At 35.1% G+C, this 135,248-nt stretch overlaps 1 protein-coding gene across 1 annotated transcript; it reads left to right on the forward strand.

Annotated features, from left to right (window-relative positions):
- Positions 1–39,349: 39,349 nt before the first annotated feature.
- LNPK (lunapark, ER junction formation factor) lies at positions 39,350–108,842 on the forward strand. Its single transcript, XM_033112900.1, is given in 14 exon segments — positions 39,350–39,488; positions 44,741–44,829; positions 46,363–46,404; positions 47,175–47,206; positions 47,208–47,360; positions 56,144–56,202; positions 63,363–63,403; positions 69,114–69,197; positions 69,280–69,331; positions 81,556–81,768; positions 97,354–97,459; positions 98,663–98,733; positions 99,628–99,798; positions 106,823–108,842. Coding segments are annotated over 13 exon segments (1,296 nt in total). The 5' UTR covers positions 39,350–39,488; positions 44,741–44,802; the 3' UTR covers positions 107,068–108,842.
- Positions 108,843–135,248: the final 26,406 nt, after the last annotated feature.

Consider the following 135,248-nt stretch of genomic DNA (forward strand, 5'->3'; position numbering starts at 1 on the left):
TTTGGAATTCTTTTTCTGGAATGGCCATCAGAGCTGTCATTGTATTACCTGTAATGTCTTGAATGTCATCAAAATGTCTTCCTTTCACTATTTCCTTTATCTTCGGGTAAAGAAAGAAGTCATTGGGGGCCAGATCAGGTGAGTAGGGAGGGTTATTTGTATAAACAATACAGTTTTTTGTTTCCTGGCTGAAAAATCCCTCATAGACTGCTGTGTGAGCTGGTGCATTGTCATGATGCAAGAGTTATGAATTGTTGGTGAAAAGTTCAGCTCGTCTAACTTTTTCATGCAGGCTTTTCAGCACTTCCAAATAGTAAACTTGGTTAACTGTTTGTCAAGTTGGTACAAATTCATAATGAATAATCCCTCTGATATAAAAAAAGGTTATTAACATCATTGCAACAAGTTTGCGAACTTAATTATCACAACTTCATATACATAGGAATAGAATTGCTGGATCCTATGGCAATTCTCTGTTTAGCTTTTTGAGGAGTCATCAAACTGTTCTCCATAGCAGTTGCACCATTCTACATTCCTACCAGCAATACACGAGCATTCCAATTTCAATACATCTTTACCAACGTTTTTTATTTTATATATTTTTTGAAAATAAGTGTCCGAATGGGTGTGAAGTGGTTTTACATGCATTTTGCTAATGACTAGTGATGTTGAGCATCTTTTCATGTGCTTTTGGCCATTTGTATCTCTTCTTTGGAGAAATGTTTATTCAAATACTTTGTCCATTTGTAAATTTGGTTATTTTGTTGTTGCAAAGTTGTAAATTTGACTTGTTACCTGACAGCTCAGGGCATTCAGGGAGAGGATTCCAAGAGACCCAGGTGGAAGCTGCACGATTTCTTATGACTTAGCTTCAGAAGTCCCAGGATCTCACTTCTGCTGTGTTTTATAGATCATGCAGGTCACTGAGGTCAGCCCAGATTCTACGGGAGGGGTAGCAAAAACAAAAAAAATTTTTTTTTCCAGAATACAATATTAAAATGAACTAAAACAATTCAGTTGTTTGAAAAACAGCAATAATAATAATAATGAATGCTGCTACAACTTTGGATTAATATAGCTTCTTTTCTTAAAGTGTTTTCACCCAAAAAAGCCTTCACCATGGCATTTTTACGCATTTCATAGATCTTAATTATACTACAGAGCTGGGCATAGTTACTTGATTTTTTCAAAACCGTTTAGTCAGTTTGCTTTATAATGGCAGGGTGAAGCAGGAGGCCTGGGTTTCAGTCTTGGCTCTGCCATTAACCGGCTGACTGGCCTGTCTTGGAGGATGGGCTAGACATTATCTAACTTCTCCTGTCACTCGGACACAGTATTGTTTTAAGAGGGAAGATGAATTGGTCAAGAACTAGGATGTAAAAATATCTAAGTATAGGTCCATTTGTTGCCTAGAAATATTCCCATGTGTCATTTATTCACTGAGACAGAGAAATAACTCAGCTTAATTGTAATCATTATAACAGGATTAAAAAATAACATCAGTAAGCACACACACCCGCACACATACACAGTTATGATGGGAGCTGAAGGAGGGCTGAAAAAATGTCTTAAAGTGTTGAGGCAGAAGGACAAGAAGATGACAGATAAAGCAGTTCACAGGGCAGCCATGTGCAAAGGAACCAGGAATATGGTTTTCTGGACCAAAGTATTAGTCTTAAGAGTGTTATATAGCAACAAGATCTCTGAACAGTGGATAAATCCGTAAAACAAAATATGTGGCAAAACAATAGTGGTGGGTGAGGAGAGAGGGAACTGAGCGTTTGTAGTGTGTTTCTTTCATATGCCAAGTACAGGACCAGTCGTTTTCATACTGAGCTCATTTAATTTTCATAAGCAACCACAAAAGTAAGCATTACTTTCCCCTCCCTCCTCTTCTATTCGGCAAATAAAGAAACTGATGCTCAGTGTTCTGCGTCTGGTCCCACAGCCAGAGGCCTGGGAGATACCAAAGCTCATGTTTTTCCTACATCAAGCTATTTTCAGTAGGCCAAGCAGCTGTATTCATAGGCAAAAATTCATGTGTTCCCCTTTTTTCTTGGAAGAGCTTGCTACTTTGGGGGATTAAGCTCATTTAGTTGCCTTGTGTACTCAGGTCTTTAATGGATTCAAGAAAAATTATGATTTTGTAGAAAATCATAATTATCTGGCTTTTTCTTGTTCTTCAGGTGGGGGTTGTGCTCTCTAGAAGCTTCTAGATACAAAGCAGAAGTAGAACTCTGGATTATATTTTAAAAACCCTTTGTATTATGAAAATTTGCAAACATTCAAGAAGCAGAGAGAAGAGCAAGTACTCACCACTCAATTTCTGCAAGAATTTATCACTGACATTCTTTCATATCTATACATACAGATTCACATAATTCTTTTTAGCAGCAGTATAGTATTCTGTAGTATCGAAATATTTTAGTTTATATAACCATTCCCATACTGATGTGTATTTGTCTCCAACCAGTAATAATATTACATCAAACATTTTTTGTACATATTTTTTTGTATTCTAGTGTGAGTTTTCACTTGGGATGGGTTCCTGAAAATGTGTTCAATGGGTCAAAGGTTATGCATATTTTACATTTTGATAGATGTCAAATTGTCATTCAAAACATCTCTACCAATTATATTCCTTCCAAATATTGCAGGAGTGGCACCAAAAATCTTAGCCTAACAAAACTCTGAGGCTACTTATTCTAATAATACAATTAAGTTTCCAGTTTGATTCATTGAAGACATTCTCAATGTAAAAATCTATTTGCCATTTCGAAAGAGCATTTCATAGATGGACATAAACATTGGTCATTAGTTCTTTTACTCCAGTATTTATAGCTGAAGCTATTTGTTATTTAAACGCAGTTCACCAAAATTTAATCGCACGAATAACACTTCTGGTTTCTATTAACTCCCTGTCCTTGTACATCAGGGACTTTAGTAATAGTTCTGATGATTTATGTCATAAGCAAAGAATGTGCTTAACTCTTGGCATTAAAGGTAAAGTGGCTAAATGGCATTCTATAGCTTCCAGTTTAAAACAAAAGAAAAACATCATCCACAGATTTCCTTAAACTCTCATACTTCTAATTATTTGAAATTCCAGCATTTCATATATAAGTTTTCTCATTTATTAAATATTTATATTTAGTTCCTACAATATGCCTGTGTATTCTGCTGTGTACTGAGAGGATTTAAAAAAATAGATGTGGTTCTTTTTTCTAAGAACTGTATGTATATATATATATATATATATATATATATATAGTTTGATGTAATAATATTACATCAAACATTTTCTGTACATATTTTTTTGTATTCTAGTGTGAGTTTTCACTTGGGATGGGTTCCTGAAAATGTGTTCAATGGGTCAAAGGTTATGCATATTTTACATTTTGATAGATAATGTCAAATTGTCATTCAAAACATCTCTACCAATTATATTCCTTCCAAACATTGCAGGAGTGGCACCAAAAATCTTAGCCTAACAAAAATCTCTGTCATATATATGGAGAGAGAGGGAGAGAGAGAAATCTGTCAATCTATTAATCCACCCATCCATTCATTCACTTATTTATTCAAGAACATTTGTCTCTAGTGTCTCTGTTGTAGTAATGCAGTGGGAACTCAAAGTTGAATAAAAGATGGTCCCTGTGCACAAGAAAGGACAATCTAGTGGGAGAAACAAACATGCTCATGTCCTACTAGGGGATTAGACAAGGCTTTCCAAGAGAGGTGGCATTATTGATGTTTGAAGGGTATGTAGGATTTCAATAGATGGTGTAAAAGAAAGTTCATTCCAGGCTAAGGAAATATAAAATATGCTGGGCAAAGGCATGCAGGTGCAAAATTACACTGAGAACAGGTTAGATGGAGAGCTTGAGTGATATAGTAGATGTGGAAACTGGAATTGGAAAAATGTTGGCTAGGATCAGTGTGGATAAGGGGTATCGTTATGGGTGAGAATGATTAGAGAAGACTTTGTGGAGAAGGAGGAAGGACTTTGAAGGATGGGTAGGATTTGATAGGCAGATTGCAGGTGGAAAACATACCAGAGAAGAGAGAACGGTGTAGCATAGCTTTGGAGTTGCCCAGGAGCCTAGCGTTCTTAGGGAGCAAAGGATTGGATCTATTTTGGAAACAAGAAGTATCTAACATTGTATCACACTCTTTCCTGCTTCAGAGTTTTCACATAGGCTATTTCCTCTGCCAGGAATCCTCTTTGCCTGTAACAGAATTCTTTCGGTAGCCAACAAAAAACCCAAGTCGGATGGACCAGGGGTTGGTTTAGCTTTCAGTTCATAATACCACGAGGTCTCTGTTTCACTGTAATTACCCTGATTCTTCCATCTCCTGTATGTTGGTTTTATTTTCAAGCTGGATTTTCTCCTGGCAGGGAGATGGCTGCTGCTAGCTCCCAGGCTACATGTCCTTGTTCACACCCAGGGAGAGAAAAACAGCTCTTTCCCTCCCTCCTTCAAACAGAAGCCCTGACTATCATTCTGATTAATCCAACTTGGGTCACACGTCCCCTAAGAATCAATTACTTCAACCTGAAGTCTGTCATGTACTGATTGGCTTAGGCCAGTCCATCTCTGAACCAATCACTATGGCAAGGAGATTTGATTGGACCAATCAGGGGTCCAGTCCTTGAGATGAGGACAGGCTTTGTACCAGCCCAAACCTGTGGCTAATACACTATGTGTGTAAGAGGTATGCGGGGTGAAAGAGTATGGAGGAAGGTAATCACAAAGTCTACTTTATTTCTTCACTGGATTTCCCAGCCAGCTCACATTCTTTCTTTAGTTCTGACCTTCATTATCAGGTTTGCAGAAAGGCTTTCCCTGATTTCCCAAAATAAATTAGAGTCTCCCTGTTCTAGCTCATGGTTCCCTATAATTTTTCTTCATAACATTTAATCACCTTTAAATTATATACTTTTTTGTGTGACTATTGGTTAACAGTCTTGTTCCCCCACTAGACTTTAAGCGATGTGAGAGCAGGGACTATGGATTTTTCTCAGCACAGGTCCCTGGCTGGCACATAATAAATAGGCACTCCACAGAAGAGTGTGAAATGAATGAATAGATGAATCTCAACTCCTACTTAATGAGGAGAAATCTTACTTTGATCAGCTTCAAAATTACTATCGTACGAGGGGAGGGGGAACATAAAAAAGAATATTAAGCTCAGAGCTGTGTCACAATGTGACCCAAAACTGGTAAGTACCATGTACAACAGATAAGATACTCCAGAAATTACATAGATTAAAAGACTCACTGTTATTGTAAATGACACTGTCAAGTGCCAGTTTTGCGTAAAAAGTTATGTCATTTGTAATAGTATTCATTTCCACTATCTTTTCTTATCAAGGTTATATCTCACAGCAGAATAAATTTTATATGCACTTACACAGGCCAGGACTATCTTGCTTTTCTTATAATAAATTATCTGCATCAGAAATGCACAATTATGGAATCATAAAGAGGTTTTTATGTGGGCTAAAGAAATGATTATAAGCCATAGAACTGCTGTCATTCAAAATACACATTTTGATTCATGGCTATTTCAAAATTTATTTTCATTTTAATTTTGGTACAGTTTTCAATTAGAGGTATTTAGGAAAAATCAGGTTTCAATACTTTGAAATATTCATGTCATGAAATATAAGTCTACTTTACCCCATCAAACCTCAGCTTTCTGGTTAAAGATGTTTGGAAAATCTACCTGTAGAACATTAATTAAATTTGGTCAAATTATTTGGACAGCCTTAAGGTAATTAGTTTCTATGCTTTCAATGGCAAAAAGTCTTAAGGTTGGATAGGTCCTGAATAAATAATGAAGTATTTTAGTGATCACAATAACTAGTTATAGATTTTATCACTTTTATAATAAACATATTTTTGCATTGTTGTGCAAAAACAACCCACGTATCATATGTTCAGATTCCTATTAGAATACATGAAGAAATGTATATTTAATGTGATTTCATCTTATAGTCTTTTATTCATTCTTAGGTTATTCTGGGCTTACGGAATTTGAAAATTTCAATTTAGTAGTAATATGAAATTAAAGGTTTAGTAATATTTGTTCAATAGGGGATCTAAAATCAGCATTGGTAGGATGAATGTGGGCTAAACTATTTAGTATAATGACTTGACTTTGTTTGGCAATCTCTGGGAGTAAGCACTCATTTGAGAAAATAAATCTTCAGTTGAAAGAGACTCTTTCTCCTCCTGCCTCTCACTCATTGCCTTATTGATTATTTCTGATATTATATATAGTATTGATTAAAATTTATTATAATCTCATTTTATGAAGAAATAAAGACAATATGTACAATCAAAGAAATAAAAACCCTAGGCTTTTATTTGACTACAAGACATATTTTTAGATTGTGCGTGACACAGGTAAAGCAGTGAAATAGATTTTTGTGCGTTTTAAGGATTTGTTGGCATTTTTTTCCGTGTGGGTCACATGTATATCTCAGTCTAATTTTGTTCTGCTCAAGAAAACGTTTTAGACAGATCTGAAAGACACCTTTCACAAAACCCAAACAAGAAATTAGCTTTCCTTTAAAATGTATCATTTTTTTTTTTTGAGAAACTTCCTAAATCTAAGTTGGGTTTTTAATACCGCGTTAAGAAAACCAGCTTAGCCTATTGAGATAAAAATCTACATTAGGACATCTGTGGCCCAGTTTTATCTCAACAGTAACTTTGGATAGCTGCACAACATTGTATGCCTAAGTTTCTCCATCCCTAAAATGCTTTGCAATAGGTTTTCAGTGCTTGTTGAGTAAATAAATGAAATAATAAAACCAGCACTTACTGAGTGCTTACCATGTGCTAGGCATGTTACATATGTATATTACCACGTACAGTGAAGCCCTATAAAGAACATGTGGTTATTAACTATTTTATAGAGGAGAAAGTTAAGCTTAATTAATTTCCCCAAAGTCACACAGCTAGCAATGTGTGAAATTCGAACCCAGACAGGATAACCTCAGTGCCTGTGCTCTTAAACATGCTATGTCTGAGTCTTCCTTTGGCTCCAGGAAAAGAAAGTCAGCTAAAGAAAACTAACACTCCAGACATCCTTTGCCTGTTATACCATGTGAAGAAGGAATTTGCCACCGTTGTCATCTCCCACCAGGTGGTGTCAGTAATTTTGGGTGCAGGTTAACTTTACCTTTTGTGGTCTTGAAGATTGCATTACTAAACTCTTTCTAAACCAAAGAGAGAGAGAGTAATTAACCTGAAAATATTAAGTCAAAGTATTGTCCTTGGATCCCTTTGGGGGTAGGTGAGGGGTATAGAGCTAAGTGTTACTGCCATGTCTTTCAGAAATTTAAATATAACACATCCAAAAAGAAATTTGACGCCCGGCAGAACCAATGACACATGGAGGCTTCAGAGCCAGATGGCAGCGGTTGGAGGTTTGGAGGAGGAGTGCCCACTATAGTTTATCGAAGATGCAGAGTATCCTAGTTAATGTTTAGAAAGTGTGCACATGGACACTGAGGTTGAGTTTATAAGACTCTGAAAACCTTCATTTCATCTTGAAAACAGTGCCATATAGTGACCCATGTGGAATTTGAGATGAGAGTCTATGTTCTTCCTTATAGCTTAGAAATACATTCCATATTTTGGAATCATATTGAAATCTGATTTATCTAGTGCACACATTCTAGGGCATAAACTGAATGTTTTATAAAGCTGATGTGAAATGAGAGTGACCCCATTGCCATTGTGGGTGTCCAGGGTGTGTTCAGGCAGAGCTAACTCTGTGAGTCTTGAACAAAATTGGAGGAGCCGCTGCAGGTGTGAAAGGTCAAGGGGAAGGCACAGCTCATTAGGGCAGGCCTGAGAGACAGACATCCTGGTGGGACAAGTTTATAGCTTCCCTAGTCTATTTAAAAACACTTTTTAAAAAATGCAGTTTGGCTGAGAGGAAGAGAATAGAGAAGCTCCCCCAATGAACAAGAAGAGGCTAGGCATAGAGTGGACGAGAGAAATGTAAGGAAAAGAGAAGAAATGTGATTCCTGAGTGTTTCCTTAACCAGAATCACATATCTAAAAGTCATTAATGCTTCACAAACTTTCAAAAGTACTTATCAAAACAAGATATTTTAAGTCCCTCCCTCTGGAAAAAACAAAACAAAACAAAACACAAAACTATTAAGACTGTAATATAAGCCAGTAGGCAGCAAAGTACTCTGTTAGAAGCCTACCATATGTCATCATATATCTAAAAGAGATTAATACTTCATAAACTTTAAAAAGTACTTATCAAAACAAGAAGATATTTTAAGTCCCTCCCTCCAGAAAAAAAAGAAAAAAACTATTAAGACTGTGATACAAAACCAGTAGACAGCAAAATACTCTGTTAATTTTGGAAGCCTACCATATGTCATTGCAACACAACAGAATGCTGTTTTAATGGCTCTCTTAACATACCCTGTGGTGACTGAGTATTGGATGACACAGTATCTTTCTGGTTTAATTGTGCATTTCCTTGCTTCCTTTGGTTTCTGTTTCTGTCTGTCAAAACAGAAATATTCTAATGTTGTTGCATATAAATATAAAAAATTGTTAATAATAGAACAATTTAGTATCTTTGAAACATTTTCAAAATACAAAGCAAAGCATACATGAAATACTTTAAAAATTTTCAATAAGAATGTCTAAAAACAGTTTCCTCTGTTATTTACCTTCCAAATTATATTCAGTGAGAGCGATTTTAATGCAGTTATTCAAACCATGTACAATACGTAATTATTAAAATGCATGTAAAAAACAGGGGTACCTATCTCTGAAGAAATTATTTAAATTATGTAAAACAACAGTAAATGGTATTAAATCGTTAACTTACAAAACTGAGTATCATAAATGTCCATTTATGATATCTGAGCACAATTTCTTGTATTTACTAAAAACTATTTTTCCTTGTATAAAATATCTAAATAGCTGTGCTTTAATCATTTGAAATACGTTTATATGCATTTAAGATATTGTGTTTATGCAATCAAACTTACTAAGAAAACATCTGAGTGTTTGATTACCTGTATTAGGAAAAATACAAAAAAAAGATAAAATTGCTTAGTGTACTTTAAGACAATATTAATATTAATGCATTCAAGAATGAGGACAGAGTTCTTACTCATAATGCCGCATAGGCAAATATCATCTTTCCTTTTCTCCACAGGTCTTCTTATTTCCACGTTAAACTTAAAGGGAACACCTCTTTTTTTAAAAAAAATTGAGGACAATGAAATGTTATAATTAATTTAATATTCTGAGTAACAAAAAAATTGTCACACATATGAAACTTTTAGTTCTTGATCGTACATTTCAAGGAAATAGAATATAACAAGACAACTTTAACATTAAGACAAAACACAATTGTACTGCTTTGTGCTTCAGAAGACACTTGGCATCTTGCATAAGTTATTGTTTATGGCTACAAAGAATTCTGGTTATTTGGCTTTGGCTAGATAGGACCTTATGTTATTTGCTTCAGTTGTACTTTTGACTCCATATAAATAGTATTGTAAGTGAAATGGTTTTTAGAACTTTTCTTAAAGATCTTTTTATAATACAATAGACTCTTCTTGTGCTGGTATTTTCTTCAAAACTAAAAATCACAAAAGACCTGCAATAACTTACATTCTATTTGTTCATTTACTTCTGATTTAATGTACTACATTATTAACTAATATATATGAAATATAATAATATGTACTACATATATTATGTCAGAAGTAAAAGTCTGTCTATCTAGCTATCTATCATCTATCTATCATCTATCTTTCTATCTATTTATCTATCTAATCTATCTGGTATTAGGTAAATCAATGTAAAATTACATTTATAATGTCTATGATTGAATAGTGCCTCCAATTTAAGAACCAAGTTTAATTGGGAGCTCAGTAAGGGGAGCGTATCCTTTGAACTTTTCAATTTTTGAAACTACATACATGTATTATTGTTTTCAAAAAATGAAAACAAAGTAATTGACATTTTATTAGGCTATAATGGAGCAAAAGCATTCTATTACTTTTACCACAGGTAAAATGGCTTATTTTAAAAAGTACCTTGCAGAGTCAGAATTATACTTTTATTCAATTCTCTCTCATTGTTTTTTTTTTCTTGTAATACTATTTGAATTTCAGTTACTATAGTATGACTATGTCTAAAAAATGATTTAAGTAATAAAAATCATCCATTTTATAAGAACATTATGACTAAGATTAGAGATCCTGAGGACATTAATGTTTTGGAAAAATGTGTATCATGTAAGAAAACCATTATTATGTTTTCAGGACAATGCACTTAAAGGCCAGTTTCACAGTGGTTCTTTTAAGGTAGTTGACATTTTCCATATTGGAATATGTAGAAAACAGGTGCCTGGCTGCAAGGGAGTTTTTTTCCAGCTGACCTAATAAAACCTCATGTGTACATATATACTTATGTATGGGAAGATATAGGACATGTATATTATTGTTGATTTTAACTAAGGATAGTTTAGAACAAAAGGTAGGACCTAATAATCTGGTGTTTCAGTGGAATTAAGGAGGCAAAATAATATTAAATACTTGATTTTGGTGCCAGAAGTTGAGATTTGGAAACTGGTGACATCTCATCAATTTTTGAATTGACTATTACACAGCCTAAGTAATGGAAGTCACATAATTCTTATTTGGTTATGTCTCCAAATTTGCTAGTGGTTTTTAATAAAAATATTTTATTGACTTCCCTATGAGACAACTTGGTCAGATAACTTTCCTTAAGCTCCTAGAGAGTCTTGCTTGCTTCCAAATGTTTAGCTGAGTATATGTCATGGCAATAGTTCATTTTTATTGAGTGCTTACCATGTGCAAAACATTTACATGAGTTATCCCATTAATCTTCACAAAATATTTGTAATGTAGGCATTATTATTATTTGTACTTTACCAATAATGAAACTGAGACTCAGAGAAGTTAACAAACTTGCCCAAGAGCCTGTTCATAAATGTCAGAAGTGGGTCTGATGCAAGTCTGTCTGACTCTAAAATCTGAGCTCTTTCTACTACGCCATCATCAGACCCCAGACCTGAAGTTCATAACCAATTAGACAATATTTTGGTAAAGGGTTAAAGTTTAAAACATCTCTCAATGTTTTGACAAATTGTCCTTAATTCATTGCAGTAAACGAATGGGCCACCTATTTCTTCTGAATTTTGTTCCTGTATATTACTAATTCAGTTTTATTATCTATTGTTCTTTCTTTTTCTTTTTTTTTTTTTTAGAGAGTAGATTCTAACTTGCACAGGGATGTTCCAGATCTTTAAAAGTGAGAGACATAACAAAGTATTTCACATTTCCAGTTTCTTGCTGTTCCACGTGGATGTCATTGTCCTTTACATCCACCACAGAAGATACCCAATCTTTTTTTTTTTTAATAGTCAAGGTTTTTTTTTTTATTTTTTTAATTTTTTTTTTTAAAGATTTTATTGGGGAAGAGGAACAGGACTTTTATTGGGGAACAATGTGTACTTCCGGGACTTTTTTCCAAGTCAAGCTGTTGTCCTTTCAATCTTAGTTGTGGAGGGTGCGTTTAGCTTCAAGTTGTTGTCCTTTTAGTCTTAGTTGTGGAGGGCGCAGCTCAGCTCCAGGTCCAGTTGCTGTTGCAGGGGGCGCAGCCCACCATCCCTTGTGGGAGTTGAACCGGCAACCTTGTGGTTGAGAGGACGCGCTCCCATCACCTGAGCCATCTGGGAGCTCAGCAGCAGCTCAGCTCAAGGTGCCGTATTCAATCTTAGTTGCAGGGGGCAGGAAGATACCCAATCTTATTCTATACCTTTCTGTGACAACAATTGAATGCCAGGAAATGCTTCTGTCTATAAGATAACCACGCATTTCAGAAGAATTACAATCTGAGTTTGCTTTCAAATAAATGATTAGCAATGCAGAGAAACTGCTTTGGAAGAAGGAAGTAAATAAAGACAATAAAACACCTGCAATGGGTTATGGCCATCTTAATTGACCCTATTTTATGTGCCCTGAGCATTTTCCCCTTATAATTTCTACTGCGTTATTTGTAGTTATTCATCTGGTGCTTTGTCAGTGTTCTGCAGCTTCATGCATTCCCCTTTGTCATCTCAAACGCTTTCTAGTTTCACCAGAACGGTAACCCCATCTTCTAGCTTTCTGGATTTGTTTCTAGATATCATCCTGAAGATCTCAGTATATGAGTAAATCAGCACTCAATAATACCTACTGAAAATACTGAAATAATCATTTCTGTGTGAAGGGAAGACGTTACACCATAAACTAAGAAATATGCTTCATTTATGAAATACCTTTTCCTAATTCTAAAATCACAGTTGTAGTTTTGAATTGTGTGCCTCCTCACGAGCAAACACCGAAGGATTAAGCTATCCACAAACTCAGTTTTTTCATGGAAAAATCATGAGGGAAAAAAAATATGTATTACGTTTTATAAAGGCAAACCTTAGGTGGTGAGTATCTCACGGTTCTCAGTTGCAGGTTTTGAAAATGGAAATGAGAAAAGCATAGAAACCTTGTTTTGGCACAGAGCATCACCTCGTTTGTGGGCATGTTACTCAGACTTTGTGTTCCTTCATTAGCAAACCAAGAACACCGGTTTTACTATTACTATGTAATTTGTCTTTCTGCATTAGATTCATGTGTAATTATTTGCCAAGGATTATAGATTCATATTATTTGGATCTAGACTATCTGACTAAAACATTTTTCCACCACAGGGAACTAGTAATTGCATAGAAAGAGTGAGTGACTTACTTGCCCAGAGCATTTTTCTACTTAAATCTGATCTTTCCATTCTTGAGACTATTTTGGGGGGGTATAGATAAACACCAGGTGCAGCTAGCAATAAAACTTTCCTCTGAAGACCCCAAAAAAGATGCATGGGTTCTATGGAACTCATTTGATTTATATTAGACATGATTTCTTATTTTGGAAAATGGTTGAAATAAGGTCTTCTGAAAAGGGCCCAGGATATTCTACTCCTCTAGCTGCCCCTCTCCCACCCCATCAAAGTACTTGCTGAATTTCCTGAAGCTGGGCAGCAGTTAGACCCATAAAAATGAAGTTTCATTAATGAGAACTAATTGAAAATTAATTCACCACGACTCCAGGGAAGAGCTAGCATTTAAAATGTGTGTTGTTAGTGAGCAAGTCTGTAATCATCAGAGCATGGCAAAATACTTCAAAATGACACATAGGTTAATGAGGTGGTGAAGCATCGGAAGAACAAAGTCTTGTAATATTAAAATAGCACCAAGCTTAAAACAGCTGCCTTGTCCCTCCCTTCTGACTTCCCTTTTTGCCTCATTCCACCTTCTGGTTTCACTGTCACCAGGCAGAGCAGACACCACATTATGCCTTCCTCCAACAAATCTTTCCTAGAGAGAAAGTCCACAATATTCTTCAAGTTTTGATTACTAAATATGAACTTGGCAAATGCCACTTTATCCTCCAAACTTTAAGGAATCCACTTTTTCTTTTTTAAAATGTTCATTATGGAAAATTTCAAACACATATACGAAAAAGAGAATGCTATAATGAAATCCCCTCCCCTGACGGCCACAGTTATCTATCGGGAACCTATTTTAAACCATATTATGTAAATTTGAAAGAGCAAATACTTAGCCTTATATTCTTTTCTTTCTCATAAAATAGATATTGGGTTATAATTGGCTTGCTTTTCTCTTTTCTTTCCCATTTATCTAAAAAATATTAAGGGTATTATATGTGTAAGATGGAACTAAGAGGGCTGGGATATTTATTGTTTTAAAATGCTACCTATATCTTTTCTGACAGGCCATCTAGGATCATCTTGAAGCATCTTTACATGCACATAGTTCCTAATTTTATGCTTATTTTTATGGATTTTTCTTTTTCTCTGTTATGTCTCAGCTATCATTAACATTTTCCTGTGTCTTTTGGTCTCTGAGTGGGCTTGTTCTCCATGAAAATATCCATTTCATTTTGTTCTTAAAACAATTCAATTAGGCTGGTGTTAAAAATATTGGTAAACTGGTGTGTAAAAGAATCTGATGATCACTGCCTTTTCTCTCTACAGTATTATTTTATTATTTTTGAAAATGAGAAATTAAAGGAAGAATTTTCAAGATAAATTATTTTTCTCCATTTGGTTATTACCAGAGTCAATTTGTATTTCCTTTGTCATTAGTCCTTTTAGCAAATCTCACCTCTCAACTTGTCCAAAACTTATTATTCAAGTATTCCAGCTTCAATCTCAACCCAAAGAAAAACAATAAATACATTCTCTCTGTTTGTTATATCTTTTAGAAAGATTTTTCAGAAGCTATTCAAAATGATTCTGGAACTTCTTTGGAAATCTTTAGTACATTCTTTCAAGGTTTAGAGTTTAGATATATCCTCATAGTATAGCAAGGCCCTCTTAAAATCCCTTCTTTCTTCACATACTCCTGTGTGCATGACTTTAATTCTCCACTTTTTAGAAATCATTTCAGAACAATTTTGCTTTAGTATGTGCTTTTAAAATTTTACTTTAAAAAGTGATTTTCTCCTGTATCACATTATTCTGATTTATTCAACTAAATTGTTTAGGCAAATATATATTTATGGTATTATTTTACTCTTATGTTTTGAATAAGAAATTTAAAAATGGAAAATAGAAATCCTGACAGAGTAAAGAGTTAAACAGCCTATGAAAACACCTAGCACTGCCCCAGGTGGAGTAAAAGATTGGTGTTGGGCTTTAACTGTGATTTCGTTTCTTACCGTGTTTCCCTGAAAATAAGACCTAACTGGAAAGTAAGTCCTTGCATGAGTTTTCAGGATGACATCTCCTGAATATAAGCCCTAATACGTCTTTTGGAGCAAAAATTAATATAAGACCCAGTCTTATTTCGGGGAAACACGGTATATATTTAATTGCTAAGAAAAGTTCTTGTGTAATTCAATTTTTAAAAGAAGATTTGATAATAATAGCCATGACCTTATTAGTACTAGAGCCAACTTCAAAGAGGAAATGGAAACATGAAAAGGACACATGAATTACCTCAATTTTGAATGTCTATTAAATTTATCTGATATGTTTGGTCAGATATGTTCATCTTTTGACTGAACTTCTTCTGTACTTACAGTTAATTGATCTGAAGGAATATTATGCAGACTATTATTTCAGGTTTCTTCCTTGCCCTGCTCCGGGATGTACAAGTATACTATGCTCTGTAAGAAACACAATGTGATGACTTAACAGGAACCAGGGAACAGAAAAGGAAATAGACTGTTTAAGTGAAGAGCTCCATAATGAGAGAGGAGCCCAAGACTGGATAAATTGTTTTCTTCTTAACAGAAATGTGAGCTTATACGCAGCATGTGTACCAAATGAAATACGTGTGCATGGCATTTCTTGAATTTCTGTATATCTCTTTATTTTCTAAAAGTCATACCCATTTTCTGTGCGTCAAGTTCCTTGGCAATTGCCAATGGGGAATTTTAGGACATGAGCAAAAGATCTGAATGGCATATCAAAGAAAATATGGCTATTTTCCTTTATTATTAACAATCAGTCAATTAAATAGCTCTAATTTTCCTTCAATAACTTACAATGGAACTTATAGTTGAGACTTGATCTTGTAAAGATTTTTTTTAACTGTAAAAAAAAGAAAAAACAACAACGAAAAAAAGAATCCTTGGCTTAATTTGACTGAGCATTTCAAAGCTGGTATTTGCAAACTCAGAAAAAAGAGCTTTTCATTAATCCATGATTTTGGAAACAGTTACTCTAACCCACAACCACATACAAATACAAAAATCCTAATGGGACTATTTTCTTACTAAGCCTGTAACAGTTTACATTCACCTAATGGCCTGGGGTTATGAGCAAACTACTCAATTAGAGAATTTAGGCTGGTTGCCCACATATTTTAGAGCAAATTATCCCTTCACAAATGCAGAACCCCCTATATAAAACGCCTAACCAGTATTTCCTGTAAAAAAAATACTATTCCCTAAATTCCCACCTTAAAGCTACTAAGAATTTCTCTTTTGCTAGGGCAAAGATTTTATGGAAATATTTGTTTTTATATCACATACCTTACTGTTGGTCTTCCTGTGGGCTTGTGTTTGACCTTAAAGCAGCTACAAAATTATAATCAAAACACTTCTAAATAAGATATTTCTTTTCTAAGTACTTTTGCTAAGTACTTAAGCTAAGAACCTTAAGTTGGAAGGAATAGAGTCCTGCCAATTCTTTGATAACAGATCTTCTGCTTGGGGGGTTAAATGAATTTCATGGTTATCCTTAACACTTACTATTTCTTCTTAGGCCTCTTTCATTTAAAAGGGGGTCGGTGCTTCCAATCTATAAACACCCATTAAAAGTTCTCCACCCTTTTATACTTGGCTGCTGGTCTTAATTGTCTGCAGATGGGTGGATCACTGCATTTTTATTTCAAAGGTAGAGATTTGCAAAATGTAAACGAGCCTGTTAAAGTTCTAAATCAAGACTCTCAGCATCCATTAAAGGGATCCATGTGTAAATGGGCATAGAACTCAATCTGAAAGTGTCTTTTTGTAACAAACGTTTTCACCCACTCTAAGTAAAAGTGTATATCATCTCCAATGCATTACACATGGATTCAACACAAACAGTGCATTGCTAGAGGGGTATTTGAAAATTTCAGGCAAACTTGGAACTAAGGAAAATAAGTGTTTGCAAAACATTATATTTTTCTTTTATAATAGTTGATAGATAAGAGATGCCATGTAATTCATCCTACATTATAAATTTCACTGGGTTGAAAAGAAACAAAAGCATTTTTATATTTTATACAATGAAATAAACACAATATAGACCTATAGCACTAACAAACATATTTTATTGCATTTAATATAAAATCTTAAAATGTGACTATGTGCAGTTCACCTACTAAATTATTATTTTCTATCCTGGCAAAATTCCTTTTTAACAAATGAATGTCAATTCACAGTATTGCTTGTGACTGAGAACTGAAACCCGAGCTAGTTGTTCTTGGCACTGTGGTGTTCTGGCTTATCTTGCCTAAGGGACTGACAGTTTATCTCAGATTCTACAGTTTCTTCCATCCTTCTTTCACTAGCATTTCCCCTTAGTCTTGCTTTTCATTAGCCCACCCTGATGGCTGACCGCTTCTAATCCATAAATTAAACAGAAGGAAAACACAAAAGTGTGCTTCTTTTATCTCTGGAAATCAAACCCATCACAAACTCAGTTTAGTGTGATTTCTCTGGGTCTAAAATAAAATATTCTAAGTAGGACAAAATATTGCTAGAATACCTGTGCCTAAAAACCAGCCTTAGATATACTCATCTTTCAAGGGAGGATGCAGTGGAATTGTTGTGGACTATTGTATTCACTTTGGCTTTGAGCCTTGTCATCTGTACCCAGTAGTCATCTGACAATTGCATTCGCTTCATCTTTTCTCTAAATGCAATGCACTGTTTATTTAACTTTAGGGGATTGGTGTTTTCCTAAACTCGAGTTTTAATATACAGATTATAGGACAATATTTAAAAAGATGGTCCAGTCTTTGAGATTTCATTTTCTTTTAAAAATTTTTCTGCATGACAAAAAAGTAAGCAAAAGTTGGGTATCTAAATAGAAACAAAAAAACAATTTAAGTTACTTTCCTACAGCTTGCAAAAATACATTTACAAGCTCTCAACAAAATTTTACTTTTAAAAGCTGTTTTAATATTTGTTATCTTTTTTTCTGAGTAAAATAAGCTGATGCTTTTACATGTGGATCTTATTATGTGAAAAGCTGTCTAAGCCTGCTATTGAACATAATCATATGAATTACGAACTGTGACTTTATTTCTTTTATAATCTTTGTAGTTCTTGCCATTACTTTTACATGTCTATGTCTGGCATTATGTAGCTTTGAAACTATGCCAAAAATATTTATTGTCGTATATCTGGCATTCTCATACTACGTGGCTGAGTTTTGTTTCCAAGCTGGGCAAAACTTATTAGCAGATACAGTTTTTGGCATTTGTTTGAAAAAAATCATATGTAATTTTAGTACCCCCCTGAAATACAACCTTTTGCACTCTTTGAAACATGTATGGAGTTGAAATTCCAATACTTGAGCTATCTCTTTTTCCCAATTTTGAGTATAAAGTACATAAAATGGAATGAAATAACAATAACCAAAGAAAACAGAAAAGGAAAGAATGAATTTAACTGCAAACCGAAACATTTTGAATATTCACATGGATGGTCGTGTAAAAATATTTCCCTAGTGTGCAAATCCCAGGAAACTGGAGTAGGATTCTGAAGATACAGTGCTAGTACTTATAGGAGTTAATAATAATGAAAAAAAGCAAGATATGTATGAATAATTCTTTTACTAATCTCTGCACAGCTTGACTAGTAAAATTCTTTAAAGAAGTGTTATGAAGATATGAAGATATTCAGTTCCTGTGCTTGTTTATTATCTCAGGTAAAGCACCATGATCTTCATGTATTTCATTCTCAATATATGTTTGTGTACAAAGATAAACTGTTAACATCATTTAGATGTTTTTAATGTATTATTAAGGTTAAAGGATATTTTCTAGAAGAAGGTAAAATCATGACTCAGATGAATATAAAATGAACACATACCAAATACTTTATTTAATGCATTAATTAAAGAGGAGGGAACCAGTTGAATGTTATAAGCAAATCAAAGGAGTACCCAAAGACCCACATACATGTGGGCACTATGGAAAGCTAAAATACCTTTACAGATAGATGCAAAACTGACCTATGCACTGAGCAATAATCAACTGCATTCTACTGGATATAATTTATTTGCATTTCTATGAAACAGAACCATTTGTATTATCCATATTCTATAATTTTACAGAGTGGTAAGTAATAATATTTGCACCATGTACTTTAGATGGTAAAGATTCTGTTATTTTAAATGTAATATAAACTATTCTGTACTTGTAAATTCATTAATTTTTCAGAATACCTATCATGCGTCAGGTACTGTATTGATGCTGGCGATGGATAAAATGATAATCAAAAATAGCCCTCATAGATCTATAGTTTACTCTGAGAGACAGACATTAATCAAATAAGCACACAAAAAATAAATGGACAATTGGAACCATGATCAGAGCTACAAGGGTCTCTGATAGAAGTCTGCAGGTCTCTGAGAGGGTAAAATGTGTAGAACGGTAATCTCAACATAAGTTAATTTTATTTAAGTAGCATCGCTATGTGTAGATTTTTGTATTTATTAAAGGTGATACTTTAAATTGGAAAGCTATTTTTAAAAAATTCTATCTTATTGAGTCAATTACTCTTCCAAAACCTAGTAGTTCTGCAGCACACAAAAAAGTCTTAATATTTACATACTTCAGTATTATTGTGAAATAATACTGCATAACATAAACTCCTGTGTTAATTTATTAATTGGGATCACAGAAGAGAATTATAGATGTTTACAACTAGTAAAGTCAAATTTCAATCAGCTAAGCTAATATTTTGCCAAATGCTCCTCCTGGAATCCTCTCTCCCACCCTCAATCCCACATTGTTTTTCTTTATAGTTCAGCAGCCAGTGCCCTTGTTCAAAACAATTACAAGCGATATATTTGGCCCACAGAAAGATGTCACTCTTCAGTGTTTTAGTTACTTTGGAGTCCATGACATCCTGCATTCTGAAATGCTCTCAGTCCCCATTGGGTTACCCAGTCTCAGTACCGCCGAGCACCTTTGTTGCCTATTCATTCCATTCACTTAACTGTATTCCTTTTATCTTCAAAGATCCAATTAGATTATTTTTATGAAATTTAATTTGATAATATAGAATAAGATACAGATGCATTCGCTTTTTGAACAGGTTGTGGATATCCACATTAAAAAAGCTAAATTTATATATATGAATGTAACCCTTGCAAAATAATAAAAGTATACAGTTTAGTTTTTTTTTTTTTTCATAATAGTGCTGATAGTTGCAAGCTAACTCATTCACAGTTGTCCAAATGTATGGACAGGTATGATCGTGTGTGAAGCCACTAAAAGTGATCCAGCATCTTTAACCCTTTCCCTGTGTCTTAGATTAGATTTCCTAGAGGCAGATCATCAGATGAGAATTCACGTGCAAGTGTTTTATTAAGAAAGTACTCCTGGGGGAAACCAGTAAGGGGTGTGGAAAGCAGGGCAGGACAGAATACAGACAAGCAAGGATGAATCTCAGGCCAGCTCCCACAGAGGGTAGCTTCATCCTTGGTCTGCGTGGGAACCCTGGAACGTAAGTTATGTCTCAGAATTGTCCTGACCGGAGAGTAGGGGAGCTGGCTTGCACTTTCCAGTATCTGCCAAGTGAGATCCAGTGTTCCCAGAGCATCCTCTGAAAAACAGCCTGTGTTTGCTGTTGGAAGCAGAAACATACAAAGAGGTAAAAAGGGATTTGAGCATATTCGGTAGAAATATTGATAGCAGTGTTTGCAACATACTGTTTGGTCCCCCCAAATCCATTCTCCTCTTCTTCCCAGGCACATGGACAGACTATGACAGCATCCTCCTTGCCATGTGTGAGTGTGTTCTCTTCAAAGAAGTGGAGTGTATGTGGTGTGTGCCACTTCTGGGCCTACGATAGCTTCATCTATGTTGTCTTTTTTCTCCTTGCTGGCTGGAACTTGGGGTGACCCAGTTCCACCCCAAGTTCTAGAAGGATAATGACAATAATAAAAGATATAATGATACAACATGATAGAAGGACTGGGAATGAATTCAAGGAGAACTTCTTGATGATCCAGAGCAGTCACATTGGAGTGCCAGGGTAAAAACAAAGCTCGTCTTCAAACCACTGCATTATTGTTGAGTCTCTATCACAACAGCCTAGGCTTTTTCTAATTAATTCAAGATGCGTTCTTTTTATCATCACATCCTTATGTTATAGATCCACTTTTAATTGTTTATTCTTGATTTCTTCTATGAGAATGTATATTATATGAGAGCAGGAGATTTGCCTATCTTTCTTGCTGGCACAGAATACCCAATGAGTATTTATTTAGTGAATAAATGAAAGTGTATCTATCTTGTCCTACAATAACTAAAAATTCAAAAAAAAACACACATTACAATGAAAGAACTTATTATACTAAGTTAGGAGTGATATAGAACAAATGGAAAGAGTTTAATGAAAAGTAATCCAAATGATTAATGAGATAAAATATTGATATATTAAGAGTAGATAGAGGATAAATGATATAATCTTGAAAAAACAAAGTTGAAGGACACCTTGGTTTTTGCGTCTTGGAAAGGTGATTATAAAGTAGTTGCTGACCAACTGTTTTCCATGTCTGCAGAAGAAAAACTAGCAGGAAAGAGCTTAAACTGACCTGACAGTAATAGTGATTAAACATTAGAAAAGGCTCCAGAGTAATATTGTAGAATCTCTGTCCCTAGTGAATTTTAAGGACAAACCATCTGTCTTAGACATTTCAGGCAGAGCCTTGCAGGAAGAGAGAGGTCTGGATTAAATGACTCCTTGAGCTGCCTCCCTTTCAATTCCAGGAGTCTGTGCCACTCTGCAGGGTAACAGGGAACCTGACGGCGACATCTTTCACTCCAGTGACCAGCCGGACTGATTAATTGGCATCTCTTATCTGTAAGAGAGAGTTATTTCTCTGGGTGAGGCTGATGGGGTAGGGTGGGAAGTTGGGATAGAAAGACTAATTTCCTAGATTAATGATATTAAAAAGTATACTTTGTACCTAGAACTCTAATATACTAAATAATTTCCATGTTATCAATACAAACTAACTGGAAAAGTACTGAGATTTTTGATTACATATCAAGTGTAAGTTTTTATTTAGTAAGATTAAGTTTGGAATGAAATTATAATGATTTAATGTCAACAGTGAAATGATACAGAGAGAAACATTACCATTGATATTTATTTATAATATTTATTTACATTGGTGTTGCAACTCTAGCAACAATGTAAAAATAGTATTTATGGATACTGCATTAAAATTTATACTATATTTATATTATTTATCAATAATCATGTTAGAAGTCCCTAAAGACAAGCTTTCCCTTTATAAAAGTGAAATTTAGAAGAAAGGTTTTCTATGTCTTAAAAATTTGCTTTTTCATTACTGAATAATATCACAGCTATAGTTTTGAGGAAAACTTTTTTTTATTGGTATATATACACCTTATTTTCCCCAAAATAAGACCTAACCGGAAAATAAGCTCTAGCATGATATTTCAGGATGACATCCCCTGAATATAAGTGCTAATGTGTCTTTTGGAGCAAAAATTAATATAACACCCGGTCTGACTTTTGGGGAAACACAGTATATACATATGTATGTATTTTGCATTTTGGTATGGAATTGTAACAAACAATTAAAATTGAGGATTTATATATTGTGGGGATTTTAAATTTTACTAATAGATAATTTTAGTGAAACTTTACATATGTGTTATAAATCTAAAGATGAACTTTTGAATTCTTCCAGAAAAGGTGGAAAAACCCTGCTATTGTATCCTAAGGTATTGTAGTGTTTTATCTATTAATCAATCTATCTTTATCTATCTATCTGTCTTAATGGCAGATGCATAAAGTTACAACTCAGTAGGAGGTTTTTCTTTCATTGGGAAAAAATCTAGTCAAATTAGAAGGAAAATATTGACCATTCTTTATGTAATGAATCTTGAAAGTAAAAGATGTTTAACCTCTCTCATAATTAGAAAAATACAAAACTACAATGAGATACTATTTTTTAAAACCTATTATATTGTCAAAAAAAAAATAAAAAAAGTGATCATACACTGTTGTCCAGGATGAGGAAAAAGGCACATTCTTGGTGGAACTGTAATTTAGTACAACCTCTATGGAGGGTAGTTTGGCAATATCTATCAAAATTACAGTTGCACGTGTCCTTTAACACAGCAATTCCACTTCCAGAAATTCTTTCTTACAGATGTATATTGACACACAAAGAACTGGCACATGCACAAGTGTACACATTGCTGTGTTGTTTGTAATTGTACAAGATCAGAAACAACCTGAATGTCCATCGCTAGAAGACTAGATGAAGAATGCTACATCCTTTCAATTGAATGTAATGCAGCCACTAAAAAAACTGAGAACTAATTCTTAAGATATATACAGGACAGTGTCTAGAATAACTACTCTTTGTGCAAAAATATAAAAATTAAAAAATAATTTAAAGGGAGGGAGAGAATGATCTGTATATTCACAAAATATATCTGAAAAGGTACTCAAGGACTGGCAGCAGTGGTTGCCTCCAGGGAGGAGAACTACGACTGTTGAAGACAGGGTGGGAGAGAGACTTCATTTTTACTGTATACCCTTTTGCAGTTTTTCAATTTTGTATCATATTTATGTATTACCCATTCAAAAAATTCACAAAGTAACCCCAAAAGAGAATTATTATGAATAGTATAACAACTCATTTATTCTTAGTTTGAGGATTATTATATTATTTACATTTAATATAAAATTATATTCAATTTCAAAGTGTAGAATTAAGGCAACTCCAAAATTTTTTAGACTCCGTCACACTTTCTTTGTGGGTTATAATTAATATTTAAAATATAACAGCACACCTCAAAGCAATTTAAAAATATCTCCCCATTTAAAGACCACAGAGTATCATTCTTTTTCTCCTTCATCCTTAAAGTATGAGGTTCTTGAAGCCAAGGACCCTGTACTCTTTCACCTAGAAGGATAAAATGAGAAAAAGCTACTTTTTAAAAAATTTCTATTTTTAGTTTTATTTCTTTTTAAAACTGCTCACATGTTGTGAGCCCCTCATTGCCCAAGGTGATCAGATACCATATTTTTCAGTGTCATCCTGGGATATTTTTCTTTCAGAGATTTTTGTGGTCGAAGAGCGGAACTTGGTTACACCACAGGAAAGAATTCAAAGGTGCACTGAATAAGCTGAGAAAATGGTGAATTTCTTGAAAGAGAGACGATAGGACAGTGCACTTCCCAGAGTGGTGGGAGTGGGCAGGCGGGGAGAAGAGCCACTGTCAAAAACGACTTCCTTAAAAAACTATTATTTTAATTATAAAACTAGTATGTGTGATGCATATTTCAAATTTAGTAGATTTTTTTCAAATTGACCTTAAGCAAATACCAATTTATACCTCCACCAATAGTATATGAGAGTACACTTTACAGAGCACATCTCAGGTAGAATATCTGAAGTGTTTTACTCTGTCTCAGAGAAATAGTCATAAATAAATTTGGCTAGATAATTGAGATGGAAAAGAAAAACAACTTACTGATATATAAGTAGAGTTCCTATAGAAAGCATAAGGTCTCTGAAATACTCTGAAGTGAGCCATTTTACAAAAGGTTGAGAGTAAGATTTAAATAGCTTCAGCGTATTAAAAAAATGGAGTAGATCATTCTAGAGTGAAGTCATCTCTAATAGAAATTATTAAAAGATTTCCAAACCAGTGAGCACTTTTCAATAGCACAAACAATATTTCTAAGATAAAAGAAAAATAATTTCCTCATAGTTGTCTGTTGTGAAGGCTCAAGCTTTAATGTTAGACCCCAAGAAATAATGGGAAATATTACTATTGCAGGTATTGAAAGATGGCATCTGTAAAAATAACTGAATATGAAGAGAATAATTCAAATTTGCTACGAATGATTATAAAGAGAAATAATATTCCAAATTCTTTCATCAAGTTTTCATCACCAGTATTAATGTAAGCCATATTAGAGCCAAAGGCAAAATAAATATCAGTAATACTGATCCTGTCTTTATTTAAAATTTTGGTATTTCGTTCATCATAGATTTTTAACAATGTTGAATTAAAATGCTATTTTTATTGGTTACTGAATTTTTTGATAGCCCTTTATATTTTGGACTTGAGGCAAATGCCTTCCTCACTTCCTCCTAGTTCCAGTTCTGTTTGTCACCCAAACAGTAAAATTATGTTAGAAGAAGAGAAATAAATAAAGCCTCTCTTAAGCACCATTTTCTCAATGTTCTCAATATTGTATGGAGAGATATTAAATAAGGAAAAACAGAATTGGTGAAATACTAAATTAAAAAAAATTCTTATAACTCAGCAAGGTATATAGTCTTATCCATATTTTATGATGAAGAACTTGAGACTCAAAGAAGTTAGTAATTTGCTTGTGACACACAAATGGCATTTGACCCAAATAAGATTGAAACCTATATCTGTCTTTTGCCCAAATTCTTCCCAATGCACTAGGTTCTTTCTCAGGGAATTATTGACATTTCAATCAAGCCCTGAAAGAAGAGTAGGGATATGCCAGGAGCAGAAGAAGGGATGACATTCTGGGCAGTGGGGAGAATCGTGGACAAAGCCTGGAAGTAATGTCCAGAGACAGATTTACCATGCAGCTAAGGAGGTTGATGTGTCATGGCTCCTTGGAAGAAATTGTTACAAAGCTACTTGATGGGATCTCTAATAATTTATTCATAGGAAAATATATTTTTGCAAAATTTGCCCAAGTAAGATATTTTAACTCCAATCAGTGCAGATTGCTGTGTCTTTCCCTTTTGGCTTTCCCTCCATCACACTTTCCCTTGTGTTAGGTTGCTTTGCAATTGCTCAGGCATTTTTGGGATCCACCTTAGGGGTACTTGAGTTGGAAATAGGTTATTTTGGATTTAGTGGGATATATTTACATGGTTTACAGCCACTCACTCCTGTGGTTATTGCCAGCCTCTCAGGGTAAGAATAACTTCTAGGCATATTCCAATTGCCTGTTGTGCCAACTCACTTGGCGTGGTAGTATGAAGGTGCAAGGCCAGAGGCTATCACAAAATGAGTGGTATCTGGGTAGTGGGAATCGGTTATTAGTGGAGCAGACATGAGGTTTGCAACGTATGGAGCTGGAAGCTAGTCTGTGGAAAATTCTATCACCAGATGAGTAAAATTTAAGTGGAGGATTGAGTTCTCATTAAAATCTAGTGAAATTAAAAGTTCTTTCCTATCAGGAATATACTTGCTAATGCTGCATATGTAATTATATAAGACTGACATGTTTTTTCTTTTTTGATGGGAATTGTGCAAAATAGAGTTTATCAGAATTCCTGTGTTTGTAGGGTACACACTTGTAGCAACAGTGAAATGAGTATTCTGTGCCTTTTTCTGCATCCTAATGTATTATAAGTTATCTTAGCCTAACTGATTTATCTCATCCTGACAAAGTCTGGTGGGTTAGGGGACTAGGCATGCAAAGTTACCACTAACACAGTGCAGACAAGTATTTCCAGTGACAAAACTCCTGCATGTATTCATCAATGAACCAATGTAGGTAATATGAGTAATTTGGTTACACAATTTTCCAGCTCATCACAATATAGCACCAAATTAAAAAATGCATTTGAATTGTTTCTTTGCATGTTTTATATTCAGGTTTAAAAACTTTTCAGGATTATTGATCATTCTAACATTCAAATATTGGAATCCTTTTGGAAGCCAAAAATTTGAACTGAAGATTCACAAAAGCTTCAAAACATCGAAAACTATTTCATTATATTGAAATGTACACTGAAAATGTTAAAATCCTGAAGAAAGCATTCATGAGAGCCAAGAAAAGACAGACGATTAAAGTAACAGAAAAGTTTAAGGTTATAAGAATCAGGACACTCCCAAAGAGGAAATGAAAAAGCAAAAGAAATGGAAAATAATAAAGCAAAATACAATTTGTATAGTCAACAGGGGTTGGCAGCAGCTTTGTGTTGATGATTTCATTGACTTTAATAAGGACTGTGGTCTTTCATTATGGCCTGTTACAAAAAGTAATAATGTCATCCAATACTCTAATTAAACCAATTTTTTCTTCAAACAATGATTTCAATAATATTTATATATAACCAAACACAACAGAATATAAAGTGGGCAAAAGAGATGTTTCTCAAAAAGATATTTTGAAAAAAATATTTTAGTTATACGCTTAGATTCTAGCTAGCTTATTCCAAGGAAAAAAAAAAGGTCATTAATATTGTTTGGTTTGTAAATTATTTTCAATAAGACAGACATTACTTACACTGGATGCATTTTCAGACTTAATGAATATATTGAGAAAGCTGTGACTATTTTATGGAGCACAAGACAACTTGCTTATCTTAGATTACAGGTAAGTCAAAAACAGCTAAGAAAGAACTGTTCATAGTATTTTGAAGTGCTGAAAAAAAGAGTAATTGAGGTTATTGCATTTTAACCTTCAGAGATCATGATAAGAATAATAATCATGATTCAAAAAACAAATTTAATTGGAATCCTATAAATAATTATTAAGTTTAACTCATTTTTTACATAAGAATTTTGGAAAATACTCAAAATGAAAAAAAGTAACAGTTTATAAAGAATGAATAGAAATAAGGGGAAAATACATACATAATGAAAGGGTTAACAAATAAATAAACCAGACAGCAAATACTGCTCCATTATTGTAGATTCTATGCCGGATGTGTCCGACCCTGATTAGATGGCCATTATTGTGCTCTACTGCTGTGACTGAAAACTCTATGTATAGTTTTAAACATTTTCACTGACTGAAAACCAGCCTGTGGGTTTATTCAACAACGTGAAATAACTTTTGGACAATAGTAACTTGTGGTTGAAAACATTCATGGAGTGTTGTCCAACAACATGGCTGCTATGAAAGGTGAGGAAAAGGGCTCCTAGCACTCTTTAAAGATATTAATAAGTGTGCAGGATGTACACCATGTGCAGCTCATTTCTTTAATCTGGTAAGAGAAAAAGCTGCCTCCACTGTTGTTAACCATGTTGGCATTTTATGACAGTTATTTTCCTTTCAGGTTCCTCTCATAAATGGAGTATTTTACATACACATATTAACTTGGATTAAAAAAAAAGTCTAAGTGTAATATAATGCGTTGTCCACTTTAAGCTACTCAAGTCTTACAATATGAGGCAAGGACATTTTATGGGCTCTAAAATATATTTTTCAAAGATTTGGAAGAAAAGCCCCAACACAAAAAAAGCAAAAAGCTCATTCAAAAAGATAATAAAAGTCAAATACAATATTTTCACTACAATTCAGAAAGATACATTGAAATGTTTCTATAAGACATTTAAGAAATTGCAGTCACCTTATTTGAATTATATGAAAGGGATCATCTTTTGTCATCTTCAAATCTATTTGTAAAGAACTGAGAAAAAATTCAGATAAAAATTAATGGAATATTAAATGAGTGGAAAAGGTAAGCAATTGAATTGATAGAAATTATTCTGACATCAAGAAGTATTTGTAACAAAAAGATTTAAAATCATCACCAAAATCAGGAAGTCACTAGAAGGAAGAGATACATTTTCAAATAGAAGTAATAAACAGGCTCTTGGATTGTTTGCTAATCCAGTTAATGAGAGGAGGGAATCATATAAACACATTGGAAAAAGACACAAAGTACTTGTTGATTTGACATAAAATGATTATTTTGAAAAAAGTAATATAAAACTCATAATATGCCATTATAACAAAGATATCACAGATGGGTTATAATTGTCATTGATTCAAAGAATATTTCAAATTAATTATTGCACAAGTAAACTTGAATAGCCCTGACATCTTACAGTACATATATTTGAAAAATACTAACAACCTGGTAGTACTTTTCCCACATTTGACAACCATTCTAAAAATATGCATATTAACACAAACTGAAATATTCCCCTAAACTGTCAATAATGTAAAAAAAAAATTAATCAACCAAAAGACTGAATTATCTTTCTCCTCTTTACAGAAAATATTACAAAATCATTGTCACAAGGAGAGGCAATCAAAAAGCATGCAGATTGAACTTCTGATGTGGCCAAGATAGAATAAGCCCACGAAAGCCTATTTCTCTGCTGATTACAACTGAAAACTAGACAAAATACAAAAAGCAACTACATGAGGACTTTGAAAAGTAAAGAAAAGCAAGCAGATTGGAGAAAGGAGTTAAAACCTGGAGAGGTGAGTTTCTTCTATTTGCTTATGGTCTTAAGCCAAGAGTGGGCCCCTGGGCAGAGCTGGGGCATCCATACTGCCGATAGCTAAAGCTCAGAGAAATCCTACATCTTTCTGTCCACAAGACCAGGGAGGGGGATGCTGTGGGCCAGAGTGTGGGAATAATACCTTTTTTATACACCTTTTCCCTTGTTTATGGCTTACAGAGGGCTGGCTTATGGTAAAGCTGAAGCCGTGGGTTTCTTGTCTGTGCAGAGGAGTCAAGAAAAGGGACCCGAGGGCTAGAGAAGGTAAGGAGAATTCCTGTTTTTTGTTTTTTTTTTTTAAATTTTGCTTTTCTTCCTCTCTGCCTTACCCCATGAGGTGGTCCCAATTGTGAGAACTGTGCAGCGGCACGGGCATCTAGGAATTCAGAGGAATCTCATCTTTCTGGCCAAAATGGTCAGAAGAAAGGACCCTGGTGGGCTGGTGGGTGTGGGAGAAATCCTGGAAGGGAGAGACTTGGAGAAGATGATCCTCAAATTCTGTGATAACACAGCATACTGTCAGGTTTACAATTGAGTTGCATAAGTATGGTTGAGCTGCTTTTACACACAACACCTCTGACACCAAATGTGTGGGTTTTCCCTCATACCAACCAATTTTCTAAACTCTGCACGTCACTGGGTATCTTTCAATTCAATTCAATTCAATTCAATTCAATTCTGACACCAACTACCTGGAGTTAGCATCAGACTTCACAGATCTGAGGGCTCAGTACCACAAGACTGCCGTCACTTCAGATGCCAGTCATAAGTATGGAGTCCCTAGGTTACTCACACTTCTGTCTGACTTAGTTACAAATCAGAGGTTTCCACAATCCTCCTCCCTCAGGTTCAATAATTTGTGCAAACAGCTCATAGAACAAAGGAAAACAGTTTGCTTATTATTTCTAGTGTATTATAAAGGCCAAAAGGGAGAGACGCTTAGGGCAAGGTATGGGGGAAAGGAGGTAGCACAGAGCTCACCACCTTGCCAGCATCTCAATGTGTTCACCAATCCTGAAGCTCCCTGAACCCTGTAGTTTAGGGGTTTTTATGGAAGTTTCATTGTGTAGGCATGCTTGATTAAATCATTGGCCATTGTTAATCACCAGCCCTTGTCACCTCCCTGGAAGTTGGGGATAGGGTTCAAAGTTGTAAGCTTCTCATCAAGGTTTGGTCTTTCTAGTGATTAACTCCTATCCTGAAACTATCTAGGAGCCCCTTAGGCAAGAGTCATCTCATTAGCATGCCAAAAACACTCTTATATAGGAGTTTCCAAGGGTTTTAGGAGTTCTGTGCCAGGAACTGGAGGACAAAGACCAAATATGTATGTTTTATTTTACCACAGTCGGAGACCCAAAGTTATAATACATAGCCCAGGCTTTGAGAATGAAATTACAAATCTCAAAACTCAGACTAACCTTTACATGGAACTTGAGACAAATACCACCAGCCTAGAGAATCAATCAACTAATCAAAACAAAACAAAACAACCCCTGAACTAACATTGGAACCATCACCTGTAGAAGGAGAGATGAAACTTGTGTTTTGAGCCTAAATAGATTGATTGCATACTTCCTACAGTGAGAGGGTATAGATCTCCAGACTGCCATGTCCACCTAAGACTTCTGACACCAACTACAAGTTCCGAGGGGTTTTCAAAACCACATGCAGGTTTGATAATTCACTGAAAGGATGCTCACAAAACTCAATGAGAGCCATTACACTCATGGTTACAGTTTATTACAGGTTTCAAGATCTGAAAATCGGTATCATTCATCGTATCAACTCAGTAAAAGGAAAACCATGTGATCATCTCAATAGATGAAAAAAAGCATCTGACAATTTTTTTTAAACAGGTAATTCCCTGAGTATGACATACCACAGTAATAAAGAGAAGTCTGTATAGCTGTTGTGTCCACAGAGGTAGCACCAGGAGATGGTCTGGGCTCTGCATACATTGCACAGAAAGTTGGTCCTTATCTTGTAGGGAAATATTGGGTCTAATTTCAGTATTGCTTTAGCATTGGGACTTTTCTACAATACATGTATACAGAAGATGCCAAAAAATTGTATACACATTTTAAGAAAGGAAAAAACTGTATTAAAATTGTAATAATATATACCGATGACAAAAGATGAATACTAGTCACATTTGACTTTTGCAATTACAAGAGATGCTCAACGAGGTTACCATCAGAGTAATTTTAATACAGTTTTTTTCTTTCTTAAAATGTGTATATATTTTTTTGGCATCCTCTGTATACAAAGAAAACTAGTGCTTTTGAGTATATCCTCTAAAGTGAAGTTCCTATTATACCACAGCTTAAAAATATCCTTAAATTTTTTATTGTTTACAATTCAGCTATGCATATATCTGTTTGGAATTTTATTTATATACACATATGTTATAGATGAAATAATATGGCTTGAACAAGAGGTCTGGTTTAATGTTGACTGTTTGGGAAAACTAGCTCTTGAGTTTTACGAGAAATGAGTTGTATAGTTAGGATTTCCAGTTGTCTAATTTCAGAGGTTTGTCAAGCAAATCAATCCTACATTCTTTCTCATATATTGGTTTGTATGTCACAGCACCAAGTCTTTTTCTATATTTTATATTCTTCTTTCATTTCTTAGAACTTTCATTTCTCTCATCTCTTTTTCATTCTTCCTCCAAGCTTTCACAATCACTTTTTTTCAAGTCCTTGGCATTTTCCAATTCTCTCTTTTTATAGGACATCTTTTTAAGTACTCAGTCTTTCATTGCTGATCACTTTGTGAATCATCATGACTTAATATTTTTCCTGTTCGTTATGGTCTACACATGTTTTACTAAACTCCTCAGGGCAGAAAATTTTGTCTTCCGTATTTTATGCTTTGTAAAATGCCATGGACTCTTACGACTTCTAGTAACACTAAATCTCAGTGTGACTTAGCTAAAACTACATCTTCCTTGTTTTATGTACAAGCTTTACATGCATACAAGAAAAGATTCAAGTTATACCAGCTACCTGATTTGTCATATGTATCACTATTTTTAAGGTAGCATTAGAATGCTACCTTTTGAAATTACTGGGCACCAAGCCTATAATTTATTTTTTTTTTTTTTTTTTTTTTTTTTTTTTTTTTTTTTTTTTTTTTTTTGGGGAAGGGGAACAGGACTTTATTGGGGAACAGTGTGTACTTCCAGGCCTTTTTTCCAAGTCAAGTTGTTGTCCTTTCAATCTTAGTTGTGGTGGGTGCCGGTCAGCTTCAAGTTGTTATCTTTTCAGTCTTAATTGTGGAGGGCGCAGCTCAGCTCCAGGTCCGGTTGCCATTGCTAGTTGCAGGGGGCGCAGCCCACCATCCCTTGCAGGAGTTGAAACGGCAACCTTGTGGGTGAGAGGACGCGCTCCAACCAACTGAGCCATCCGGGAGGCAGCTCAGCTCAAGGTGCTGTGTTCAATCTTAGTTGCAGGGGGCGCTGCCCACCATCCCTTGCAGGACTCAAGGAGTTGAACCGGCAACCTTGTGGTTGGGAGCCCACTGGCCCATGTGGGAATCGAACCGGCAGCCTTCGGAGTTAGGAGCACGGAGCTCTAACCGCCTGAGCCACTGGGCCGGCCCCTATAATTTATTTTAACCTGATTAATTTATATATATTTTCCAGGACAAGCAAAGTTTTGTTTTGTTTTTTCATTGTAAGAAGAAAATGTTCCCCTCTTTTTTAATAACTAGATTGAGCTCACATGGAATTGTCTACATGCCAGAATACCTTGTGTTCTAGTTTAAATCATGCCTTTCAGACACAAATTGTCTCTGGAATTATGCATTATTTATGATAACAGGAATCTTTAATGTTAGATTTGACGAATGTCAATATCAAAATACATTGATATTTTCAAAGTTATTTCACAGCAATCTAGACTTTATTTCCTACTTTTTTTTTAGCACACATTTGTTTCAGGACAGTGTGGTGATGAGTTTACATCAGAAGTGAGCAAACTGAGGTTGAGGAAGCGTACTGCTCATTGTGCTGCACTCTGAGCTCTTCTTGGCTTTGGTACTGTCCTTTCCCCAACTTGTCCCTTTTCTCCCAAGTATTATCTGTCTTGTCTACCAAGCCCACCTTCAGGAGGTAGCTGAGAGTAGCTTCAAGTGCCACCTCCCTTAGACATAAGAGCATTTCTAGTCTGGCTGCTAAAATCTGAAAAAATCTCAGCCACAGGATTTGAGTAGCGTGACCTTCCTGGTATCGTTCTACTTAGATTAAAGGCTTACTTGATGAGCCACCAAACATATTTTTGCTTAATAAGGAAGTAGTGTATGTATTAGTTTTCTTTACCTGCCATAACACATGACCATAACTTTAGCATCTTAAAACAACAACTCATCTCATAGTTCTGTAGATCAGAAATCCAGGCACAATGTGGCTCGGCTGGTTCTCTGCTCTGGGTTTCACAAGGCTGAAATCAAAGCAGTAGAAGGTGTATACCTTTCTGGAGACTCCAAGGGAGAATCTGTTTCTAGGTTCATTCAGGTTGTTGACAGAATTGAATTCCATGCAGTTACAGAACTGAGTTCTCCATTTGCTTGCTCGCTGTCAACCAGGAGGCGTTCCCAGTTTCTAGAGCTTGCCTGCATTCCTTGGCTTATGGTCCTTTCCTTCCATTTTCAATGTCAGCAACAATGGTTTGAGTCCTTCTTATGCTTTGAATCTCTCTCACCTCCTCTTCTGCTTCATCTCTCCTCAGCTTCCTGTCTCTGCCACATATTTCTCACTCCAGTGAAAAAATTCCTCTTTGGAAGGGCTCAAGTGGTTAGATTGGGTCCACCTATATAATTTAGGATAATCCATAACTTTAATTACATCTGTAACTGTCCTTCACAGTAGTACCTAGACTAGTGTTTTACTGACTAACCAAGGGGTGGGAATCTTAGAGGGACATCTTTAGAATTCTGCCTACTATAAGGTAGGTCTGAGACCTGCATGATAAAAATGATAAATTTTTTCAGAGAATGTATGAAGGCACTTGAATACATGTAGAGTCATACCATATTCTAGAAAGGGAAGGCTCATATGGAAGAATATTATTCTCCCTGAAATTAATATACACAATTAAAGAAATGTTAATAAAAATCTAAGTGGTTTTTCGGGGGTGTTCTTTACAATTTTATTGTAAAGACAAGAAGAATAAAATGGGTAAAAATAATGACATTAAAGTAGGAAAGAGAAGGTATATTCCCCAATTCATTTCATGAGGCTAGCTGTATAACTTTGATGCCAAATCCAATGAAGGACATTACCAGAAAGAAAAATTACAGGTCAATCTCATTCATGAAAGACGCCCTCCCAGATCTTAAACTAAATATTAGCATATTGAATCTAGCAAAATATAAAAAAGAAAATAGACCAATAGGACAGAATATCAAGGTCAGAAACAAATCCACACATATGTGACTACTTGGTTTATGACCAAGATAGCATTGCAGGTAGGGTGGAGAGGACCATCTGTCACTACATGGTGATGGTTTAAATGTCCACATTGGGAGGAAGGGAAAGGGTGTGAGGACTACAGATGCCTTACTTTCTTCATACATAGAAAAGTTAACTTAAGGTCTGTTTTGAACTAAATTTGAAAAACAAAACAATAAAATTTTAGAAGACAATAGACTACCTTAATGACTTCAGGGTAGGAAAAGTCTCTTAAACAGGATACAGATTCCACTGATCATAAAGGGAAAGACTGATACATTTAACTATATTAAGAATTTCTTTTCATCAAAAGACATTACTAAGAGAGTGAAAAGGCAAGCCACAGAGTGGAAAAAAATATCTGTAGTACCTACAGTTGACCAAATACATATTTCCATATTATATGATCAATTAATACAAATCGATAAGAAAAAGACAAATAACCTAATATAACAATGTGAAAATACCTGATGCTCATATGATGCTCAATGCTCATATGAAAATGATTAATAATCAGAGAAATGCAAAGGAGTGCCACAGTGAGTTGGCATTACACACCTATTAGGTTGGCAAAAATTTAAATGTCGGACAATTCAAGTGTTGGTGACGATGTGCCCCAACAGGAACTTTTCTATGTTATTATTGGTTATATAAATTGGTACAATCATTTTGAAAAATTTTGGCATGTTCTTGTGGAGCTGAAGATAAACATGCCCTATGAACCAGGAATTCCATTCCAAGGTAAAGATTCCATAGAAATCTATATTTGTGTGCTCTACGACACACACACACACACACACACACACACACACACAAACACACTTTCAGAACAGCATTGCTTGTAATAGCGCAAAACTTGAAATAGCTCGTATGTCCATCAATAGTAGAGTAGATAAATTATAGTATAGCCATGCAATATGGTAACCTAAGCAATGAAAATGAATAAACTACAGCCACAACTTGTGGATGAATCTTAAAGACAGATAGCATTGATCAAAAAAATTTAAGATGTAAAAAAATCTTACTGTATGATTCCATTTACATAGAGTTCAAAAATTGACATAAGTTATATTGTTTAGGCATAAGTTATATTGTTTAGGCAGTAAAACAAGAAAGAAAAGCAAGAAATGTTGATAGTCATGATAGTGGTTATCTCTAGGAACTCGGGGGTTATAAAGGAAGGGGCACATTGGAGCCTTTTGGGGTGTTGGCAATGGTCTACTTTTTGATGCAGTGGAGTTAGTTACACGAGAGTTTGAGTTATAGTCTTTAAGTAGTACACTTCGGTTTTATGAACTTATCTGTGTATTTGTTATATTTCCCATCACAAAAAATTTATTTTAATCTTCTCTTCCCCCCCATTCTTCCTGATTCTTCCTCTAGTTAGTAGCATCTACAGTGCCTCACAGACTTAAGAGTTGTTATAGAAAGACTACAAAGACTGAACAAACAATTCAGTCTTTCAAAACAAAAATACTCCCATAGTAGGGTCTTAAGACTAAAAAGAGCTTTGCTGAGAGTAAAACATAGCATTTGACCCTATTTCTCTCCCAGCCGTGGCCAGATTAGCTAAAAAACCAGGGAACTGGGAGGAGTTTATGGAGTATAACACTGAAGAAGACTGGGGGACCAGCGAGGGAAGGATGAAGTTTTATGGGAGTGGTGGCAAAAGAGCATCAGAGTGGGCTGAACACCACTCCAGTGGACCGGGCATGAGGCCTGTGCTAGAAGCCAGGAAAGCTGTTATCAGAGCAGCCTATGAGGGCTGCCTGCTATGCCTGCTATGCATCATCCAGCAAAGGACACCAGGTGTCCAGCCTAGGACACCTGTGTCAAAGATGGAGGGTGAAGTCTTGGACTACCTGGTGCTGTGCCATCTTTCTCTCTCCATTCTTCCCATCCCTTACACTCCTAGAGGTTTTATTCTGCACCCAGGAATCTATATTTTAAAAAGGACCTTGAGTAATTCTCATGTAGGTAGCCTCTGGTACTGGAGTAGCATTGCCCAGGGAAACTGCCTGGTAAAAAGAATCACCAGTTGCACTTATTAAAAATCCCAATTTCTGGGCCCTATACCAGACACGTAGAATCAGAATCTCTGGAGAAGAAGCAGAATCTCTGGAGAAGGCCTAAGAATTTGTTTTTTAACAAAGGTCCCAGGCGACTCACAAGGAAGTCTGGGAAACTGCTCTAGAGCCTTTAACTTTTTATTTCCTGCTTTCTCTGCAATATATTTAAAAACAAAACGTTTAAAATAAGTAAAGATATTTGCATTTTGAAAAAATAAGTACCTTGTGGAAAAGGATGGATTACAAACCGTACAATTTTTTTTCTTCAGCCCAGACTTCTCAGTGCTGCAGATCCATAGATCTGTTTACATGACATCTCTCCTTGAAGTCACAAAAACATCTTTTTTTAAGGAGGGTGCAGCTCACAGTGGCCCATGTGGGAATTAAACACCATATGGGGACCCCAACCTTGGTGTTGGGGGTCAGCACTATACTCTAAACAACTGAGCTAACCAGCCACTCCCACAAAACATCTTAAACTCAACGTGTTGAAATTAAAATCAACATCTTCCCCCAAACCAGATTCTATTTCAGTGTTCCTCACATCTTAGTGATAGCATCACTATCCATCCACTGGGCCATACAGAAATCCTGTCATCTCTTACTCCTCCCTCTTCGTCAGTCCCCATTCTGCCCCATGAAATCTAAACCCATCACCAAGGTCTACCATTGTATTTTCTAAATTGTTCCATTTTCCCCACTTTCTATTTCCTTGTTCCCACCCAAATATACTTGAACTACTACCAATACTAAGTACCACCCATAAATCCTAATTGGTACAATGCTGGCTGTGTTCATATTCTCATGCGGCAGTTGGAATGATCTTTTCAAACACAGATCTGATCAGGTCAAATCCCCTCCCCACTTAGCTCTCAAGAAAAAAAATAAAGATTCTCAGTACAGCCAGTGAGGTCCTGCTTAGTCTGGTCTTTAGCTTCATACTGTAGCACTCTCTCTCTGAAATCTATGCCCTAGCTACAACGGCCTCCTTTCAGTCTCTCAGGCTTGTAATGTTCCCTCTTGACAAAAGGCCTTTACATAAGATGTTTCCTTTTCTCCTTTCTTCAGTTTTTCATCCCTCAGCTCTCCATTCTAGTGTGACTTCCTCAAGGAAGACTTCCCTAACCTTTCTGACCAGATGAATGGATGACCCTATTGTAAGCTCTGGTAGCACTTACCGTGTTTCCCTGAAAATAAGACCTAGCCGGACAATCAGCTGTAATGTCTCTTTTGGAGCAAAAATTAATATAAACCCCGGTCTTATATCATGTGTATCAAGACTGGGGTTTATATTAATTTTTGCTCCAAAAGACACATTACAGCTGATTGTCCGGTTAGGTCTTATTTTTGGGGCAACACAGAACCTAGAGAATTTTGTCACAGGATTAGGTTTTTGGGATCTCTTGCACTCACCTAGTTCTTCTCTGTCTCCCTCCTCCAGTTTTCCCCCCTTTACAATAGACCTTGATGGCTCAATTAAAACTAGAGAACAAATCTTTAGCAAGTGGAAAACATTTCTTCCCTATTCTCTTGGGAAAAGAGATCTTCCTGAGATAAGATGTAGTAATTGCATAACTGCACAGGCCATTTTTAAAAATAGTTTAAAATAGCAAAGGTTGGAAAACAAAATGGTTAAATTTCCGTATCAAAATAGGTAAAATATATATTATTTTGTAAAATGTCTGGATTTGTAAAGTGCCTGACCCAGAGTACACAAGAAGTAAACTTTGGTTCCTTTCCTTTCATCCTTGAAGTTTACAAAATTGTAACTAAAGATTTTAGCAGCCAGGACAAGCAACTCCACAGTGAATTATCTGGTAGCTTCCAGGATAAATTATTCTTACCATATAGACACTACATTGTTTCTTTTCTTAGTTTACCTGTTTGTGCGGTCCAAGTTTAAGCAGCATTATTAAAATGATTATACTCTAAAATTCGTGGAAACATTTTATTATTTTAAAATGTGTATGTAACTAACTAAAACAGAAAAATCCCACGAAAAATGTTTGCACATAGGGGTAAAACACGACAAAAGTTTTGCTTAAGTTTCTCTACCCTTCTCCACTTTGCCTTGTGTGGTTCATTTGTTATTTAGACTTGTCATTCCCATTTGACTAGCAAATTTAATGCTCTTTAGCCAATGTTTCAAATCTGAGGCAAATGAAACCTGGGTGGTTTATTTGTGGGCCCGTGAAGGGAGTGTTCTTGAGGCGATCGTTTTAAGAAAACTCAGCTTATGCTGTGATCCACAGTTTGAAATCAACATCATTTGGCATTTTAAGTTTACCACACATCACTGAGGTAAGCCTCTAGTCGTCAAATGACCCTTTTTGACGTCCTCTGGTGATAAAAGCCTGAAGTCTAGGCTGATTTTTCCCCCCAATGGCTTCTTTGGAAACCGGTGTCTTCTAATACGTGTAGTACTAACTTGCTCCGCTGCCCGCTGGATGACAGCTGACCGGCGGACTCTTCAGGGAGAACTCCCTTCCAGAAGCACCCACCTCCTCTCGGTGGTCTACGGGCTTCGGGGTTTTCTTTCTCCATTGAGATTTGGCAGAACGGGCTTTAAAAGAAAGGATAAGGGAGAGTTAGAAGCAAGTGTATTGGTGAGAGTCATAAGTGGCATTACACCTCTGAGACGCGACGACGAGCACCGACAGGCGTCCCCGGGCCAAACGCCCGACTCACCCTCCCCACTCTCCCTAACTGCTCGCCCAGGTCACAGTCACGTGACCCGGAGCGGCGCGCGCCGACCGCGGCCCGGATTGGCCGGCGGCGGGAGCGCGGGGTTTGATGGGAAGGAATTGGCAGGGCCCCTGGCTCTGTCAGTGGTGGCTGCTGCCTGCTCCGGAGGTAGGCTGCGCGGTGGCGGCCCAAGCTGGCAGAGGTGGAAGCCAGCGCCGGGCTTTGCCCGCTTCTTGAAGGTAGAGTGCTCAAATTGAGGGCAGTTCGGAGGGCTCGGCAGAGGGGAGGCGCGCTGAGCTTCTCCCTGGAAACACGCTCCCGGTTCCCCCGCTTGCCTCTCCCCGGCGCCCCCGCCCCACGCCGAGTGGCCTAAGCGCTCGGCGGCGGCGGCGGCGGCGAGTCAAACCCGCTCGCCAGGTCCCTTTGATTTCCCCACACAATGGCAGGGGTGGCTCTGGAGTGCTCGAGACCCCTTTCGGCCCCCCAAGGGGAGGTGGTTCCTTCGCCCTGTTCTCATCGATTCCGGGCGTTTGACAGAGTTGAGCTGAGCATCAGCTCTTTGGACCACCTCTGTCTAGGCGAAGGGCCATGAGGTCCTACGCTAAGGTATCGCGTTGAGGGCTCTACCCAGCTTCTCTTTCTGAGTTGTGCGGAGGCACCACGGGTTGGAAAGATCGGGAGGGACCGAAAACTGTCAGTGTCATGCTGCTCGGCCCAGGCGTGTGGGCGTGGATTATGTGCTACTTAGAGAAGCCCCTACGATTGTCCTTGTCTGAGGGATGATGGGCGGTGTAAGGGGTGAAGGGGTGCGCGAGGTTGCTTAGGTGTCATAAGCATGGCAGAAGAAGAGCAAATCTAAACTACATCAATCGTTTTAATTTAATATTGTGCATGCGGACTAAGAAGATTGGGATTGGTGAACTCAATTTTGCTGATGGTTCCCTTACAGTACTAAGTAAAACCTGTGACTCACTGCGTTTTCCACCTTCTGCTTTTCCCACTTGGCTTCTGGTTTGTGGGGCCTAGTGTCGACTGTTTTCTCTTTTCTCCGTGGCCTGGGTGTCACTATTGACAAAGCTGCCCCTATTCCACAGCGGTTTGTGTGGTGGTAAGCTGGTTTCAGGCATATGTTCAAACTGGCAGGGAATGCTAATCGCTTGTCGTCAGCAGTCCCCATAGTTTGGTTTTAGGAGGACCAATTTGATTTTGAACTCGTTTTTTAAAAGGAGTGATGCATTGAAAATTAGAAATTTAAGTTTCTCTGTCATCTACTGAGATCAGCCCGATGCTATTAATACACTTATATTGTGTATATTTTGTTTCTATATTGTTTCTATATTTGTTTCTATATTGTTCTATTTTGTGTCTACATTGTTTCTATATTGTTAAATCAAAAAAGACTATAAAAAAAGAAGAAGTTATTGGCTATCAAACAAGTATGATTTCATATAGAAATCTTTCTAATCAGATAATAATTTTTGGTAGTATTTAGTTCAGAATGAACACTGACTTACCCTGAAGACCAGAACTTAATCATCATATAGTTAAAAGTGCTTTTAGAGCTGTAGTTCTTTTCAGTAATTTTATTGTTTGAGCAATAAATGTAGCAGTTTGAGATATTTCAGAATTGCCTTTTCAAATAGGATATTTGAAAGTTAGAGTTCTAAAACAAATCACTTTTAATATTGAATAGTACAATATATTGTAGAGGTATTGTTGATAGTGATTGCATGAGTAGTTTCTACTTAAGTTTGAAACTTGACAAACATAAAACTAAACTTCATTTGCTCTTAAAGGTCTACAGGTTATTTTAATGGAAGGGTCTGCACAGTATTTTGCTTTATTTTTTGTACTGGAGAAAATGAGAGAAGTACAGTTTCAGTTAAAATACAAGCTGCAATTTTAAAATTATGAAATAAGTCTTTGTGTTGTAGGAAGTTAAAAAGAAATGCATTCCATATTAGAAGTATTGTCTGTACTACATGTGTTTTCTGGCAATGGTAATAACAATGGCTACAATTTATTATGCACTTAAAATTTGTTGGACACTGTGCCAAATGATACATTATTTCATTTAATTCATACAACAATTCTGTGAAGTATAGATATTTTCACCACTTTACAAATGTGGAAACAGGCTTAAAGAGTTTAATATACCCAAGATCACATAGACAGTATGTGGTTGAGACATATTTTGAAACTAGACCTTTTTTTTTTATTCCATTATTTTAATGTGACTTGAAGTGAGCTGAAAATTTAAGAATAGCATGCCCCAAGATTTTAAATTCCGACATCCAAGCCTGACTGTGAGTTGCAGTTAATAGAAAACACCCAAATAATATGGTGGACATCATTATTCATTGAAAACCACGTTAGATGCACCTAGCTTTTAAGGTCATGTCAGGTTTCATTGTGATAGAGTGGAAAGAGACTCTCTGTACATGTTCATGGAAGAGTTCTTGGGGACAAGCCACTTGAGATTGAGCCATCTGTCCACTCAAGGGCAAGCAAATTGATTTACGCTTCAGAAAGAAATGCTAGTTATTTGGTTCCCATGTATTTTCCATGTGTTGAAGCAGAAATGAACTAGAAAACAGCCACGACCACAACCGTTAAAACAACAATTTGTATTGAGAAATTAGAATGTGTTAGGCACTGCTGTAAATACTTTAGAATGCATTATATCATTTAAGCCTTTCAATATTTAAGAGGGTCCTTAACTATCCCTACTTTGCAAATGAAGATACTGAGTAACTGAGGTGAGTAACTTATTTGCCCAAGGTTTCATAGTAAGCAATGGGCCACAACAATTGGAGTTTAGATGTTTGGGTGGCAAGGAGGGAAAAAGAGTTTGCAAATAGAAGAGGTATGAAAGCTATAGAAAAGTAGTTGATTTATTTAATTTTGTTATGCTTTCATATATTTTGGAAAGTACCACCATTAGTTGTGCATTATAGTAAATCAGCTTCTTTAACAAATACTAGAATTTGATAGGAAAACGGCTGGAACAATGAGGTTGACTGGTTCTTTGATTACAAACCTGAAAGCATGGATTGGCGTTTAATGACTAATGCCCTACTGTTGTTAGAGAGGACAAATTGAAAAGCACAATCCTCTGCTTCAGGGAATCTTGAAGGCTGAGCCAAAGTTTGTTTCATTAACACTAAAACAATTCTCCAAGCAAATAATTGATGTCAAAGTTGGTATTAATTGCAATTTTATGCATATATTTCATATTGTACTTATTTTAGAAGTGATATACAGTCAACAAGTAAAGGCAGTGCTGGTAGACTTCTGGTGCCAGTTCTGCCCCTAGCCGGAGCTGCATGTTTTTGGCAAAACATTTTTAGCTTCTCTTCAACACAGATTTAGGCATTCATATGAAGGAAATAGGCTACACGATACACTGTAGTAGTAGTCTCTTGTGTGTATAACTCACTTTCCACTTCAGTAGCTCTGTTTACCAGCTATTTGAGAATGTCAGAGGTGCTTTCATATATTTTATGTATAAATATTCCAATCTAATCTATATGTAGCAGACTTTATTTCTGATTTTGTGTTATTGAGAATAACTGGTTGCTTTTTAAAAAAAATCAAAACTAAAATGCTGTGTCTGGCTTTGCTACTTAATATCTTTGGGGCCTTAGCAAGTTATTTCACTTCCCTAGCCTGAGTTTCCTCGCTTGTAAAATGGAGGAATAGTAGTATCTAAATGATAAAATTCGTGTAAAGCATTTGTTTTAGGCCCTGCTAGAAAATACGTGCTTACCAAGTATTTAACTGATATTATCATTGTTGTTATTACTTTTAAATATTAAAAATTCTGATTTGTGATGGCTACAAACTTACCTTTGAGGCATGTTACTCTGTTACAAACCCAAATGTGCAAGTCAATTGTGTATAAAGTGCTGTGCTAGACACCATACGTTAGTGCCAAAATAGTGGGATGATGTGTACTTTGAAAATACCATGTTAAAGTGGTTCATCTAAATCTTTCCTCCCCAGTCACCTTTCTTGGTGATTGTTTTTAGCATCTTGAGATGGTTTTAAGATCTATTTAATGTTTTAATGCAGAAATTTATACTTTTATTCATTAAAGTTCCTGGATTTCCTACAACTGCATTTTAGAAATTTGAATACCTGAATTAACATTGAAAGATTAATAGTATTTTGACTGCAACTTAAATGTGGGTTATAACGTTCATATATTTATAACATCAAAAAATGTCAGGGCAGATTATAGGTATTTCTGTCCCTAGAAATTACTTATAAGTGAAAGTATTTCATAATTAGGCCTTCGTTACTTCTCTAACCAAGAAAGTCCAGACAGATATGGCTTATGCTAATTCCAACCTATAAATACTGTTGCAGAGTGAATGCACTAACTTGGTACGGCATTGTTTTGTGATTACATATATGGTTTAAAAAAAAATGTAAGAATCATGGCCTAACTTTTTTTTGATGGAAATGAATAGTTTTATACATTTGGTAGTAGATACTGTAATTTTGGGAAAATATGTAAGTTTGAAAGTATACTTTTTACTGTTTCAACTTAGAAGAATAAAAGTTTATATAATTATTGACTGGTAAATTATTTAAAATGCAAATTGCGGATACATTTTCATACATATGGTAATATTATAAGAATTTTAGAATAATAGAAACAACTACAAGAAGGGGATATATTATACAACTAGCTGACAGGAGGGTCAACTAACTTAGGGGAACTTAGACACCATTTCAGAGAGAAATGTTTGAGTGTTGAACAGTAGTGAATAGAGAGAAGTCTGAAGATAGAGTGGCTTTGGGCCAGGCTTTTCTGAGCTATTGGACAAATCACTAAACCTCTTGTCACTTAATGTCCTTATCTGTAAAATGGTAATAATGAAGGCTGTCGTGTGAAAAGTGCTAGTATTATTAACTCTAACTCTCAGACAAGACGTAAGCCTCAGAACATTAAGTGATTCACTCAAGGTCACAGGTAGCCTTGTAATCCTTATATTTTTATTGAAAATCCAGTTGGCTTTCTATTATTACTTGTAAGGTGGTATTATTCTAAACATTGTAAAACACCCCTAATTCCAAATAACTAGTTTAGTTGGGAGACAGCAGAATGATAGAAATAGTTGCATTTAAGGTTATAGAATGAATGTAATATAGTAAAACTTTTTTTTACAAGAACAACACAGGGGACCCACTTTAAAGAACAGAAAATTGCAAAGTGGTATGAATATACACTTCTAAAATACCTTGCTATTAAGCCTTTCCAGATTTATTTCTACTTTTAAATATGTACTGGTTTGGAAGAAAGGATTTTTTTTAGAAGGTGGACTTTACCTCAAGACTGTCTAAATTAAAATTCCACATAAGTGGAGTCCAAGAAATTAATCTTTTATAGTATTTTTAAGCAGTATTACAACATCTAAATTTTATAGTGGGTATGCTGTGTGTTATAACTTAAATTTTAAAAAAATGCTTTCTTTATTTCTAGTTGTGAATTCCTTCGGACAACTGATGATATTTATCATTGTGCTCAGTTTCTACAAGTGAAAGATGGGTGGATTATTTTCTCGATGGAGGGTAAGTTACTTTTCTTTATAGCCAGTTTGTAGTCTAATATAAAAGTGTCAAATAAAGCTATTTGTAAAAGTCTTCTTTGTGGTGTAGACTTGAGTGGTAGTTTGATTATCCCTTACTCAGTTTATTTTTTTATCTTTCTTATGAATTAGTTTTTTATTTGGACTTTAGTAGTTTTACTTACTATATAGGTATCTAATGTCTCTGTTTAACGAATTATTTCATTCTGACCTATGAATTGTTTTTATTTCTCTATTTATGCATTCATGTACAAATAGTATCTTCTTGTTTTCTTCTCATTGTACCTAAATTTCAATGTCATTTGAAAGTGAGTTGAAATTAAGTATGTTATACAATACTTATGTTTTTACAGGCTATATCCTTTTGCTTAAAGCTTGTCACAAATATTTACTGAAGTCACACTAAATATACTTTTAGGAATTATAGGTTAAACAAAATTAAAAATGCAGTTTGATTTTATTGGTTAAGACTTTAGAGGAAGTATCTCAAATTTAGAGCTATACAATTAAAATATATTTATAAATGCTCTTCTCTAATATAAGAGGAGATAATGTAGTCTAGGACAAATTAGTTTGCGTATTTTTTGGATTCCTTTTTAATAATGGAGTCTAGCAATACTTGATACACAGTTTAGTTTTGAGCTGTTGCTGAAACTATTTATTTTGGATTGGCATTATATTGACCCCCTCACCCCCCAAAACTTTTTAACAGTTCTGCCTGAGGATCAAATTTATCTGTTCTTCCTTTGTCTTTCTTGTTAGGTTTAAACCATATGAAATTGCCAATATTCAACAGCTTTGACTTACATAAATAGCAATTTCATATGGTTCAACCTAATGTTAACAATGCTTGTGGGAACTACAATGAACTGATATATTCATTACACTCTTAGATTGTTGAGTATATAATTGGTAAATATTTTCTCAAGTGTTGTATGAGTCCTTTAGGCTGGTTTTTATTCTAGGTGGTATAAAAAACATCTTTAACAAGTAAGCTCAGCTCTAATGAAGTATTCTTAGATGCCCTTTTAAAATCTGACCTTCAAAAAAGTACTTAAGGAATTCACAATGAAGGTAGCCTATTGATTTTGACCTCCAGAGTCCTAAGTGAACTTTTAGCAATAGTAAATCAGACCATCTTTAGTCTTGAATTTTTTAATACATAATTTTTTTTGAATAATCATAGCTAAGAATATTTTTCTTGAAGGAAAATTTGTATAAAAGTATGTTTTGTTGGGATTAAGAATGGTAAAAATTGAGCTATCAGAGTTGAAAAGTACTTCTAGGACTAAAAAGAAATATGAAAATGCTTATTTAATCTTATATAGTTCTGTTTACAATTATAATTTTTATTTGAATCTAAATCTTATTTATAAATAAAGAGGAATATATAGTGTCTGACACCATTTGAAAAAAACATTTTGGATAAATATGTTCTTTTATGATTAAGTCAATGTGTTTCCAAGTTTGCAGTAACAAGTTTTAATGCTGTCTCTTATTTTTATTTCTATAACAGACAAAACCTTCAACCGTAGAAGTTCTGGAAAATATAGATAAGGTATGTTCTATGGCTCTGGGCATTTTAATTCATTTTATGTAAGTATTTAGTATATATTATTTTGGAGCCTGGATCTGGTGTGGAAATTTAAGATGATGTAGAACAAGCATGAGAACTTTAATGTTACATGATCTCAAAAAAATTCAAAGTCTATCAGTGACTTAAGAAGACTGTGTCGAGTAATAGAGAATGAAATTCTGGTTTGAATGAAATTAGATCTACAGCCTGGTGTAAATCAATGTTACAGATAGTATAAAGTAGATTGTAAGATATTCTGCAACAATTTTTATTGGTCTGCAAACTTCATAGCTTGTTATGCTTTCTGTCATTATCAAAAATGGCTATTCCTTGGGAATACTGAGAGGGAGGAATAGATTGAAAGAATATAGGATGGGTCACTGTTTCAATTTTTATTCTTTCTTTTATAGCCAGACTTTTTATAGATGTTATCCAGGAAGAATTATTACTTGTTTGGTTTAACAAATACTATTTATTGATGCCAGTTTCCTACCTCTGATCTTTGCTAATTTGATAGGTTAAAAATAGTATCTGAATTTTGCATTTAAAAAAGTAATTTGTCAGAGTAGGCATGTTTTATTTAGTTTTATCTTCATTTTCAGTTTTCTTTTTCATGTTCCTTTTAAAATATTAAGGTATTATATTTCATTGTACTTTAAGAGTTCTTTATAACTTCTCATGTTAAAAATTTTGTTAATATTTTAATATATTTATGAAATTTGAGATTAATGTAAATAATTTTCTCTTAATAGGAAATTCAAACATTGGAAGAATTTAGGGAAAAAATCAGAGACTACAAAATTATGGGTTGGAAGATTAATTCTTTACTCCTCAATTCTTTATCTGCTTACATGTTTAATTGTGTACTTGTGGTATCTTCCCGATGAATTTTCAGCAAGACTTGCCATGACACTCCCATTTTTTGCTTTCCCACTGATGTAAGTAAATTGTACTTTTTTGTTGACCTTTGCTCTTTCTGACCAGGTAGTTTAAATATATTTAGTCTTTTTTTATTAGGAAATAGCAATGTCTCAGATTTAATAAATTTGGTTTTTTTTTTTTTGCAGTTTAGAAACTATTTCTTTCAAAAATAGAACAGTTGTTTTAAACCTTTCTTTACAATACCTGAGGAATATGACCCAGTGACATTAGTATTAATGGCTCTATATGACAGTCTTTTATGACACTCTAATAGATGGTCATGCTTCCCTAGGGGTATAGGGCATGTAGAAGGCATTTCAGATTGTGGGTAGTGGCAAGTGACAGAGGGTTTGTAAAACAAAAGGAACAACTGCCTCAATAATTGGAATATATTCCATCTATACCATCTCTCTTCTCCTCTTTTTAGTTATCGCTATAAAGCATTTGACCCTTATAGAAATATAACATAGCACATTACAGAAGTTGTGTTGTGATTGAGAATTTTGAGAGACAATTGAATAAAAAATGTGTCCATTCAATCAACATTTGTGGGTACCAATTGTGTAGACATTGGGTTATAATGTTGTATGGTACACAAAAAATACAAAATTTGTGACTGTAGATGTTAGGCTGCATACATTAAATTAAGTAATAAGCGTGATGAATATTATGAACGAGAAGTACTTAATGCTATGAGAGCATTTAACAGGGGCTCTTGCACAGTCTGGGGTGGAGGTAGGGTCAGGTAAAGGCCTTTGTATTCATTTTCTATTGCGGCCACAAATTTAGCTGCTTAAAGCAACACCCATTTATTATATCACACCTATGGAGGTCAGAAGAACAGATGGCTTGACTCGGTTCTCTTGTTAGGGTCTTAAAGATCTAAATCAAGCTTATCAGCTGGTCTGGGGTCTTATAAGGAGTCCCTGGGGGACAAATCTTCTTGCAGGCTCAATCAGGTTATTGGCCAACTTCTGCATCTCTCCGACTTCCTGTTCTGCCCTTGGCTGAGAAAGCTCTGCTTTTAAGGGTTTAACAGATTATGTGGGACCCAGCAGGGTAGTCCAGGATAATCTCCTTATTTTAAAATCAACTGAGTAATACTTAATTAGATCTGCAAAGTTCCTTCACAGCAGCACCTAGATTACTATTTGATTGTATAACCAGAAGATGGAAGTCTTGGGGAAGGAGAAGGATATCTTCAGGAGTCTGCTTACCACAGCCTTCCTGAGGAAGTGATGTTTGAGTTTAAGATCGAAGGGATGAGTATGTGTATCAAGGGCTTGTGGTGTGCATGGTGGGTAGTGTTTTAGGCAGAAGGAACAGCACATCTGAAAGCGCTAAGGTGGGGGGAGCGTGGGGAGAGAGCATGGTAGGTTTCAAGAATTGAAAGAGGCCAAAGACTGGATGATAGAGGATTCTGGACAGTTAGGCAGAGGGTATTGCTTGTGGCCTTTTAGTTCATGATAAGGATTTTAGGCTTTACTCTAAGAGTACTAGAAAACCAGTGAAGATTTTTAAGAAACAATATGACATGATCATATTGTTATTTTTAAAATACCATTGAGGCTACAGTATGGAAAATGAATTAGAGAGGAATAAAAATGCATCTGGAGCAGCAAGCTAGAAAGTTATTACATTGTCTAGGGGAGAAGTGATTGATGGTGATTTGCACTTGAGTCATGGTAGCAGGGAAGAGAAGCACAGTGGGTGGTTTGAAGAGATTTAGGAGGTAGAACCAAGGCAATATGGATAGGTTTTTAGTGGTTAGTTGGATGTGGGATGAGGGGAAAGATTTACATCAATGACAAAATCTAAATTTATGGCTTGGGAAATTTGGTTGATGGTAGTGTCATCTAGATAGGGAACAACATTAGGAGGACCAGGTTTGGTGACCACTGAGACTAAAATACCTGTGTTTCTATTCAGAGAGCTACCAAGTAGAATGGTTAAGTATGAGTATGAAGCTCGGGCGATAAATTTAAATAGGTGATGTAAATTTAGTATTTGGCAGCTTATAAATGTCAATCAAAGCCATCATCTATTCGTAAATATTGAGCACCTGCAGTGTGTTGCAGGTGTATTGGGCTAGTCTCTGGTGATTGAGAAAGTAATGACAAGATCTGTGTCCTCATGGAGCTTACATTCTATTGGAGTTGGACAGACAAAAAATGAGAGATAAGTAAACAAACAGTTAATTTAGAGAGAGAGAAGTACAACGAAGAAAACGAACAGTGTGATAGAGAGGAATAAGCTACTTTAGGTTGGTCCTGGAAGGTCTCTTTTGAGTAGGTGAAGTATGAAAATTGGGTTGAGAGCTAAAGTATGAAGAAGGACCAGCATGGAAATGGTTGGAATTTATGGAATATTATTTGTATATACAGTATATAATAGCACATATCCATAGAGAGACGTAGGAAATGATTATTCTCAAATTATTAATGATAATTCTCTCTAGGTGGTGGAATTTTAAGGAGTGATTTTTTTTCCTATGCTTTTTTGTATGCTTTTTGAATTTCTTACAAAACCAAAATTAAAGAGTTGAGAGAAGATGTTTCCAAAAAGAGAGAACAAAAAAAAGCAAAGGCTGTGAAGTAGGAGAAAGCATGACTTATTTGAGGGTCCAAAAGATAGATATATCTGGAATGTGTGCTGGAGAGAAAGAGTGGTACAAAGGGGACTGCAGAATCAGGTAGGATCTAGATCATGGAGGGTCATAGAGAGGTTTGAATTTCATTTTGGGTGAAATGGGGTGCTTACAAAGGTTTTGGTGGAAGAATGGCATGGTGAGACTTAAAGAGGATCAATTATGTGCTGCTTTGTAGAGGTTGAATAAGAGGAGGACGAGTAGAAATGGGGAGATCAACTAGGCGGCTTTTACAGAAGTTCAATCAAAAGATGAATATGGGTTAGACTGCCCAATGGCAGTGGAGGTTAATAGATGACTTGTAAATGTTTTGGAAGTAAAACTGAGACTTGAGAGGAAATGGGAGGTAAGGGAAAAGGAGGAATCAGGGTGATAGGTTTTTTGGTTTGACATGAGGGAGGGGGTAGGATCTTTTTCTTTGGGACCACTATAGTAAAATTTTTTTATTTGTTTAGTCTTTGTGCAGGGCACGTTTTCAAGTTGGAACTTTTGGAGCTCATACAATTTTAGCTTTGTATGTAGATAGAAGAGCCAAAAATTGAGTGCATGCATATTACAGAATAACTGGCTCTGCCATGTCAAAATTTTCCTTCTCTTTTGAAATCTTATGAAATGCTTCTTCTTTCAGGTATCGTAGTGAATTTTATGATGCTGAGCCCCTTTCCTTTCTTTTCCTTTTATTTTTTCATAAAAAGAGAGAAGAAAAGAAATTTAGAAAGGGCATACGTGTGAGATGTTTAGTTGACTTAAGCATTTTTAAAAACTTTTAAAAAACCCATTTCCATATAAAAATTGATTTTCTGATTATAAAAGATTGCTGTCTAGTTGCAAAAGAATGTCTGACTGCTGTGCTGATTTTAATGGCTACCTACAAATTGTCATCTACTGGATCTACTATTATGATTCAGAAGACATTTTTGTTTTTGGCAAGTAAATCATATACTAATTGTTTTTAAAAGTAGAAAAACTTGATTTCTTTCAAAATGTTTGTTTTTTCTTCAGTTTGATCTTCTACTATTTTGAGTATGAAGCTTTGTTGTCCTTACTGTGTCCTTCTGCCTGTTCTGCATCACCTGCATCTAGTATTTCTTGGCTTGTTAAGCTTCAGAGCCATTTCTCACTTTGTCTCATTCACATCTGTGACCTGATTCTCAACTGCTGCAGCTTCTATTTCAGTGAGCTTTTCACTTTTGGAAGCATAGACCAGTTATCCAACAAAGAATAGAATTGTCCTCCTGATTGATGACAATCAAAAAAGCATGAAATAAAACACAACAACGTGAAAGTGGATGTTGTGGTAGACAGAAGGAAGACTTACCACAGGGCGTTTTCTTTAGTGTGAAATGTGAGCTATTGCCCAAGCTTTAGCCCTGGACTTTTTTCCTTTGGAAACAAAACTTTTGAGATCTGGACCAGGGTTTCCTTTGAAGAAATGGAGGCAGAGGAGCATTAAAATGTATTGCTTTACTCATTACTATGTGCATTGATTGCAAAGCTTAGAAATCCACCTGATAACTGCAAAAGGTGACTGCTGTCTCTGCAGCCCAAGTTTCCCAAATGCTTTTACTGGACATAAGCATATATTGCAAATCATAACTATTCTAAAGTTATCTTTTATGATAGAGTATCAGTACTCTATATAAGGTGTTTTGAGATTTTATTATATCTTTCTTTCAGGATATAATATGGAGGACATTGGTGTTTTCTGCCTTTCAGGTTGAATAATGTATCTTTGATCTTTTCAATTCTTATTGAAACTGAAATTATGATCTAAATGCTGAATTTATTTCATAAGACTCATAAAGACTATACTTTATACTGAGGGAAGGTTTGGGTCCTAGTCAAAATTTTCTCTTTCTGCATTATGCTGGCTGATATGCTTTACCTTGAGAGTTGGTTCATTAACTATAACCTTTGTCTCTACCTTAATGAACTCTATAGGCAATCTTATAGACTTTTACTCCTGATTACCTTATTCTTACAGATGATAACTTTCTAGAAATTCCATTCCCTGTAAGACCATTTCAGAGATCAATTAGCATAAAATGTTCACCTTCCCAGAGGATTTAGCCATAGTTTTTCTGTGTTTTTTTTTTTTTTTTCCTTTTCACTGCTTAAATAGGGTTCTGGAGGAAATTTTTAAGCAGAAGAACTGAGGAAGGTGGCACTGTTCCTGTTTTTCAAGTTTTCTTGTTTTTCTACTAAATTGAAGCCATTTGAGGATAGAACTTTGATCTTACCAATTTTTATGCCTTCATCACACTCCTCCTCCTCCAGCCTTTTGAAGAAAGTGAAACATTTGTTGTATGCACTCTAATAAGAATAGAAAGTATCTCAACTATAGTTGGCACTTAAAGTAGAAGGTATCTGTAAACATTTCCTAATATTTACTCAAAGAGAACACAGGTGACCCTTGAACAATGTGGAGGTGGGAGTGGGGGTAGGGGGTGGGGTTAGGGGGTGGGTTAGGGGCAACAATCCCCAGAATAGTAAAAAATCCTCATATAGCTTTAGACTCTCCAGAATCTTAACTACCAATAGCCTCCTGTTGATCAAAAGCCCTACTGATAACATAAACAATTGATTAACACTTATTTTTTATATTTTATATATTATATATTGTATTTTTACAATAAAATAAGCTAGAGAAAGGAAAATGTTATTAAGGAAATCATAAAGAAGACAAAATATATTTATTGAAAAAAATCTACGTATCAGTGGACCTGCACAGTTCAAACCTGTGTTCAAGGGTCAACTGTATTTAGTTTTGTAGGTAAGAAAAATCATCTCACCTACAAAAGCATTCCTTTCATAATATTGATAAATATTTGACTAATAATAGATAATCACTTGATAGGATTTTGTATTTAAAGAATTATGTACCTAAGACACAATTAAGAGAAATATTCCACTCTTGGATGGGAAGACACAATATTGTAATGAGATTAGTTCTCCCTAAATTAATATAAAAATATGATCACAATAAAAATACCAACAATACGTTAAAAATTTTGGCACAGTTATTCTATAATTTTTAATGGAAAAATAAGCACATAAGAATATCTTGAAAATTCTAAAAAAAGAGGGGGATGAGATAGATGCAGAGGTCTACCAGGCATCAAATGCATTATAAAGCTTCATTAATTAAAAGTTTGGTACTGTGTGTAAATAGAGACACAGACCAAAGAATGAGACATGAAAATTCCCAAAAGGAATTTTTCTATGGTTTTTATATTTGATAGAGCTGACATTTGAAATCAAAGGGGAAAAATGGTGTTGTTATATCCAAAAACAAACAAATAAATAGCTAGATAGATAAAGTAAAAAGGTAAATCTTGATTCCTACCATATTTTTTGTACCAAAATAAATCATTGTTATTAGTTTGTCTGAATGTAAAGGTTATTCTTGCTAAACCCTTTGATGATTCAATAAATAGACAACATAGTTAACATAGTTATACATATTGAGACCTGTATATCTTTTCGGCTTTAGCTTTAGGTAATATTTAAATCTCATCTAGAAACATTTCAATACATTGGAGAGGGTTTCTGCTGGGGTTGTTGGAATGAGAGTATTAAAGTTGAGCAGAAAGGATGCGTGATTTCTCTTTAAGCTACGCCTATCTGTGTCATTGTTGGAACCAAACTGAGGAGTTTCTGCCTGTAGCATGTGTATCTTATTTTCATTATTCTAAACATGGATTTTAGGCTTTACACTTTGAGAAGTTTATCTTGCTACCTCTTTGTGAGATAAACAGTTTCCCTTCTCTGGTTCTGTTCTTTTGAGTCTCTGAATGATCTCCATTGCTTTTGGGAGCCCTTCCACATATTTTGAGGATTGAGTTTTAGCTGTATCAAAAAAGAAATTTGCAGTTTTGTTTTTGTTTTCCTTGTTTGGGTGATTTTTAAGAAAAGGAGGGGGGAAAGAAGATTATGCCACTATTCTCAAGTAGGAGTCATTAATAGTGTCTTTAATAGCTTCACAGAATGTTGCCATATTTTCACAAATTATATGTAATTATTGGGAGAGCAAAATCTTTGTCAGGATAACTGAAACATAGATTCCTGAAGCACTTTAATTCTTTTTCTAAATTTTATTTTAAAAATACAAAAGAATTCCATTTAATTTAGCCTTAAAGAATAGCTAACTTGGATGTTGTACCTTTTCAAGTCTTGAAGACTTGACACGTGGAAATTTGTATTACTTGATAGCTCATTTTCTCCTGCAGTAGTTCTGATAAAAACCAAGTGGAGAATTTATTGTCCACCATAGGGGGTTAGTGAGTTTTATTTTGAAGTAAGGGAGTCTATTTCAATTCTTGTAGTTTTTACTCTTTGAAAATTGTATATCCTTTAAAAAAAGTATCTACTCATTTAAGAAAATTTACTGATTTCCTACAGAATTCCAGTCACGTTCTTTCCAATTCCTTCTTTTATCTTTTCTGTTTTCTTTCCTTGTACTTTTTTCTATGTTATCTCTCTCAGCTTGCCACTGTTTCAGTGGCTTTGCAGTGGATAAATAATATAGGACTTTTCTGTTGTTGTAGGATCTTTCAGGGTGATGAACAGTGTGTTTAGCCTTCTCTCATTTTCTTTCCCTTGATAGGACAATGCTCAGTGTCTTTTTTAGTCTTAAGTCATTGTGCAGGTACCATGTAGGAATCTGGTGCTGGTTGTTTGGTGTTTTCATATCATAAAAATAAATTATAGCAATATAAACAAGCTTGTATTAGTTATCTATTGCTGTGTAACAAATTTCCCTAGAATTTAGTAGCTTAAACCAACAAATGTTTATTTTCTCTTACAGTTTGTGAGGGGCAGGAATGTGGGGGCAGCTTAGCTGGGTGGTTCTGGCTCAGGGTCTTTTATTTATGTATAAATTGCAGTTAAGCTGTAGGCTGGGGCTGTAGTCATCTCAAGGCTTAAGAATTTACATTTAAGCTCACACATGTAGTGGTTGGCGGGTCTCAGCTCCTGATCACTGGCTGTTTTCAGAGACCTCTGTTTCTTGCCACATGGGCCTTTCTATAGAGTTTTCTGAATGTCCTCATGTCATAGCAGTTGGCTTCTCTCAGAATGAGTAATCTAAGAAATAGAAAGATAGTGAGTGGAAGAGGAGACCCAAGATGGGAGCTGTAGTCTTTTATAACCTAATTTTGATGTGACATATTATCACTTCTGCCATATGCTATTGGTCACACAGACTGACACTTGTGAAAGACTGGACAGTGGTGTCAATACCAGAAGAAAGCGTTCACTGGTGACTACCTTGCAGGCTGACTACCAAGATAGCAATGATAGTTTAGAGTAATGAACTAATTTTCATGCTTATTATCTGAATTTATATTCAGATATAATTTATTTCTTTTATAAAATGATGGATAATGTTTGTATATTCTGCCATGTTCTATGGAGAAAGAGGTATTTTGCTATATTTACTTTGAATTTAAAAGATGGCCTTGATAAGTTTGTGATTAGGATCATTTTTTGATCTTTTTAAAAATTATTTTAATTTCATTTGATGTCTTATTAATGCAGTGCTTAAACAATTATCCTCATAAAATCTTTGGAAGGAGGTGTATAGCTAAATTTACTTATCAAGTGTTTATTTGAAGGTAAGATTTTTTTCCCCCTCCAGATAGCTTATTCTATTTAGTAGAGAAGATCCGGATCTCCAATGTTAAATAATAGGAAAGGAGTAGCACTTACATTTGTATAATGCTCTGGATTTGTACAACTTCCTTTTCCCTTAATGCATGGGAATAGACAACTTTTTGGAGTTGATGTTTACTTAGTAAGAAGGGATTATATAATTTGTTCTTAATCTTTTGTGGGGTTAATAGACCCCTTTGAGAATGATGGAAGCAGTGGTCTCTCCAGAAAAATGCATTTATGCACTCAAAGGCAATTCTGCAATTCAGGGGACCCTTAGAACGGCCATGGATTTTAGGTTGAGAACTCCTCCTTTGGAAGCACAAGTAGACTCCTGATGGTCTCTGAAAGAAACGAGTACTTTTTGATTTTCAACATATAAAATGAAACAATCTACCTAACTCTCATTGGAAATGTGTATTTGTTTTCATTTTATATGGCTTCTAATTTACTTATTCTAATGATGGTTTTTTTTGTTTCTGAATTTCGTTTCCTTTGTAGCATCTGGAGCATAAGAACAGTGCTTATTTTCTTCTTCTCCAAGAGAACAGAAAGAAATAGTAAGTTGATTTTCTAAGTTCTTATAAATGCATTACAAAATCCATTTTATAGTGCATTAAAAAATCCATCTTATAGTGCATTGGTTTGTAATTGAATGGTAGGTTATGAAATGCTGTATTGAAATGACAACATGGTAAATATTGAAGAGGTTTACTGTAAAGCGTAAGAAAGGTTATGAATGATCAAGATGGTTCTGTTTTTGTTATTTCTATTTTGTTCATTTAGAAATTTTATTTACACAAAACAAATTCATTTCTTTAAATCAAGAGAAATTATATTTGTTAAATTAATCTATAGAAAACTTACTGAGTAAAATGTGGTAACATGCCTTTTAATTTATTTCATTAATTACACCATTCTCTTTAACCTCACAGGCCGTAGGCTTTTGTTTTTAATTGAAGTATGGAAATTATGATAAAATCTTCTGTACTTGTTCTGTGTATGTACAGATTTTAAAGATTTTCAGGTCTTAAAACTCTGAACTGTAATTAACCAAAGCTATGCAAATTTCATTTGAAATAAACTTTATATGTACATACTTTTTCTTGTTTTAACTTTTCATTATAGAAAATTTCAAATATATACAAAAGTAGACTGAATAGTATAATGACCCCTTACATACCTATCACACAATCTAAACAATCATCAACTCATGGTCAATCTTTCATTTTTACTCCCACTTCCCCACCTCCTATATAACTCTGGAGTATATTTTCCAAATATATCCATAGCAGACTAAAAAAATTGACACAATACATTATAATACCTAAAAAAGAATTTTAAAAGAAATCCTGAGAAACACTGGTTAATAACTTGTGTAAGTTTCAGGTGTCCAAATTGTAATTAGATAACCTCTGTATACACTATAGTGTGCTCACTACCAATAACCTAGTGAGCATACATTTGGTCCCCTTTACCCATTTTGGCCTTCCCCAACTCCTCTTTCCCTCTGGTAACCACCGGTCTGTTGTTTGTGTCTATGAGTTTGTTTTTGTTTTGTTTGTTAATTTGTTTCTTATAAAAGAAGTCTTAATATCATAAAATATTAAATATAAACATTAAATTTCCAATTATCTCATAAGTATCATTTGCTTTAAAAATATTTTGTGTGTTTGACTCAGGATCCAAATAAGGATCATATAGATTTATGATTTCAAACTGTTCTCCGTGCTCATCTAACCATCCCTGGCAGACTTCCTTGACTCCTTTGCCCTCTTTCCCAGCCTATTTGTCTGGTAAAGCGCACCTTGTTCAAATACAATTATATGCTTAATCTATGACTGGCAAAACCCTAGCCTGGTTAAAAACATTTATATGGTTAATCTATGCCTGTAGCAGAAAAGGTAAATTTGTTAGAGGAACATCATGCAATATGTTGACCAGACTTATTTAAAAATATCTATGATTGCAAATACCAAATGTGCACATATACTTTACATTTCTACCCAGACACTCTCACCTGATGTCTCACTTTAAGGAGAAAATAGATGTAGGTAGATGGGAGCTACCTCTGCCACCAAATGTATCAAGTTAGCTCCACCTGTTACTCAGTATGTTGTCGCCTTCATGGTATTCTGAGAGACTGACTTTGATCCATCTCTGGTTAAGCTCCCATTTATGCTCTGGATTCTGGATACTCTGGCCATCTCAAGAACTTTGCTCTTGCAGTTATCCCTTCCTGGAATTATCTTCTCCTTTGCATCATCTGTGTCTATTGGATTGTCCCTATTGGCATATAATCCTGCCTCAATACAGTCATCTGGTGGGAAAAAACCCTGTGCTGACTCCATATTCCCTTGAATCTAGCATACATTTCTCTGCCCGTCAGAGTCCTCTCACGTCAAAATTATCTTGACCCTGACCACTTTGAACCTTCTTTCCTAATATTGCAGTTCTAACTGAGGTCATCATCATTTCTTGCTTGCACTACCGCAGTGGCTTCCTAACTAGTCTATTTTTAAGGTATAAATCAGATCTTGTGGCTCTTTTGCTTAAAATTCTTTAATGGTTTCCCTTTGTAACCAGAGTTAAATCTGAATTCTTACCCCAAGTCTCTGGCCTACGGTCTATTTCTCTAACTTCATCTCTTTCCACTCACCTTTTTTCACTTTTGCTTTAACCACACTAGACATCTTTTTGTTCTACAAATAAGTTTAAATTCTTTGAACCTCAGTTTTCTTATTTATAAAATGGAAACAAGTATTTGTTTGCAAGTATTAAAACTATATGTGAAAGCGTATAAATGCTGCAGAGTGTAATAATACACATGTGGGCTGATGGTACTAACTTTTCTTTATCAATTCTTACTCTTTTTAAATTATTCTTGTCTTTAAAATTTTTCTTGCCTTAATGAGTTAGTACCCAGTGTAATATTAAATTGAAGTGGGGATAGCAGGTATCCTTGTCTAGTTCCTGATTAACCATTAAGTATGATGTTTGGTATGGTTTTTAAAAATATTGATATTTTTTATTAGATTAAAGGAAGTAAGCTTATGGTATTGTTTCCAGTGATATTTAATAACATAGTGGCTGCTGGGAGGATAGGAAGAAGATTAAAACAAACATGTCCTCTGACTTTGTGGAAGGAACAAAATAGTGAAAAATACAAGAAACCTTATTTTAAAAAAGTCTTTGGAAATACTTCTCTAGGAAATCAAATGTTTCAGTATTTTGACTTACAAATAGGCACATCAGGATGTGGTAATTATATAAAAGAATTTTTGCTTTAAAAATTTATTTTAAGGATCCTTTCATTTAATAAAATTTGCTAATTCATTTGAATAAGTATTGCATGTACATTTAAATAGACTTCATAAAAGATTGTCTTGTAGTCTTACACATGTTTTTAAAGCATAATGTCAGGATATATATACAGAGGGTGCCCCCCCCAAAAAATGTATACACATTTTAAGAAAGGAAAAAACACCTGTATTAAAATTGTAATACTCAATATATACTGATAACAAAGATGAATATAAGTCACATTTGACTTCTGTAATTACAAGAGGTGCTCAAAGTAGTTGCCATCAGCATAATTTTAATACAGTTTTTTCCTTTCTTAAAATGTGTATACTTTTTTTTGGATATATATATATATATATATATATATATATATATATATATATATGTATATATGCCTGAAGCCATTGGTTGTGTTCTTGATTTTTGTTCTCTATTAGTTTTACTTCCTTCATTTTACAAGTCAGACCTAGTATAGATTACATTAAGAGATAGCAAATTAAGCCTGTGAGTTAAGTCTTGCCCATCACCTTGTACAGAGCTGATGATCTAAGAATGGTTTTTACATTTTTAAATCATTGAAGAAATTCTAAAGAATGATATTTTTTGAAATGTTAAATTACATGGAATTCAAATTTCTGTTTTTATTGGAACACAGCCATGCCCATTCATTTATGGGTTGTCTATAGCTGCTTTCATTCTATAATAGCAGAGTTGAGTAGATGTGGCAGATTGTATGTGGTGCTCTCAATACTTCAGACTGTTTCATGATGCACAACAAATCACAGTGACATAGTTTTAGCTTGACAGCATTTCAAGTGCCACCTGTATTGCTGTATTGTGACAATTTTATTTTTTGTTACCAGTGCAAACTCATTATGTAAAAACAAGAAAAGAAAATTGGACTCTGAATGTTGTCCTTTAAGGATACAATGGAATGTAGACTTTTGCTATCAAATCACAAAGTATTGTGTTTATTATGCAGTGACGTTATAGCTGTGCTAAAAGAATAAAATATACATTAACTAATACCGTACTAAGTACTCATTGACTAATGGGTACCATACTAAGTACTCATCATATTTCCAACTCACAGTTAAGCAATGGTTAGAAAAATCAGAACATTTAAAATGTAATATCTTATCATAGCGGAAATTCTTTATACAAATAAAAAGTGAAAATGGAACTTTAAAGTGAGTTTCTGACTGGCTAATTTGCAAAGCAAAGAAAGCCATTTACCAATGGTGAGTTAATTAAATTGTGTTTGTTTGAAGCAGCTGAAGATTTGTGTTCAGAAAAAATATACTTGTTTGGCTAGTAGTCTTTGGCAAGCAACAACAATTGCTCAAAGAAGTGAGAACATTGAAAGCAACATAGTCAATTTAAAAACAAGGCAAATGAATTCAAGTGAATTCATCTTTCTTGGCTCTTGATGAGTTGACAAATATTACTGATACTGAACTTAATTGTAGTTTATTTGAGGATTCAATACTGAGCTTGAAGTGACTGAAGAGTTAGCCTCTATGAAAAGTCTGTGTAGAACAGTTCCAGGAGAGAATATTTTTGAAGTTGAAAAAAACACTAATTCAGTACAACCTGAAGTGGAATCTGCTAAGATGTATTATAACTATTAGTAGTAAAAATGTGTGTCAAGCAGAAAAAAGGCTCAGTTGGATTAATTTACAAAGCTCGTTAAACTGTAACGTGTTTATATGGTTATTCACTGTGTTATTCAATAGCAGGTAATTTGCAGAGCATATTCGAGCTTATCATGTGTTATTAAACTAATAGTAATGTTAATGGGGAATTTTATTTGTTGTTATGGACTTAACTATCATCAGTTATGTGATCTTTTATTAGAAGTAGAAGCTGAATATCTAGACCTGCCGTACCACATGGCAGTTTGATAGCTTAGTAGTGGCAAAGTCTTATTGTGATATTTTGAGCTCAGAGCCCAGATTGAAAGTTTTGGAGTGAGAAGAACCACCTTCAAACACTGAATGAATGCTGACTGGCTTTGGAAATTAGCTTTTGCTGCAGATTTTATAATGGTTCTTAATGAGTTTAACCTAAAATTGCAAGACCAAACAGTCCCATATGTGAAAACTTCATGCCATAAAGTCATTTAGAAAATAACATTGTAATGACAAAAAGTAATTTTAAAAATGTTATGAAAAGTTAAACAAGCAAGATCTCCATTCCACACAGATTTGCAGCAGATCCATAATCTGAGCTCAAACTAGTTTTAGCAGTTGTTTTCAGAGCTCATGCAAGTGTAAGGAAATTTCCATATTTCAAAATCCATTTAACTGTACAATTGGGGAGCTTCCACTAATATTCAATTGGAAGTGATTAATTTGCCATGTAACAACATGATAAAAGGCATATTTCAGGAGAAAAAGCTGAAGAATTCTATAAATGACTTCCAGACAGTAAATACGTTCAGTTAAAATCATGTGCTTGTAGATTGACTTCAGTATTTAGCAGTATTTACTGGATTTTTGTGTACTATTAGCTGTACACATTGGATTTTTGAAAATGTTTTTTCACACACACACACAAAGAAAACATTTTCAAAAATCCAATGTGTAAAATCTCATTACATATCAACATTAACAGATTAAAATTTGCAATCAATTTGATGATAAGGGAACACTAACTTTGAACCTCAGTTAAGTGCAGTATTATCCCCCCACACAAAAAGAAAATAATTCCATTATTTTCATTGCCAAACCTATGTTACAGAAACTTGAACTCATTATTATTATTATATTTGAATTTTGTCAATAAAAGGTTTGTGGAATTTCTCTTTTGCTTTAAAAGTACCAACTTGATTTTGTGTTTTGGTCAGTAAAGCCTAAAATACTTACTGTTTGGCCCTTTACAGAAAAAGCTTGCTGACCTCTGGATTAAATGATAGGTATTTGGCTTGGTCTCATCTAACTAAAGATGACTATTTCCTTCAGAGATGTCAGCAAATTATTTTCTCCCTTTAGTAATAAGTCTGCTAGCCTATTAAAGATTACTTAATGTAGTTTGAAAAAAAATATTTTTGAAAAAATGTTTTATAGGGAAGTCATCTTCTCTATAAATTTGTAATTTTTTTGATTTTTATATAAATAATATACTTTTAATCAGATATTCAGGTGTTTGCTACCCCAGAACTTTAAAGAGATAATTTTATTTATAAATTTAATTAAAAATTAAGAACAATCATTTACATTTATTTGATAAAATATTTAAATTAAGTTAGAACTTATTCATCTTGCCAGCTGGAATAGTATTCCTATTTGTACTAGTTAAATATTTTTAGATAAAAACTAGAAACCTAAAATAAATTTGCAAAGAAGATATTGACATTCATAAGTTTTTTTTTTTTTTTAAAGATTTTATTGGGAAAGGGGAACAGGACTTTATTGGGGAACAGTGTGTACTTGAGGGATTTTTTCCAAGTCAGGTTGTCCTTTCAGTCTTAGTTGTGGAGGGCGCAGCTCAGCTCCAGGTCCAGTTGCCGTTGCTAGTTGCAGGGGGCGCAGCCCACCATCCCTTGGTGTGAGTCAACCGGGCAGTCTTGTGGTTGAGAGGACGGGCTCCAACCAACTGAGCCATCCGGGAGCTCAGCAGCAGCTCAGCTCAAGGTGCCGTGTTCAATCTTAGTTGCAGGGGTCGGAACCCACCATCCCTTGTGGGAGTCGAGTCATTGAACCGGCAACCTTGTGGTTGAGAGCCCACTGGCCCATGTGGGAATCGAACCGGCAGCCTTTGGCGTTAGGAGCACGGAGCTCCAACCACCTGAGCCACCAGGCCGGCCCCATAAGTGATATTTTTTGAAATGATTCTTCATGTTACACCATGCTAACCTAAATAAGCAGGGAAATCTTAGAAAAGTTTAATTTTGAAAAGTAATTAGTATCCTCTTCCTTTCCAAAACCTCTGCATGTATAGTACTGTAGATTTTCAAAAGATTTTCTTTATTACTGCTCAGTATCTTGAAGGTTGAATAACTTAATAAAATATATTATGCACTTATTGTAAACAAAGAGAACATTTTTATTACCAATGCATAAAAAGAGATTTGGCATTAATTTTGTAAATTTGGGTGGGATATTGAAAGGAAAGAGAAGTAATTAGTAATGTTTCTGAAATACTTTATATATCTTTTTATCCTTGGAAAAGAATTGTATTCTATGTAAAGTCCATTTTTTCCCTACTTTGCTTATAATACATAATATAGGCAAAAATATGAAACATATATGGGTAAAGAGTGTGATAATTTTTATCTTTACACATTAGTGAGAAATCCTAAAATGAGCAAGTTTTCTTGCGGTTGCTTAATATATATATCATTTGGCATGATTTTTTCCTTATATCTAGGTATCTTAATATCTGATTTAGCTTTGATTTAAATCTTGTTTTCTAGATGAAGCATTGGATGATTTAAAATCACAGAAGAAAAAAATAGTAAGTTAAATTTAACTTATATAAAACTAATTAAGAATTGAATAATTAATGTTTATATGTTATAAGTAATGACTTTCTAAGAAACAAGTATGCTTTTAGATAGCATTTTAATGAAGCTAAGTTATGAATATTTTTGCTAGTTAATAATGATTGACAGGAAAAAGTAGATGGACTTTTGAGATTCTGAGAAAGTGTCAGTTGGAAGCTGAGAAGTAAGTAAATGAATCATACTGGAAGACTAAGTGAGGCCAAGGGATTAAAAAGGTGGGTGTCCAGATTGATTATTGCTTAGGGCCAAAAAAGGACTAAACATCTACCTATGTCAGTTCTCAGGTTTTCTTGACACGATAAGGCAAAGAGAGAGGGAATCAAGAAGACTGGTTGTAAACGACAAATTTAACATGAAAAGGATGAAGATAAAGGGAGTGAGAGAGAATTTTTTTCTCTGGTTTCTTCCATTTTCTATCAGCAACTCTACATGGGTATCGATTGTGGGGCCAGTAAAATGCATCCTTCCGATGCATTGGAAAGAGGGTCAAGAGTAAGAAAGGAAGGGCCCTACATATTTAGAGGTTAATATATAATAGTCTCTAATAAGTGAATTGAACTTAGTTTTTGATGTGAATTTACATATTTTTTTTATGTAATTATTTTTGAAATATGTAAATGATAATTGATAGCATTATCATGTTATATGGAAACTTATTTAATGAAATTTAATCAGATAAAAATGATCAATGTATTTTAATCTAACATGTAATATGTAACAATTATTTTGAAACTAGTAAAAATTAGGAAGGTTAAGATTAATGTTAAAAATTGTTCTGTGAATTGATAATAAAAGACACTGGTCTTGAGGGTTTTAAATACCTGAAAAATAAAGGAACTTTAATTATGAAAGGATTCCTTATCTGTTTTGTTTGATGCTTCTTCAGTGTTCTGTGAGATATTTATCAAAATTGCGTTAACATTTGTGATGGTCCTAAATTGAAACATAGAAATATTCCCATTATTTTGTATTATATTTTTGACATACTGTCCATTATAGAGCAGCCAGAATTCAAAGTGAGGAAATACTGATGGTTCTATGTCGTATCAAAGTTGTGACATACTTGGTTTTGTTTGCTGATGTGATAAAAAGAAGAGCTGGTAGTAATGGTTAGAGTTAAGCCCTACTTGTACCAAAATGGAGAAACATTGATTAAGGTAGAAAAGACACAGAGGAAGACAAAAGAAAAAAGCAGAAGAAAATAAAAATTTCTGAGTGATGAGAAGCTGTTCCAATGTCAGTGGCATCACATCACCAGAAAACACAATCTTGGAGAACGTATAATTGGGGAAAAACCTCTCCATAGAGTAACAGAGCAGACTTGGAAAATTCTGTGAAAAGGCTAGCCAAGTTATTTACTTCTTCTTTAATAGCCCTTGAAGGAAAGACAACATAAAAGATGCTTCATCTAGGCCTGACAGTTGGGAAATTCAGTTCAGGATTCAATCGTTGGGTATATCTAAATGGTTCATGAAGCATCATGTTAAATAGTTCACTATGGCGTTTCTCTTGCAGTATGATTAAAGAAAAACATGTTGGCTGCTCTAACTCATTTTATTAATTAGGGAACACAATTTACATAGACTTGACCAATGCTGATTATAATACTGTTGCTACTAGGGACTAGTCCCTGGGCTTTATTGCTCAAGCCCTTAACAAAGGTGCTTTGTTTGAGTAGCTTTACACTTTGTTTAGAACAATAGGTGTTAAGGGTGAATTAGTAAATAGCACAGTGCTAGCTAATGATTGTGCTGGCAATGAGAGGACAAAGAAGGGACGTTACTTTGAGCAAAAGCTAAGTGTAGTCAAAACTGGTCTCGTCCATTGATGTTTAAGTTTAAACTCTACATTTATAGCCTTAAAAATACTTTTATTGTTGAAATGCCTGCAGGAAAAATAACTATTAGTCTAAAATTATTCAACTCCTATACCTTCTCTTACTAACAAAATTAATACAAGTTTATATTTACTACTTGACATTTTATTAAAGGTAGTTTCCTTAAGGATATATCTCTTTAATCTGAATAGATTTGTAATGTAATTTGTAAAAGTTTAATTTGTAACAATGAACATGAATTATCAACTGATTAAAAAGTTAAATTACTTAGAAAGGAAAATGAGTAACATCTTAACAATGTTTTAAATCTACGAACTTAATGTAAGTACTTACTAAAAGCTAGGAATTAGTCTTTATTTATCTAAAAAACTTCCAAGTCTGAATGTGTCTATTTTTCCACTCTCATAATTTGTGGTTGGTCTTTAAAAAACACTTTTAGTTTTTTTTTTAAAAAATCACTGTTCAATAGGTTATCCCTCTGCATCCATGACCATCCCATCAAAACAATTGAAAGACAACATCCAAAACACGAGTCAAAACGATCTCTTTAAGTGACTTCATGAAAATGCTGTGCTTTTTCCAAATTATTATTTCTATGTGGTAGTTCCTTTCTGGCATTTCTCTGGAAATTTAAGTTTTTCCAAATCCTGAGAAAAATCAGTTGAGAAAGTGGGAACATGGGAAGAAGTGTTATAATTTTCTGAGAATTAAAGCTTAACAGTCAACTACAAATGTTACTGGTTCAAAGGAGTCCACTAATGTCAGTTGAAAGCAAGAATAAAATTCTAACATGTTGAGCTGTAGGTTAATGTGGCCATTTCTGGGAATAGGACAAAAGCACGTAGAAGAGAAGTGGCACAATCTAATTAGTCAGCCTTGCTTTTGTAGTCATGTTATAAGTATGTTTTATGGGCCTGCCTGTTATTAATGGTGAGCTATTCTTACAAGTAAATTATATACATAATATATTTTTTATAAAATCCTGTGACTGATATTCCGTGAAATAAATTTTGGAAGCAAAGGATGTCCTTAAATTGGCAATTTCAGCATGTGATTCTTGTAGGGCTGTTAAATAACCTCACTAGCGTTTCAAATGTTACATTTTTGTATTACCCAATAATGTTTGCTGGCATTTTCCAGTGTTTGAATATTCACCATAGGCTACAGATCTTTGTAAATGCTTTAACAGAAGAAATGCAGAGAGAAAAGATGTGACTGTTATTGTGAAATACTCCTATATGAAATCAGAAAATAATATAAAATCTGAATTAGTAAAAACAATATTGATTTCAACAGCAAAACCAAAATGAGGGTAAGCAGACGATATTTTCATTGTTGTAAAAACATGAGTTTAAATGATGCAATATTTAATGCTCTGAATTTAAGATTCTTTTTGGCATATTAATAATTTGACCAAAGTCAGTGCAAAATGAAAGAAATTTTTCTGTGTCTGGAATATTTGTCATGAAACAAAAATCAAGAATATTGGATAGGGCAGTTAATGCTTTGTGTGTTTTAAATTTTTATTTCAAGAATAATAATTTAAATATTAAACCTTTGTGAAATTTTTCAAAATTAAAAAAAATCTTGACATTTTGTGTTAGTATTCCTTTTTTGTATTCTCTATGATGAAATGTCTATACCAGTAGAAATAATTGTTATGTTATTAAAATATAAAATCTTGCCAAAATAATGTTGATTCCTAATAAATAAGTAACCATGTATTTTATTCCCTTTTTAAATAAAAAAGTCTGAAATTTTAGTATAACCATATCACAGCAAAACAATTCACTCTTTGTTATGTCATTCATTATTATTTGAAATATATAAAATATTATGAAAAATACAGAGAAACTTATAATTTAGGGAATTCTGAGAATCCAGTTTCTCACTCCTAAATTCTGGGATTAATATGTTGGATATCTGGAAACCAACTTGTTTCAAAACACTTGTTTGTTTCAGACCCATTCTGAATAATTGGGATATCATTGAAGATTATGTGTTATTGTGTTAGGTACTTTTATAGACTTTCTGTCCTACATATTATATTTAAATTGCACAACAATGCTATGAATACGATCTTAATGTATCTGCTTTACAAAAGGGGGAACTGAGGCTAACAGAGTTGGTTGAAGTCTTTCTAGCTGATTAAGAAGAGATGTGCTTTGAACCCAGATCTTTTCTGACTTCAGAGCTTCAAGTTTATGTTCTTTCCGCTGATCAGAATGTCTATTTAAAACAAGTTATTCACTTAAAATGTTGTATGGGTAAGTGTATTAATTAAGCTATTATGTAGCCCCATGTAGCTTTTTAAATTTACATTACTTAAAATAGAATAAAATTACAATTCAGTTCCTCATTTGCATGAGCAACATTTTAGGTGCTCATTTATCACATATGGCTTAGTGGCTACTATATTGTGCAGATATAAACCATTTCCATCATTATATAAAGTTTTATTGCTGCAGCATTTGTCTAAAAAATCAAAAATTAATTTGTAGAGATCAGGGATTCAGCTCTTTGATAGTCCATGTGATTTTGGGGTATATACTATCATGCCCTCTCTCTACCCTTATTCCCAGTTTTTCTCCAACTCAAATGATATTACAAACATTTCCTTTACATCAGAAAATTAAACTTTCTTGTTTTGAGAATTTATTATAATTTTGCAATAATTAGAGAAACGTTTTAGTTTCACTAAACCAAGGTTAATAAATCATTCATCTAAGTACTTAGCTTTTTAAATGTTAAATTGAGTTTTTAATTGGGAGTCTATTAACTACTATTGTGGCAGCATATTTTTAACTGTATTTTTAATTTGTTAAATGTGTTCTGTGTTGCGTTTTAAAATAAATGCCCTTTGTAAAATGACATTTAATGAATCTAAGTGGCTATCAGTGGTCACTGAGAAGGAAAAGATTCTGTTCCATTTTCGTAAAAGCATTTTATTTTATATATTAGCTATTTGTCATAACTTTGACTATCTAACACTAAAGTTAACTTTTTCTGATATTGGGCCATAACTGCTAAAATGATACTTTACTAGTGATTACTTTTAAAATTAAACCCATGTATTAAGCCATAAAGTGACTTGAGTGCATTGTAAATAAAATGCTATAATAATGAAATGTTTTAATTACAGTCCCTCATGTGAACATAGAACTCAGTAAAAATTTTACTTAAATTCTTACTATGTTCAGTTTTTCCCCTCTAAAGTTGTTTGAATCTAAATAAAAAAGGGGAGCTTCAGCTTTTAAAGTCATTTGAGCAAATTCCATGGCTGTTCTCCCAGTTAGTGAGTTTTCACTGCATTTGCAGCAAGCTAATTGCTTCTGCTAATAAATAATCTAAAATCGATGCTGACAGCAGTTAATTGGCACAGAGATTTTATTTTGTAAAGCTCTTGGCTAACGACCTTCTTTAAATTAATAGCATTAAGTGCTGTGAGGAAATAAATCTGAGGAATTGCCTGTCATTTGCTTGTCATGTCTAATAACTTCCAATAATGATGGCTGATAGATTTTTGCACATTCCATTATTGAAGTTGGTGCATGTAATTATTCTCCTCATTATATGTAAACAATTAGCAATATTTGGTATTTCCTTGCAGTAAAACTGTTAAATACAAGTAACATTAGAGGTCAGAAGTCATTTTAAAATCTGGATTTTAATTATTTGAATGTAGGAAGTCTTTCATGCTATCTGGATATATTATGTGCTGTTTATTTTAAGCCTTGTATTTGAGCACTTTTTGACTAGCACTTATAAAATAAGTAATATGTGTGTTTTAAAATATAACAATTTATGGAAATTTTTGTTCGCAGCTTGAAGAAGTCATGGAAAAAGAAACGTATAAAACAGCTAAATTAATTCTTGAAAGATTTGATCCAGACTCAAAGAAAGCAAAGGTAAGTCTGTGATATCACTACTATTTTATTACAAATTGCACATTGTAATAGGTCACTGTAATAACATTATTGTAATTGACAGGAGTTTGAACCGCCATCTGCTGGAGCAGCTGTAGCTGCAAGACCTGGACAAGGTAAATAACTTTGTACAAACTGCTGCTGCTGTTGGAAAGATCCATATTTATCCAAGTGAGTTCAAAAATGTGATAGAGGTGTGTAAAAATTTATGTAGAATGCTTTTATGTTAATTTTTATTTGGTAATTTGGGATATCACTTGGAGTGATGGCAATAGGTTTATTTCATTTTGATTTTATAGGATTATGATGATATTGTATCTGTTGAGCTTTAATATATAATTAGTTTTAATCTTTTGAAATCTAAGTAATTTCACCAATATTTTGTAAGTTTTTCCCCCCTTTAAATAAGGATCACTTGGAATATCTGTTATAAAAATTCTTACATTTTTATGATTTACTTTTGAGGTAAATTTAATGAAGATTTTTGTCAAATTTGAAGTTTCTCCTAAAATAACACTTTTATTTAGGAAGAGAATAAAAGAATTTAGAAATGAGGAAAAAATTGAATTACTGCTATATGACATTAAGTCTTTCTTTTTGAGGTAATATTGCCAGATTATTAGTGAAACCATCACTTATTTTGTCATTAAATAGTATGTAAAATTTAAAAAATCATTATTTTAACTGGTTACATAGAGTATCCCCAAGACTGGCATGTGAAAAGGTATTTGTGCGTTTACGTTGGCTTCCCTCTTTGTTCTCTTCTCTGGAATATAATAATATAGTTTGTAATGCTTTTGTTGCAGATATAGAAGATACTATTGTAAAAATTTAACGTCTATCCTTTTAAATCATCAGAATTTAGGCTGGTTTATAAAGTTAGGATGACATTTAGAACTTTGAGAAGTCAATTCTTTTATAAATATCCACAAAGACGATGGGTACTAAGTAAGCCATAATAATTTTAGGTTTTCTAATTGGCAGAGCTATGTGGGAAGAACCCCACCCTCTCCCATATTCCCTAAGTAGGATTTTGGGTTTTAGAAATATTAGCCTGCTCTTTTGGTAAATGTAAAAGTTTACATATTATTAAAATAAACTAGGCATAGACTCTTGCAATGAAACTCCTACTTTAATAATCAGTCTAAATTTTTGCACAATTTATACTTCTTTCTAGTAGTTATAAAAAAAAGTTTTTGGCCTATAGGCTAGGTTTCTGTAATTTTTGCAGTATTTTGTATAACTAGTACTAACTTTTCAAAAATACTTTCTGAATAACCTTAGTGAATATGTTTTTAAAATGTTATAATTTGCAGAAAGCTGTTGCTGTTACTTTTGAAAAATTCTGTCCTTTTCTCTCTTACTAAAGGACAGATGTATGATCCCCTTTACTGACATTTTTAAGTATTTATTAATATTTAGGCAGCATAAGTTACTTCAAGAGCTAAACTTAACTTTCCTTAGAAACTTTGAAATCCAAATACATTTTTTCCTTCTAATGTCATATCATAATTATAGAAAAACCATTGCTGGTCTTTCTGTTTTGGATTCCTGTGGTACTGCTTTTAGATATTCTTTTCTGGAAAATTAACATTTAGTTATATATAAATGAAATGTTTATTTAAAAGAATGTACAGGCACCATGGGGAATAAACAAATTATTAAAATATGGTTTTTGACCGTAAGAAGCTTATAACCATTTTTTTTTTTAATATTTTTTCTGGACTGTATTATTGTAGTAATCCCAGCTCTTCCAGGTCTATTGTAATTAATTGCTCTTTGGATTTTTTCCTTATTTAGAAAAATTCTAAACTATTTCAACTTTATCCTACTTTTTGAAAATTATAATTTAGTTTTGTTGTTTAAATTAATCCTGTCATATCTCTTTTAGGTTCCCATTATTTTTACAAATGACTTTGTCATATGTTTTATTTACATTTAAGTTCTGTGTTTCTGTGTGTTTAAAGTTAAGTCTTTTTACTTTGCTTGAACTAACCTTCCTTTCTCCTTCCCTTCCTCCCCCGTTCCCTCTGCTTCCTGTTTCCTTCCCCTTTCCCTCCCTTTCCTTTTCTTTCACCCATTTCTGAACTTAAATAATAGAAAGGAGAAAAAATACACAATAAAGATGTACATATGTACATCTTTTGGAGCAAAAATTAATATAAGTCCTGGTATTATATTATATCCAGTATTATATATTATATTATATTATATTATATTATATTATGTTATATTATGTTATATTATATTATATTATATTATATTATATTATATTATATTATATCCGGTCTTATAGTAAAATAAGACTGGGTCTTATATTAATTTTTGCTCCAAAAGATGCATTAGAGCTGATTGTCCGGCTAGGTCTTATTTGTGGGGAAACATGGTAGTGAACAAAACAAACAAACAAAAATCTCTCTCTTTTTGTATGTGTGTATATATAAATTTATCTGTGAAAATAAAGACATGCTGATGAATTGATGAATAGGAAGTGCCTTGAGTGAGGATGGGTTGAAGTTTTAAATAGGGTTGTAAAGGAAGGCCACATTGATAAGGTGACATTTGATCAAAGACATGAAATAAGTGAGAGAATGAGCCCTACTGATATCTGAGGAAAGAACATTCCAGACAGAGGAATCAATAAGTGTAAAGACGGAGTAGAGAGCATGCCCAGACTGCTCTACAAATAGAAAGGAGGCCAGTATGGCTGGACTGGATTGAAGCATATGGAGAGGAATAGGAGAAGCAGTAAGAGAGGCAGCAAAGGATCGTAGAGGGCCTTGTAGAATGTAGACCATAAGAACTTCATTTTTCAATGGTTTAAAAAAAATGTTTTACTTTTTTGTTTTGAACAGAGAATTGACATGATCTAAATTATGTTCTAAAAGGCAGCTTACTGTGTTGAGGATGCAAAGGGAGCAAAGGTGGAAGCAGGGAGACTACCTATGAAGCTATTGCTGTAATCTAGGAGAGCACTGATGATGATTTGGACCTTGAGTTAGTCACACTGGAGGGGGTTTAAGAAGTAGTGAGAGTCTGCATAGTTTGAAGGTGGAAGATTTCCTGATGGGTTGAATATAGGGTCAGAGAATAAGGAGTCAGAGATGATCTCCAGTATTTTTACCTGGGTAACTGGGAAGATAGAGTTGCCATTTATTGAGATGGTAGATACTGCAAGTGGAACACTTTCTGGAGGGGGGTTGAGGTGAGGTGGTGAAGAGCAGGATTTGACATGTATATCTGAGATGCCTACTAGATAGACATCCAAGTGGAGATCTTAAGGAAGCAGTTGAGTATGAGTCTGGCAAACAGGAATTATCTGGGTTGAAGATATAAATTTTGGGTGTCATCAGTATGTGGGTGGTATTAAAACCACAACATCCTGATCCAAGGATTCCAACATCCTTGGAAATGATCACCAAGGATGTAAGTGTGGGCAAAGAAGAGGACCAAGGCCACCCTAGGTCACTCGAACATTAAGATACTGAGAGTAATGAAGAGGAACCAGAAAAAGAAACTGAGTAGTGGTCACTGAGATATGAAGCCCAGAAGAGTGTGGAGTCTGGGATGCTAATTGAAGAGAGTGTTTCAAGGTAGTAATCATCTGTGACAAAAATTGATGTCAAGTAAGTTGAGGATTGAGAGTTCAACACTGAGTTTAGCAATGTTGAGGTCCTTGGTGATCTTGAAAAGAAAAGTTTTGGTGGAAGAATGGGGACAAAAACCTGATAAGAGTGAATTTAAGAATGTATGAGAGTAGAGATGTTGGAGACAATAACAAGAGAATTCTTTTGATTAAAAAGCTAGAGGGGGGGAAGCATTTTCTGTATGAAAGAAGTGATAGCATGTTTGCGTGCAACTGGGAATGGCATAGAAGACACAGAATAATTGATGATGAAGGAGAGAGTGGGGACAATTGATGGAGAACTATCCGTGAGGAGGCATGAAGGGGTGGGGTTTCGGGTCCAAATGGAAGAGTTGGCTTTTGATAGCTGTAATAAGGAGGGAAGACAGAGATATGGGTAGGTGGTGGGAATTTTCTTCTGTTTTTTTTTTTTCCTAATGAGAGTGAGGATGGGGAAGATGTTGGGGTTCTGAAGAGAAGGTATAAAATAATTCTCTAGGAGAGAGAGTAAATAGATTAGGAAAGTGTAGGAAGGCCAGGGGACACTAACGTCCACTTAGAGTTAATGGTCATGAATTTAAAGCATGGTTGTGTGTGTTTTCCAGTTGTGTTTAGCTGTATGGATACAGGCCTGGAGTAGGCCGAGAGTTGGTTTTAACCAGAGCTGGGGTTTTGCCTAATGGGTTTGATAAAGTGATAAAGGGGCAGGGAGGTGAAGTTGTATAACAAGGGAGTGATTATAACAATGTGTTATGGAATCTGAGATGATCATGAGGTAAATCAGGACATGAGAGGGGCTGATAACTGGTCAGAAGGTATTGGCAGTATTAATATAGGGGTCTGCAACTACAGCCTACAAATCTGGGCCGACAGATCTTTTACATGGCTGTTGAATTTATTATGGCTATTGGTTTTACATTTTTATAGTGTTCTAAGAAATAACAAAGACGAATGAGAATATGCAACAGAAATTGTATGTGGTAGACAAAGTCTAAGATATTACTGTACGACACTTTACAAAAAATATTTGCTGACCCCTTTAATAACTAATAATTAATAGATCATAGATCCCCTTGGAGTTGAAAGAATAATAGAGGAAATAAGCTGGAAAGGTAAGTGTTCTTTGAGAGTGGGATACTTGAACTTGAGAGGGATGTAGTTATCCTTAATGGCAAGGATATAGGACTAGATAGGATCATAGGAGTGAATGGCTGAAGTAGGGAGGCTGATAAGATTATGAGATGATGACATCCGATAGCTAAAATAAATTCTTAACAGACCCTTCAATATTTGTTTTAAAAGGAAGCCACCTATACATTCTCTTTTACCTTTGTACATAACACTACGTCTCTACTGATGAAATTAGCAAAAGAAAAGTCAATTGTATCCTGCCACAGCTAAATTTGAAATCAATAAGTATTGCAGAAAAAATTAATGGCTCTAGCAAATGGATTTTAACTTCTTATTTAAGTAGGTTTTTAGAGTTTACTCACTTGTGTTCCATGGGATATATTGAAGATTAAAGTAGAAATCATTAATCTCTTTTGATCTTGAAAGCAAATGGGATGGTACTTCATATTGAGCTGTTTTTTTAGGGATGTACGTTTGATGAAGAAAATCTGGAAAACACCTAATAAAATAGTAAATTTACTTAAGTGTTATATCTATACAGTTACAGTTATCTATTATGTAACAAACCACCCCAAAACTTAGTGGCTTAAAACAGCATTGATTTGTTTTGCTCATGAATTTGTGATTTTGGCCGGTTTTGGTAGAGACAGCTTATCGCTGCGTCACTTTGGCAGGAGCTACCTGATTGCGGGTGAGAGAGATGCTACTAAGATGGCTTATTCACATGGCTGACAGGTTGGTGCTACCTGTTGGTTCATCTTCACATGGACCTCTCTAATGGGGTCACTTGGGCTTGCTCCTAACATGGTGGCTGGGTTCTAAGAGCAAGCAGCCCAAGAGGCAGAAAGTAGTCCGGAAAACTGGCAAACCTATATTCTCGTGATGAAACAGTAACAGAGCACAGATTCAAGGGAGGGGACATATACGTCTCTTTCCCCCATTTGATGGGAGGCATATCAGAGAATTTTGGACTCTTACTTTAAAACTGCCACGTGTACCTTAATAAAGGTAACAAAGGCATTTCTATCCCCTTCCATTTTCAGTGTTCATCTTTAATGCCATTACCATGCGCCCGTTCTTCATCCCATCACTGAGTTTAATCTTCTCCATCTTGGACCCTCCATGATACTTTGTTGGTTCCTTTTTTATAGGACTTACCTTGCATGAGTGTATTTTCCAATTTTTGTATTATCTTTACTTGCCACCTCTATACGCGGCTCTGAACCCCACTCAATAGTGCCTTACTCATAGTGGTTGCTTAATAAATGTGTTGAGATAAAGGAAATAAACTTTTTTTTGGAATTCATGAATTTGGTTTAAATGTTGTACAATACTAATTTACCAAATGGGACTTTGGTGAATTGCGTGGTGCAGGTTGTTTAAAATTGAGAGAGGTAGGAGACAAATTAGAGTAGAAATAAATCATCAAGGTGATGAAAAAAGTGAATGTTGAGATAAAGAATCATAAAGCAAAATGTATCCTTAATTTAAAAAACAGAACAACAAAGTAAACTCAACTAAAGGCTGGCAAATGGTATGAGTATATTATTAGCTATTTTTTTGCTTGAAGGTAGCTTTTTTGGTCTCCTAAAATTAGGCTGAAATTCTCAGTGCAGCAGGCAATGCAAATTCAACTGACTAACAGTCCTCATTTCACTTGTAACCTTAATTCCTCTTACATGTAACATAACCTATTTATAGGTTCTGAGGAAGAGGAAGTGGATGTGTTTGGGATGCCATTTACTTTGCCTACTGTAATTTGGGTAATAGATAGTTGGAAATTTGATATTGAAATGCAGGAGGAAAGTAAATTTTTTTCTTAGACCTTTATTAAGCTCAGAGGCAGGAACTGCATCTTTATAGTTCAGTTACTGTGTTTTCCTGAAAATAAGACCGGGTCTTATATTAATTTTTGCTCCAAAAGATGCATTAGGGCTTACGTTCAGGAGATGTCATCCTGAAAAATCACGCTAGGGCCTATTTTCCGGTTAGGTCTTTTTTTCGGGGAAACACGGTACCTTGCCACATTCTGGGGTTACAAAGATGCAGTTCCTGCTTGTTAGTTGTTGGTTAAAAAAGGGTGTGCACATGTAAATAATCTTAGCCTACTAAGGACCACAATAAAGGTAAGCACAAACACCATGCATTATAAGTTTTAATAACAATTTGCTCTGAGGGACTCTTCAGCTCTATGTCACATGCAAAGACAAGAAGAGAGAAACAAGTTGGTACACTGAGGGATTCCAATAGTGCCATATGCCTGAAAAACGGTGGTAGAGTTTAGGTGAGGGAGGGGTAATTATGAAAGATTTTGTATGAAAGATTATGGAGTTTGGGACTTTATTTTATAGGCAACTTGGAAAGCCACTGGAGGCTTTGTATTTTAGATCAATTTTGCCTTTTAGAAAGAACACTTTTTTTTTGTAACATGGAGGATGGATTGGAGAGAGCAAGGCTGAAGACATGGAGATCAATTAGGATACTGTGTTTCCCTGAAAATAAGACCTAGCCGGATAATCAGCTCTAATGCACCTTTTGGAGCAAAAATTAATATAAGACCTGGTCTTATATTATTTTAGATAAGACTTGGTCTTATATTAAAATAAGACTGGATCTTATATTAATTTTTGCTCCAAAAGACGCATTAAAGCTGATTATCTGGCTAGGTCTTATTTTTGGGGAAACACGGTTATCATCTAATATATTCGTAGGTAAGCGATAAAGGCCTGCTCTAAAGTTGTGGCAAAGGAGTTGAAAAAGAGATTTAAGAGAATTCAGATTTAAGAGTAGATTGACAAGACTTGATGGCAATCAGATTTGGAAATAGGGGAGTGGGAGGAGGAGTCAAGATATCGCCTAGGTTACTTTTGGCTTGGGTTACTGGTTAGATGTTAGTGTTTTAAGCAAGATAAGGAACATGAGAATTGGAGTAGTTGTGCAGAAGAGACGTAATGAATTTGCTTTTGGAACTGTTGAGTAGGAATTACATCCAGGTGGTGCGGCTTATAGGCAGTTGATTATTTCATACAGAGCTCAGAAAAAAAGGTTGAGACTGTAGATACAGATTAGGAATCACTGGAAAGTATGGGTGACAGTTACTGAAACTATGGAATTGAGCGTAATTGCCCAGGGAGAGAAAACAGTAAGAGGACCTATGGCAAAACCCAGTAAGGGTAGAGGGAGAAAGAGGAGCCCAGGAAAAAGACAGAAGGAATGATCAGCGTTAACAACAGAATTAAACTGGCATCTAAAAAAGTTGAAGTGTAGTAGAGATGGCTACTGTTATAGTCTGCAAAGGGTCAGGTAAGTAGAAGACAGTTGAGACCATTGCATCTGACAGGTTGTGTAACAGATGAGGGTGGTGGTGTCATAAAAACCGGGATTTGAATTCTCGCTCCATCTTATTTCACTGTGAGACTTTTGGTAAGTTACTTAGCTTCTGAGGTTTTGTTCTCCTTTTGAAAACTGGGGATAAGAGTTATTTCAAAGATCTAAGTATTGATGAAATTAGTAAACTCACATAAAGCGCCTAGAAGAGCAGCTATGCTAATAACAATAATGGTGGTGTAACAAAGGCAGTGGTACTTTCCAGTGGTGGGGGATACTGTGGTAGCAAAGAAGGACCAAAACCAGATTGTGCTGTGTTGAGGAGTGAAATGTTGGGGAAGTTTTTCTTTTTTCAAAAATCTTTGCCTCTATGTGAAGGAAGATGTTATGGAATCATTTCTGTTAATAGAAAGCCACCAACTTATTGACAAAACAATTTTAGTAGAGAAGTATGGCAGAAGCTGTATTTAAAAGAGGTTAGTGTGAAGAGGATGTGAAGATGTTATAGTGAATGTAGAGTTTAGAATATTTGAAAGTAAGAGACGTCAGATGTGTGATCTTTCTTACTTTGGTTATTTAAAGGAATTATATTTGTATAAATATAGAGACCAGAATATATGTAAATTGAAAAATAGAAACTCTCCTGAAGATATATCACCATATCCGATGTAACTGCATCCTATAATCATACTTCAAAAGAGCCAAATTCACCCTAAATTTAAGTTTTCACATCTGCATATGTGAGTCATTCATAGGCTTAAAGATTTTTTTTTTCCTCATTGCTAAAATTTATTGAAAGTTTTTCTTATGAGGCTTAGAGCTGGACACAATAGTTCTGAAAGTCTTTGACCAGTGTTAGGGAAAATATGAGGATTGTGTTTGTAGTACTGCCAACACTTTTTAAAGAAATTTGAAACCCAGAATGAATAAAAGACTTTTTGGTTCTCATAAGAACAGGTGGTATCAGCTAGGACGAGAATCCAGGCCTGCTAACTATTGTATGGTGTTCTTCCTACTACAGCTTAATACCAAAACAAAGACAAAACCTTCCACCAGTATGTAAAGAAACAGTGTTTAAAATCTGATAAATTAAGAGATAATTATTTGTATTATAGCACATTCATCTCAAGAATTATTTAATAACAAGTTAGAGTTATAGATTTAAGGTTTTACATAAATTGTGAAGTTACACATTTAAACAAGTTTACAAATAACTTTAGGAAAACATTTGACTTGTAAATTCATATCTATTTTATTTTAATTGATTTAGAAATTCTAGGTTGCTTGGTTTTTGATTTATTGTAATCTCTGGAACCTTTAGATGTATACTACTTATATTGGTTATTGCTCATTAAGTACTTTTTCTGTCTTCTGGCTAATCTCTTTGCACTGATGGTCTCATTTAATCTTACCATAAGAGGTAAATATTCCCATTTTAAGGAGCCTGAACTTAGAGATGTTATTAACTTGGAAAAGGCTATATGCACATCTAATAAACAGGGTGGAGCTAAAATTTAAATTAAGACACTTTAATCTCAGAGTCTATGCTTTAGCAATCATCCTGTTTTATCATTATTTAAACTTCCTTTTATTTATCGTGGTATTGTAGTTTTTAATCTTATTTTGATTTTATTTGCTTAATTTTGAATTTGAAAATATAGACATGTCCTCATATTCAGTGAGAGTGATTTTTATCAAATCATTGATCATTAATAAGTATGTTAGAACATCCTCAGGTCAAGAATTGACCTTATGGAACATCCCTTATGATACTTTACCAGATTGGTGTGGAATGTTTGGTAAATCTTTTTTGGGGGGTGCTATTTTACATTTAAGTGTAGGAAATGTTGAATATAACCAATATGACTACTTTGTTGAGTACTAGAAACTTTTTGGAGTAATTATAATACAAGGCATTTGTGAATGGCAAGTGACTTAAAGTTGAGAAATCTTAGATATTTTAAATTGAGACTACCAGAATACTCATATTTCATAACACTTTAGCAAATATAGATTTGGACTGTATCATTAGCTATTTTTAACTGTTGATATTGTAACTCTTTGTTACTTGCTTTTCCTTTGAAAATGATGAAACTGTATTTTTCCCTTTACTGACTCTAATATTTCTCCCCCTCTGTTTGCCTAAATTGAAATTTAGACGTTATTAAGCCAAGTCTCTCTTATGGAATGCCAGACATCGTGTTCCTTGCTTACTAGTTATTTATAGCACATGACAAGTGATAAAAGTGTGCTTTGGTTAATTTTCAGAGTATATGCACATTCAGAAGAAGCAGTCTCAAGTCTTTGTTCAAGAAGTAGAAGGATAATAGCTACTTTTAATGTACTCTAATAAAGGTTAAACTTTCATTTATCTGTAATAAACAACTATGTTACTGGTTTATGTAAAAAAAACTTTTATTTATCTGGAAGAAAATGTCATTTTTTTGAGTTATGTTTTACCTGAAAATGTGCAAAAAACGATTTACAATATTTAATGCCTTGTTTTTTAAATTAATTTTAATGACCCAATCTTAATGAGTTCGCTGATCTTAATACCTTTTGAAACAGTTAATGGCTTTCTTAATGTGTAACTACCTTTTAAGGTGTCCCTTGTGATCATTAAGTGACCAGCTAATTTGTAGGAGATGTTAGGATATAATTTGTTCAGGTAAAATCAGAAATTTTCTATATAAACTGCGTGGAAAATAGCCAAATATAGACAGTTTCATTTATCCATTTATATATGATGACATGCTTGTAATTTATTATTGCACTGGTTAGATTAGAGACTACAGTAAGAATCAGTGGAAAGTTAGTTGGTCCCAGTAATTATAATTAACTGGTCATTTCAAACTACTTAGCTGTGTGAAAACACTGTCCTCTGAAATAGGTATTCAATAAAAGTGAGCTGTCAATTTATAGATATTATCTTATTTAATCCTCACCACAATTCTATGAGTTAAGAATATTATTACCCTAATTTTATAGATAAAGAAACAGGCTTAGTGAAGTTAATCCATTTGAGGAAATGTAGCAACAGCCAGGATTCTAACCACACTTTTCTGACCGCAGGGCCCAGGTTCTTAATTAGTAGACTAGATTGTGGTAAACTGAAATCTGATGCTGGAGCTGTAGTTTTGATTGCAGTGAACTTTTCACGAAAATCTTTAACTGTGAAATAGAGTCCAAATCTAAAGTAGTTTGCCTTTGGAAGTATGCATTTTTACCAGTCATGCCTATTAAAATTTAGCTTACATAGTTTCAGCCTACTATTTCAAGATTTGTGGTAATTTAATGTGATGTGTAGAATTAAAAAGCTGTGTTTCTTGAGATCTTACCATCAACATTCAAGTAAAGTATTACTGGGAATTGGGAATGATAGAATTGAATTTTATGTTATTGAGTTAGGAGATCATGAAACTTTCTGTAAAGGGCCAGATAATAAATATAATAAATGGCTTTGAGAGCTATATGGTCTCTGTTGCAACTACTCAACTCTTTTAAAGCAGCCATAGACAATATATAAACAAAAGAGCATGATTGTATTTCAATAAAGCTACAAAAGGAGATGGTAGCCTGGATTTGGCACATTCGCCAACCCTTGTTACAGAAAGTCTTGTTATTTCTGCCACTCAAGATAAGATTTATTTATGGTGATACATTATTTATGCCGAGTGGAAGTTTTCCTTTATTGAATGTATTGCCAAAAAACTTACTAAAAAGATAGCAATAGTATAAAGGGGAATGGGCATGGTACTTAGTACTGAAGAATACTTTTTCAGGATTTCTGTGACTAGTTAGAGTAATTACCTCATAAATTATTTGATAATTCCAGAATATACTTATTCACTCATTTCTTAGAGTTATTATTTTTATCTTGGAAAACAAGTCTGCAACTTTTACTAATTCTGATAAACTTTCTTTATCATAAATTAGGAAGGATTGCTGTAAAAGACATGACACTCAATTGGGTGATGATTTTATTTCATTTGAATTTATTCTGAAGAGTAATATCAGTAGATAGACTGAGATCAAAGCTTGTTGTGTAAATACCTATATGCAGTTGACTTGTGGGATCAGAACTGGAGAACTCTGTTATAGTCAATTTTCAATGTTACATTGTTCTTATCACAAGCAGATTTGGCCCTACAGATGCCTTCTGGTGGCACAACACTTTATTAGTTTAAGTAATACTTGTGGTATTGGCTAATGTGGTATATTGGATATTTAATATATACTTTTTATTCTTATTGTCAGAGATTCGTCAGCGAACTGCAGCTCAAAGAAACCTTTCTCCAAAACCAGCAAGCTCTAGCCAGGGTCCTCCCCAACAAGTTCCAGTATCTCCTGGACCACCAAAGGACACTTCAGCCCCTGGTGGACCCCCAGAAAGAACGGTTACTCCAGGCCTATCGTCAAATGTGTTACCAAGACGTCTCGGATCCCCTGCTACTTCAGTGCCTGGAATGGGTAAACAGAGCACTTAATGTTATTTACAGTTTATATTGTTTTCTCTGGTTACCAATAAAACGGGCCATTTTCAGACAGTATGGAAATGGCATTTCATTTGGAAATTGCAAAGCAGTTATCTGATTAAGCAGGAGTTCCATATTCAATTAGCCATAACTCTTTACAGCTGGCACCTTGTGATACTGAAACCTATTTCTTGAGCTCATTTAACTGTTATGGCTTCTTTGTTTAAATGGCAATAAAACTTTGTAGTATTCTGTAGTCAACAGTATAGCATATCTTTTTATATTCAGCTTTAGAGTGGCTCCAGATTTATATAAAATGGGGATAGAAGAGAACACTTTTGGAATATATTCATGCTTTTTGCTAAACCCTTCACATATATTTTTAAACATGACAATTACTTAAGGTATTTCAGGAAGAATATTCCTTCATTGTGGTGTACTACTATTGTTAATATGCGCTGGTAAATTGTTCTTTCTTTAACCCAAAGACAATTAGTATTTACTGACAGATACTTTAAAGCATAAAGTCCTATTAAATTAACGGCCTTTACTCTATTTCATTTCTTTGGATTCTCTTTTTTTAGCATGGTAGATCACTAGGAGATTGCATTTTTGGAGCATAATAGATTATATTACCCTGTAACTTTTTTTTGGGATGTGATTGGGACTTAGAAATCCACTGCTTTAGCAGATCACATTATTTTATGTAGATTCCCATGTCAGATTCTTGAATATGATAGTAAATTATTTTCTGTTAGGGTATTCTAATTTAGATTACTTTGGCATTTTATGACTAATTATTAGCATAATTTATTATGATTTTGAGGCTAGTCAATAGTTAATATCAGGTATTCAGGACACTTAACATGTATATAATAAAATCTAAGTAATCTAAATGTTACTATTACAGTAGATTTTCCCCCTGCTCTTCCTTCAAAAACAGCAGCAAAAGATTTTAGAAAACAAGAAAACTATTAATTTATAAACAAATTAAGAAATCTGGCTACAAATGAAATGTATACAAGTCATAACTTTAAAAATAGTTGGAAAAAACTTAAAAATTTTACATATGATGTCTCTTAAGGCAGCCATATATTTTGTGAAATTGAGAAAAATTAAATAGAAAATTGTTCATTTTCCAGTTGTTATCTGACTGATTTGAGATACACACGATTTATAAAATTCTTTGTTGTTTAATGAAATAAACATTTTTGTGAAAATGCATATTTATATATATTTGTGTATCTAGTTTCAAAGAAACAGAAATTTAGCAAGTTATATAAATAAAATCTGTATTACACATGTAAGAATAGGATTATAGAAGGAATAATGGCCTAAATTTTGTGATCATGTAAATATAACATATTTTACTAAAGTTTTTAAGTAGTTTATCTGTAAAAGACTGTTTGTATTTAAGTTGTACAAAAATATGAATTGCCAAAAATATGAATGAGTTAAGTGATTTCTTATAGAGAAGATTAATAATTCATTTTTTCATTATGCCATATTTGTGGAAGAGAATCAATTTAATGTGTATTACCACAGGGCTCCCATATGTTTGAAAATTAATAACCAGCAGGTACTTGATAATTTGCCAAGCTGTGTAAAAATGACCAGTATTCCTACAATGATTGCTCTTGATGTTTGTATTAATAACTGTTATCCTTAACAGTATGAATTCAAAGATGCATTATTTAAAAGTTATTAAGTATGTGAAGGGTTTAAGATATTTTTGTGAAATCTGTTGTTTTATGTATCCAGAATCCTTTATGGACATTTTAATTTTAAACATGTAGAAGTAAAATATTCCAGCATAAGTTAACTTGACTTAAATGCTTTCAAAATCTAATTTGGCATGCTTATTCAAGTTGAAAATTTGATGAGGGATGACAATGTCTGCATTAAAGTTTATTTTTTGATGGTAATGATTGAATGTTGTTAATACAAGTAAACAAATAACTTATCTGATAAAATCTAAAAATTGTACTTGTTTTTTAATACTCAGAGCTTATTCTAGAACTTAAATTTTATTCACTGATAGCTACAATTTTAACATCATTTGACCTTTTTTTTTTAGATGGTAACAGCCTTTAGGTTTGTGATTATTTATAAAGCAAATCTCTTATTCTTTAAAATATTTATGTAACATTTCTACCCTCAAGTCATTCTTGAATACTTTAAAGTTTTTGTTAGTCTTTTTGAAATACTTGTATCTTTGTATTGAAAGACTTGTTCCAACAAGGTCTCATTTTGTTTCAAAGTCTTCTGGGAGGTCTCCATGTAAATCTCCATTGCTGCCCACCTCACTCTTATGTTCATCCTGCCTTGTTTTACAAAGGCAAGCATCAAATCTTACTTATTTTATTCTCCAATCTTCTTCTCAGTGCCTTCTTCTGTATTGGGTCTCAGTTCAGAGTTATCTCTTGCAAACAGTTCTCTTTTACTTTTCAGAGATTGTGGAGTTACAATTCAGAAAGTTTGAATGTGTAACTCTATTCTTGTTACTGTTTTTATATGATGTAAATCATTAACTAAATTCTAGGTTATTCTTTTACCCCACAGTCTTTATTCCTCTCTTCTGATATTGCGTAGTTTATTAACACGAACACAGTATATCTCTCCATTTATTTAGATCTTAAGTTTCTCTCAGCAGTGTTTCATAGTGTTCAGTATATAGGTTTTGCACATTTTTTTTGTTAAATGTACATCTCATTTTATATTTTTGATCAAATTATAAGTGGTATTTTAAAAAACTATTTCCAGTTGTTCATTGTTAGTATCTATAGCAATACAATTGATTTTTGTATATTGACCTTATAGCCTATAATCTTGCTAAATTCACTTATTAGTTCTAATAGCTTTTTAAATAGGTTTCATAGTATTTTCTACATAGACTATCACATTGTTTGTGAATAAAGACAGTTCTACTTCTTCCTTTTTAATCTTGATTCTTTTTACTTTTTTTCTTGCTTTATTATACTAGCTAGAACCTTTAGTACAATGTTGAATAGACGTGGTGAGAGCAGACATCCTTGCCTTATTGCTAATCTGAGAAAAGCGATTACTTTTTCACCAGTCAGCATGATGTTAGCTGAAAGTTGGTGGTGTTTCTTTTTTTTTTTTTAAATATAGATAGCTTTTTCAGGTTGGAGAAGTACCCTTTTATTCCTAGTGAGCTGAAAGTTTTTATTAGTAATAGATTATGGATTTTGTCAAATGCTTTTCTGCATCTATTGAGATGCTCATGGGGTTTTAGTTTATTTTTTTGTTTTAACATCTATTCATATGTGAAATACATTGATTGATTTTTAAATGCTAAACCACCTTGCTTTCCTGGGTTAAATCTCACTTCCTCATGATGTTTTGTTTTTTTATAGATATTGTTGGGTTCAATTTGCTAAAATTTCGTAAAAATATTTACATCAATTTTCCTGAGGGATATTGGTCTGTAGTATATATATCTATATATATATATCTCTATTTTTTTTGTAATTTCTTTGGTTTTCGTATCCATGTAATGCTGGCCTTATATTTAGTATGAGAATTAGTCCCTTATCTTCAATTTTATAGATAAGTTTGTGTAGAATTGATATTATTTCTTTCTTAAATGTTAGGTAGAAATTATAGGTTGAAATATTTTGATCTGGTGTTTTACTTGTAGGAGAGGTTTTTTTTAAAACTAAAAATTAAAACTTTAAAAGAAAAACAACAGATTAATATCCCTCATGAACACAGAGGCAAAAATTCTTAACAAAATTTAGCATATTGAATGGTTATCTATTTCTTGTTGAGTAAGCTGTGGTAGTTTTGTAGTCTTTCAAGGAATTTGTCTATTTCACCTAACTTATAGAATTATTTGGCATAAAGTTATTCATAGTATACTTTTATTATCTTTTTAATATCTTTACAATCTGGATTTATGCTATTTCTCTCATTCCTGATAACAGTATTTTGTATCTTCCCTCTTTCTTTTTCTGATAAGTCTGGCTAGAGGTTTACCAATTTTATTGATCTTCACAAAGAACCAGCTTTTTTAATATTATATTTGTATTTTCTATTTTATTAGTTTTCTCTTTTTTAATATTTATTATTTACCTTTATTATTATTTATCTTTAATATTTCTTTTGTTCTTTTTAGCTTGGGTTTCATTTGCTCTTTGCTTTTAGTTTCCTAAGGTAGAAGACAAATTCATGAATTGTAGACCAATCTTCTTTTGTTTTGTAGGTGTTTAGTGTTACAAGTTTTCATCTAAGTGCTGCTTTAGCTGCATATCATACATTTGATGTTTTTAAAATTTTTACTCAATTTAAAATACTTTCTAATTTCCCTTTTAATTTTTTCCTTGAGCTCTAAATTTTTTAGATGTATATGATTTAGTCTCCAAATATTTGGAGATTTTTCTGATGTCTTTCTGTTGCTGATTTTTAATTCAATTCTAATGTGGTCAGAAAACATACTTTGTATTATTTGAATCTTCTAAAATGTATTGAGACTTGTTTTATTTCTCAGAATATCATCTGTTTTGATAAATGTTTTATGTTCACTTGAAAAGAATGTATGTAATCATGTGCCACAAAATGATATTTTGGTTAACTATGGGTTGCATATATGATGGTGATCCCGTAAGATTATAATAGCAGTGAATTTGCTGTAAGAAATGGAGGATATGTGGTTCAGAAGGAATTTATATATTTTTTAATGGGATCAATGTCTGTGGGGCTTGGCAGTAGATTCCCTCTCACTCACAGGACCTCAGTTTTGAGTGCACAGGTTACATCCCCATCAGTCAGCCACTGACTTGTTTCAGCACAGAGGAGCCTGTCCTTGCAGTGCTACGTATTCAGAGGGCGCTCCAGCCCTCCCAGATCTAGCTTGATAGTCTTCAGAGCACGTTGCTGTAAATCCTTTGTTCATGACCTAAGATCCTGTACAAGGGCACAGGTCCACAGACGCTACCTTGGCAAGTATTAAGTGCCACTGCCACTTTAGTAAAAGCTTTCTGTGCTAGTGTGGAGCTAGCCTGTCCCTGAACTTTGGAAATATTTTTAGATTTGTAATGATGTAAAGCATAGATAAGTTTTATTTCTTCCATCAGTTCAATGCCAGAGAGAGCCCTTTGCACCAAACAGGGTCAATGGAAACAAAAACAAATTTCCAAAGTAGAAATATTGAGTCTTCAATTCTATATCCTCTCCATGTTAAATAGTCTCTTTTTTCATTTTTACGAATACCACAAAGTTCTTTAATCTGACCACTGCTCCAACAGTCTATAGCCAAAACTACGCTGCCACAACAATCCTCCTTTTATCTCATCTTGATTTCTTCTTCCTACTGATCCTCAGGCTGTCTTTCACTCCCTCCTGAGAGTCACTACAATTGTGGTGACCTATGCCTTACCCAGCCAATTTGTCCTCCATATTTCCAATCAGTCCAGTCCACATTTCTGTTCATGGAGTAGCATTGACAGCTTTGGTGGTCTATTTCTGACCCAGTGGAAGGAAGCAGGGAGTGGGCCTATGGAACAGCATTTACATAGTCTACAGTAGTGGACAGTCATGTCCTGGGCCTTCATCTTCACTCATCACTCACTCATTCACTAACCCAGACCAACTTCCAGTCCTGCAAGCTCCATTCATGGTAAGTGCTCTATACAGGTGGACTATTGTTTATACGATATTTTTACTGTAGCTTCCTATTTAGATATGTCTAGGTACACAAATACTTACCATTGTGTTATAATTACCTACAGTATTCAGTATAGTAATGTGCTGTACCGGTTTGTAGCCTAGGAATAATAGGCTGTACCACACAGCCTAGGTGTGTAGTAGGCTGTGCCATCTAGGTTTGTGGAAGTACATTCTGTGATGTTCACACAATGATGAAATTGCCTGACGATACATTTCCAGCATGTATCCCCATCGTTAAGCAATTCATGACTGTGCTGTTCCTGTTGGGTAGAGTAGTTACAACTGTCAATTAGGTCCAGTTGGTTGAGGTGTTGTTCTGTATCAACACTGTATCATTACTGATTCGCTGTCTGTTCATTCTGTCAACTGTTGAGAAAGGCCGTTGATATCTCCAACTATAATTGTGTTCTTTGTCTGTTTTTGTGGTTCTACTAGTTTTTGCTTCATACAGTTTACGATTGTTACACCCTCTTGATGAATTGACTCCTTTGTCATTGTGAAATTACTTTTTATCTCTGAGGATATTCTTTGCTCTAAAATCTACTCCTCTTGATGTTAATAAGCTACTACAGATTTCTTTTGATTAGTGTTAGCATATTTATGTGTACTTTTTTTATCATTTACTTTTAATCTATTTGGTCTTTATATTTAAATTTTTTTTTTGTAAGCAGTGTATGTTGGATTTTGCTTTTTTATTCATTCTAACAATCTCTGCCTCATAATGAGGATGATCATTCAGGCTACGTACATTTAATACAATGATTGATATGTTTAGGTTTGAGTTAGAATCTTCTATTGTACTATTTTTTTTTTCCTATTTGTCCCATCTGTTCTGTTGCCTTTCTTCTCATGTTCTGCCTTTTGGGTTGAGTATCTTTTATGATTCCATTTTTATCTTTTTTGTTGCCTTACTAGCTGTATTACTTTTTCATGTGATTTTAGTGAGTACTTTGGGATTTATAGTATAGATCTTTAATTTATCGCAGTTTATCTGCAAGTGATACCAGTTCACATATAGTTTAAGAATCTTTTTTTTCTTTAATTAAAGTTTTATTGGGGTGACAATTGTTAGTAAAGTTACATAGATTTCAGGTGTACAATTCTGTAATACATTATCTATATTTCACGTTGTGTGTTCACCACCCAGAGTCAGTTCTCTTTCCATCACCATATATTAGACCTCGTTTACCCTTTTCTAGAGCCCCCTTCCCCCCCACCCTCTGGTAACCCCTAAACTATTGTCTGTGTCTATGAGTTTTTGTTCCTTCATTTGTTTGTCTTGTTCTTTTGTTGTTTTCAGTTTTATATACCACATATCAGTGAAATTGTATGCTTCTCTACTTTTTCTGTCTGACTTATTTTGCTTAGCATTATAATCTCAAGAGCCATCCATGTTGTCACAAATGATCCTATTTCATCTTTTCTTACCGCCGAATAGTATTCCATTGTGTATATATACCACAACTTCTTTATCCATTCATCTATCAAAGGGCACTTTGGTTATTTCCATGTCTTGGCCACTGTAAATAAAGCTGCAATGAACATTGGAGCCTTCAATGTTCCTGAAAACTTTATGGATAAATGTTTTCAGATTTTTTGGGTAGATACCCATGAGAGGGATTGCTGAGTCATATGGTAATTCTATTCGTAATTTTTTGAGGAACCTCCACACTGCCTTCCATAGTGGCTGCACCAATCTGCATTCCCACCAACAATGTCTGAGGGTTTCTTTTTCTCCACAGCCTCTGCAACACTTGTTACTATTTGTCTTGTTGATGATAGCCATTCTAACTGGGGTGAGGTGATAGCTCATGGTGGTTTTTATTGGCATTTCTGTGATGATTAGTGATGTTGAGCATTTTTTTCATGTCTATTTGCCATTTGTATGTCCTCTTTGGAGAAATGTTTTTTCAGGTCCTCTGCCCATTTTTCAGTCAGGTTGTTTGTTTTTTATTGTTGAGTTGTATGAGTTCCTTGTTTATTTTGGATATTAGCCCCTTATCAGAGGCACTGTTTGCAAAAATCTTCTCCCATTCAGTTGGTTGCTTCTTTATTTTGTCGATGGTTTCTTTTGCTATGCAGAAGCTTTTAAGTTTGATATAGTCCCATTCATTTATTTTAGCTTTTACTTCCCTTGCCTTTGGAGTCAAATTCATAAAATGTTCTTTGAACCCAAGGCCCATAAGTTTAGTACCTATGTTTTCTTCTTTGCAGTTTATTGTTTCAGGTCTTATGTTTAGGTCTTTGATCCATTTTGAATTAATTTTGGTACGTAGTGACAGATGGCAGTCCAGTTTCATTCTTTTGCACGTGGCTTTCCAATTCTCCCAATCCCATTTCTTGAAGAGGCTGTCTTTTCTCCATTGTATGTTTTTTGCTTCTTTGTCAAAAATTATCTGTCCATGTTTATATGGATAAATTTCTGGGTTCTCAATTCTATTCCATTGGTCTATGTGTCTGTTTTTCTGCCAATACCATGCTGTTTTGATTATTGTTGCCCTGTAGTACAAGCTAAAGTGAGGGATTGTGATACCTCCAGCATTGTTCTTTTTTCTTAGGATTACTTTGGCTATTCGGGATCTTTTGTGATTCCGTACAAATCTGATGATTTTTTGTTCTATATCTTTAAAAAATGCCATTGGGATTTTGATGGGGATTGCATTAAATCTGTGTGTTGCTTTGGGTAATACAGCCATTTTAACTATGTTGATTCTTCTAATCCGTGAGCACGGAAAGTCTTCCCATTTCTTTGTGTCTGCTTCAATTTCTTTTAAATTCAATGTCTTATAGTTTTCAGCATATAGGTCTTTCACATCCTTGGTTAAGTTTATTCCTAGGTATTTTATTCTTTTTGTTGCAATTGCAAAAGGAATTTCTTTCTCTTGCCTAATTGCTCTGGTGAGGACTTCCAACACTATGTTGAAAAGCAGAGGTGATAGTGTACAGCCCTGTCGTATTCCTGAACGTAGAGCAAAGGGCTTCAATTTTTCACATTAATTAGGATATTAGCTGAGGGTTTGTCATATAGGTCCTTTATTATGTTAAGATATTTTCCTTCTATACCTATTTTATTAAGTGTTTTAATCATAAATGGATGTTGTATCTTGTCAAACACTTTTTCTGCATCAATTGAGATAATAATATGATTTTTGTCCTGTATTTTGTTTATGTGATGTATCACATTGATGGATTTGCGGATGTTGAACCATCCTTGTGCCCTGAAGATGAATCCCACTTGGTCGTGATGAATAATCTTTTTAATGCATTCTTGCATTCGATTTGCTAGAATTTTGTTTAGGATTTTGTATTCTTCAGAGATATTGGTCTGTAGTTTTCTTTTTTTGTGTTATCCTTACCAGGTTTTGGTATCAGAGTAATGTTGGCCTCATAAAATGAGTTAGGGAGTATTGTCTCTTCTTCAATTTTTTGGAAGAGTTTGAGTAGGACAGGTATTAGATCCTCTTTGAAGGTTTGGCAGAATTCACTAGTGAAGCCATCTGGTCCCAAAGTTTTGCTTTTGGGAAGGTTTCGGATGACTGATTCAATTTTCTTACTGGTGATCAGTCCATTTAGATTTTCCAGTTCTTCGTGATTCAGCTTAGGAAGGCTACATGTTTCTAAGAACTTGTCCATTTCTTCTAGGTTATTGAATTTGGTGGCATATAGTCCTTCATAGTATTCTTGGGTGATCCTTCGTATTTCTGTGGCATATAGCCCTCTCTTCCCCTCATAACTTCCCCTTTTTTATTTCTGATTTTGTTTATTAGTGTCTTTTTTTATTTCAGTGAGTCTAGCCAAGGGTTTGTCAATTTTATTAATTTTTTCAAAGAACCAGCTCTTTGTCACATTAATTTTTTCTATTGTCTTTTTGTTCTCTATTTCATTTAGTTCTGCTCTGATTTTTATTATTTCCTTTCTTCTGCTGACCTTGGGTTTCATTTGTTCTTCTTTCTATAGTTCTTTAAGGTGTAATGTGTGGTTATTTGTCTGGGATTTTTCTTGTTTCTTGAACTAGGCCTGTAATGATATAAATTTCCCTCTGAAAACTGTTTTCGCTGCATCCCCAAAATCTTGGTAGGATGTATTTTCATTCTCATTTGTTTCTATGTATCTTTTGACCTCTCCTCTTTTTTCTTCTTTGACCTGGTTGTTCTTTAAAAGTATGTTGTTTAATCTCCACATGTTTGTAGTTTTTCCTACTTTCTTTTTGCGGTTGATACCCATTTCAAAGCCTTGTGATCAGAGAATATGCTTGGTATGATTTCAATCTTAAATTTGCTGAGGCTAGTTTTATGTCCCAATATATGGTCTATCCTTGAGTATGTTCCATGTACACTAGAAAAAAATGTATCATCTGATGTTCTAGGATGAAGTGCTCTATAAATGTCAGTTATGTCCATTTCATCTAATGTGTCATGTAGAGCTGCTGTTTCTTTATTTTCTGTTTGGATGATCTATCCATAGCTATCAATGATGCATTTAGGTCCCCTAGTATAATTGTGTTTTGGTCAATTTCTCCCTTTAGTTCTATTAGTAGTTGCTTGTATATTTCGGTGCTCCCTGATTGGGGGCATAAATATTGATGACTATTATGTCTTCTTGTTTTATAGTCCCCTTTTTCACTATGAAATGTCCATCGTTGTCTCTTGTTACTTTTTTTATTTTGAAGTCTGTTTCATCTGATATTATTATGGCTACACCTGATTTTCTCTGGGTACCGTTTGCTTGGAGTGTTAATTTCCACCCTTTCACTTTGAGTCTATGTTTGTCCTTGTAGCTGTGATTTGTCTCTTGGAAGCAGTGTATGGTTGTGTTTAGTTTTTTTTATCCAATCTGCTACTCTCTGCCTTTTTATTAGTGAGTTCAGTCCATTTACATTTAGGGTGATTATTGATACGTGAGGATTTCCTGTCTTTCTTTCTTTGGTTTTCTGGTAAGACGGTGTCTCCATTGTTTCTTTGCTTTTTGTTGTTGTCTGTTATTTCTGTGTGGTGGTATTCTATGATTTTTCCCTCTGTTTCTTCCTTTATTAGAGTATATATTTCAGTTCTGGATTTTTTTTGAGTGGATACCATTAAGTTATGTAAAAGAAAGTTTCATATAGAGTATTCCATTTTCTTCAGCATGCTTACTTTCTCCATTCCCATATTCTAGTTCAGGCCTTTACTCTCCCTCCTTTTATGTTTTGGTTGTCACAAATTATCCCAGTTTATGCTGGTCGAATAGCCTCCTTCAGTATTTCTTGTAGTGCAAGTTGTATGTTAGAAAATTCCCTCAACTTCTGTATGTCTGGAAAGGTCTTTATTCCTCTTTTATATCTACAGGATATCTTTGCTGGATATATTATTCTTGGCTCATAATTTCTCTCTTTCAATAATTTGAATATTTGATTCCACTCCCTCCTGGCTTGTAGAGCTTCTACTGAAAAATCTGATGATAATCTAATGGACTTTCCTTTGTAGGTTACCGTGTTCTTTTCCCTGGCTGCCTTGAAGATTCCTTCTTTGTCATTAATTTTTGACAGTTTCAATACATTGTGCCTTGGAGAAGGCCTGTTGGGGTTGAGGTAATTAGGTGTTCTATTTGCTTCTTGGATTCGAGGATCCAGTTCTTTTCACAAGTCTGGGAAGTTCTCATCGACTATTTGTTTGAATATACTCTCTGTTCCTTCTCTCTTTCTTCTCCTTCTGGTATGCCCATTATTCTTATATTGCTCTTGTAGAGTCAGAAAGTTCTTGTAGAGTTCTTTCATTTCTTTTAAGTCTCAAGTCTCTTTCTTCTTCCATCTGTGTAATTTCCAGATTTCTGTCTTCGATGTCACTGATTCTTTCCTCCATCGAGTCAACTCTACTACCTAAGCTGGCTATCTTCATTTCTTTTATTGAGTTCTTAATCTCCAGAAATTCTATTTGGTTCTTTTTTAAAATTTCAATCTCTTTGGTAAAATGTTCATTTTGTTCTTTGACTGTGTTTCTGAGTTCGTTAAACTGCCTGTCTGTGTTTTCATGCATCTTTTGAGTTTTTTAAGAAATGCAATCTTGAATTCTATCATTTAAGTCACATATTTCCATGTCTTTAAGTTCATTTTCTGGAGATGTTTCATTTTCTTTCTGAGCTGTCTCATTCCCTTGGTTATTCATGGCAATTAATAATTTATTATTTTTCTTCCTAGACATCTACAGGAGTGGGTTCTGCAACAGGTTGATAGAAAGAGGTCTTTCTTTTGTTTTCCAGTAGGTGTTGGTAGAATGTTTTGTTTTCTCTCCGATTGCAGCCTTTTGTTCTTTCTCACACTGTAATGTTATATTTTCTCTGCACTATTCTGGCTTCTCACACAATGGGGGGATTTCCTGGAAGGCGGGCTTCTCCTCTGAACAGTTCGCCTGGGTCATAGGGCGCCACCTCCTTGTGGGGATGTGGAGAGCTTCTGAAGTTCCAAGTTCTTCCTGCACCAGATTCAGAGCCCGTGTGTTTCAGCAGTTCTGTTTACTCCTGCAGGGATCCACCCAGATAGGTGGGGACAAGGGCGGGGTAGGTTGTGAGAGGTGGCCCAGAGCAATGGCGGGGACCACTACCACAGCCAGTCCTGCTTCCATGGCTCCCTTCTCTTTGCTGGAACTAGTTGGGCTGCGAATCTGTGCCTGAGGACCACAGTTCTCAGAACAGCAAATATTCTTTTGATCTGCCACTGCTACTGTTCTGCTTCTAGCACTGGGCAGGTGGGAGAGGTGCGAGCTCTGGGAGGGTAAGGGGGGGACGGCTAGTCTCAGTGCCTATGGCTTCTGTTCTCTGCTTGGCAGTGAGGGCTTAAACTACTGTTTTCAGCCTTCTTTCTCAGTCTTTGCTCCGAGGTCTCTGCCGTGAGTGTTGGGTTCAGCCATGTTATATGCTGTCCCTCAGCCCGGTGGGCCATAAACGGAGCCCTAACAGTCCAAGTTCTTCCCTCTCCTGCAGCTGTGGTAGTTCTGGGATGCAGCAAGCTCAGAGCACTGAGCTAGGTCTGCGTCCTGCGCCCGTGGGGCCCCGTGTCCGCACTTCTCTCTTCCCTCCTCCCCTGCTCACACAATTTGCCCACCTTTAGGTGAATTCAGTCATGAGACTCTTTGTCTTGCCTGTCTGCTGTGCAGGGAGTCTTTGGTGGATTTATAGTTGTTCAATTTGTTGTAAATTCCATAGGAGATTTTAAGAGGCTCACCTCACACCAACATTTTTATGACATCATCTAGTTTAAGAATCTAACAACAGTATTCTTCCTTTTCTCTCTTCCTGGCCTTTGTGCTGTTGTTGTCATACATTTTGCTTCTATATATATTATAAAACTTACAACAAATTATTCTTCCTTTTAACTTTAAAAAGATTTAAATAATAAAAATTTTGTATATTTACCTACATAGTAACTCCTTTCTGGTACTCCCCTTTCCTTTGTGTAGATCCAGCTTCCCATCCGGTGTCATTTTCCTTCTGCTTGAAGGACTTCTTTTAACATTTAGTGTAGTGCAATTCTACTAGTGATGAATTCTTTCAGTTTTGTAGGTTTGAAAAAGTTTTCATTTTTGCCTTTATTTTTAAGAGATGTTTTCATTAATATGTGTTGTCACACAGCAGCCTAACCATCTGTCCCCTCGTGCCTATCCCTAGAGAAAGAAGAGTCTGTGAGACTGTCCCTTTCAGGGACTTTGCTTCACCTTTGTGCTTACACTTCATGTCTCTCTGTTTGGCCCCCAAAAGATGGTTGGTCAGCCAATGACGGGTAAGATTCCTCACGGGAGGAACAACCCAAGCCAGGTGGAACCGTGTGGGGACCACCAGGAGAACTCATGGGATCGATAGAGGTGGGCACAGCCCCCCACCTCCCCCCGGCTAAGGAGAGCTTCTGCCTATGTGGCTATATTCCTTCCCACAAGCTGCTTGGGAAGTGAGCCAATGATGTGATAACATCAGTTCTCCTTCCATTCTTATCAATAAGTTTTAGCATAAAGTATTTGTCCCTGGGGAGGCACATGTCATAATTGTTAAGACATCATGGGACTTTCTATTCCGGCTGTTCGCAGGCAAGGGTGATTGATTTGAATCAGTTTTCTGGTATGATGTATGAGACTCACAGACCGTGGAGAAAGCAATATTACTTCCTTGTGTGTTTATCAATAAAAGCCAGAAGGCGGCCCGATTTGGGGCTCTCAGTCCTTTGAGGCTGGGAGACCCTTGTTCCCCCTGTTTCATAACTTTCTTGATTTCTGTTTCTTTCTTAACCCTTCATCACCCCTTCTCGTTCTCTCACTGCCTGTGTTGCTCTGGACGTGACAAATATGGAATTCTAATTTGATAGTTTTTCTTTCAGAATTTCAAACATTGTTTCATTGTCTTCTGGCTTACTTATTTTCTGATGAGAGATCTGTCGCCATTCTTATCTCTGTTCTCTGTGTGTAATGTATCTTTTTCCGACTGCTTTTAAGATTTTATTACTAGTCTTAAGCAATTTCAATATGCTGTGTCTTGTTGCAAATTATGTCCCTTGTGCTTAAGTTTGTTGATATTTTTAGATCTGTGGGTTTATAACTTTCATCAAATATGGAAAACATTTTGTGCATTATTTCTTCAAATATTATTTTCTTCTTCTCCCTCCTCATCTTCTGGACTCCAACTATATGTATGTTAGACTACTTGAGGTTGTTCCACAGCTCACTGATTTTTTTTCATTTAAAAATATTTTTAGTCACTTCTCTGTGTTTCATTTTGTATGATTTCTATTGTTATATAATTGTGTACTAATATTTTTCCTGTAATGTCCAAACTGCTTGCCATTCATTCCATCTGCAGATTTTTCATCCTAGACATGGTAATTTTCTTCTGTTCAGTTTGGGTTTTTTAAATTTTTTCTATGTCTTTACTTAACATTGAATCTTTCCTCTAGATTCTCAAATATGTGGAATATAGTCATAAGTGTTTTAATATATTCGTCTACTGATTCTATTATCTCTGTCATTTCTGGGTCACTTATGATTGATTTTTCTCATTATGGGTCATATTTTCCTGCTTATTTGGATGTCTAATAATTTTTGATCTGATGCCAGAAGTGAGTCATGCCTTATTGGATGCTAGATATTTTTATATTCTTGTACAAAACTCCTATGATTCCTTACCAGTGACCTGTGAGTTATGACGTTTTCCACTGTGGCTGGTGGAAACATGCAACATTTTGGCCTCTTGTGAGCACTGTTACCTTTAATATTTGGGGGCAGTTTTTTTTCTCTGTCTTCAGGTAGTCTCCTCATATGAATGCACCAACCAGTACTCTTCTGGAGAGATCTTTGGTGCTCCTGCTCTGTGCATTCTCTCCTATTTTTTCCTGTGAACTCAAGCTGCTTTGGCTTCCCCATTCCAGCTTTATTTTGTCATCTCAGGGAGACTGAGTCACTTCACCTGGGTGTATCCTCCCTTAGCTGCTGCCTGGAAACTCTCTCCAGGCAACAAACTGGGGCAATTGTAGGGCTTGTATTATTTGATTTTTGTCTGTCAGAGATATTTATCCTACATTGTCTGATACCCAATGTCTTTTGCACAGTGTTTTAGTAGTTTTAGGTGGGAAGGTAAATATGACCCCTGGACTCTGTGGTCCAGAGAATAAGTCCGTAGTTTATTATTACATCAGCTTTTAAGATTCTGGGCATTCTTAAAATTGGTTTGTGCAGAACCCAACATAGTTTCATTTCTTAATAGATTACATTGGTATAATCTATTAAACGAAATAGCACATACTTAAACACATTCTTTTTGTAGTGTAGTATTTTTAGTGAAAATTTGAAAGCTCTACGGAGATTTATAAGAATATATTTTTGTTTTGTTATTTATTATTTTATGTTTATTATTGTTGTCATATGTATTTATTTACTAGGTCTTCATCCTCCTGGTCCACCTTTAGCAAGACCCATTCTCCCCCGAGAACGAGGTGCTTTAGACAGAATTGTTGAATATTTAGTTGGTGATGGTCCACAAAACAGGTAATGTTTACTAGAGTGGTAGATAGATGAAAATAAAGAAAAAGTTTGTTGGTCATGGTGTGTGTGTTGTGTGCACGTGCTAGATGTTCTCTAGTTTTGTGGCTCCTGTTTCCTTATTTTAGAACATAATAGAGTATTTTATAGCCCTGAAGAGAGTACATATTCAGTTGTTTTTCAGTAGGAGTTTGGATCAAGTATTTAGATAAAATCTAGAAAAAAATATATAACAAACAATATTGTAACTTTATTATAACCCCACTCTTAGAGAAATGGATTCACTTCACTGAAACTCTTAAACATAAGGAGCACATAAATAGTGATAACTGGCAGGTTGTAAAAAATGGAGTTTTATAGATGTATTGGACTTTGATGATGGTGATAATTTTAATAGCAGTGAACACAATTTACATTTGGCACTTACAGTTCTCAAAATGCTTTTCTAATTATTATCTTATTTGATTCTTACAATAAATCTGTGGAGATGGGTATGATGTGAGCAGAGCAATTATCATAGTGTAGACTTACAAAAAAATTCTTAGGATAGCAGAGTTAAATATTTGACAGAGGTTTTGGTTGATATTATCATTTTAATAAAGATGCTAGAATTTAAAGTTAATATAATAAATTTCATGTTATTCGAAACAGAATGTTGTTTGACAGGGCCAAGTATTTGTTAAGTACATACACAAAGAACAGAATATATAAATAGAAAATGAGGAGGACGTGTAAGTGTAACTGGGAGAGATACAGGAATTATGATGTACAGAAATTAAGCTTTGGACTGAAATAAACAAAATTAAATTTATTTCTTTACTACAAGATTTCTCATTGTGAATCTCTGAGAGGTTCCATTTTTTTCTGATCTTATCTGACCACAGATTTGGGGTCTTTCATTCCCAGGAATATACTTTAGGAAAAACTGAAATTTAAGTGTTCTGTACCAAATATGTTTCTGCTGATTTAGTAAGGATTCATTTGACTGTTTTTTAGTTTACTTTTAATTTGATGTATAAATTACATTTTAAAATTAATAAAATGGCTGTTATTATGTTTAAAGAATATTGTTTTTTGTTTACTAAGCAGCATCTAATCTGTTATGACATATTTAGCTATGTTAAAATATAAATTAACTGTGATAGCTAACGTAGCCTCTCCTGGGCTTTGTTTGCATTTGTAACTAATCTGTTTTTCCTTTTGGTGTAGGTATGCCCTGATATGTCAGCAGTGTTTTTCTCATAATGGCATGGCTTTGAAAGAAGAATTTGAATACATTGGTAAGAATTATTGGGCAGTTAACTCTCAAATATTTCTGTGCCAATTCCCATGTAATGTCATTTTATTTTAGGTATTGTCTCTGTATATATTGTTCAGGCATATTGTTCTTATTTTAAAACACAGACCAAAACAAGAAAGACAACTCAGATTTTCCTCATACAATGTACAACCTCTAGGCCAGAATATTGTTCTTAGACTTCACTGTGCATCAGAATCGCCTGAAGAGCTTTTAAAAATTATGATGTCGAGGGCCCACTCACAATGAGTCTGCTTCAATTGATCTGGGGTGGGGGTCTAGGCATCAACACTTTTTAAAGCTCCTCAGATGATTCTCATGTATAGCCACTATTAAAAAATATTGTGCTAGATTAATTATGCTTCTCAAGTATGACATACTTCATTTTCTTGGGCAAAGGAGCAGGGTTCTGGATTTAAAAATACGTAATGATTCTGGTGACTAGAAATGTAGTTTATTTAATACATTTAGATCGTTATTAATATTGTTTTGATATTAGTTAATGTGCTATGTAACTTATTTTTTCTTCTTTAAAATTAATATTCTAATAATTATTAGAAAGTATGCTTTGGGATGGCCAGTTAGCTCAGTTGGATGGAGCGTGGTGCTGATAACACCAAGGTTGCCGGTTCGATCCCCTCATGGGCCGTTGTGAGCTGTGCCCTTCTTAAAAAACAAAACAAAACAAAAGTATGCTTTAAAATTAGCTTTGGTTAGAACACTGCCATAATATTACTGAAAACATATGTAACTTCATAAGGGATAAATAACTTTTGAAGGGTTCTTTGATTATTTGCAAAAGTAATCTTGAGAGTTACCTGATTAGTCCTTGAGTTTTCTTTGATTTTTGGTTTTATTTTTTAAAAATTCTCTGCAGCTTTTCGATGTGCCTACTGTTTTTTCTTGAATCCTGCAAGAAAAACCAGACCTCAGGCTCCAAGACTTCCAGAGTTTAGCTTTGAGAAGAGGCAGGCTATGGAAGGCTCAAGTTCAGTTGGTCCCTTGCCCTCAGGAAGTGTGATTGTATCAGAGAACCAGATCAGTGAAGGTATGAATATGTTACTTAAAAAGTTTTCTCTCTTAATAATGTTTGCTATTTCACAATAAAAGCATAATGCTTTTGGATAAGAATGGATTAATTTATCAGATTTTGCAGCATGTGTATATCAGCTATTGCTCTGACACAATAGCCTCCTGTTTAATTGGTATGATGTGTTTCGGTTTTAAAATGCAGGTTATGTCAAGTGTGTCGTGTTAAGCAACATCTAACAACAGCTAGGTAAACATTGTTTATGGAATGACCTCATAACTGTTGGGAGATTTGACTGGTAATGTTTTTATGGAATCGATTTTTAAATTTATGTAAATGAAGCAGATTATGAGAATTATGAAACAACTACTTACAAGGGTAAAATTCTTATAAGATTTTTAATTAACATTGATAAAATAGATTTGCGCTTACTACTTGAATTGGTAGAAGTTACCTGAAAGCAGGAAATTTTGGAATTGGAAAATCATCCTTGCGTTCTTTGGATGACTGTGTGGATAGGACTGGTGTTCCTTTGAAACAAACATTTTGTCTTGCTCCATGAGACTAGCATTGCTGATGCATGCCTTTGAGAACACAACCTTATTTTAGAGAAACAGAATTTATCAGAATTCATTGGGTCTTAGCCCTCATCTTGTAATTGTGTTTTAGGAATTCTTGAAGTTTGTTGAAAAAATGGAAGAGATGAGTTAAAAGAGCTGACTAATCTTGCTATTAAAATTAGGTGAGGAGCTATTTGTTAAGCAGCTCTCAATTGTGAAGATTGCACAAAGTACGACATAGTCCATGATATGTTGGTGCTATGCCTGGTATAGAAAAAAAAAATCCATAATAGAAGTTTAGTTCACATATTTAGCAGTCAGTATTCATCCTTTTAATTTCTAGGGATTATCATTTATATATACCTTATTTCTTTATAAAAACATTGAGTAGGGAAAAATTGCTTTAACTGAGAATAATATGAGGCAGTGAATTTTCAGATATCAGAAGTTTAGTATGAAAATGGAGTATCTCTCTTTTTTTAGCTTTCAAGAGTGAACCTAAAATACGTGTGTTGACTTGGGCTTGGCTTTTGGCTTACTAACAAATACCAAAGTGAATTTGAATACAGATACCCGTAGCAAGAGGCCATGTATATGTATGTCCAGCACTGAATCAATGCATTCCTCTTCTTCAAGTCTGCAACATCGACTCCAAACACATGTCAAATTTTTTCTTTTGCGTAAGTCATGCTCTGAGCTGCATGTTGTCACATGCAAATCATCTGCCTTGCCATTGCAGCCTCTTGGAAATGAAAATGAAAGAATTTCATACTGAAGATGCCGAGAGGAAAAATTGAAGTCCTTTCCATGAGTAACCTTGCTTATGAAAACTAAAGTGAATATTTGAAGGCCAATAGTTGGGACAGAAAAAATAAGAAAAACAGCCAACAAAATAAAACTTTTGATAATGAGTCCAATGCTTTATATCTTCTGCTAAGGTCAAGATAGATAGATAGCAAACCACACCCAGCTATACCTTTCCTTCTCATCTAATCTAGGAGGAACAATGCCCCAGATGTCTCACATTCTGTCTGAAATCTCCGGAATGAAGTCTAATTGGCTCAAATTCAACCCTAATAAGGTAATGTTAATAGGTGAGGACAAAACTTGAGACAAGGTCTGCTAACTTCGTAGTGTTAGAAACTGAAGCAACAATTCCACTTGGTTAAGATAGTGTCTAGTAACTTTTTCATACTTCTCTTTGGATTCATCACAATGGCTATGAGCACGTTTTACTTCATTGGCTTTCTAGAAGACTGAAACTTTTCTCCAAGACTCCTATCTCAACACTGATATAGGGCTATCAATTCCAAGTTGGTTCCTTTAGTACGACTGGAAATATTTCTGCTGAACAAATGAAGCTGCATTTGTTTTGAACGCAAGTGGCATACCTTTATGATTAAATTGAAGTATATAAGACCATATCATCTCGATCATCTACTCTCTATGCTGACGGCCATTGTAATTGAGGACTTAGATTTCTGATTTCTGTATTCTTGTAAGAAACTTGAAGTCTGAAAAAAAGACTTCCCTGCTATAATTTTTATATTTTTTAAAGTATTGAAATAGCTCCTTGATAGCAGCAATGATTAGATTATTGAATTTAGAAATGAAATGAAAAGGTAACTTTCTTTCGTTTGAATTTTTCTTTCAACAAATATTCTAAAACTATTTATACAAATAATCTAGCATTAATGGAAAAAACCTTTTTTTCCCAGTCTATGATGTGCGACTTTGAAATTAAGTTTTGTCTTGATTCTACTACTGGAAGATTTTGCATTTAGGATGAGGCACAAGGCTTTTGAAATTTTTTGGATGACTCTTTAGAACAACATATGAAATCTTGGAAAGCTTTCATCAAAGAAGAAGACCTAGAAGAAATATCTCCATTAAACGCTCCTTTGAATTCCTAGAATTTTTTCTAGAATGGTGTATCAAATGCTTTGGTAACAGAGTATTAGAGAAACACAAGAAATTAGGACTATGGATTACGTTTTTATCTAAGAGCATACTAGATATGGTATGCCAAAGGAGTGAACTGCTTCTAGGTTTCTCAGTTTCTTTTATGATTAAATGAGAAGTACAGTAATACTTGAATCTCTGCTAAGCTGCATTAAAGTGGTTTATTAGTTTTGCTTTTTTTAAAAAAAAATGTATTCCATAATACCTGATAAATTGCATTTTCTTTTGTTAGATATAGTAAAAGAGCTTGAGATTTCTATATTGTTAGTATTGCTGGTAGTGATTTTAGACTAGCATGTTTGAAAAATGTTAATATTTGTTTTCATTGCTCAATTGTACTTATCTACATCTTATGCAATTGTATTAGTAAAAAATAGCTTTTATTCAACTGGAAATAACTTGCTCATAACAAAACTCATGGCATCTAATTAATACTATCAAAAACAGCAAGTAAAATGTATATAAGGTAGAATTTATCTTGGAAATCTGAGTTTTGTTCTTCCTTTCTTTTAAGCAATATACTCTTACCATTAGGTTATGTTGAACTAGAGAAAATTCTGTTTTTAGTATTGTTTGTTGTGATGCTCTAGGATATTGAACTATTTGATAATGTAAATTTTGTTGAATTCTCTGTGTTTACCAGATACAAAAATTTATACCTTTATTTTTATTTAATTATGTACAGTTTACTCAAGATGTAAACTTAACTGTAGTGTTTTTGCATGTTTTCTTTAGACATAGAGATGTTTTGGCCTTCTGATTCCCTTTTCTACAACACCTTCACCTGATAGCTTTACATCATTGCTTAATAATGACATTCTTACTCATCTGATAGATTTGCTCACCAATGGTAAATAAACAGGATTGTGTGTATTGCATATGAGCTATTTTTTCTTAGGAGGTTATTATTTAATTGAATTTTATTCGTTGAGTCATTTCATTGGGTGAGTTTTGGGATGAAATTCATGTCTTTATTCCTTAAAATAAGTAGGCCATTTTCCTTAGGCAGAAATTCTTGTAAAAACTGTTTTGTTTAAAACCTGTAAGTTCAAAGACAAATTATCCATTTTAATTGAACAGATTTCTTTTGGATACATTTTATAGTTTATGTATGTAGTGGGTATCGATGTGTTTGCAATACAAAAAAATTTTTTTGTTATTGTAAAAAGGAGTAAAGAGTAAGACTCTAAATGAATTCACCCAAATACAAGGGGTTTTCAAAGGCATAATCTAACTAGAATTATGTATTTTTCTGTGGAAATTATATATTTCCTGTGGAAATATATGAAATTGTTTTGCTAGCCAATTCTTTAATTTTCTTAGAAAAATCATTCAAGAGCTAGACTAAAAACCTAAAGGTAAGTTGATGTTCTTACACGTTTTTGCATGTGTGTGGTTTATAGGTAAGACAGTGGTATTTGTTATACAATTACACTCAGTTTTATGAGTTTGAGTTGTCTAGTTGAGTTGAGGCTTTTCCAAACAACTGGAAGACAACTGTTACAATTTGGTAGAAAATGCTTCTCTCTTATGAATATTGGGGTGGGAGCAGGGCAGGGGCAGGACTGGGGAAAGGAACAAATTCCATGGGTCATTTGTCTTTTACCACATTAAGATATATTGTTTTCTGGTATTACAGATGCCAAAGTTGATTTTAAAAATTTTCTTACAGATGGAATTAGGTCATTCAGGTGACTTTGTTTCAATTTTAGTCTAAACTGGTGTGAACAGAAAAGCTGGTTTCTCTTTTAATATTTTATGCCCAAATGTTGATATCTTCTGTAATGTATTTTATACCACCAAGTTATTTTAAAACACAACTTCACAGAAAAAACTTACTGTTTTTATGAGAATAGGCAAATGATACTATCCGATAGAAATAAAGTACTTTTGGAGTACATTCAGTAATCTTACATAAAGCTCTGTGGTTTGTTTATTAAACTGATACGTAATTCTCTGTTAGTCTTGCATACCACTTAAATCTTGTTTGGATGACTGCTCACAAAATAGCCTTGGCATCCAAACATTGAATATCTGTGTCATGTCGACTAGCCGATGTCTGTATTATAAGGCCTCATGACACATGCCAGTTTTTTGTAGTGTTACTGCTATTAAAATTACTTTTCTGTCAATTAACCTGGGAGAAGAAAAGTAGCCATTAATAGGTTTTTTGATTGTTTTCAAGCACTCCCTATCACTTCACTAATTTTTAGTCTTCCATATATTCTCTGAAATACCATATAGTATTAATGATCAAGCTTTGTATGATGTTGCTTTGTAATTATGACAGCACATGGTATTTCTTAGAATTCACCTTTACAGATATTTAAAATTTTAAGTAGTATAGCTCTCCTCTTTGTATTAACTGCTTTTTTAAGACCCCAGAATTTTACAGTTAAATTGGATTTGACTAGTGATGTGTTTCTGAAAATAGTTACATCACAGAGCTTTAATATGATAGCGCATGAACTTGGATACCTCTCCTGTTCAGTACTGAGGTAGTCTGTCAGACAGAATATGCCAAGCTATGTGGGGCTATGTTCACTTAAACACCTGTCTTGGTGAGTTGAGTCCTGGATTCTGAGCTTTTTGTGTTTTTCATTTTGTGTGGCTTTATTGGTTTGTTTCAGACAACTTATTGTATTATAACACATTTTAAAGTTCTTAGCAAGCAAGTATTGCTCTGTGGCCAGAGATTTGTGGAAAATCGTAATTTAAAATTCTACCCTGGATAAATTTTGTGAATTCTGTAGAATTGCAAATGGTTGGTGACTCCTGACACTGAAGAACTTACTTGCCCATGTAGTAGATGTGATCTGTGCATGTCCATAGAATTTTATTTGCACTTTCTGCGTTTCCTTTGTGTACTGGAACATGCAAATAACAAAATTCAAATAACCTGCTTTTTACCTTTGGTTTTTATAAGAGTCACAGTGGTGCAACAATGCCATTCCTTTTAAGATAAAAATAGCGTTTTTGTGATATTTGGTACAAATGTGATTTGAGAACCATTCCTCTCTACTTTTTGTTATCTCATGTGAAATTTTCATACAAGTTAGGGACATCTCATTAACTTGGATGTCCCTAACTGTGAAATTTTGGCCTTTCATTCTAGATAAAGAAAGAGGGAAAGAGGTTGTAATTAATTCTGTAAACTTGAGACCAAGGTATCTGTTTAAAGAATTAATTTTTTAAAATGTTTTTAAAGTCTTGGCATAGAGTGTGTGAAATACAAATAATTTATGTTTATTAGAACTGATATGGTAAAATCATGAATTTGTAAGACCTCCACATTAGCATGCATGCATATGTAGCACATAGTTTCTTTGCAAAACTGTTAATTTATTTCACAAAACTCAGGTCTGTGCTATACATGGAACTAAACTAGAACGTTTTGCTAATGTTGACTGGCCTGTCCTCCAGATTTTTGGAATCAATAACATTTGTACTATGTTACAGGGTTCTTCTTTGAGGGTAGAAAAATCTGCTTATTTATTTAGCTTATTAGTGGTTTAACTATCTCTCTCCTAGTAAGAATAGTAATTACTAGTTGCTGTTTATTATAAAAACAAAGAAGTACCTCAAAGCTAGAGTTTTATCTTTGACTTGGAAATTGGGTGGCCCAAAGCTCTGTGTTCCTTTCATTCCCTCCCCCAACCATTCTTTAAACTTTAAAGAATTATAGGGACTTTATTTAATAAAATTGTTATTATTAAATTATTATTAAGATATTTGAACTCACTGAAACTCAAAAGAGAGTTTAGAGGGAGTAAATTTTCAGGTAGGGACCAAGACATTTACTTAGTTTATGTTACGGAGACAGGAACAAAAGGCCTTTCCTTCCCTTTCTCCCCCTGACATGCTAGGTATGTAGCATATTCTGATCCAGAGGTGTAAACCCTGAGGCTTTGTCTTGCAGAGGGATCAGGGAAGACTTGTCATGCCTTTGTAAAAGGTGGATCCAGACCGCTCCATCCTTGGCTAGTAGAGATGTAAATTAGTATGGGAAATAGCGTGTCTACACATATGTGCATGCGTGCACACACGCAGAGATACACGTTTACACATTGCTCACAGAGTTGGCTGGACACAAGCGAGACATTTCCTTCAGGAAACATTATCTGGGAGTTAATGCATTTGCTTTATTTGCTGGGCTGTTATAGCACATAGTTCTGTTGGGGCTTTATTTGATATATGTGGACCTTCAACATTCAAATGCATCTTTAGGAGAATTCCTAAATATTATGATGAAAGTTCCTAAATTTTATGAAAATATGAAGCTTTAGATAAAAGTATGTTTATGCATTTGTTTCCCCCCAATTTTTTTTCCTCTTCATTCATACCAATTTATATAGGTATGCTGTAGGAAGTTAAGCACATATTTTAAAAGATTTTAAGGATAATGTTGGATCATTCTACTGTTTTTTAGTTCAAGTACACGTGTGCTTATCTATTGCTTATCCTATTTAGCAATTTTAACATTTGGGTATTCCTAAAGTCTTGACTCTTTATCTTTTCAGAATCTTTAGAGGAACAAGATGTTCTTGATAACAGTACAGAACAGACAGAGGACACAATATCAGATACAGAGCAGACAGACCAAGTGATTGAAAAAGTATCTGGTACGGAGGAACCACAGGAGAAGCAAGAGGAGACTGAGAACGAGAATGAGGAAACCTCAATGAATGAAGCCAAACCAACAGTTCCCACGGCTGATTCTAATCCTAATCCTGAACTAGGTGGAGACTCTTTGATGACAATGTAGTAAATGTTTCCATGTGCCTTCAACTGGATATTTGTAGTCTTGTTGATGTCAGTAATTGCTTTTTAGGTGGTGCTTTCTGTTGTTTATTTCTCTCTAAGGGTACGCTTGATGTCATTTGAATTAAGATTGCCTCGCTATTTCAGTATGTCAAAGTTATATATCTACTGGATATTAAAACTAAAATCAAGTGATATCAGTAAAGTAAGATCCTTTTGAATGTACAAAGACCCACACTGTTTGGATAGATTTTAGAAATTTATTTTCCATTCTAAAAGTAAACAAACATGATAGCATTTTTGTTTTCTGTATATGTGACCTGTAAATAATATCCATTTTGACATAGGAAGAATTTTGGATAGGAATAAGTTCTAATAGTGTTTATTTTAAGGAATGAAACTCAATTAAGATTTTAATACTTCATCATTAAAAATGGATAGAAGTTTTACTCTTGAGATATTTGCCGTGGGGCAAAATGTCTACTTAGGCATTTACATTAAGCGGTATGAAAGTTTTAACTGTAACTATATAGGCATTGGTGTGAAGTCTCAGTAAGAATGCAATTGAACAGTCAAGTGCAGTGTTTCTTTTTGATGTCTCTTATTTTGCAGCTGGGCCAAAGGCACATGATGTATATATAAGTAGCTCATGTTTACATATTAACATATAGGGAATATTTCTGCACTTGACTGTACTTGAATTCTGAGCATTATTTATACTTGTAAAATAATGATATTATAAGTGAATTTTGTGCTCTTGTGTGTATTTTGTTAAGGAAAATAAAGATGATTTGGCAGCAGTTTCCTTTTGTTAAATATCTAGACTTCTTCAGACAAAGTCTTGGTAGATGACTTGGCTACCTGAAAAATCTTAGTAGGAAGAGCTCACAATACAATAAATCTATAGATACGGCTGAGAGCAAATTATGATGCTTATCTTGAGACTTGTTACCTTTTGAATTCAGAGGAGTAGTGACATTTAGAGGCTCTAATCAGAGATTCGGTTTTTCTGATTCAGAAAAACTGTAGGCCATTTGTAATTTAATTTTGAGCGACATATAAGTTTTGTGAGAATAAGCAGTTAGTTACTGGTATTTCATTGGATTTAATATGTGTATTAAAGATTAACTGCGAAAAAAATTTGATGCAGAATGGTAATTCTTGGACCTTAAATACAGTCTGGTTATCTTTTCTACCTTTTTTCTCTCTTCTTCATTATTAAAAAATATGTGAAATCAAGTTATTATTCCAAAAGGATGAATATATAGGAATGGTGTATATGGCAAATATTTCTAAGTTACATCAAGTTTATTAAAAATTTAATAAAGTAATATTTATCATTTAAAATTCACCTTTATGATTTAATATCTTATATCTGGTAGGTATTTTTTTAAGGAACCCGATTTGTTAATAGTCTGAGGCATCATGGTATAGTGACCAGAGTTTTCGAGATTGCGGAACTGGGCTTAAATTCTGGCTCTGCAGTCTTGGGCAAGTCACCTGCTCGCTCTAAGAGTGCTTCTTCATCTGTAAAATGGGAGGAATAACACCTACCCTTTGGGGCATGGGAATGATTAAAAATAATTTTTGTAATGTTCCTAGCTTACTGCCTGATAATTAATATATTTTAAGTAAATGTATTTAAAATATATTAATTATGTATTGTTGATATCCTTATGAAAATATGAAAGGGCCATAAACTCTTCCTCTTGCAGATAAGGAAATGAAAAAATAATATGAACATATGATTCAGCTGTGCAGAACCAAGCCAATGTTTTTTATATCAACTTTTATCTATCATATGCATATATACGTATATATATATATATATATATATGTATATATGATATTCCTTAGTGCTTATATTCCAGTTTCAGGTTCCTATTTCCTTTATATATAAGCACTGGAATATAAGCACTAAGGAATATCTTCTTTTTGAGAATTCCATCATGTTTTAGTAGCACCATGCTGAATCTTCTTGTTATACAACATTCAAATTCTGATGTACGTTGGTTGAAAAGACCTCAGAGAAATATAATTTAATTACAGAATCAAGCAGAGATTATGAGGACTTTCTTTGAAAGAAATGTGGAAGAAGGCTAAAAAGGGGATTAGTAAAATTAATGTAACAGGAAACATGCTGTCATCATATAGTGTCTTTTAAAATAGAAAAGTTTACTCTGATATTATTGTAATAAACAGTTAATGGTTGAAGGAGTGGTTCAATGTCCTATTTCTGATTAGTAGAAATGAGGAAAAACAGACTGCTAAGTGCTGTTATCTAGAGTGATCTTAACTTCCCTACTCACATGGCTCAACAGTCATCATCTCAACTTTTCTCACTACGCCCTCAGCATCATCTACAGACAGGGTCTGGCTTCTCTCTCCATCGCTCCTCCACTGTTACGCTGGAGCCTCATGGGCCTCTTCCAATTCTCTGACCATGCTAGGCCCCTTCCTGTTTTCGGTCTCCGTGTAAGTCTTCCCTCCTCAGAGAGATGCCCTCTCAAAATCGCTATCTAAACTGGCCTCTGCCTTTTATTCTCTTTCATGTCACTTTATCTCTGCTATTTCAAATAAAAGAAGTATTTTATTTGTTTACTAGTTTACTGTCTATCTTCACAACATAAAGTCTGTGTGCAAGGCTCTTGTCTTATTTACCACTGTGTCTCCAGGACCCTTGACACGTATTTATTATGTGAACGAATAATTTCTTGCAAATCCTGTGAGAACTCTCAGTTCTTAACTTCCTTCACTGCTTGGCAGTGTTGACATTGTTAAGCTCCCTTCTGTTTGAAATACCTATTTTTTCTTTTGGATTTTGAGTTCTCTCACTATTGTTCTCTTAGTACTTCTCTGGCTCCCCTTTCAGTGTGCTTCGCAGGCTTCTCCCCTCCATCCTTTAAATGTTGCTGTTCCACAGCTTCTACCTAGTGTCAGCATTTCTTCACTCTACGTATCCCTTCTCTAGAGACTCTCATCAAACCTCCATGGATTTAATTATCATGTCTCTCCGATTCTTACATCTCCAACCTTGATCTGTTTCCTTCACTTCAGAGCAATATATTCACCTGCCTGCTAGAATGTCTCTCTTAATCAATACATTAAAAAATGAACACTATTGTTCTTTCAAACCATCAAAACTTTCAAACCACCTGTGTTTCTCATCTCATCAAATAGCGCCATTATTCAAGCCAGAAACTAAAGTCTGTCCACTCATCCCTTTCCCCTTTTTCCTATATCTTAACTCAATTTCTGTCTTCTTTTTTTTTTTTGTCTTCCAGTTGTAGTCTCATTTCTTCATCCCATTAACATTACAGTAATAATGATAATAAACATTTGCATTCATACTCTGTGTCAGGCAACTTGCTATCTGTTGTATGTGTAGTATTTGTTCTTTGGCAACAATCCTGTGAGGGTTTTTATCTCTGGATTATAGAAGAGAAAACTGAGGTGTAGTGAGAGTAAGCAACTTGGTAAGTAGAAATTCTGGGATTTGAATGCAGGCAAATGACTTCAGAAGTCTGCTCTTACTATTGCACTGCCCTCTCCTTCAGGCCCGCGCCACCTCAAACCATCTAACTGGTCTCCCTTCTGCAGTCTCGCCCCTTACTACCTGTTCTGTGCACTGTACCATGAATGAGTTTTCGAAATTGGAAATCAAATGATGCCACACCACTGCTGAAATACTTTAATGTTTCCTCATTGTTCTTGGGATAAGGTCTCAATTTACTGATAAGGCCTACAAAGCCTGTGTAATTTTGCTACTAGTTACCTCTGGCATTTCTCACCACAACTACTGCCAATGTCACCTACCCCACCCTCCATACGCATTTTTAATGCAGCTATAATGTTTTCTGTGCTTGGCATGTGCAAAGTTTTTTCTAACCCCACACCTGCCTCGTGTTCTTCTCTGCCTGTGATATCTTCCCACTCACATAGACACAGGGACACTCAATAAATAGTTATTGAATTGAAATAGTTCCAGCTAGAACCCAGGTTTGGAAATTTTGCTAGTTAAGTTATGCCTCTTATTCTTAAAATTGGTCGTTTTCATTTTATGCTTTAGACACAATCACGATTGTTGTGGAGAACATAATTGAATCTGGAGAACTATAGCTTCATGAAAGAGAGACAGATTTTAATTATGTAATGATTTTCATTAAATATCGTATGCAGAGTGTCAGAAAAGCCAAATGACTTACACGAGGTCATAGGGATAACCAGCATCTCAGCTAAAGCAGAACTCAGATCTCAACTCTTAATGCAGGATGCTTTATTTCGCACCATCAATTTTACACTGCTAGTCAATATTGGTGTTAGAGTTTAAGATTACTTTAAAAATGTAACACGTTTTCTTCTATTTCTGGCTGATAGCAACTACTTACTCTCCTAAAAACTTTTTTCTTATCATATTACTTTACAATATTACCTGTTGGATTGTGTGCAAATCAGTTAGTCGAAGGGTCAAAGAAGGGTTATCATTTAAGGAATTATGGATAGCTATTTTGAAACAATCATGGAGAACAGCTGCTTTGCAAAAATGGAAGAAAATAATGTAAGTTATTATCTAGTATAACTTTCATTGTAAAATTTATAGAAGAGATTTAGATATAGTTCATGAAGTTCCAAAGAGCTCTTAAAAATAATGCAAGTAATTATGTAAAGATGAAGTAAGATAGATATGGTTGTAAATCGATTGTTTGTAATTTGACTTGTTTCAAAATTATCAGATCTAAATATATTTACTTAATTAACAAGTAAATATATTCAGGCTCTGAATTTAGGCACATAAATATAGAAAAGTAGATTTATTAGAATATAAACATAAAAAATGAGTACAGAATTAAAATCTTGTTAAATTGTATCAATCTATAAACTATTGTCTCAGCCTAATTTTTCTCCTCTTCAGAAACTCATCTACATTTTATTCTTTAATAATATTTAAAAATGCCTTTTTAGAAATTGTTGCATTTACTGGATAGTAAGTGTCCCTGCAATTGCCCTTTATAGGTTTGCCTTTGTGAAATTAAGATGCCATTTAATTTTTCCATTCTGTCTCTCCAGAGGTCTTGTTATATGTGGTTTAATTTATCCTACTCATGGGCTTTAGGAGAAGAAAACACTATCTACTTTTATAGTTTTGTATTATATAGAACTACATTATATAGTTCTATATGACATTTTTTAAAACCTAGATTTTCCGCTTTATGCATTTTTCTCTAGGTTTTTTTCTTTTTTTAAAAAAATATTTATACCTTCCTTTTTTCTTTGGCAGCAAAATTGATAGATGTTGGAAGCACTCTGAGAAGATTAAAAAGTGTTCTCAAAAATCTCCCTCATAAATTAGTTGTTTTAAGTTCTTATTCCAGGATTATATGAGAATAGGCCAAATTTTTAGCTGCCAAAGACTTTTACCAGATCCCTGGCACTTGATTAGGAAAACTGGGAGAAATAATTTATTTTTGTGAAAATAAATATTTCTCTCTTAGTCTGATTTTGAAGGGTGAAGAAAGTGAGGAATTAAATGAACATTTTTTGAATACCTACTCTTGGTCAAGCACTGTGCTCTAGGGACTTTTTGCATACATTTTCTTACAGTTCTCACAACTGTGTGAAGAGATGGAATCCTATCAAGCAGGGATTAAATGAATTCCCCACGACCACTTAATTTATGGATCTTGTAAATGGTATCTTTAAGTCTTTGTCTTTTTTGCTGTGAGCCCTCTCTTTTGGTAGCTGAAAGAAATAGACTACTGCTCTTTTGAGTTTCTCATTATTTTTGTGATAACTCAAATGTTACTTCATCAGGGCAGTCTTCCCTTAGCCTAACACTTGTCAGACTCTCCACTCACACACTGTCCCCTTGGAATTCTGTCATAATATTATCTTCCACACCAGATTATGAACTCCTTGAAGGCAGGGCCATATCTGTTTTTGGTCATTATTACATTCCTGGTGTCTGACATATTGAAGACACAATAAATTATCTGTTGAATAGGTAGTATACACGCACGTGCACACACACAGAATGGGGAAAATTGCCGTAGTCTTAGTGCAGATTTTATAGTGTGGAGAATTTTGCAAATTATCTAATTACTTGACTTATTTAGTAGGGAAAGGGCTAGATAACTTGTACCTGTATTTTAGGCAAATTCCAATGGATTCCTTTGTCTTTTTGTTTATTTTATTATCTATTATCCACATTGCTGTTGGAGCTTTCTCAAACACAAAATTTAAAAAATACTAAGGCTCATTTGGGTATGGCTGACTCCTTAGGTGGCTTGTAAGTATGCTCTTCAAAATTTAAATTACTTTTCCAGACTTCTCTCCCACCACTCTCCTGTGTGCTCTATCCACAGATGAGTATTACATATTTCTAAGAGATGCCCTGCTCTGATCGTATATGATGCTACTCTTGTTAAACTCTCCTTTCTTTAAGACCCAGCTTTGTCTGTAGTCTTCTGAGTGACATCTTTCTTAGCTTTCCTAAGCCGTTACTTGCTTTTTGACCTCTTTGTACTTTACACACTACATGTAACTTGTAGTCTCCTGACTTGTTTATTGTCAGCCTCCTTCATTTGATGGTAAACACAGAAGACAGACCATGTTTCTCAATTTTTATTTTCTCCTTCTTGCTCTCCTCAAACAAAACAACATAAATTAAGGGGAAATTAAAACCTGGCATGGTGTCTGCTATATGTGTGTTTAGAGAGTGGATTCATGGAATTGTTAGACCTGTCTTGGTTTGAATCAACAGGTGGTTGGTGTGCTAGTTCTATCTGAAACTCCTACAAATAAAGTAGAAAGTGAGAAGAACTAGCTCAAGATACGAGAATAGGGAAACGGTGAGCACATTGAGGGTAGGGAGGAGTCATTTGTTTCTGTGTTCCTAGTGCCTGACATACATCCTCAATAACTATGAACTGAACTAGAGATTACCTAAGAGCAAATGTACTAGGATGGGATTACAGGGTAGGAGCTCTTCCCTAATTCACATGAATCCATTATTTGGGTGAGGTTTCTAAATCGTATATAAAGTAATTTGAGTCTGTTTAACAAACTCCCGTTCTTGAAGACCCCTATCTCCCCCACCCCCGATCCCATATTTTACATACCTATGGAATGAGATATTTAAAAATACCTTTTTGTTTTTATGTTTATTTTTATTCATTATCTCACTTCTGACCTATTTAATGTTTTAACTGATGTTAAGTTAGGACTTTTCTGGATGAAATTGCTTTTTTGACACTGTATCTGGTGAAGACTGGATACACACACACACACACACACACACACACACACAATATAATTTAACAATATGTCTTCTTTCAATATACAGACCATAGGAGTTCAGATCTTAAAGTTGAGTACTTGCCTCAAGAAACAATTAAAAGGTAATATATACTGTACATGGCAAGTATAATTAAAACTTGCACTGGTGTGGTATATTTTATGAATTGTAGTCACTTAATTTAATCTTTTTTCCCCTAAAAATGAAATACGCTACTTGTGCCTTACTATCTAATAGCAAGAATTCTAAAGGCTTTGCCTACCTGCCAAGAGTTGATACATTTTATTGAATTATAGTAGTATGCTTTGTAAAAAAGTCTTTTTCCTAGGAACAAAAAAGAATCATATTTTAGAATGAACTTGTATTCTCAATTATGAGTGTCCACACAGCCAAAGAATACATGAATTTTCAGAATAGGATGGTGTGAATTTAAAAAATAATCTAAACTGAGTACAGTCAAATAAAATTTATATGCTTGAAACATGCTTTGGGTGGATTGTTTTCAGCACATACTTTCTTTTGGATTTTGAAGCCCTGGATTCTTTTTTCATGTTTCTCTTCGTTAAAACAATCTCCTATAGTTGGGCTTAATGAAATTAAATGGTACTTTATTTAAGGACAACACTCATTACTGAAGAGTGGGGATTTTCTCTTTCCTGCTGTCCTCCCGTCTGCCCACCTGCCCCCTGTCCCTGGCCCAGAGCAGATTCTGTTCAGGTTTTAGTAGATTCTGATAAGACCAATTTATTCCCCCAGAAAACAATTGTACGCAATAGTTTGGAGCAAGCCTGAATGTCCAGCACTTCTTTTAGGTCAGGATGGCATGAGACGACTAAATTGTGTGTCAGGACAGGAGTGCTGTGTGCTTGGAGTTGGAAGAGGAGAGGTGGGAGGTGGATGGCTTGCCTTCTAATAATGCGGCTGAATTTGGAGCTGCTGCATTCCAGATGAGTAGCAAGAGGTATGGCCTTGGACACTTCTGTTTTTAACAGTGCCACCAATAGACATGTAAACAATTCAATTTGTGCATTATAGGTTTTATTGTCTCTAAAGAGTGATTTATGCCCTTATTTCTGCATTATTGTCCACAAGGTACTGCCCTCTGTCAGAGGGGCTGTGGTATCTAATTTTTTAGACCTTTGTCTTCATTAGTACAGCAATTTTACCTTGTGATCATTGTACTACACCTCGTTGATAAGCTATGACAGTATGAGATTCATAGTGCTGACATCTAACCTTGCCACTGGCTTCTTGACCCTTCTGCTTCCGAAACACGGGTTCATTCTTTTTTTTTAACCTAAAGTAGAACTCTATCTATTTTTCACACACATTGTGGGCAGTTTAAAGGTTGGTGAGAATCAAATATTGTGCTTTCAAATTTGATAATGTATGAGTGCAGAAGGATGACCTTTGATACGTAGTCATACATCAACATGACATGAGCAGTAAATGCAGCAATTACCTTTACTACATTGAAAGGGTGCTTTAGTTTTCATCTTCAAAGCAATTATTACAAAAACAAAAAAATGTATTTAAGCTCTTATTATGAAATCTGTAAAATTAAGCATCTTTAGAAAAAGTCCTAATTTACGCATTTACTTTCAACATGAGTTTGGTTTTCATGAGATCCAGTAGTTCACCACCGAAAGATGTTAGTTGTTGACAAGGTAGTATTATGCAGATTGTTATAAAACTACTTCGTGTTTTAGGAATATGTTATTTTTCAAAAGGATTAAATGCTGTTTCTGTACAAAAAAGTGTTTTAAAATCTATTGAAGTGTTTACCCAGTGGTCATCTAAAGGAATATTTAGTGATGACAGGATCTTTATATTGTTATATTTATAACGCACAGCTGCACACAGTTTCTGCCACTGTCTATGGGAGTGCTGAGCCAGTGTGTTCATTCATACATTCACCTCTCCTTTAGTCAGTGCCTTTTATGTGCCAGGCATTGGAGCTATAAAATGAATGAGACATGGATCCCACTCTCAGGGAATTCATAGTCTAGTAGATGCATTTAGTCTAATAGTTCAGTTAATCTTGAAAAGTCCCAAGGTGAAAAAGTAGTAAGCTGACTTAGTAAGTGCTAACTGAAATGTGCATTTGACTTACAAAGTCAGGAGACCAGGTTTGCATTTTGACTGCCACTTTCCAGCAGTATGACCTTGTGGAAAAGTTCCATAACCTCTCTGAACCTTAGTTTCCTGAGTATAGAAAAATAGTCTGTAGTGCACTGAGCTTTTATGAAAAGTAAAGAATAGGGAGAGTCATATGGTTCTCGACTTTTTCTGTCTAACTTATTTCACTTAGCATGATAATCTCAAGATCCATCCATGTTGTTGCAAATGGCAGTATACTATCTTTTCTTATGGCCGAATAATATTCCATTGTATATATGTACCACATCTTTATCCAATCATCTATTGAAGATATGTGGGCTATAAAACTAAAAGCAACAAATGAACAAAACAAAAACTCGTAGACATAGACAACAGTTTAGTGGCTACCAGAGGGTAAGGGGGAGGGTGGTAGAAGAGGGTAAAGGGGGGCAAATATATGGTGATGGAGGGAAACCTGACTCTGGGTGGAGAACACACAATGAAATATATAGATGATGTATTATAGAATTGTACACTTAAAAACTACATAATTTACTATCCAATGTCACCCCAATAAATTTAATAAAGATTAAAAAAAAGAATGGGGCAAGTCTATGGCCCAGAACGTGAAACTTCCTTTTCTACTTTTCATCTTTCCTTTATCTCCCTCTACACCTCTCAGTCAGCCAGTTTACTATTTCTCTATAAATTCTCCTTTTTCTGGTATAGAGGTTATTAACGGATTTAGGGAGTCCAAAGGCCTCTGGAAATTTCGGGCAGAATTTTGTAAGTGTGCCTGCACATTTTTCCAGGAAGAGAATACATAGCTGTCATCTAATTTTCAAAGGGGACCATGAGTCAGTAGAACAGGAATGCTGTAGCTCTCTTCTAGGAGAATAGCTACCAAAGATATTACTTAACATTACTGTAATATTTGGATTAATGATGTAAAAAAAAAATCAATTGAATCTCAAGTACCTTTTCTGTGGCATTAAAGAACCCTTCAAATTATCCCCATGGGCAGAAGTTATATGCCAGGCACAAAGCAGCAAAGCTACACCAGTGGCAAAATTAGTATAAAAATGAAACTATAGTTCAGTATGTGGGTCTTGCGTGTTTTTAGCTGCTGATAGCTTTATCAATGATCACTTTTACACATGAGAATTGCTTAAAACTTGCCAGGTTAGTGAAGTTGAATTTTAAAAATAAGATGGTTGTATTATAAGGAATTACAAGGTATCTTACTGAATTTTGATACTATAAATATTACATTCTACCACCACTCCCTGTTTGTTTTTTAATTGTCCCTATCACCTCCATTAATCTCCTGCTCATGCAGTAATGTCATAAAATTAGTGTTGTTTTTTTTCATTAACACCTTCCTATGTTTCTCTCTCTTGGTTTTTAGTATAAGAAATCTAAAGCACCCTGATAAGAGAAAAAAACTTAAAAGCTGTTTCACTGCATTCTATCACTGTAATGCATTAATTTTATTTTAGGTTTTCTTTAAGTCTTTATTTCTTTGGGCTTATATATTTTATCAATGGATCCTTACACAGTTGTATTCCTAAACCAAACTGTGTCTGAGGGAGGTGCGCTGTGTGGGGTCCTGCTTGCCTCCTGTAGCTTCTCTCACATGAACTGTTGTTGTCAAACTCGTGAGTCAATTACTAACTGCTCTGTACCACCTGAAGCCATGAACATCTGGTCACTGGGAAGAGGTTTGAACCCTTAACTGTTTACAGACCACGGAGCAGCTGTCAAGTGGTAATGAGTTTCCCCCCTCATACTCAGGCAAATGCGTGCTGAGGGCTTGGGTGCCTGGTCTCACTCCTTTCCCTAACATCTCCTCTTCCATTTCTCTTTCATAATATATCTTCAGATTGATTTTGTACACTTGCTTTGTAGGTCTAAACCTGTTGCACTGTAAAAAGAAGTTCATCCCGTAATTACGTATGATAGTGAAAAAAAATAGGTGATCCAGATTTTTAGGAATGTTGGAGTGTTTAAATGATGTTTTTATATGTTTTAAAAGTATTTTTAATAATGTGAGAAAATTCTCATGGATTAATATTAAGAGACAAGTGGATATAAGGTTATACAGTATATTTATGTCTGGTCTCACATGCAAGGACACAAACGTGTATATGTATGTATATAGAGAGACTGGAAAGAAATACAACAAATTCGTGCTCGCATCTCTCCAGGTCCTCCGGGCCATAGAGCCCTCTTCCTAGAGCGGCCGCAGGAGGAGGAGGAGGAGGCACCGCTTCTCCCTTCCTCTGGGTGCCAACCAGCTGCTGACCGGAAGTGCAGACCTCCCAGGTTCTTAGCGTCCTTTTCAAAATGCCTGTCCTAACTCTTAACATTCACCCCACAAATGGTTCTTGGATGCATGGCCTTTGGCACAGAGATGAAGGAGCGATAGTCCCTGTCTACATAAAGGGCTGCTGTACCTTCTAGGAGCGGGAGGTGACTACCGGATAGTAGAAAGCTGTCCGGATGGCCCTGCGCCTGGCCGTTGTGGGCCATGTAGGCACTCAAGTGTTTTGTTTGTTTTTTTAACTCATTTTTTTCTGTTTTGTTTTTATTTAAATTTTTATTTTCAATTAGATTTGATATTCAATATTGTATTAGTTTCAGGTGTACAGCATAGTGGTTAGGCATTTATGTAACTGATGAGTGATCCCTCTATAAGTCTAGTACCCACCTGACACCATACACAGTTATTACAATCTTGTTGATTATAATTCCCTATGCTCTATTTTACATCCCTGTGACTATTTTGTAACTGCCAATTTATGCTCTTAATCCTTTCACATTTTTCATCAGGTGTTTGTGGATGGGGAACATTCGGGTGGAAGAAAGGTGGAAGTCATGAAGAGGTCTCTGTGTGCAGGGGGTGTGGGTGCCTTGAGATGAAGCTGGAGAGGTAAGTGAGGGCCATCCCGAAGGCTTTGTGCACATAATAAGACATTTAAACAATGTCCTGAGTAGCTTAGTCGGTGTATTATTCAGGACATGTGAGATCTGATTTGCATTTTAAAATACAACTAGTAGCCAGGCTGGGTTGGACAAGGAAGAAATCTGAAGACTTTTACAGTAGCGTAACAGGAGGCAGGGTGACCTGACATTATTTATTTGTTAGCAGTCTTGTCTCTTTTACCAACACAGAACTTCTAGGACAGAAGACTGTCTGTTGAGTTCATTTCTCTTACCCAGCATTTAGCATAATACCTGTCACACAGTAGGCCCTGACCAAATGTTTATTGGATGGATGAAACAATGTTCTGTTGATAGGACCTCCTAACTGATTGGATAGTGAATGAAAATGGTAAGTACCGGAGACCAATCACTGAAGATTGGAAGAACATAAAAGTGACATCCTTTTCAGTGGGTGTTTGCTGAGCATTTCTGGGCTGACCACCGACAACAAGCTGCAGGGCAGAAGCCCAGAATAGGCTCCAACTTCTGGTGTAGATAAGGGAGGGCCCAGAGCCCAGAATCTGCTAATGAGTACCAGTTCTAGGGTTTAGTCTCACCAACAAAAAATGTCGGTTTCCTTTCTGCCTACTCACATGACTGAATTTGAGAACATGCTTTTTTGTTTTGTTTTGACTATTACCATCCATATGCGTAGAATCCATGACTAGCTGTTTGTTTACCTTCACAGATAATGTGGACATGAGTATCTTCATGTCTTCCTTTTTTTCTTTTGTTGTATATTTTCCCGCAGGAGATTACTAGTCAAGTAATCTTATATTTTATAGTTCTTACTATTTATTGCCTCATTGCTTTCCAAAAAGTTAATCATGGCAACAGCAACATCCACTTATACAGCAATTACAAACTGAGTATCTACTGGTGCTGGGCTCTGAACTGGGCTCTAGAGGCATAATATGAGCAAAATGGACACAGACTCTGCCCTCAGATTGCTGCCAGTCTAGTAGAGGAGTGACGTTGATCAGATCATCACAAGTGTATAATTACAAACTGGCGAATTGTGTGAATTGAAAATACTGGCCTCTAGCCAAGAGGCAGAAAATAGTTTTCCAACCATTTCAGCAGTGCTAGTGGTGGTTTTGGGAGTTCCATTCTCAATTTTACTACTTTATTAGCTAAAAAATGGTTTCTCAGGATTGCTTTGCTTGTTCTGGTTTTGAAATTACCTGACTTGTGCCGTCCTAGTTCACCTGCTCCTTAAGGAAATTCCTCTATTGTAAACCAACAACAAAACAAATTACAAATTTATGCCTAAATTAAAAAAAAAAAAAGAATAGCTAGAGTGTACTTAGGAACTTGTCCTATCCTCTCCTGTTTATCCTTTAACTGACTCCTCACCTCTGAGCGCTCTGTCTCTTAGTTTTGGAATCCCAGCTCCTCCTCTTCTAGCACTGTGACCTTCGGCAGGTTATTTAAACTTTTTGAGCCTCAGTTTCCTCATCATGAGTCAAATGGAGGTAATAATAGCATCTTCCTGGTGTGCTTTTTGGCCATGTGTGAGTATTCGTTTATGTGGGAAAAAAATAGACCAGAGCAGACTGGAGTCTCTGGATCCTGGCAGATTCTATTACCATACCCCAAACAGTACTTGAGTGGCTCACAAAAACGCAGTGCTAACAAAGACAGGAATGTACAGGATACAGTTTTCTATTATGAAAATGTAGGACAGGTAACACCCCCCCTCTCTACAGGAGACATCACCTACTCTGGATGACAGAGAAGGCCTTCCTTAAGGAAGAGTCTTAGAGCTGAGAAGTCAGGTCAATCAGGGCAAAAGCTACCTGTCGTCCTACTCTTCTCTCTCACACATGCAATCCGTCAGTGAATCCTGCTGACTGTACCTTCTGACGACATATCTCCAATCCCTTCACCTCCACCACTACTGCTGTAGCTCAGGTCACCAACTGTCTCTTGCCTGGACCACTGCAGCAGCCTCCTAACTGACCTGTTTTCATTCTCTCTTTTATACCCTCTTCTCCAGCAGCAGCTAGAGGAATCCTTTCACAATGGGTCATTTCGCTGTTGCTCAAAACCCTTCCATGCTTCCACATCACACATAAATTAAAACCAGATTCCTTACCACAGTCTATAAAGCCCTACATGACCTTCCCCGGCTACCTCTCTGCTCTCATTTTCTGTCACGCCTCCCTTTACCCACTCCATTTCAGTCACACTGGCTTCCTGGCCGGGCCTCAAGCAACCCCTGTAGGTTTCTTCAATGTGTTTCACTTGCTGCTCTGTCTCCCTGAGATGTTCTTCACCGTTTACCTGCATGGCGCATTCACTCGCTTTAGTGCTCTGGTCAGGTGTCAACCTCTCTAGAGTGAGCTTCTTTGGGCACTCTTGCAATCGTGTCCTCTTCTCTCACAAGTCCTTTACCCTGCTTAATTTGTTGTCATAGCAATTTCAACTCCTGACATTGTGTTTTTAGTTACTTACTTGTTCAGTTATTTTTTTTCTGTTTTCTCCACCAAAATGCAAGCTCCATGAGAACAGGAATTTAACTTTATTCAGTGCTAACTTAAACAGTGCCCGGCACACAGTACGCGCTCAATAAGTATTTGTTGAATGATTAAATCATGAATGAATGAATGAGCCAAATAAGCAAAGGTGGAGGGGCTGGATGGTCCAGATAGAGGGGACTCCCTGTGCCTAGGGCCCTGGGGTTTTTCACAACTGAAAGAAGGTCTGCAGGGCTGGGATACAGACAGGGAGTGGTAGTGTTAAAGAGGAAACCACAGGCCCAAAATGGTGTCACTTGTGCTAAAGCCCACAATACCAAACCTGACCTGATTGATTAATCAGGTGAATTAATACCTGACCTGATTGCTATTTTAACCTTTCCCAGAAATGTAATCTCAATCAACCAGTCTGGAATTTTCTGGTCAAGCAAAAGCTTGTTAGATGGGTTGCTGTCTGATTCGTGAATTGCTTAATAAGGCCAATTAGATTAAAAAACAAAAGAAATACAACAAACTTTAACTAATTATATTTGGGTTGTAGAATATGGGTTACTTTTTTTCTTTACCTCTTACCCTATATTTTCCAAATTTGAATGTCAAGATTGTATATTACTTTTAGCAATACTCATTTTTAAAGGAAAAAATTAAAAATGTAGAATAATGATCTATAACAAATCACCATGTTACATAAATATTTCTAAATTCAAGTTACTACTTCAGTTATTCCCAAATTCAAAACATTTTCACATGTGCAAAGTCTTGGGAAAAGTTGACTAAGTTCACTTTTTCAAAATGAAGAGGAAAAAGTGAGTGTCTGAGCAGTAAAAACATAGCGACCTCTTCTACTGTGGAATAAAGAAGAAAAATGAATGCTTTATGAATGATATGAACTTAAAAATTAGGAAGGAATGTGAGAAGCTTAGTGTTTTTCCTTTCTGCAGCTTAAATTAAGTGTTCTCATCTCGTAGAATGGTATGAAAGTCCCCCCACACATTTACATATGTTCTCCGCCTCCCTTTATAAGCACATATACAGACATACACAGTTCATTAATTCCTTTAACTAAGAAGAATGAATCAAAGGTTTTGTCTTCTAATAAGTAGTTGCTTTGTTAGACACAAAATGACACCATACTCTTTGATCTTCCCTTAATATATTTTTTTGGAAATCTCACAACTAAATTCAGATTGAGACTGCTTCTTGTTTGATGTTCAACTAATTTCTTAAATGTGGCTTCTGATAAGCATTGAATCACAATTATTTCTGATAAGAAATAATCACAATACAGCATACAGTGATGCATCTGAGTGTAGTGTGGTCCACAATTGTCTTGTGATAGCAGTTATAGAAAAATCTGATTCAAGCTTCCCAAACTGATAATTTGTGATAAGAGAGAGGAAAAGCAATTTCATGAGTTAGAAGATTAAATAGGTACATTTATAGTATATGTAAGATTTTATAGAAATATTTGCTTTTGGGGTAGTTATTTTAAATGTTTAATTTTGTACTGCAGTACCAGGGGCCACTCTGGTGGACTGGGCTCCTACCGGGGAATCATAATTAACCGAATGCTTAGCATATAGCCGACCTGCTCTAAGAGATCTCATACTCACAGTGTCATTTGATCCTTAGAAGGATTCTTTGAAATTGATAATTTTCATCTCCATCCTCTAGATGAGGAATCTGAAGTTCATATAAATTCAGTAACTTACCTAAGGCCACACAGCTAGTAAGTGGCAAAGGCAGGATTTGAACCTAGGTCGATCCATACATGTTTCACTGTACCAGACCGCCTCTAATCTTATCCATTTGCTAAAGCTGGCTCTTTACTAGCAACACTCTCTTTACCTTATATACTTTAAATGAGTAAAATGTCCATAAAAATGTTCCATTGTAATGTTTTTGTTCAATATTCTGAAAAATATCTTGAAGAATCCCTTTAGTAAGACGACTATTCCTTAGGTTGCCCTAATGTTGTGAAACACTATTGGATATGCTAACTTTTATTTTAGAAGCTGAAAAAGAATACCATACCGCTTGTTTGCTTCTCCTCTGACTCAGAAGGAGCAGTGTGCATTCTTTCCACTTCCACTGTTGGCGATGACTCTTCTGGGATACCATGCAGAGTTGAGTTGATTTGTGAAAATATCACATAAATTATACTTCTATTCTTGATGTTGAGTGAATTTCTAGAATCACCTTCTAAATTCTTTCACTCTGTGCCATTTAAAAAATTGTCTTTCCAATGAGATTTTCAGTGAAAGCACAGAAAAATAACGAATATTTCTTGTCTATCAAAATATTTTTCTGAACACTTGTTAGTCTGGTTTATACGAAAGATACAGACTTCTCCCTAGCCTGTGCATTCACTGAGGGACTGTCCCAGATACCCTCACCTCTCCACTTAGAACAGTGCATGGCAAACAGTACGTTCTCCATGTTTGCAGAATTGAATTGTTTCTTAGCAGGATACTGTGCCCCTGATATAGATGCTTATCTTCTCTGAAATTTGAGATTCTTGAATGGAATAAAACAAGCTCCATTTGGGTTTTCCTTGTGCCTCTAGGTTTTCTATTGAAGCCAGGCTGGGAAGGGTATGGAATGCCGCTGTCTACCACTCCAGTCTCCTTAGCCTTTACCTAGAGGTTCAGGCATGGGTGACCAGCTTTCTCTACCTACCCTCGGTCAGAGGATCCCATACCAGTCAGCTACCTAGTCTGGCCCTTCTCTCCTTCCATCCTCTCACGCCCTTCCTCTGTGATCATCCTGTGCTCGCCCAGCATTTGCATCACCAGTACTTTGCATGTCATCCCATTGAACGTGCGGTGGACATCCACCTTTTCCGTAGTCCTTATGGCTTTTCTGTGTAGTTTTCATGACTCCCATTTATTGAATGTAACTCAGTGTTGTGATGGTTCTATTCACAAAGAGTATGCTTTCTATAAACTTCGACTAACACGTTTTGCTGTCAAACATTATTGCCAGATGTTTGGTAAGGCAGGTAAGGAAGTAGTTTAGGACTCTGAGATCGGGCCCTCCCAGGAGAGTGATGAGGAAGTGGACTAGCCTATTGCTTCCAGTCACTTCAACAGTTTTTACTCAAATATCACGTTGCTTTCTCTGTCCTAACAACACCCTCCTTAAAATATCCCTCCACTTTTCTGTCCTGCTTTTTGTCCTCCATTAAAATTGTCTAAAGCTTCTCTATTATCACTCACATTCAATAGCAATGTTATTACCATCTAGCATACTGTATATATTTGCATCATTGTTTATTGCACCCCTGCCTCCAGTAGAAAGTAATCCGTGTTGCCAGGAATTTCTGAATGTTTTGCTCCTCGCTGTATTCCCATTACCTAGCAGTTGGCAGGTTATCAATAAATATTTGAATTCTCTAGAAATAATCTGTGAGCCTGGAACATTAGTAAATAGGCTAAATTTTCCCGGGATTTTTGCAAAGGAGATGGACAAGATGGTTTGTGCCCAAGAGGAGATTCTCTTTTCAGTTACTCCTCTCCTGAGCATAGAGACCAAATTATTTTGACTTAAGAGAGGTGCTCTCCAGTGCCTTGGATACCACTATAAACAGATCCTTTTTAGGTCAGTACAACATTTTATCAAGCAGACTAGGTAATAATGTGCACGAGAATCTAAGAGCGAGATGTGCCATAATGCAAAAGTCAACCGGAGTTTGGAAGAAAAAAGATTTATGAAAATTCTTTTTCATATTACCTTCAAATACAATATAAGCATTTGACCTATAGAAAGCTAAATAAGTAAATGAAAAAAAGTTTCCTATTTTCCCTAACCTCCACCCACCAGCCACCTTCCCCCCTCAGCTCCATCACCACCTCATTGATGAGGTAAAGCCAAATTTATGGACCAAATGGTAGATTGTCCACGCCATTTGCTTTTTCCTCATCCATTTTCTGTGTCTAGACTTTTGGCCATTTCTCTGTGTGTTGCTATTTCCCACCTGGGATGACAATATAAGAAGATGCAATTAAAGTCGTTAGTGTTATCACTTATGGTAAAACGTTGGAGAAAAGAACAATTATTGGCTAAAAGGACATTTGAAGGGTCTATAAGGATTGTACCTCCATATATTTCATTAGCACACATAATTGTTAGCAATACTAATGCATTAAAAATGATATTATTTACTTCCCAGTTTGCATTATTAGCACACCTGTATTTCATTAACATACATAAGCAAGAGCAATACACATGTAGTAACAAATGAGCTTTCTTTACTTAGCCATTTTTACAAAGTTAGTGAGTAGCTATCAAGGCTGATGTACTAGTATATGTAAATGTAAACACCTCTGTATGCTATGGTGACATCTTTAAGTAATTGAAAGCTCAGCATGAAAATTGTGTCCAGCTTTAAGACCACTCTCAGTTAAAAGGTTAATCCTTTTAATAGTTGAATAGGCTGCCCTCTCAGACATATATCAGAGAAAAGAATTTATTTTATAAGGTACAGTCTCATTGGGTATGCAAGGTAAATAACCTCATTAAGAATGGAATGTGAAGGAGACACAGTACTATTCAAATAGGGCAAGAGGGGGCCGACAAGGTAAAACAAAAGGCAGTAATGGAAGTCAACCACTGACTTTATTCTGTGTTCCATATTTTGTGCTGAATCAAACAGATTAAAAGGCCCAGCTGCTTAGCATCAAGAAGGGCTTAAAAGAAAGAGGCCTGAATAAATTCTTTTGGTGAAAAGCAATAGGGTAAACACAGCCTCTCGGCCATTCATTAATTGGACAGTCCCAAAGGGTGGAAAATGTTAACTACTATGAGTATGTCTTCAAAGGGCTGTAAATGAAGAGATTCTTCCTGGATCACAAACCCTGATAGACCTTGGGCACTTGTTTCCCAAAGGCATGGTATCCCCTGATGGATGACTTGATTAGCTGTCCTCTTGTTTGACTGTTAGAATTTCAAAATCATTACCTCTTTATGAAAACTTCCTCTTCTATGTAAGGTACTGAGCAATGGGCTCCCACCTGTTAGTACCAATATTCATTGTCATCTATATCTATATCATCTACAGCTATTGTCATTTACCAATCATTAAAAAATTAAATTGCTCTTGAGCCCCCAGAATTGAATATTCCTAAAATGGAAGAACTAGATGAATCGTGGAGGTTATTTTGTTCAGGTTTCTGCCTCTAGATTTTGAAAGGAATCATACACATAGGCTACTCAGATGTCTTCTATTTTCTCAAAAAATACCACGTCAATATTTGGGCAATAGCTTTTTCCAGGAAAGTCTCTAGTATGTTATCATAACATGAATTAGCTCTTATGTAACTGGTAAATAGGAGAATGAGGCCAGTATGACTTGGGAGTCATGTTGGTCATATATGATTTCTCTCAGATCATTAATGCTTTGCATTTCCAAACAACAACAGCTAAATGCAGCAAGCTGTGGCACATAGATCACAGAACATACACTCAAATTAAGTTAAAGAAAAGACCCTCCTGTGAACAGTTTGGCCATGTGCTTTGTCTTGGAAGTGCTTGAGTGTGGTTCTCTCTCATCTTTGGGTATTTCGCTCTTGTCTCTACAAATTAGGAGCCTCAATCCTTCATTTTATCTCTTTCATCAACCTATCTTCTATGTTTCTCTCTCTGCTTTTTTATTATGGTAAAATATGCATCCTTTTTGCAAGGTAAAAATTCCTGTGTTTACAGTAGATTTTTTTTTTTTTTTTTAAATCAGGACGTTAACTTAAAAAAAAACCCTGTGAGACTATTTTTATTATTCTTTTTGTTACGAAATTGCTTAAGTTTTGGGTGATCTGCTTCTAACTCGATTTTTCCTGTAAGTGCTGCAATTTTGCAGAATGCAAGTATTATTTGAAGCACATAATATCGCTTATAGCAGAAGAAAGAGCCTGTGGTTCATTTTCTGAATGCATGTTATGTGGCTGTTATCACTGCACATTTTCAGGGCTTGTCCGAGGAAGCTAAACTCAAGTTGGAGCAGGATTATCTATAAAGAGCAAAATACTAAGAGGTTCCAAGATCAGCCAGGACACTTGCTGAGATTGTTGTAGGTTTATTAGCATCAAAGTTCAGAAGTGTAATAACCTATCAGTCTTAGTAATGATGTTCTTATTCCTTAGGCCTCTCCTAGTTCCAGTGAGTGAGAACATATAAAATGCGGCCTAAGTTTGTAATGGCGACTTCTCTGAACCTTCATGCAACCCACTAGAAATCATTTTTGGTGTCAAGAATTTAGTTTGCTCAGCACACAATGAAGCTTCTTTGTAAACCTTTCTCAGTTACATAAGAATTCTGAATTTTCCGGTGGGATTTTTATTTCTCCTCTCTCCTCTGCACCCTCTCTCCCTTCTCCTCCCCCCACCCCTCCAGCACGCAGGACTCTTGTTCTGTCCACTGATGCAGCTGCTCATCACTAATGGGCAGATTACGTGGATGTGATCTCATGGGTACTATTTCAATTCAATAAGCATGTATTGAACACCTACTACATGTAAGGAACTCTGCTAATGAGTTTCTGGTAACTCTCCCAGATCAGAAATCAGTGTCTTACCAGAGACCTTCTAGAAGCAATGCCTTAACCTAAGACAGCAACCAGAATGGAATAGGGACTCAAGTATTCTTTAAGTGTCTCTTAAATCTCTTAAGGGACCAACCCTGATATTTTGCTGGATGACCTATTTGCTGTGGTGTCTGCAAAGAAGCTGGGAACTGAGAGAAGGACGATGGGAGGCTGATGAGTATCCGTACCTCAAAAGCGACATTATTTTGTACCTGGTTTTATCCATGACGTTAGTTTAATGACGTGTGTATGGTGGGTGTGTACATTTGTGTATGTGTTTAATTACTCCACAAAAGACCTTGAAACCTTAAATGTCTCGACAACTAAATTTCTCTATGTCACAAAGCCACAAAGCCAGCCTGGAATAGTGAAATTCCCATGAAATTAAATTGATCCTCAAATTATTGCTTAAATGATAGGACAGTAGAAACTTAAGAGCATCTTAATGCTAATAGGAATTGCTCAGCTAATGCTGTGCAAGACCAGTTGAGTCGTGCGTTAGGCAGGCTACAAAAAAGCCATTATGCTGATCTTTTCATAGATGCACGATTTGTTTTATTCTTAAAACATTTGAGGTTTAAAGTTTTCATACCATGCTTTATGAATAGATGTGTAATGAGGTTGAAAACCAAAATAGTGCTCACCACTGTGTGGAGAAATAGAAAAAAGAAGCTTTAGCTGAGTGCTGCCCATTTGAATCCCTTTTTCTAAAAATCCAATTTAATTTTTTATTATTTGTCTCATTAACCCCAAGATTCAGAAAATTGAATGCTACCTAAGTATAATAAGAGTGACAATGCAAAATATTTTTAAAGGTCTTCCTTTATATATTGATCTTCTTTTAAGCATTTAAAATTAAAATGTTTTTACATTATAAAACTATTTTGCAATATGTATGTGATTTCCCCGTAAGTTTGGATCTACCTGTCTTAAATGCATACTGAGCTTTTATTTATGCTTTGAAAATATTGTAGATAAAAAGCATAAGTGTTTCTGATATTATGTTTTGTCATCTTCAGCTAAGAAGATTGAAATCTTGAGAAACAATTTTCTGAAGAAATGAAATCGTATGCCCTCCTGAACCCTTGGGGGAAAATAGCCTCTCTGTTTGCTCAGAATATGAAACAGTGAAACAGTACAAGTAAAACGGACAGGCATGCCAGGCATGTCACATTTCTATTTGTAGCGTTTGAAATGACATTTTAAAAAGATTTTCTGGGGTTTTCTTTCTTTCTTTCTTTCTTTAAGAAATAATGGATACACATCATATTTGCACAATCTTGCTGAGGTAAGAGTTTCCAAATTAGATGTATTTATTTTCTGGAAAATGTGAGAGATTGCGTTGTAACCCTTGTGTTCTGTAACTTGACAGAAAATATGTAAAAGAGAAAATTTTGGAAGTGTTCTATAGTGGTAACATTTCTGAGAAAGTGAAGAGAATCCTCCAACATACTTGTCTCCTGGGTCCTGAAAGAGTCCTCACTAGACTCACTGGCCTCATGGGGTGGGTGAAAGAATACCTTATAGAGGAAGAAAACTTTATAAAAGGACAAAAATGAAAAACGTTGTTTATCTTTTAACTATGTTTTTAAAAGAGAAAACGATTACATTTCGAGTAAAGAATTTCTGGATAGTGTCACATCTCATCCCTCAATGTAATAAATGTCCCCCTTGGGCTAGATGATAGTCCAGGTAATGCAATATTGTTGAGGTTAGAATGGAAGATTCTGTAACATCCAAAGTAATCTTTTTTAAAGTTTTTTTATTTTTTAAACAAGTTGACATCATACATTCAGATAGTTTTGGTGGCACATCTCTTGCCCTTATTTTGAGATCTTAGACTTCAGGAGAAGAGGTTTTCCTTCTCCTCATTTATGAATCTGATGAGATAAATCATATAAATAAGATTTAAAATGTTTACTTTGCAGGTAAACTATATTATAAAGTTATAACAGTACATAAATGAGCAAAATCACCTGTCAGAGGCAGTTTGCAAATAATGAAAGAAAAATCTATCTCCATATTTATATTCAAATGTTATTTCTGACACCAAGTGGTTTTCTAAGCTTGATTACTCACTTTAATCAACAAACTTGGCTCCACATATTTTGGCTTGTTCCAAATGTCTAGGCTTGTCTCCAGTGATAAAGGTTGGTGCCATTGAGAATATTCAGAGGCATAGGTGGTAAGCTGTGAAAACCATCCCACAATGGCAGCCTCACAGACCAAGTTCACAGTCCTAGGCTGATGGCTTTGAAGGAAAAGGCACACATTTTGGCTTTAGATGCTTCCATATTTGTTTAAAAATCATTTGCTTTGCTGTGGAGTCAGATCTTGTGTACCATTTTGACTTAGAAACGCATCTCTTCCAAATTCTTTAAGAACTCAGGAAACTGTTGGCGCTGCCAGGGTTTAAAGCCCGTAGGAGCACCTAGCCCTACAATTTCTGGGATCAGAGAAGCGGGATGGTCTCAGGAACGGTGGCTGCAACTGAACCACTTGGCAACATTAACTGAGTTGCTGGTTGCGGATCATTGCCGTCAGGAAAGGATTCCCTGGTCAAACTCTTTCTGTGTGTACTTAGGTGCTACTTTAACTTGTGATACAGCAGCCCTTGCTTGCAGGTTGTTTTATAAAAGTTTTTTGAGTATTTTTCTGTGCATTAATTCTTTATGTTTCTGTTAGTCAAGACCTTTTTGACTGCATGTGGCAGGACTCCAACTTGCTCTGGAAAGCTGTAGGTTTATCTCATGTGACCTGAATTCAGGTAGGGAAGGCATGTGGCTAGACCTTAGGGATAACAGGATCTAGACATTCAAATGCTCTCGGACTCCTGCTGTCTCCAACTCTCAACTGTGCTTCTCTCTGCCTGTTGGTTTTGTCTTCAACCACTGCAGAGCAATGTCCTCCACATGGTGGAGAACACATGGCTAATCCTGCCAAGTCTTGCATCTCACAGCTCCTGCTACGAGATTTGCCGGTTGTTATATTCCCCAGTTCTAGTTCAGTCCAGCCCTGACAGCCGCACCTCTTGATCCATCAACTGTGGCCAAGAAGGTCATGCAAGAACATAGCAGCCCCCATTGGGATCACATGGTTGAAGAGGAAGAGGGTAAGGAGAGAAGTTCTCAAGAGAAGGGAGGTTTGAGGCAGAAAACAGGAGAGCAGTCCACCACAGCTTCGAGCTAGAAATATAAGTGGCGCAAGGATAGAGGGGGCAGTGTCCCAAGCAGAATGTTATGAATGCTGAATGTGTATTTGAGACTGACACCCTCCCACAAAACTTTTAGGGCTTGAAAAATATAACTGTTCTCCAAACTATAGAATTGGTAAGAGCGAATCTCCCACATTTCCTTGACCTCCCACATAGGTTATCTGTGATGAAACTACAGTTAAGGATGTGGGCTCCCCAAGTTGAAATCTACGTTTCTGTCTGTGTGACCCTGGGCAAGTTGCTTAATCTTCTGTATCTCAACTTCCTCGTCAGTTAAGTGGAGACAGTACCTACCTCATGGGGATATTTGAGGATTCAATGAGATTTCAATACCTGTACCTGGCATATAGTTAAGAGCTTAATAAATATTCGCTGTTATTATTTTTAATCTCAAGTTAGATATTTTTAAAAAACTCTACAGGAAAATGTCTATGTGTCTGCATATGCTGCTCCTGCTGGGATGGCCCTTTTCCTACTCTCTTAACACGCAAAGCTCTAACTGTGCCGTAGATCTAGCTTTGCTCCTCTGGCTGCTCAAGGCATCCTATAAGCAGAAAACAGTGACACGCTGTTGTGGGGTTGCTGCTTCTCCCCACTCTGTGAGAACCTTGAGAGTATGGACTGTTTTGTTCATTTCCATATATTTAAAGTTTAGTCAATGAGAGGAGATCAGTTTTTTGTGGGATGTCTGAAAACATACACATTTCAATTTTCTCTTGTTGGTGTTGCCTCTGCTATCCTACCTGGCATTTCTTTCTTCAGCCCTTGTCTTACTGAAATCCTACCAACCCTTCAAAGCCCAGTTCAAATGCTGTATTTTTCGTCAGGCATTCCCTGATCAGTCAGTCAGGTCTCTGCAATCTCTTAGCACACTTTCCTCCCTAGTCACGTGTCACTGTCCTGTGTTGTCCATATTGGCTTACCTAAAAACAAATGGGACATAGAGGTTTTGTTCTTATAGTTATGTAAATAAACTATGCAGTCAAATAAATGTGCCTCTTTGCTTATAAGAGGAGTATGTGTAACTAAGCCTGGTTTTAAAAATACCAGCCTAATGTATGTTTAAGTAGTTATGTGCCTTTTTATAGTCAGCAAAGGGCCCCTTTATTTCCTAAATTCTTACACTTAATTTTAAAACTTGTAATTATATTCTTGGTAAAAAGATTGAGCCCATTAAAGGATTCATTCCATTATAAGATAAATTGGGAATTCTAATTCCTGACTCTATTAGATTTTAATTTAATTTAAGTTGTTAAGCATACAGAAGCCAAATAATCTAAAGAAGCCAAAAGAAAATTTGCAAAACGGAAGAAATAAGTGAGATTTATGCTATTTCCTTGTAGGTATTAGGGATCAAATTAAAAAATAGCGAGCAGTCTATGGACAGAGCCTAGCTGCCAGTGTTGGAAATGTGAATTATAACTGAGGATAGCCAATGTCCTAGGGGCTCCTAATTGTGAAGAATTATGGCCAGAAGTTTTCTCAGTCTCAGGCTGTATGAAAGCTCTGTTTCTCTGCACTTTTTATGGTTCAGGAGGCCATGTTTTTCCAACAGGAGGCGCCATAGTAGAGATGGGAACAACTTGGAATTGGCCCTTGTTCCAGCTTGAGTCTCTTGTCTATAGACAGAGGATATAATACCTATGTTGGTGAGGTTCCAAAGGCATGCAGTCTGGGTGTGCATGTCGGTGAGCCCCAATGTCCTTTCTGTTTCATTGTTGGCAAGCCTTTATTTTCCCATTCCACAAGTAGCAAGTATTCATTCATGGGATATTTTATCTAAATATTCATTAGTATTAAAAAACAGTGTGCTTTTAATGCATCAATGGTTACATCAAAACTGTTAAGTTAAAAAAAGGGTGGGGGGAGATATTTCCTAAGCACAGCTGAAAATTTCCAGGCTGATTTACTTTAAAAACATAAAATATTTTAAACCACTATTTCTATTGGCTGGCTTCTAAATCGGTCACCATGGCTCTGTCTTCAAAAGTCTAACAGAACAGCCTGAAACATTTGAAAAATGCAGGCATGCTGTGTCAAATAACTTGCTAGACTGCTTTTTTTTCCCCCAGTGACTTGATGGATTTCCAGAGCTGATCCTTTCATCTGATTACATCTCCCAGCTTCCATCTCAAGATCTTGTATCATCTGTTTTTCTCTTCCCAATTCCCTTCTTGCTCTCCTTTCCACTCCGTCATTTCCTCTTCACTAGTACTTTCCTACCAGCCCAGAAACTCAAGCTTTTGACATTCCCAAAGAATCTTTTCTTCATCCTGCCTCTTTATACTTGCCTTGTTTCCTCCTCTTCCTAGCCAAGTATCTGAAAAAGAAAAGTCTATTCCTGCTGTCTCCGGTGTTTACTGCAACTACCCTTGCAAAGGTCATCACTGTCCAGCTAATGCCTAGCTCCATGCCTTTTCTCTACTGCCCTTCTCCACTAGGCACTGCTGACAGCTCCTTCTTCGTCTGGTCCATCTGTATCCTTCACTTTCCTCGTTTGAGATCATTCTAGTTCTGGCCTTCTTTATCGGTCTCCTTCAGTGGCTCTCCTTCCTCCTCTCACCACACCATTAGTGATTGACATTGGTTTTGGGTCCTCTTCTTGTCTCATTGTACATTTTTTATTGGTGAACTCACTTATTCCCATGGTTGTAACTCTAGAGTGTGTCCATACGCTGATAACTTCAAATTTGGTATTTCCAGAACTGAGATGGCTGTAAGTGACATTTGATCCCATAACATTGTACTTCCAACTGTCCATTTCCTGGATCGCATTCAGTTATCTTTAAAATAGATAATTCTATTTATATGTCTTCTCTGCTTAAAATTCCCCAATGGCTCTTTGCCTCGTGTAGGATAAAGGCCAAACCCTAAACAGGCTATGGGCATGTAAATCGCTTCCCAACCCCTACCTGAGCGTCAGCCCCACAGGGCCAGCCTTTCCTTATACTATAAGGCCGGGTCTTATAGTAAAATAAGATCGAGTGTTATATTATATTATATTATATTATATTATATTATATTATATTATATTATATTATATTATACTGGGTCTTATACTAAAATAAGACTGGGTCTTATATTAATTTTTGCTCCAAAAGACGTATTAGAGCTGATTGTCTGGCTAGGTCTTATTTTCAGGGAAACACGGAATTATATTATGTCACATATCAAGGAACCCAAATGAGAAGATAACTTCCAAACAATTATAATCACTGTGATATTTTCTCAGCATATAATTTCAGTGTTCTTGGGGCTATTTTTGGCAATGATACATCTATAAATATTGTTCATTTTGATGGTGACAGTTGTTTGTTTTTTAATTTTTAGAGTGATCTCCAATTCTCGTCTAGAATTCTTAGTATTACACTCTGCCTTTTTCCCCGACCAAGGTTAGCTTTTGGTTACATCTGGCCTTGTGGCTTTGCCTGTTCCAATGGACAGTTTTGTGTATGAGAACAGGTCCCACAACTGATACCATCATTTGGGAAGTCAATAACTAGAAACTGCTGAGTCAACAAGAACAGAGCAGAGA

Source organism: Rhinolophus ferrumequinum, chromosome 8 (assembly GCF_004115265.2).
Source record: "Rhinolophus ferrumequinum isolate MPI-CBG mRhiFer1 chromosome 8, mRhiFer1_v1.p, whole genome shotgun sequence".
In the NCBI taxonomy this organism is placed as follows: domain Eukaryota; kingdom Metazoa; phylum Chordata; class Mammalia; order Chiroptera; family Rhinolophidae; genus Rhinolophus; species Rhinolophus ferrumequinum.